Raw genomic sequence first — 143138 nt, 5'->3', positions numbered from 1 at the left:
TAATGTTCTCAGTCTTGTTTCTTTTATCATCATCAAACAGATGAACTAAATTGCACAGCTTAGGCTCACTGAAAAACAGGGAAAGAAAGTACTCTGCTCTGATCAAAAAAACATAAATAGATGATGATCGCCACTCTAATCCTCCATGCTCCCAACAGTTTTGTCAGGGCTCATTATTACCTACCAGAAAAGGCAGCTCAGATGCAGCATCAGAACTAGAATCAATTCACAAGATCTACTTCCATCCTGCTCCACACAAAATACTCAGAATCTCAATATACACTGACTGGTATTTTAACAAATGTGAGCCAAAGAAATTCACTGTACGTAACAAAAGCAGCAGAGCTTCAGGTACAAGAACCCTGCTATTGAGCAAGCACATAGCTGATGGAATGCCTCAAGACTAGTTTCGTGCTGTCTTAGGACTCCAACTGAGCCAGAGAATGTTTCACCTGACACGGGACTATGGTAAAAACAGAACCAGGGTGTCCCACCTTCTACAATCTTTTAAAACTGTATAAGATAGGAGCAACCCTCAGTCTCATTTCTAGGTCTTCTACATGCTGTTCTACAAAGCTTATAATTAAAAGCCATAGTTCCTCTTTAAAATTAAGTCCTGCTTAAGGGTGCATGCTGTGGTGCTGAGCCCTGCCCCTGCCTGAGCCATTTTGAGGGCAACCTTCACTGGAAAGTAAAGGCCTATGGGCACTTCACATACACGTGAAGAAGGTAAAACATCTACAAGGAAATATGCCACTAGCATCTAAAATACTTCAAAGAGAACCTTGAGAAGGCACAACTTTAAGCGTGAGGTATTCTAAAAGCAACAGTAAATGTAGTGCCTGAAGGGAAGTCTGCAAAGGAAAGAAAATGAGAAGCTTCTCAACAATCTGTCTCCTTTGTCCAATGCCAGATGAGTTTCAGAAGATGGCTCATGTCCAGATTGTGTGAAAAGTTTTCATACCACTTCTGTCTTTTGCTGGAGCCTTTTGTATTATCACTTAGGTTTTAATATGCGATTGCCAAAGACAGTAAGCCAATATGAATCCAGCATGGCATTAAGAGCATGTATGCTCACTTATTTAGGCCTTATCTCTTGAGAATGTAAAAATAACAACATTGATATTATAAAAGTAAATTTCTGAACCGCTTTCTTGAGAAACTTCTTAAAAAGAAAGGAAAAATGGTACTATTATACTCACAGCACTACTAAAACTTCTGGTCACCTGTTTTTGGTTTTTGAAAGCACCTAGCAATCGAGAAACCTGCAAGGATATAAAACAAGAAGATGCTATTTTATTACACAAATTGGATTTTTCAAAGTTAACAGTATTGCAGCAAATCTGCATTTTAAAATCAAATTGCTTCAAACCCCCTATCTCAAGTTAGTATAAAGATCCAGATGAAACACGAGTAAGGAACACTTTGCCATGTTACTCTCTAACCTTCTGTGCACTGGCACATCCTGGGATTATTCTTAGCACAAGGTAAACCCAGGATGCACCATGCCTGAGGTGAGGTAAGGTTATGGCACAACAGTGAGTCCTTGCATACTACGCATTTGAAGTAAGGTTGCGGTAACTCTGACTAAACAGAGGATATCCTAAGGATTAAGATTCATGGAAAGCCAAGTGAAAAGTCAAACACTTTCACTAGCAATAGGGTGGACAGTGTATGCATTCTAAGTAATGTTTTAAAAACTGCTTTGCATTAGTGTCACTTCTTCCATTCAGACTGCGGTGGGTTTTGTTCTTCCACCTTCCACATCAGCAGGTTTTGTGCTGTTGTCTTCTGTTTGCCCAACAATATTTAAAGAGCAGAATTACATGCACATTAAAGACAAAATCCATCACAGCAACAAGTCGACACAGCCTAGTCAAACAATCGCTCCTTCTGACACCTGAATATTCCAAACTGGCGTTAAGCTTCACAACTGGCATGGTATCTCAGCTTGAGCTCTTGCCTGGCTGAGCACCACACACAAAATCCCTAGTTGTACCAGTACCAATACTGAAGTGCAGAGAAAACACAGCCTCCCAACCTTACCCTCCTCTCCAGGGTTTTCATGCTTCTGGGACTTAGGAGTCAGAAGACTTCCAGTGCCAGCACTTGGAGGACTTTGCCACATTCCTGTCTGCAGCTATCAGGCTAGACTGGAATGTGTTGGACAATTTGTACTCCTCTCCAATCTCTTATCATTACTGACACATATGCTTAAACATAGCTGTATGGCAAAGGCGGCAAACCATGTTTTCACTCACAGAAACAATTTGAAACAATGCAATTCTCAGGGATGTTGTAATGAATGCTGTGGGAGAAGTAATTTAAGCTAGAATTTATTTTTACTTGTGACCTGACATGACATGTAGAAGGTCATTGCAACAGGCAAGCAAGGTTCATCGCAGCAAGCCATGAATCTGAGGCAGCAGCTGAAGCGATTAAATGAAAGCACTGAACACACAAGTGTAAGTGCCCTCATGGTACAGTTCCTGCATGCACAGTCAGGATTCAAATTCCAGAGTAGCCCTGGAAAGGAACAGTCGAGCTTGCCAGAAATCCTGGGCCTGGTACATCACACTTCAGTTCAACATCTGGAATGCTAGCAGAGATCAAGCCAGAAAGACTTGATGTGTTCTGCCATTAAACCCTCTTGCCAGTTCTTCCGCATTTCAGCAGACATGAAGTGGGGCTTCTGCAATGACTTGGCCCCCACGGGCTATTATTATTTTATACTATTTAAAGGCGCTAAAGCAATGCCATTTACTAAAGGCAAAAAGCAGCGCCGCAATAGGGCTGCATCTCCTAACATCTGGACTCAGCAGATCCCCGAGGGGAGGCCAGAAGCCTGCCGAAGACAGTACCAGGCACTGCCACAGCAGCCTCCGTAGTGACAGGCACGGCACCTCCTTCAGGGACAAGCACCCGTCCTGCGGCCTTCGCTGTGGGAACGCAGGGCAGGACAAGCCCGGCTGCAGGCACACCATGCCCGTCCGTTGCCGCCGGGCCCGGGCCCCTCGCGGCCTGCAGTGCCGTGACCTCTACGGCACGACCTCCCGGGCCCCTCCGCGGCCCTTCCCCTGGGCAGCAGCGGCCGTTGAAGTAACGGCCCTCCCGGCACCCACCCGTGGCGGGGCTCCGTCCTGGGGATGAGGGAAAAGCGGGCCCGCCAACCCCGCCGCCCTCGGCGGCGCTGCCCGGGCCCGGCGCCACCGCGACCTTGCAGGCGATCGCCCCCGCGGCAGCACCGCCTCGGGCGTCACCGAGCCGCGGCCAAGGTCACAGGCGCAGCCCGGTCTGGCGCCCGCCCCCAGGGCACACGGGCAAGGTGCTTGTCCCTGCTCCCCGCCGCTTACCGCCGGCATCCACGCGGCCGCGGCCATGATGCTCCCGGGCACCGCGGGTCGGTGAGGCCCGAAAACACCCGCGCCCGCCGCGAGACCGGAACCGGCGCGCGGAGAGCGGCAGGCCCCGCCCCCGCAGCCGTGAGGCCCCGCCCCCGGCGGTACCTCAGCTCCCTCCGCGGCGCCTTGCGGCCCGGCATGTTCTCCTCTTCCCCTTTTGGGTGAGGGGAGCCTGCATTCCCGCGCCCCGCTGAGGTACCGCGGCCCGGCCCGGCCCTGCCGGAGGAGATGGTGCCGGAGAGCATGGTGCCGGAGAGCCCCCGCTCTCGATGGTGCCTGAGGCGCTGCGGAGAGCCCGGTGCGTGTCTGAGGAGGTACCGTTATGGCATCTGCATAGCGGCGTTCCAAAGCGGTTCAGAAGCGTTTGGTACCGCTGTAAAATCTTAGCTTCTAGACCTGGGACGTCTATGGGAAGGAGCGGTTGTCATTAAAAAGCAACAGTCTCAGGTATTTGTTGCAGCAGATTAAAAAAATGAAGCAACCCATGCGCTTTAAAGTGTCAAACCCAAAGCTGTCGGTGTAGGGGCAGTACAAAACTTGGGGTTTGTCTCGTTATTTGTTAGCACGTTGCTGATACTGTGTGTCAGCTGCAGGCTCCGCCGAGGCTGTGGTGGCGGGAGACCGCGGGCCATGCAGCGCGCCTTCCCGAGCGCCAGGGCACAGCAGTAGTCTGTGGCCTTGAAGTCCTGCTTCAAGCAGCCATGGAATCCTTGTTCTGTGTGCTTGAGGGTGGTAAGGGAGCTTGGAATGTGTTATATCCCTTGGAGAGGGGCTTTGGACAAGGGCCTGCAGGGACAGGCCAAGGGGAATGGCTTTAACCTGCCCGAGGGGAGACTGAGATGAGCTCTTAGGCAGAAGCTCTTCCCTGTGAGGGTGCTGAGGCGCTGGCACAGGGTGCCCAGAGAAGCTGTGGCTGCCCCATCCCTGGCAGTGTTCAAGGCCAGGTTGGACACAGGGGCTTGGAGCAAGCTGCTCTAGTGGAAGGGGTCCCTGCCCATGGCAGGGGTTGGAAATGGATGATTGGGTTGGATGGTTCCTTTCCAACGCAGACCAGTCTGATTCTATATACTTGAGACTAAAGCACCAAGCTAGAACCGAGGCAGTCTGAGCTCAGACTTACGGGAATAATCACTTTATCTGACTTTTAAAAGACTTTTGTACCTGTGAAATTGTGGTAACAGTTCCACCTTCCGTATGATCTGCTCAGACAGTGGTGTGGTAGGCTCGGCTGTCTGAGTAACAGTGTTGCCATTGCTTCCAATCTTGTTCAGTCAATTTATGTCAACTCTTTCATTATCAATTCAAACAGTTACAGCAACAAATTAGGCTCTCAGCTTTGATTACAAAATCAAGACTGGATTTCTAAACTCAGTGGCTGCAAAGGGTGATATAAAATATGAGTCTAATATCTCCTGGAAGTTTAAGCTTAAAAGACATTTTAAAAGAAAATAAAAACTAACTTTGGTTTCTTATGCTTTGGCAACATAAAGCTTCAGGTTCTGTCTTGGTATAATTTAACGCCAGGTTTTGGTGATAGAGTCATCAAATTACTTGCAGCTTTTCCATTTACTTACCTCTTACCTGTATGTCTTACCTCCACTTACCTCTGTCCTGTATGTGCCTGAAAACTAAGGACTGTCTGTTCACATTTTGTCTGAAAAAGTGTGAATAGAAGTTCTCAGAACTGACATTTGACAATATACAGCATTAGTAGCCCCTATTTTCTGGGGGAGGGTCACTTTTATTTTTTATTTTTTTAGTGACAGAGCACCATAGGGACTTGCAATTTTTCCTCTGTTGGTACAGCCCATTACATGTATGTTTTGATTTCCAGAGTTTACACATACTGTTCTCTGCTTTTTTGCCTCACCTTTTGTAAGTTGAGGCTTGCTCCTATCTTAGATTGACCTACGATGTTTCTAGGACACAGTAGTTGAATGTTTGATGTTTTTACTGTACTGCTTCTCACTATCTGTATACATCTGTTCTACTCCTTTCTTAATAATTGTTGTTTCTTTAGCCATGATGCTTACCAAAGGACTCCATGGATGTTAAGTTGATTATGTGCTATACTAAGCTGACCAGTGCATACCTGCTATTTTCTGGCTGTATCTGCATTTACTCTGTATCTGGATTTACTCTTAGATTGTGAATTGAGGGGAGAGAAGAAATTCTATTTTACATACATTAACAGCTGCTGCAGCAGGTTTCTGATCTATGTCTTACAGGTGCTACCATAATAATGGTACAATACTATGCCATTAGCAGTAGCTAGTTTGGATCTGTTAGAGAAGGGGTGAACAACGCAGTAGTTATTTTGCCTGGAAACAGATGCCTATGTAGAAGTAACAGTAGTTTCTTTCCCCTGGTCATCAGTGTACTGAGACTCTATATGAGGAAATAAATTCAATTTAGTCTGCACAGGAAACCATATTTTTTTTATTAATTTGTCCCTGATGCAAAGCATTATCTTTTATAAAGCATCTTTAAAAAGTTACTTCTTTTTAACTTGAAATTAGGCTTAATGAAATGCAGTCAGAAACCTCCATCTTCTAAGATACTGTATTTTGCTTACGTATTTTATTAAGATAGAGGGATAACAATGTAAATACAACAAATTTAGCACAAATTCTGTTTGTTTGCTTTAGCATTGAAAACTTTCTACAGAAAGGTTTGGATCCTAATAACAAATGCAGTTAAGGCAGATAGTCTGCACCTTTCATGTGCTTGAGGGCTATGAGTTTTGCATCTTCTTCCAGCTCTGTGTTGTCATTTGTAAGGCAGTGCTTGGTCCCATGAAGCATTCTCTTACAGCCCAGCACTTCAGACAAGTCTAGTGGGGTCTAAACATTCTCCTGTTGCATGTGTGCTGGAAAAGCAACTTTCTTATGTACTGCAGTAGCATCAAACTTTCTTTTTCACTTATTTTAGGATTTGTACTTTGTAACTGTATATTTACAGTTAATCTTGTATTTATAGTTTGCAATAACTATTAAATAAGAGGCAAATTTTGACAGTGTAGCATATTACAATGGTAATGTTACTAAGCTCTGTAGCATCTTTATTTAAGGATTTAACTCACAAGCATTTTAATGGCTCCACAGCACCTAATGTAGGTGAACATTATCATTCCTCATTTACCTGTGAGCAAACAGAATTGTGAATAGCTTTAAAGTAAATAAAACAGCCCCAAAGTCTCATGAGGAATTTCCACAGTGTCAGTGGAGGACAGAGCTTCTGCTTTGTAATCAGGGCAAACAGTGATCACCGTTAAAGCACAGTCAAATTCTCACTGCATAATTCACAGAGGCAATCTAATAACCTCCAACCTGTCTGTTGGAGGTTATTGCACCAGGTTAAAGTCACCTGGTGCCATGGCTAGCAACAGTTCAGAAAAGGGCACTGCATTGTGGGTGCTTAGAAGTGCTGGCATGATTTGTCCCACTCCCTGAGCTGTGGCTGTGGAAACAAGTTCAGAGTGCAGCCTTAGGTGGGTATTGAGCCATTCATTGCAGCTGATGGACATCTTGCTATAAAATACTAAATCCTGTGTATGTGGTTGGTAGCAGATTTTTGCTCCATGAATCAAACTGTTAAAGCAGATGAACAGTGACTACTTCACCATGTTCTCTGGTATGATGGACAGTATAATGGCAAGACTACTGTGTATATACTGTCCTCCTTAGCAGACTTAGCCACTGACTGCAAGATGCCCTGTGCTATGTGTTGCTAATAGCTTAAAATCACTTGCTTTGGCAAACAGAGAAACTGAAACATAGTCAAGTGTGATGGAAGGCTGACAGCATTAAGGTCAGGTCTTGCTGTGCACATAGAAAAGTATTGATTTATTGCAGTAGCTTACACTGGGAGTAAATATTGCTTAACACCCAACCGGCAAATAAAACTGATCTTTGATAAATACAAGCAGATAGAAGAAGTAAAAAAGAGAAAACTGAAAGATTATCTGATCTTTGATACATACAAACAGAAAGGAGTGAAAAAGAGTTTATACATTATACTGTCTTTAAATTTTACCCAGTTATTATAGTAATTCAATTTTGCAGTGAAATAGTTAACATTATAGCACGTTTGAGAAGAGCTAGCTAATATAGTGAGCCCTCAGCAATCAGTATTTTAATCCTCTTATTAAAAATCTAGACACTTTTATTTACTAATAAAAGATGCTCTCCAGAGCATGGAAAGCAGACTTTAAAAAACACTTTATTTTCTGTCTATCTACCCAGTCGGTGCAGTTCCTTTGGTAAACTGAGTCTTTCTTTTAAAGCAAGAATTTCTAACTCTTTTAAAGCAATTAGCTCTTTTAGCCATACCAGTTTTCCTGATTAAAAGATATGGAACCCAATGCCCCCCTGGTGTCAATTCACTTCTGTATAATGGTGTTAAAGATAATTTGGCCATTTATATTTAATCTGATTTCATAGACAGGCAGCTTGAATTGGGTGGCTGTGAAGAGAGTGCTATTTCATCAGATCACTTGGCTAAGTATTGGTCTGATCTCACTGAGAACAGCTGCTAGCTCTTGCCTTTCAGTGCCACCAGATAGTAGATAGGAAACACGCTTCATTAGATCAGTAACCACCAAAGCCAATGATAAAGCTCATTCAGAGCTGAGGACGTGTATGAACTTTCAGAACTGCAAAAGCTTTTAATCTCAAATTATTCTGAAATTGTCCTGCGGTATATTCTACTGGTAGAATCCATTTCTTTCACTGTTAAAATGCTAATGTCTGCTTATTGCTAATTTGCCTTGGTGAAAACATTCTTATCCCAAGCTCTTTATTCTGCGTCTATGGTAATACCTTGTGGTTTTGATGCTCAGGGCACTGTTGGTTTGCATCGAATCAAATCTGCATTTCTAAATGTTACAATCTAAAGAAGTGTGCTCTTGCAGCAGTCTGTGGTTCAGCACTTCCCAGGAGGTTTTGAGTACATATCCAACACCTCATAGGACAGTTTTTAGTTTGTATACAATAGATTTACTTTCAGTATTATTTTTAAATGTTTGTTCTGTGTTCTTATATGTGAAGGCAAATTGAATTGCTGTTTACCCAATGCTGTTGGTCAGGATCATTAGAAGCTGTAGGAAAAAGGACAAGGTGTTTTTATTAGAGATGCTAACTTGCTGAGGGGATCATGGCCATTGGCAGAGCTGTACATAGGAATACATACGTAGGAAGAGTTTCACTCTCTCCTGGCGTGCACAAACTGCAAGTGAGCAGTCCAAAGAAACTGACTCCAGCACACCTTTCCTCTCTGTTTCCATTCTTTGCCGCTCAGCCTTCTTTCTCCTGTTACTTATAAGAGCTTATCCTTCTGCAGATGTTCGATAACTATTCATTGTCTCTGTCTGCATCTCTTACACGTTCTTTTATTTCTTTTATTTTTAAGTTTTCCCCGGAAACCTGGAATCAGGGTTGTAATAGTTGAAATACACTGTGCCCTCTAGCGGTACCTTTTACCTTTGCTTTAGGCTGCAGTCACAGCCTTTTCTCTTTCCCGCTCTGCTTGCTGGAGCCTCAGGAGTCAGATTAGTGTCTGTCTAAACTACTTTAATCCTCCGGATTTATTTATTTTTCAATATATTTATTTAACGTGAGAAGGAATGTTTGCATTCACTGGTATACCTGGGAGTTCGGCACTTCTGGTAGTGAGCTCACATCACTGATAGTCGGGGCTCTTTGTAACCACAGTGTAGATAAGCATTTAGCGTGGAGCCCCCGCGGCATGTTGTGGGGATGCTCTGGACGCTTTGAGCCGCCTTCCAGCTGTGTTTAACATCAGCAGCTGCGTGCAGGTTAGATCCAAGCAATGACAAGGACGTGCTTTTATCTGTGGGGAGAGCAGCTGCAGAAACCTTGTCTTTGATAATCCATTTTGCTAGTTATTAGGTTTGCGCTGTGTGCATGTAATACGACTGCGCTGCCGAGGGCATTGGGTGACGCAAAGCTGCTCTGAAACGTGAAGGTGCGGAGCAGGAGAGTCCTGAAGTGAACAAGGGAGTGTGAACTGAGGCAATAGAGAGCTGATTTCTTCTAGTACTGGCTCCTCGGGGTTTATGGTTTAAAAGCTCTGTATGCCTCTTAAGAAAGCATCTGAAAAAGGGGGGAGAATGGAGAATGGCATCACTGCTTTTGGGTGACACCTGCATGTGATTTTAACACCTTCATTCCTGGCACACTCAAGTCAAGCCTTTGCAAAGATTTCCTGATCCTGCGTCCTTCCTCATTGGACAGGTACAGCCAAAACCAGTTCAATGCAGGCTTTGGGATTTTTTTCAGCACTCTCAAGGAGTATACGTGCCCTAAATGCCTACAATACAGAGGAATCCAACTACTTCTAATGGGATGTATTTGCATAGAGGAAGAACTCCTCATTTAAGATGGGTAATAAGCAAACGATATTTACTGATGAACAGCTAGATGCCTACCAGGTAAGATATCTCAATTTGCGTTAGGGGCAGGGAAGGAGCAATCTTCATATGTTCATGGCTTTGGGTCTTGTTTGTTTGGCTTTGGGGGTGTTTTTTCCAAAAAATAAATAAAAACTTTATTTGTAGCCTGCGTGCCTGTATTCTACTGTTCCTTCCAGCAACTGGAATAGTAGTCTAAGGCAGAGTTGTTGAATATACTCAGTTTAATTCCCTTCTCTGTATACAGAGAAAGGAGTCAAATCCTCAATGTCTGGACTAGGAAGCAGGATAAAAAAGACTGATCAGCTTGGAAATGGCAGTTTTTAGTAGAATCTTTCTACTGAGCGTTTTGTAGAGAAGAAAATGTAGCAATAACCTCTTTTTCCTCTCCTTGATGCCTTTGCTGACAGTAGGGGGGAGGGGAGGAAGGTGTTGTCTAAATTAACTTCTCCAAAGGATAAGTCCTAGAAACATGCTTAATGTAATTCCAAAATAGGTATCCTTATGCTTGCATCCATTCCTGGGTGACAGTTTCTTACCTTATAAAAAAATGTATTTGTTTTATGTCCAGGCGTGTCATTTTGGTGGTACTTTATTTACATCAAGTCACATCAACTGGATTTCTCATAGGGTAAAAAAAGTAATAATTCCCAGTTTTCAGTCAGATTTCGGCACACCACAGATCTGACTGCAATGGGTTGCAGGAAGCTGCACAGTGGGCGTCTTGAATAAGTTTCTTAAAATACGGTGAGGCAATCTATGGAATGAAGTGTGCTGAAGGAGGAGGCAGCTTGACAGGGCTGGCTGCACTGCTCTGTTCTCTTATGTGAAGCAATAAACATAGAACTAACAGTTCGGGAAATCAAGGTTTAGTTTAACTTCGGATAATGAAGGGACAGATCTAGTGCATACAGAAGGAAATAACTTTCTTTTTACCTTCAGGATCTGTGGCTCAAGACCTTGAAGTAGAAACTGACTTTAAATACCAGTTTTCTTTGGAGTTACTGCTAACATGGACTTCTCACTGGTGTAGATATTTAGTCACAGAGAGTCAGGCTAGGGTTATTTACTAAAATGCTTTAAAATGTCACCCCATGCTGAAAATAAGGCATAAATTAAATGCTTTTATGAAATGCCCATCCTTTTTCTTGCAAATTTTCTTCTAGGAAATGCAAAAATGGAGCTTCTTTAATTTCCACTTGGTCGCACATGTCACCCTCACCAGCAGTCTGACACTGTAATATATTATGTTAACAGTCTTAGACTTGGTAGTCTAAGATCCAAAAAGGCTTTTTGTTTTTTTACATCCCTGCTAGACAGGCAAGAGAGAAGTCAAAGATCTGTAAAATACCAGTGTCTGTCTTCCTACTAACAATGAAACTGAACACAGAACAGAGCACAACTGCAGTGAGACAAAACAAAATCCAAATGTAATTAATGTTATCTTCTTGACATAAACTGGCAAGTGCAAAAGCTGAAATGTCATCCCTAATTCACTACTCTTCATGTAGAAATTGCCTTTCCCTAATGGCTTTTGCAGCCCCTGCCTTTCATATGCTGGGTAATTGATCTCGAAGCCTGGCAGCAGTTAGGTCCAGTGGATTGAGTTAGCCTGTGGGATTTCTCTGTTACAGGCAGACTTGTAGTTCATTACTATAGTGCTAGGTAATTTTTGAATAGTAATATCACTTGTTATATATGGTAAGTACAAAAAGATAAGAAGTTTGAGGACAAAAACCTCTAGAATTTGTTAGGAAGAAGTATTAGCCTTGTGCTGTGAACAGTCAGATCAAGACCTCAGTTGGAGGGTGGTTAGCCTCTAATCCATTAGTTCCTGCATACCTCCTCATACAATCTCTTAATGCAGGGATCCTGGGCTCACTGCTGTAGCCATTGACATGCAGAGCTCTCCCCTCTCCTGGTTTCTGGGGCGCTGTGTGGTTGCTGTAGTACAAATGCAGCTGTTTGACTTGGAGCCTGCTGTCTTAGCTGGCTTTTTCTCATTTGTGGAATTACTTCAGACTAGAAAAAGAGAGAATGAGGTAATGGTTCCATAATGTTTAAAATGCAGGTTTCTAACTTCTTGACCCAGAAGTTGAGTTGCTAGGTCCTCTGAACCAAGCACTATGTACCAGCATCTGAGAACCAGGCATTCGTATGTCTATAAGTTAGTGCTGTTCTCTTCACAATAATATTCAGGGCTACAGAATCCATAGTATCAGGATGGCAGAAGCAAAACAGTCGACTCCATCTGTTTTTGTAATATAGTTGTTTGGGTTTTCTTGACTTCCCCCCAGTTTCTGTTAGAAGCCTCTTCAAAACTTCACTCACCTCATGGTTAGACTTAACATTTCTTTATCGGAATGTATTTCTGGCCGTTGTGTTATCTGGTTGTAACTTCTACCATTTCTGTCTTCAACAAAAATTGCTCTGAGCTTATAGCACCTAAATACTACTTTAGTAATGATGTGTTTATTATTTTATTTTTTTAATGCATGATGTTTTAAGCTCTTGATCCATAGGAGATGCTGCGATGGAGAACTGAGACGTTTGTGCACTTAAAGTATGGTAAAACCATATGAAGGCATTAGTTTTCAGGAGTAAAGATTAAGCTGTAGACAAACCACCTGCTTGAAGAGCTAGCTTGCATAAATCTCAAATCATTAATATGATATTAAATAAATAGATAACCTGATTTGATTTGTCTTAAACTTCTTGAGATGCCTATGCATAAACTGGTTTTGCATGTAAACTATCATATAGAAGAGGCACTCCTTAGCAGAACCTTTACATTTAAATTAAGGAATTGTAAAGCTGGTTACCCACAAAATTACCTCAATTTCTTTAGTAAACAAGTATTTTTAGTACTCTTCATTATGACTTGTGATTGGTGGCCAGTTGAAACTGTAAAAGAGATGTGCAGTAGGAATTGATAATGCTAAACTTCTCAGCTTCTTTTATATGAAATAGAGGCAAATTAAAGACTAGAAAGCTGCAGATCTCTGAACACCTTGGCATGTCACCTGTTATTAAGATCATATCTGTTACTAAGATAGTGTTCTAGTTGGCAGCTTTTTTGTTTTCATAAGTTTAGTGAAGTGTTTGGAAATCAGGCTTTTGTAAGTTTTGGTTTCCTCATTGAGTTTCACCTTATTTTAAAAGTTAGCCTCGAAAGGAAATGAATTCTCCTGGGGACTCGTGACTTTTATGCCTTTAGAGTACGTGACTATTTGTTGGTGTGGTTTGGTTTGGCTTTGTGGGTCAGAGTTTTACTTGTTTGTTTGTTTGGTTTTTTTTTTACACAAAATGCAAAATCTAACCAAGGTCTGGCTGGGGAAGAGGTTAAGTTTTAATCAGAAAAAAACATGTATTTCATTGCAATCAAAGAACATCTTAAAATTAAGCTTTTCAAAGAAATTATCTTTAGACAGTGTTCAGGGTTTTGGAGGTCAAGTCTCATAACAAGTAAAGAAAATGAACAGGCATTTTAGGGTGCTTTGAGTGATGCTCTTTAAAGATACTTAAGGCAATACAGTGGCAGCAGAGCTGTACGCTGGCCTCGGTGCACTGCATTTCTCACTGAGAAGCAATTCCATTGAGTAGGAAATGCACAGAAGCTGTGCTTGGGCTATGGACAAACCCCTCCATTGTTTGATCAAACTCATTGATCAAGTGTAACCTTTTCTGGGGTTACTCAAATAAGCGGTCTGCATTTTACATAAATTTGGTTGTAATTTTTTTCCTAATAGGCAGAACCTAGAGAATGTAGAGCATAAATATTTTATATCAGATATTACTGGGCTTATTGCAAGCTGTTTCTTTTTGTATTTGGTCATTTGTGGGATTAAGCCCTCTATGTTATTTAATGTGCCCTCAAAACAAGCTGATGTTTACCCTGGCTGTCTTCTAGACAGTATTGCAATAAAGGATTTTATATGAAATAATGACTTGCTTTTTTTATACAAGGATTTGTCTATGGCAGAGCTAACTGTTTTCCTTGTACTAAAATTCTAGTCAAAGTGGGATTCAACTGCATTTCATGAGAATTATGCGATACCAGATAAAACAAATTAGGTTATGATCTGCCAAGAAATGCCCCTTATAAAGTGAAACTAGGTCATCAAGTTATCTTTTGATTTTAAAAAGCTGTGCTTGAGTAAATCAGGGTCTTTGGTGAAAATGAACCCTTCACAAGAATAGAGAAAGTGTATTCATCACAGGTTCCCCAGGATCGCCTGTAAAACATACTTTTCAGTTTGATAGAGTATTACTGTTGATGTGCAAATTTAATTGGCATAATAATGGAACAAGGGTTTTTTGCAATTATTCTTTAGTCAGCTTTTGGTTTCATGTTACCATCTGATGTGTATATATAGAGCAAAATCACATTTGTTGACAATTTGCTTCTTTGTCCAACTCTTTCCTTCCATGTGGCAGTATAAATATATAAACTGGTTCCTTACAGCTGCAGATTTTGTCTCTTAAGACTCAGTGGGTGTGTTAGTTGTTCTGGCTGTAGTTGTAAAATGTATATGATTACAACTAAAGATGGGCTGGATGTTACCATTTCCATTGACATTCTTTTTCAAGATAGCATTATTTTTTAAGATAGAAGTCCATACACCAGTACTATTACTGAATACTAACTATTAGGATTTTTTTAGTGTTCAAATCTGGGTTCACTAAAGAACTTGCACAGCTATGAGATTCAAAGGCTGGTGTTAGTCTCACTGATACCCAGTGACTCTTTATATATATTTATATCTTCACAGTGATCACAGAAGCAAAGACTTTTTAGCAGGGCCTGTTGCAATAGGATATGGGGTGATGCTTTTTACTAAAAGAGGGGAGATTCAGGGTGGACATGGGGAGAAAATTCTTTACAATGAGACCAATAAATATTGGCACATGTTGCCCAGACAGGTAGTGGATGCACCATCCCTGGACAACTTCAGGGCCAGCCTGGATGTAGTTCTGGGCAACCTGATGTAGTTGAAAATGTCCCTGCTCATTGCAAGGAGGGGTTAGACTAGAAGACCCTTCCAACCCAAACTATTCCATGATTCTATGTATGTAAGATATTAACATTTAAAATGCTGCAGTCTTCGGTACTTCTTATTTCTTAAAAGCTGCTCAGTCAGGTAGCTATATGGATGTAATCTGTCTTGCCTTGAGGATATTCCCGTTAGTCATTGGTTTACTTCATCTGTGGATTGCTGGCTTTTGTTTGAGACTGTTTTTCTAATTCAGAGTTATTTTTGTGTTGCTAAGAGTGTTTTATATTATTTCCTTATTTATAAAGCTTTCCAATGGAGCCGTTGCAGGACCAGAATAAACCTGCCCTTATGAAACATTATGTATAAAAGGGAGAACAGAGAAGTGTTGTCTTAGAGAAGAAATATGCATCTAATGGGTTTAAGAAATAGTATTTCACAGGAGCTTTGCATACTTAAGCATTGCTAGTCTTTCCTTCTACTGTTACTTTTTCCTGTTTTTCTTGTTTTCTGCAGAGAAGTGTTGTGCTTATCTATGTGAAATTAGTTTTATTGAAAACTGTGCTTTATGCACACCAATACTTGCTTCCAGAAGTGCTAAGTGATAATCTTTGATTCTGCTGCCATTCACAGACTGCATGCTTATGCTGTGATCTGGAACTGGCAATCTATCCAACAGCACAAATGAATGTGTTCTGATTCTGGAGTCATACCTCCTGTTACTCTGTATATGCACACTGTACATGAAGTTAAGTATCAGCGTTCTCAGAGCAGTTATCTCTAATTCTTTGTTGTTGTTTAAATCGCCGTAGAACTAAACATAAAGCAGAACTGAGCTAAGAGTCTGCCATCAAGTCTTGCAGATTAGTGGAAAAGGTAGTGGACCACCATTTCACTCTGTTCCTGTTTTGTCCAAAACCTGTGTTCATCTGACATAGGAAATCAAAGAATAAAACTCTAACAGCATGTACATTCTGTTCTTCTATAAAGTAAATTCGAAGAGCAGAGACCTTTAACCCTACTTTACAAGTAATGTTGAGTGACTTGCAGAAAGTCACATTGCGAGCCAAGAGCAAAGCCACCCATGGCATCTGAATACACCAGCCGTCTGTCTCTTTCTCTGTAAAGTATTTTAAGAGGCAGTTAAGCACCTAAATGCCAAATTTGAGAGCCAAGTCCCATTATATAAGCCAATGAGCTCACTGAAATCAATGGGAATTATTCTGTTTGATTTGTTTTATTCACTTTGCTAAACATAAGGAAGTTACTTACTTCCAAAAAACCAGCAGTGATCCTTTGTCACACTTGTAATTAGCTTGATTATTAAGGGTACAAGGCAGACTGAGTGGGGATGGTTGACCTTAGAAAAGAGCACGTATTTTCTCAGGGGCTGCAGGAGATGACCTTTCAAGGTGAAGCTCTATTCTCGATAACCTAAAACCTACAAGGAGCATCCTGGTAGCATAAGTTTTTCAGGCCATTGTATAGCATTAGAAATAAAAAGCAGTGATTGTCCAGATAAATTCTTGCCAGGAATCTTGAATTGATAATGATTATGGAAACTCTGGTAACATGTTTGTGTTTTTCAGTATTTAGTTTGTGCTTTTCTAGCAGGATTCCCAGTGGCTTTAGTGTCCAGACAGAATAGATAAATTGATTTTTAAGGTTATAACAAATTCAAACACAGTCCACATAATAGCAAATGTCTGCTTTTTTTGTCCATGATATCTCTGGCTTGAAAGAAGATGAATGTCATTGCATGCATAAATGGTAAATACTTTCCAGGATCCACTTCACCTTTGCCCATGAGGTAGTTAATTTTACATGTTAGTTTTCTATTTTCTGTCCACCAGTGTGTATTTTCTGTATGAATGAAGGAGCCAGAAGAAAATTGGATGAATCACCTCCGTGTTTCTTTCCCCAAAAGTCTTTAATTAAATTGGAATTAAACTGCGGAGTTCCAGCAACTAGAAAATGTAATTATGTTATTTAGACCCTTCTTCCATCATGACATTAATCTGACTTAGGGCAGTCCTGCACCTCTCTCTTTCCTGCCACCAGTAGATACTTGTCTTAGCTTCATCTCTTGTTACCAGCACTACCGATGCTATGTTCTAAGCCACTAAAAAGAAATGGCTCGAGCTGGAAATGAGTCCATTTGCTAGGTTACTTTCCAAACACGTTAGTTCTTTCCTTTGGCATTGTCTGATGCAGTTATACTACTCATTTGTGTGAAGTCTGAATAAAGGAAGAGGCAGAAATAATAATCTGGGAGAAGCAAGATGGATGGCTGGACTTCTCTTTCAGAGATCACTTGGCTTTCACATTACCCATTGGAGACCAGGTTTCTTGAGTGGTGTCTATAACTTTGCTGTGGATGGAAAGTATAGACCAGGTCACAATTAATTTGTGGTGCTCTGACCCTGAGTAGCTTTAAGATCTCTGCAAGTGGTCTGTGAAACCACTGTACTATTTTTTGATATCCCCTCATCCCTGACACACAGTTCCATGTAATGGGCAAACATAATTGGAGCACTGCAGTCAGTAACAGTGGTTAGACAAATACTTGCAACTACTTCTGTTATAAAGGTTTCTGGTATCAGTGGGTTTTGGATTATATTAGTAAAAAAAAAATGTTTGATTAAAAAAACCCCTCGGACAATAGTGTTTGTCAAAGAATGATTCAGATTAAAACCAAATTCTGTGGATCTTGAGCATAACAGGTTTATGGTTTGCTCCCTTCCTGTGTCTTCCAATGGCATTTTGTCACTATTTCTGGAAGGCAAAGGATAACTTATCTTTTTCAACTTTATTTCCATTTGCATATCAATTCCCTGTCAGCTTCCTAGTTAAGTAGGAGTGTTTTCTCAAGCCTATATAATTACAGGATGATTGCTGCTGAGGGCATGAAAATTATTTGCGAGATTGCGCCTGCCTTTAGCTAGTAAGTGAAGCATCCTTAAGTGACAGTTTGCCCGTAAGTGTTGTGTGTGCTGGAATTAATGAAAACTTAACCAGCTGGCTCCTATTTCACTTTGTGCAGTTCCAGACAATGTGACATCGGTGTCAGCAGCTCTCAAGGCGCTTCCTATTATGCCTTGTAATGCTATTCTGCTACACAATACACTGAAGGAGGAGCTGCTTCTCCTGCCACATTATATGGAGGAGAGCAAGCAGATTCAATAATTGATACGATGCAGGACTGATAACATAGCTGGGTGCCTGAGATAAGCTGCTTGACTGCTTTAGCTAGCTGTGATCACTTCCTTTTCCCTTTCTTGGAAGAAACAGGCATTTAGCCAGAATGATAATCAGCTTAGGATAGAAATGGTTTTTCACTAGTTGACTGAAGAGCAGGACTAGGGGAGTCATACTACTTGTATGTACAACTTCCCAAGTCTGATGTTGTTGTCTTATATGGTATTTTTAAGTCATCTAGTGATATTTTAAATGTATCTACATTGAGGGAGGAAAAGTACTAAGAGCTGAATCCTTAGGCAAATGCCTTGTCACATCAGATGGGCCTGTGAAAGAAGTGGACAATCAAGAAGAATTTTGTGGTTTAATTGTTGCTCCACACACACATACATATACATATATATACACCTGCACCAGCCACTAGTTCTAAGACAAGAAGATGCATATTCTCTGAATTTATGACCTGAACAATGTTCTAAACTGGCCATCCAATATATCCTTGCTGCCAGTGTTCCTAGCTTCAAATGCAGGGCACAATATGCCCTAAATATATATTGGGTAAAGTAGTGGGGATTAGAGAATATGTCTGTTAATGAGATGGGACTGATTATTATTCCTCACAGCACCTGAATATATAATTGGTTGTGTGACTGATGCAGAAATACATGAATGCAAACTATTTTGCTGCTCATATTATGGTTCTTCTGTGAAGTATGTGAATTGTTCGAGCAAAACCCAGATGCTCATAAAGAGAATATAAAACCGGTGTAAATGCAGTCCCACCACAGAGCCATTTAGAATGCAAGTTAATGCCTGTAAGCTTCTCTTTCAGGTTCAGCCAGTTCTACTTTGCATTCTAGTAAGTTATTTCAATTTCTGTTGATACACAGGGGAGGCTGAACGGTTTGCCCGCTGTTTGGAACAGGGCCTTTCCTTTTATCCATGTTCCTGACTTGGGGAGTTTGCAGCCTTTGCCAGAGTGACTACAGTGCAAAGTCACTGTTAGCAAAAAGAGTTAATAACTAATAAATCAGTGCATTATTTTTATTATTAATCAAGCATCTTTAATGGAGGAATACTCCAAGGTAGAAGATAGTTTCCTTTACCTATTAGTTACTTATAGCTTTCTAGATCTATTTATTGAATGTTTTTGGCATGTGGGTTACTTTTTGGTTTACTTTTGTTTCTGGTCTTGTCATTCCACAGTGGAGAAGTACTTCAGCAGCCTGTTGGTTTTGTTTTATTTTTCTCCTAAAGTTTCACATTAACAATATATTTTTACTGATAGCCTTGTCCTTAGGATATTTCAGTTATTTTACAGTGTATATTGTTTCTGAGTCCAAAGCAGATGGTACACAAATACAATCTTTAATGTTTTTCTACCAGATCTGAGTTTCCTTCCAAAAGGTTGAAAAGTGATTATTTGCAGGATTGTTTTTCACTATTTCTCTAGTACAATAATACTTTCTGGTTTTTAACAGGATTGCACATTCTTCACTCGGAAGGAAATCCTTCGGTAAGTAGACTGCATTACATTTTTTTCTTCATGATGAGTATGGAAGGGACTAAATCTTTTCTGACTTGTGAGGAAACCACATAAAGCCAGGTAGTCTGTGTGAATGAATGAGCATAGGATTGGCTCAAGGTACACTTACAGTATTTGAATGTGTCTAAGGAAACAGACGGTGAGCAGCTTCATGTCAATATCATCAACTTTTCTAGGGCTGAGCCATTGAACAGCTGAGAGCCAGCAACTTTCTATGATAGGCATTTGCTGCCTTTCTGCTCAGTTATACCAATGAGTGCACATCCTTCAGTCAGTTCAGGGTTTGGTATGGGCTGAAGTGTGGGAACAACTGGTGGAACTTCAATTACAGAGCAGTGAGAATGTTTACGTCTGCACAGACTTTCCCAATCATAAATATTGGGATCGCTGTTTGCAATAGAAGGGACTTGGGTTTTTCTCAGTGGTGATGGACTGAGCTGAACTAAAGTAATTTCTGCTTATGTATATGCTGACTTCTTGCCCTGGATCTTGCTGTGGGTTCTTCACCTTCTAACCATTCAGATTAAGGATCTGTAAAAGTATGACGTAGATCTTGTCCTGTCAGTACCGCTGCTGTTTCTCGGAGGATGCCTGCCCCTTTAGGGAATGAGAATAAATCTGAGGTATGTATCTAGACCTTGGACCTCATAATGCTTCAGGATTCTCAAATTTGAATATCTTCTCAGCCATAAAAAAATGGTTTTTCCATAAACACTAGGAACTGCTTTGATATCAAAAATAAACATTGTCTCCGAGAGAAACATTCTTTGCCTCTGCTCTGTTGCTGTAACACTCAGGAAGACTGATTTTCAGGGACTGTTAAGTGCAAAAACTTACAGTCTGGCTTTGAGTGGAGTGCTTTATCTTTTGCTAGAAAAAAAAAAGAGGTGGTATTTAAGCTCATTTCTTGCATACCTTGTTTTCATTACTCACAGAGGTATGGTATACTCCTCAGCAGTGCACAACATCTCTGAAACCACTATGCAGTAAGAGCAATACAAACCACCACCTAAGCTAGGATTTAATTTGGTCCAGGTCCCTCTTATAGAATTGTTATGATTTAAAAATCTAGTCACGCTGTTGGAGTACATTTTCATGATACCTAATGGTGTGACTGAATGAATTACAATGTGTGCAGTGAGTGTGTCATAGCTGGCCCAAAGGTAAGCTCAGCTTAATCTAGGCTGGCTCCAGCGGAGATACTAGTGTCCACAAAAGTGAATTACCATAGTATGGATGGAACTTGTTTGGCAAAGCAGATATCAAGCTGCCAACCTCTAGGAATGATGCATAATTGCCGACTGTGAAGAGCTATCATTCTGAGTTTGTGGCACCCTACAAAAAGTAGTGCAGCCTAAATAAAAATCATAAAATAACAGAATGGGTTGGGTTGGAAAGGACATTAAGAGCATCCAGTGCCAACCCTCTGCCATGGGCAGGGATGCCTTACACCAGACCAGGCTGCTACAAGCCCCATCCAACCTGGCTTTGAACACTGCCAGGGGTGGGGCAGCCACAGCTTCTTTGCGCACTCTGTGCCATTGTCCCAGTACCCTCAGAGCAAAAGAATTTCTTCCGTATATCTAACCTAAATTTGTATATGTACTATAGCCCCAGTTTAAAGAATATGACATAGAATCCATCCAATTTTCTAGAAAGACTGTAACATTGGCCAGGGGAGAATGGCCTCAGAACTGTAAAATAAGGAATCAAAGTTGTAATTGGATAACTGCTGTATCTGAATAGATCTGGAAAACATTCTTGATGTGAAAAATATTTCCAGACTGTAAATCTGAACCATCATGTGCAACAGAGAAGACATAGAAAGAGAACCTTGAAAAATACACTGTAAATTTCAAGGCAAGATATTCTAAAGTAATGAAATTAGAAAATGCCTTTGTATGGTCGGCAAAGCGAATTCATAGTATTGCAAAATCTGGCCGTGAACTGAAGAGTCGGCAAGTTCTGTTCTTTCTGTGGGCTGCAGTGGATCAAAAACTACTTGTAGAGATGTGTGACTTGGACAAAGTAGGTGAAAACTGACTGAAATGAAGGCATGTGGGACAGACAGAACCTGTGCCGAAGTTCAGTATCAGGGCACTGAAGGCAGTGTGTCAGAATAGTCTAAAAATAGCAAAAAAATGATCTGGATTTGCAAATGTGTTTTACCTACCAATAGTCTGTAGTTGCTTGTTGGTGTATGCCATATTCAAAACCTGCTGCTGGACTGCATACTGGACCTTTGGTAATGGTAAAACAGGCCAGTGTACTTCAGTAAGTGAGAACACTCCATTGTCCTGCAGGACTGTTGGCAGCATAAAGGACTATCTGAGTAGAAGTGCATCTTTCTTTCCTCTTTGATTTAGGATTTGCGCAGTACCACAGATGCCACCGTGCTGGACACAACACTGTTTATCTCTTTCAAAAACCATAATTTGAAACTGCATTTGCAGACAGATGATTTCTAATCTTCTTTTTCCCTTGCATGGCAAGTGTGACAGAGAAGAGAAGGTCACCGTATTTCATAGGGCTTAATGATAAGGCAAGCAGCATTGCATTATGGAAAAGATTCTTACGCTATTCAAGAAGAAGTGGATGCTTTTCTAGCTAAGAAAGCTTGACATGGGGACTGTGGGTGGGATACGGACTTGAGAATTGCAAGCTCCTCTTTGCTTTATTACTCTGAGCATCTTTGAAAAATTACCAATGTAATTCGTCTGTGTTAACTACGCTTAATATTTCTATGCCTTGTGAGTATGAGGATAATATTTTCTGTGTCTGCTTAGATTGCAAGTTCTGTCTTGATAAGGATCATGAGAACTATCTTCATACACTGTGTGCTGAAAGTGGTCTTAGCTGTGGCTTTTACATTTTATGGCACCTAAAAAGCTGTTCTAAGTGTTATTTTGGGGCTTATGGTATCTCTGGGAGCTGTATTGTCACCTGGTACATCTGGTCATTGAAACAGAACAGCGAAGTGTTGAATGTGGCAAACGGTGTGCAAGTTAAACCAACCCTGACAGATTCTTACTAAGTGCTCTTTGTCTAAAAGGCATAGAAATATAAATGAAGAATTCTGTCTTGGTTTGCTTTTCTCTCTTCAGTAACATAAAAGGGCATGAGTGATGCTAATGATAACACCCCAAACTGTTATAATTTGTTGTGAAATTGAAGTGTAGCTTCTAATGAGAAATATGGGATAGCCCTCAGCTTGAGTGCAGAGAAAGCCTAGTAATGCATTTTGTATGTTGCAAATGAAGCTGTAAGGAAACAGTTTGTTTGCTGAGAAGAGAGCAAAGCATGCACTTAGACTCAATTACATTATTGATATTAGGCTAAAGAAAACTTTTCTGCTTCTGGGCTGTGCATAGGAAATAAGGGAGCCATTGCCTGCATGACTTTGCACCCTGTCTGTATCAAAAAGAGCAAACCCCAAAATACCTGTGAGAAGCAGTGCAGCCTTAGAATATGTTTGTGTAAAAGGACATGAGATTAAATTAATGGACTGTGAAAAATGAACACAGCTCAATATTAATGTTTGATTGTGAAAAGCTTAGAAGAATAAAATCATGAGAGTAGTTCTGTAAAGGCCTAAAATCATGTGAGAAAGAATAATCACTCAGAATCATTGTACTTCCTCTTTTGCCTTCACCTCAGAACGTGATGTTTCTGCTTATTGGGAGCCTCTATACGTAATCAGTTTATGATATGGCAGATAGTAACACAATCAAAAGTATTTACTGTACACAAACTGCTGAATACAAATTGCTGTCTAGGGAACAGACTAGACTTGAGAGGTCTCTCTGCATGTCTGAGGTGAAGCTCTAGTGAGTGGGAATACGGTGGGTTATGACCCCCTCGGCTGGCTCGCCATCCATTAGCAGGAGTGGGAGTGATGGTACCAGGGAGGGGGCACAGTTGTGGAGGTGAGGGGGAAGAGATGAAGACGGCAGCTCTAATTCAGATCGATTCAAACTGATGTAAGCCAGCATGAGACTGCAATTAGGTGAAATGGGCTAAGTGTTTTTATCTGTCGCTGCAGGAAAAGTAGCCCATCAAAAAGCCCAAACAACAACAAATCTATTTTCTGCTGGTTTAATGAGCTGAATCAGCTCTCCAAGGGATCAGATGAGTGCTAAAGCTGGACAAGAACCAGAGTGAGCAGATGCAACTGAAAATGAGGAGAGTGCCAGTTTCAGTACCAGTAAGGTATTAGATTGGATTAGTCTAACTTGAGTGTATAAGACTTTGGTATCAGCATCAAGTTCAGTAAACATAAACACAGACTGTGGCCGCAGGGGCTGAGGACTCATTATCCGAGTGTGGATAATTTGCAAATTATTAGGAAATAGTAGAATTTGTGAATTTAAGGTGAAGAAGAACTAAACACAGAGTAACGAAAATGGATGTAAGGAAAAATAAGTTAAGACTGCAGTGGTTTTGATGGTATGTGTGTGTTAGGGCTTTGAAAACATGCTTCTTTTCTTAGGGAGAATGTGGAAATTGGATCAGTGTGTAGAACTTCAGGACACAACCTTGGTGCATGGAAAGAAGCCAAAACACACTGGGAGACTTCCTAAGTGCCTAGAACATAATGCCTAGAACTTGCCCAGAGGCAGCCACTGTGCATTTGTGACAAGCAAATCTCTTCCTTTGAGTGGCTGCTCTTATGGATAAGAGAAAAGAAGCAGATGCAGCATATCTTTATTTTCCTAAGGCCTTTGGTATATTCCTGTATGTGTTAGTCCTTTCCTACCTGTGTAAATGTGCTGATCTCTTGGCTAAGGTGCTATTGAACCTACTTAAAAAAGCTGTAAGAATGGTAGAATGGTGAGAAACATTGAGGTGAAGAGGGGTGCAGAAGCTGTGAAGATCGAGATGAGCTTTTTCTGCAGTGCTCATAGTATTAGAGGAATTACTAGATCCAAAATGAGCTACAGGACATTTACACAGTCAAGTACAGAGAACTGAGAAAAAATTTCAAGTACAGAATGCACTGTAACCAAAAACCCAAGGGCCGGTAGTTAGCTGGTCTGAGGAAAGCAAGCACCATTGTAACAGACACAAAACCCCCTGATGCCTTTGCAGAAAAGCGAAATGTGTATTAGGATGCATTAACCTCAGCACTGTCCATAAACCAGAATTCCATTCCAGTCAGCATTGTTGGGACCTCAGTATCAAGAAACTGTCCAGTTTTGGGCATCACTATTCAAAAAAGTTTTGTTGTACTGGAAAACGGGAGAGAAACGGGAATATCAGGGGACAATTACATATGAATAAAGGCTGGGAAAACACTTCATTCATGGCAATGCATGTGTTTATATAATGTGCTTCTCCTATTATTGTAAATGGGAAAAAATGGTTGAGTTGCCTCTTACAAGGCAGTATTACTCAGTATTGTAAATCTGATTTTCTAGCAGACCAGCTTTTTCTCTAGGAATAAGGCTCCTCTGTCTGCCAGCCCATCTGTTTTTCTTTCTCCCTGCAGACTAGTGTGATTTGGCAAGTACCCAAGCACTCAGACACAGGTGTTCTTGAATGTGTGTCCTAGCCAAAGAGCTTGGAATGTAAATTCAAGTTGTGTAGCTTGAAACTAACAATGCAGCAAGACAACTGCTGCGGGAGCATGGCACTAAATCACCAAGTGGAGCACCAGCTTTGAACCATTCTGTAGAAGAAAACCAGTAATTCTGTGCCTTCTCTGCCTGTTTCTTGGCATGTTCTTGAGGGGTGAAAGGTGAGGTGCAGAGGAATCCTTCTAGCCAATTGAGCTACAATCTGGGTTTTAAATCAGAGACCTGCCTGCGAGTGAAGCTGAGGAGATAAGCAGTGGTTCCTTCCAAGTGTCTGGAAAGCCTTCCTTATAAGGGAGCAAATGCAGCAAACTGGGGGCGTGCTTGTCCCTGTGGAACAAGCTGATCTGCAGATGGAGGAAGGGTTAGAACCCAGCTCCTGTTTTTGTAACATCCAATCTTCCAGTCTGGGGCTCTTAAGCAGAAAGAGGAAATTCCAACTTTGTCAGCTTGGGAAAAAAAGAAGTGAGTACCAAGAGAATAAAGTCTGGGGGAGCTCTATACCATTGGGAATCTTCCTGAGTTTACTGCAACACTACATAGAGAAAGAACATATATTCTGAAGCTGCTCCTCATCTTCTTGTTAATTATGCTTCTAATATTGCTATGAACAAAGTTTCTGTATCCTCCTGTACCATCAAGCTTTCATTTTACTGTATTTTAGTCAGTTTGTACCTGTTTTGCTAGACTCAGGGGAGGATAAAATAATGCTCAGTGTTGATGTGTATGGAATCTGGAGTACTGGCAAGTCCAGAGGAGGCCATGAGGATGATAAGGGGCTCAAGCACCTCCCGTGTGAAGATTGGCTGTGAAAGTTGGAGCTGTTCAGCCTGGAGAAGAGAACATGGCAGAGAGACATTTTAGCAACCTTCCAATATCTGAAGGGGACTACAAGGATGCTGGAGAGCATTAGGGATTGTAGTGGTAGGGCAAGGGGTAACAGGTTCAAACTTAAACAGGGGAAGTTAAGGTTAGATATAAGGAAGAAATTCTTTACTGTCAGGGTGGTGAGGCACAGGAACAGGTTGCCCAGAGAAGTTGTGAATGCTCCATCCCTGGAGGTGTTCAAGGCCAGGTTGGACATGTGGGCAACATGGTTTAGCATATGGTGTCCCTGCCCATGGCAGGGGGTTGGAACTAGATCATCTTAAGGTCCTTTCAAACCAAACCACTCTGATAATAATCTTTTTTACTTCCTTTGAGGGTGACATTCAGAAGCCATCTGGACGTGGTCCTGGGCAGCCTGCTTTAGGTGCCCCTGCTTGGCACAGAGTTGGAGCAGATGGCTCTAAAGTCCCCTACAGCCTCATTCACTGTGTGGTTTTTATTTTTAATACTTAATCACCAGCAGTGGAGAGGCCTGGGAGCAGGATTTTCATGGTGCTTCAAGGAAGAAAAACCACTCCAACCTCGTTTTCTCTGGACTTACTATGCATCATGTAGTGAACAGCAGTTACATGCACAGAAAAGCAAAGCCTTCCTAAGTGCAACTAGATCTTTTAGAATAAATTTTTTATTATAAATGATCTGCCCCAAATAATTCTCATGCACAATTTCTCTTTAATTTTACTGCAGATGGTTCAGGAGGATTTTTACCTCGTATTGTCTGGAATGAATTTCTACTGCTGCATTGCAGAGATAAAAGAAGGCTTGTGATGTTAACTAAGAGCTGGCAGAGGGCTCATCTATCCACCTTTTCTCTTCCTTTTATGCTACCTTTTAACAACCTGATTTCTGTGTCCAGTTAATAACTTCAAGTGAAAACATAGAAGGCACAAGGCATGCCAGTAACAGAAACGTTAACAAGTGCCTTCACCTTTTAACACCTCCTGCTTGACTTTCCCACTATTCTTTGTTCTTTATCCTTTCATCAAAGGATGGCAATTTAGTGAGTTGTGATTCCAGTTTCCATCAGACTGGTGCCTTCAGATGTGGCACCAAGTTTCCTGTTATTTTTGTTTTAGGTTCGTATGGTAGACCCCTTTCCCTAATAAACTGTTCTAAACTCCTGCAGTCCTTGGAGGCAGGAATTCACTGAGAGAATGCTGCAGTAGACGTTTATGCCTTAGTTACTGTATGCGACCTTTAACTGTTGCCAAAGCAGTTTGTGAATGTATAGCATAAATGTGAGACTCTGCAAGTACGTTCCTTATGAGTTGCAGGCAGCCCCTAAGGCCTCTCCTTCCTCAGTTTCTCAGTCCCAGATTAAAGAACCTCCTTCTCTTGGAGCTATGGCAACTTCTTCACTGTGTGTGTCAGACTTATGGATATAAGTCTCTCTGGACCTGTTCCCCAGCTCTCCAATCACACATACGTCCATCTGCAATAATAGCACTATAGGACAAGAGAGCATGTGCACCTCAACAGTCTTTGCAGCATCAGTTGTAAATCAATTCCCATCAATGTCTTTGCATCAGCATGAGGTATTCTGTTCATTGGTCTGCGCTATCCCATCTTGAGATCTGTCCTTTTCCAGGGCTATGGATAGGCTTGTCAGTGCTCTTTCTTGATGGTCTCTGGAGTGGTGAATTCTTCTCTGCATATTACAAGAAGTCCTCCAGCTGTTCTGCTGAGCTCTGGCATCAGGACAAGAGCCTATAGCTTTGATAGTAGTGAATAACTGAAAGTGCAACTGAACAGCAACAAGAAAGTTTCTCTGGAGCTGCTGCTTCCCTAGATTATTCCATTCTGTACAGGCAGTCTCTGATCAGGTCATGCACAAGCCCTGTGTGGGACCGTTCATCAGCACTCATGGATTTCTTTCATTGTTCTAAGTAAGCCATTTTGCTGTTTATTTTCTGTGAATAGGCAGAGCAATCTAGAATTTACTCCTGGGGATGGTTTTGATTGTGATGTTGAAGTCTGAGTGGATTCCTGTTATTTAGGAGTAAATTGGGTATATATTGCTGAATAAAAATGTTTTCCCTTTACAACATAAATCAAATGATTGGTACTATGAAGGCAGGAGGGTTGGTGAGATGTTTCTTAGGTTCTAAAGGCCACTTTAAAGCCTCTCCTTATTTCTAATCAGCGAGCCATTACAAACTTTTATCTTTTGTTTTCAGCACTCCTTTAGTGAAGAGTTCTTATTACAAAGGCTGCCAGCTAGCTATAAAGTGTTGTCACTCCATTTAATGGTGGTGATTTATGTATGTCAAGCCAAGGAAGCCTGCTCTGTGTTTTAACCCATCCACTGGTGACCTTGGGTACAATCTGATTTCTCTCAAAGTGAAATAGCAAATTAAAACAAACCCTGCAGGGTGTAAGCTTAGAAATCTCTTTTTTCAGGTCTGCACAGGTGCAGCTGGAGGCTCTGTTATGAGGTTGGAGACATCCCAGACAAGTGTGTCCAGCAAATACCCTCACAGTGTCACCCTTGCTGACTTCAGGATGCTACACCCTTGAGAAGTGGGGACAGACTCTGACCCACCTTTTACCATGTAAAATACTCAAAGTGGGAGAATGCATGTTAGCATAAACAAGCAGTAAGCTGTCTGGAGGCAGTACTCTCTGTGCCTTGGTGGGGGTTTGTTCCAAACACAGCTTTTCTAGTTTTCATTGGCTGATGGGCAGCTGAAGAGATTTTAAACTTTCTGCTGCCTACAGGGGTAAGTCTTGTTCTGCCCTTACTGATTAGGTTAATTGAATACAAACAGTAAATCCCTATTTACTTGCACAGGCAATGCTGCAGTTGCAGCTGTGCAGTTACTTCAAGGAGATGACTGAAAACTTTTGTGTTTTCAAACACATCATTTTCCTGAAGCTCACTGCAGTTTCTGAAGTGTTAGTGCTTATTCAAGGGGGGTGGGAGGATGGGCTTGGAACTTCTGCAAGGGCAGTTTGAGTTCAGACTAGGTTAAAGTGATACAGAATCACAGCCTTAATCCTTGAATATAGTACATCAAGCTTAGTGGAGGGAAGACACTAGTCAACGCTGCCAGCTTTTCCTCTCCTTCTTCCATGCAGATACATAAGGCATCCTGGAAACAAAGAGTCCATCCAGGAAGGTGAAGATGCTTCTGCATGCATCCAGAAGAATTGTTTTGAAGCGATTATCACTCCATGATCTGTAATCACTACTGCAAAGACAGTGACGCTGGTTGCAGGGCCTGGCCTTCTGAGCATATGTAGTGGTCTGTATGTGATAATGGCAATCTTCCCAAATCTATGTGTTCTGATGACACTGCAAAACCCCTGACAAGACACAAATGTTTCTGTGACGAGCTCTGACAGCTAAAGCAGCTTTAGGTTATTTTCAGAGATGCTTCTTGAGTAAAAGGACAAAAAGCCTTTCCCTCTGTAGGTCATAACTGCTCTGATGTATTCAACTCACCCGAAGTGCCTTCTGCTTCTCTAAGAACAGGGGAAATATTACAGCCTTTACCACAGAGGTTGGTTTATTTTCTATTTATAGTTAGTAATTAATGTTATTGAGAGATGTGTCAGAGCAGATAGTAATATGTACAGTGCCAAACAGTGCAGCACTGGGGAGATGGTTACTGGGTCTGACTCACAGCATTGGTCATGGTACTTGGTCCAAGCATGGCAGTGGCATGACAAATTGATGTAGTGGTGTATTGCACAAAGGTAGGAGGATTGTGGGTGTAAATAACCCTCATGTCTGCATTGTGGTATAGAATAATCAGAAACGCATCCGGTTTACTTGTCAAAATGTAGGTCCTCACCTAGTGTAATGTGGGTTACTCCAGTAAACAGAAGCATTGCTGAAACTCATGCAAAAAGACATGTGGCTTTCACAGAATCCTTTAAGAGACTGAAGCAGCTCTGTCATTTCTTTAACCTGTTATCTGCAAAATCTGGCCACGCGAGACTGGCAATCCAGTTTGCCATAAACCAGTACATGGTGTCCCTGAAGAACTTGCCAGCATGAAGAGCTTTGAGTGGGAGAAGGTGTTACTACTTTTTGTTGTTCAGTCGGTTGGGGTTTTGCATTTGTTTTATTGTAAAGGCTAATGGAGCCTGTGCAACATATTGCATATTGGTTTGGAACCTAAGGTAGAGAAATCTTATGGCCTTTTTCACTGTGATGTTAGCTGATCATGCCATGTAATGAAGCTAGCACAAATAGAGTTGCAGGATCCTTGCAGATAAAAATGTGTGAAAGTCTTTTGTGCTGTAATTTAGTTTGCAGAAGTTGGGTCACAGCCACTTGCTACAGGCTCATTTGGATGCTTTAGTGTGAAATCCACTCAGGTGGAAAGCACTTATACCTGCAGATATCAAAGTGATTTGATGAATCAATGGAAGAGTTAGTGGGAGGAGAACAGAGTACCAGAGCTGTCCTCAAATCTGCAGTTAGTTATTTGCAGGTTTTTGTGTTCATGAGAAGCCTTCCAGGTATCCTAGCAGAGTCCTGCTGAGCCGTGTGCTGGAAAGCTGTTTGCTTACAGGAGTGCCTGGCAACTCCTTTCTGCTCCTCTTCAGAGACAAAAGAAAGACTTTACTTCAAAGGGATGGACTGGGAACATATTAACAGATTTCTGTGAAAATAGATCTTATGTGCATTATGGATGTTTCTGAATAAAATAGAGGTGTAGAAACTGGACGTACTAACATGTATAGGTAGGGATGTGTGTTATGGTAAAGATGTTTGGTGGGGGAGTCTTTTTCTTGCTTTGGCTGTTTTTCCCCACCTTGCATCCCTGGGCCATGCATTTTCCTTTCTGACTGCAAAAATTGAGTTCTGTCAGCAGATGTGGTGGTTAACTTGGTGTTTCTGGCTGTGACTCCTTGCAGAAAGGAAAGAGGAATTTGTTCCATTATAATCTGTGGCAGCAAGCTAAAGGAACTTGTTTATTCTGTGTCCTTTTGCAATGTTTTTAGCTAAAATCTAATCCCTTCTGAGGGATACTTTGAATTAATTTTTTGGGAGATGCCTTCTGAAATGAGTGTATTTACATTGTATGGAGGTGTGAATGTGCTAGGCTAGGATCATTTTTCTTGATGGAACTGCAAAAGCTCATTGTCTGAAGTAGTAGGAAAACCCAAGTAATTGTACTTATCCTGGTGCCATCAGATGGACCCACTACTGGTGCTCCACCACAGTAAGAGGAGTGCTTTTGCTGGCCTTATCTGGGAAGACAGAGTAGATGGACCTAGGGAGAACAGCAGTTCTAATGCAAAACCTAGCTGCTCTTCTAAGTGCCCTGCAATTAACATCACAAATCCTTCCAGCTGAAAAACTAGATTCTTCTTTCAGCTGCTGTAGAGTTTGGAATCATTTCAGTATAAATAGGTGATTTTCATTTCTGTGGACAAGATGGTCAATTCCGGGAGCAAGAAATAAATGAAGGGTTTACTTTGCACTGATATTGCATGTTGTAAAGGGACCAAACGTTTGTCCTGAGAAAAGGAATGTCAGTAAGTAGCTGGTAGAGCTGTGGCTGTGTCCTCTCTTTGATCGCTCTCCCTCTAAGCCTTCATCCTTGAAACAAGATTGTTGCTTCACAGCAGATAGTGCCTGGGACACAGCATTGCCACCTGTCACATGCCTTACGAGGGTATTCCTTATGTTAGAATAATGTTACTTGCTCTGTAGATACTTGTTTCAAAACTTCTTACTTAATTTGGTGAGCATCATAAGAAGCTTTAATACTTCTGTCAAAATAGTACTGAGTACTAGGTCTCTGTGGGTCACAGGGGTGACAGTCAAGTGCTGCTTTATGCACCCGTAATAAGTACTTCTTATTTGTCATTTTAGGATTCAGTTTCTATTGTAGCACTGTTATTCCCAGCACTAAAGGAACTTTAAATTCCCACTGTTGTGGGTGGGGTCTTTTTGTCAGTTAATAGGTTCTTGTGATATGCTTGTGTTTCAGTAACAGATACTTTCCCACTACATTCCCAGACTTCTGTCACATGTTCATTCCCAGTAGAAATTGACCAAGCAATATTTTTTGTTGCAGACGAGGTTTCTTGAGAGTTCTTTATTGAAAACTAAGAGAAATTCCATTCCTTGCATTTTAGATTAATAGAACAAGCTTAGTAAACTATGAAACATGGATAACTTTTTATTCCAATCCCATCTGTGTCTTCTGAAACACATTATGAATCATAGAATAGTTAGGGTTGGAAAGGACCTTAAGATCATCCAGTTCTAAGGGCAGGGACACCTCACACTAAACCATCTACCCAAGGCTCTGTCCAACCTGGCCTTGAACACCACCAGGGATGGAGCATTCACAGCTTCCCTGGACAACCCATTCCAGTGCCTCACCACCCTTACAGTAAAGAACTTCTTCCTTATATCCAATCTAAACTTCCCCTGTTTAATTTTGAACCCATTACCCCTTGTCCTATCACTGCAGTCCCTAATGAATAGTCCATCCCCAGCATCCCTATAGCCCCCCTACTCCTTTAAGATGCCAAATTCAGTGTCTGTATTCATAGTCCTGTTGGATGAGACAGACCAAATGCAGAGAAGTCTAATACTGGAAAAAGCAGTGAAGACAATCCTGGCAGTTAAAATAAGCAGACGTTGCTGGCTGGTGTGTTTTGAAATGGTGCCCACAATGGTCAAGCTGTTCCAATGATTAATGTGTTATTTTCATGAAGACCAGAACACCATTTCAGTGTTCTGGCTTTAAAAGGAAAATCTGTAGGTGGATATTTGATTTGAAAGGTTTGCTTTCCTTTAAGTGCTTTTAAGCTGGCTTTTTTCTGTTGTATTAGGGGCATCTTTGTAGCTGCTGTTTACAACAGAGAAATCAGTTGCTGGAGTGGGAAATGGCTATTGCATCTTGAATTACACAGTATTTATGAAATGTCAGGGTGAGCTGTGGTCAGCAGCTGAAATAGGCTTAGATCAGTGGATATTTAATTTCCTGTATGGCACGATATATTGTTGCACAGTATAAAGACATGAGTTTCCTAAGATCCAGACAAAACATGTTTCTGTGTTCCATTTCACGTGATGTGTGGCACATCATAATCATGCCCAAAGAGATGCTGAGAAAAGAGATGCTTGTGGATTATTTCCCCCTAGTTTTAGAAATTTATTGCCCTCGTTAATCTGAGATAGCTCAGTTTCATGTAGGACTGACTGAGGGGTTGCTGAAGGTAAAGCTGTAAAGGTGCAGGGGTTGATGAGATATTGCCTGCTGTATTACCAGTTTATGTTCTGCTGTTTCAAACATATTAGTCTTGATTTGCAGTTGATAATATACCTTGTTTTGTGACTTTTTTCATTATAACACAAAAAAAAGCTTTTAAATATATAGAAATAGCACATGTGACCTAATGAGAGACCAGAATACTCTGTGTTGGTACATAAGGCAGCAAAATGATTGCTTTCTGCCCTAAGCAGTTTGAGAATTACATGCAAGACAAAATTTTCACATATGATAAAAGTTACAGTTTATAGTACATTACATTTATGATTTCTAAGTTTTCTGTGAGCAGCAACTACCTAATCTTTCCTATTCTTCTTACACATATGGTATTTCATAGAGGAATGGCAGGTCATACCTTCATGCTGATTATATCACACTCAGCTGTGATCCTTGGATTATACTCACAGTGTTAGTACATTGGCCCAGGTCTACTTCTGTGCATGTGGCAATATGTACAATGCTTAAATACTATATACAGGGAGTGTGTGATACCACTTAGTTACGTACCTCAAGTTACACATGAACATTAGTAGCAGTTACATTAGATACTGCATCAAAGCCCTCTTTGTGTCAAAAAGATGGGAATTTGGTGGGCTCAGACTTGTCACTAAAAATAATGAGAGCTGCAAGACAGATCTGTGTCTGATTACTGTATGAATGGAATTGGTTACTTAAAATTGGTTATTGGCTGTTTTCTTTCTGCTTGTTTCCAGGTTGCATGGCCGATACCACGAAATGGCACCAAACGTTGTGCCTATGGACTATACAAAGGACCCAGATGTTAAACTACCTATGCAGCTTATAATAAACATGCCTGAGCTAAAGGTATCACTTCTGACTGCTTACAAACTGTATCTTTGTAGTTATGCAGCGTATCTGCCAGAGGTTTTACCGTGTGAGTTAGATATCCTGAAGCAATGTGGCATGCTGAGGTCTACCCTTTCCTGTTACTGTTCAATAGCAAAACCAACCACAGAAACCAGAAAATATTTAGGTGGATGTCTGTCTTGCAGAGGTAGTCAGGGTAGATGTTAAATGAGTAGGAAATATAAATCTAATGGTCTTTCCACTTTGCATATATTGATCCTTAGAAGCCAGTTGGATTTCTGTGTGAAAAGCTGGTTAGCAAGAAGAAGTTCTTATCTCGTTGTGTTGACAGGAAATTTACCAGATGATTTGTTATTATTTTGTCAGTTCCACAATTTAATGTGGTTTTAATGGGACAAATACAGATTTTTCTCATTTATTTTTTAAACAGTGCATTGAACTCTGGTTTTCTTTCATGGATGCCAATTATTTGAGAGCTTTAAAGTTTTATCATGTAGATACAACTGTTTGTTCACTGTTACACTTGCATGAAGTATTATTAAGCTTTTTAAGAGCCATGACATAAAAACCTTGAAACTGATGGCCTTCCACTTCATTTTAATGATTTAGAAATTCTTCCTTAATGTTGTAAGATATTGAATGGGGGGGGGGGGGGAGCACAGCCATAACCATTCAGATGTCTTATAAATGTTGAGCATAAGTTTTGTACAGCACAAAGGTTTGTATTGCTTTTCCTTATTATATAAATAAGGAAATTAGGCAACAGGCAAAACGACTAACACTTGTAAAAAATGCCCTGTGTTTTAGTTACCTCAAATTGAGTTCCATGTGGAGATAGCAACAAAGATTTAAAACTCGATTATCTAAGATTAGATTTAAGATGTAATTAGCTATCAAAACCAGTAGCCTGCAAGAAGCTGCTAGCACAAGCAGACCTAATGAGGCCCTCGGGCTGTATTCTGAAGTCTAGTGTTAAATGACTCAATGGAGCTAAAAGTTAGGAATTGGAATGCCCGATCTAAGTCCTCTTTGTATGACATCATGGGATCACGTTAAGACATCAGCAGGTGAATAGAGAACAGTCATGCACAACTTTTCACAAGGACAAGGAGGTATTCCATGAAATTATGTACAGCCAGCTGCCGTAGTGTGGATATATCGAGGAATTCATTGCCACAAAGCATTTTGGCAAAGACAGCATTAGTCTGCAAAAATTACTTAAGTGCTTTTTGGAGCAGAAAGCTACAGATTGCTTCTGGGGAGATGTACACAGTGATCCTTCTGATAGCAATCTCTAGATCTGCTGGATTTATTCTTAATGGCCAGTGAGATTCACTGAAGATGGTTTAATCAAAGGACTGCTTTTAGCTGTTACTTGGAACAGTCATTTGAAGCTTACCAGCTAGTACAAAAGGAAGAAGATGGTTCATCTTGAAATAGGAATATTTGCTTGGCTTACTGAAGTGCTCTTACGCTGGACGGGCAGCTGTATTCAAGATGCAAATCAGTATTGTATGGAATACAGTACATGGAAAAATTACTAATGGTCTTAACTATGTGAATATAAACTATGCAGCTTTTTCAGTAGCTGGGAGGATGAAATAGTATTGTCTAAATATGTGGGAGCATCTTGAAGTATTCTGATTGTTTTCAGCCATTTGTTATTTTTACTTATGCATAAATATTGAATTCCTCTCTTTGTGGTAAAATGTATCATCCCCAAGTAGTTGTGATTCATTCATCCATTACTGCAAGTGATTTCATCTCTCTGTCATGTCTGCAACTCATTCACCACTGTAGCATCTTAGGTGCTTCTACTGGCACTTCTGGAATAGACAATCAGTGTTCTTTAAGTTTTATGTTGTTATCTCTAGGATATTGATAGTGCAGTATGAAATTCTCTGTCTCTGTTACGTGACTTCAGAGTTGAGCTGCTGGGTTAGTGAGAGTTGCCTTGTGAAAAGTAAAGGCTGAGTTCAGTAAGGAAGGTGAGAAATGATAATCACACGCATTCTTTTTGGCTTCAGTGATACAGGATTCAGCACTTAAGGAACAGCTTATTCTGTGAAGACTTTAGACACAGAAGATAACTATATTTACAAGGAAGCCTGGTACTTCAGATGAGAGAAATGAGAAATTTTATACTGGGCTATGATTAGATTTTTAGATACAGGAGCATATCTTGCTACCTTAGCAATCTTAGGTGGCAATGATAATAGGCTTCCTTATAGATTTCCATATATGAGTGGATCATAAGCTATCTTCTTGCATGACATTAAGTCTTTGAGGCTTTCTGACCCTCCTTTAGCAGATGTCTCCAGTGTAATCTAACTTCATTTTATGAAAATAACAGGACAATACTCAATGTCAGATTTTATACTAAGTCTCTCCCAGGTCTCCTAAAGCTGTGGAAGAACCTTGGAGATATTGCTGTCAAACTACTCATTCTATTTCAGGAATTCTAGCAGTTCATAGAGAAAGTGCTTTCAACAGCTAGTGAGCTTGTTTCCAGTAAAACATCGGTTAGAGGAGGGTGGAGCTTCCTCTGTAACTCTTTCAAAACATTTGACACTAAAAGATATTAAAATGCCACCTAGAGTCTCTGTTATAAACAACAGCCAATCTGGTCATGGAGCATTTCATACCTGCCCAGGTGAGAGAGGACAGGAAGAGTCTTTCCCCTAGAGTTCATTTTCTAAGCTATCTAGGTAGTAACTTTAGCTCATATATATGAAGTAAAAAAATACATCTTTAACCTTTGCAACTTGACCAGAGCACTAAATAAATCGTTAAGGTGGGTTTTTTCTTTGGTATATTTTCATCAAGGTGAAGACAAAGCCAACATTTAAATCTTAAAATAGAACTAAATGAACTAAATGTCTATTGAATTCTAATAAAATTAGTGATAATTTCAATGCACCTGGCTTTTTTCATATACACATTACATTTCTAGATACTGGCAATGCTGAGCACAATACCACTGCACATTCTGACAAATGGATAGAATCAGTAATGCACTTTTCTAAATTAGATTATGCTACTCTAAAGAAAGATCTTTACCTCAGGCATTAATGTTTTGAGCCATGTTTTTTTTTATTTAAAAAGAATAATAAAAACCCCAGCTGATGCTCACTTATTTCAATTGGTGATGAATTATTCACCAGCTCATGATTCTTAAAAGTTGAAAGTCAGGACAAGAAATAAATAAATAAAGAAGGGGCAGATGCTTTAAGCTGATTAGATCTACCATTACACTGAAGTTACCAGAGCTAGTTTACTCCACCTGCTTCAGTGCAGTCTCCGTTCTGTAGTTTTGACAATCTTGGTTACACAGGTTACACAGCCTAATAAAATAAGGGCATATGGGCTCCTGCGAGATTGCAGCAATTAATACTGCAGAATTGTAGCAATGATGTGGGCTGTTCAGGATGAGACTGTGTAGAAAGCAAAAGCATCTTTATTTCAAAACAAAACTGATTTCACTCACATTATCCCATCATTTCCACAGGGCGAGATGCAGGAATGTAACCTGATGACAGAGATCACATATGAGTTGTATAAGTGGGTGGCCATCTTCTTTGTGACACATCCATCCCTAATTGTCTGAATCTTCAAATTGGTGTGTGGCCCATCTCTGGTTATTGTAGTGTAGAGCAATTCTTCTGTCAGGAGTTGGGCATAAGAGAACTTCTTGGAGGGGAAGCATTTTTGTTTCATTCACTTTACAGTCCGTTGCTTTCTTTTTTCGGCTCATGCAGTATCTTCATTGATCCTCACAGGCCTTGTCATTAGCTGCAGCAGTGAGTGAGGTAGTTCATAAATCCACACGCTACGGAAACAGGCTGACCACAGAAATCGGTCAGGAGAAAGAAAGGACACACAGGGAACAGTGAATTGATCACACATTTCAGAAGCAGTGTTAGCACCCTATTTTTGGTAAGTCTAAACATGAATGCATGCGAGTGGCTCTAAAATAAGATGAAAGCACTTCCTGCACTTTAAATAGGATGGAATTTTAGAAGTGAGTTCAATGGCTCCACAGTTTCCAAGCTTTCCATGTAAAGGCAATGACACTTGAGGGAGCAGGTTCATTCTTCCCAAGCCCCTGCCCCTGCTCTGGCTAGTCTTTTCTGGCAGCTCATCCCAACTTCCTCGTGTCTGCATCCAGTTAGTTATTTCTAGTACAGTTCTCATGTCCCCAGCATAAGAAAGACCTGGAACAGCTGGAACAAGTCCAAAAAGGGCCATGAGCATGATCAGGGGGCTGGAGCAACTCCCATACAAAGATAGGCTGAGAAAATTGGGGCTGTTCAGCATCGAGAAGAGAAGCTGCCTGGAGACCTCAGAGTAGCTTCCAGTGTCTGAAGGGGCCTACAGGGATGCTGGAGAGGGACTCTTCATCAGGGACTGTAGCAATAGGACAAGGGACAATGGGTTCAAACTTAAACAGGGGAGATTAGGTTAGGTATCAGGAAATTTTCTATCTAAGACTGCTTTGTGCAGTAACTATCTTTGCTAATGTCAGTGGGGTCTTATGTTTAAATACAAAAGAGAAAATAATCATCATGTTTCTGTAGACATAAAACTGAGACGTGTTTTGTAATGACTGTTCAGCATCTCTACCTCAGTTACCTTGATCTGTCTTACAACTTTATGTGCAACCTTTTATTTTCAAAGCACAGTCAGCTCGTGAAAATGGGATACAGTACTTTAATTTGTCAAGCTGCAAAATAGATGGGGCAAAAGCGCAGCTCAGTTCTTTCCTAGAGCCTGTGAGGGAAACTAGGAAAAAGGGGAAAGTAACAAGTGACTTGGTAATTTTTACCTGTAATTTTAGGAATAAACCCTATAATAATTTCTTAGAAAACTAATGACTATGTGTTGTTGTATGCGTTCTAAATATGTGTGTTGGGATAGGTGCTATGTGACGTTCAAAAATGTATGTCATGTGTTCTCACACAGTTATCTGAGTAGAGAAAGTGATGGCTAACAAGATGGATGGAACATTTAGGAGGATTATCCAAAGCCACTACAGCAGCATCCATCTGCAAAACAGCATAGTTTCAGCTGTAACAAAGTTCTTTATTGTTTCTGTCTCCCCTCTCATTTTTATTGTGAGAGGACAGAAGTAGCTTTTTAAAAAGACAAGGGTAAATTTCTAGTTTTAAAAGGATTCCTTTTTTAAACAATTAGTGCTTGAGGGAAAGCAATCTATGAAGGAACAGTATCGTTTTCTTCTTTACTCCCTTCCCCCATAGCTTTTCCTTTAAATATGATGGAACCCTAATCTGTGCTCTTTAGAGCAGAGGTAATGAAATTACAGAAAGGATGTGAAAAGTATCTGTGAAGGTAAGCTAATACTTTCCGTTGTGTAGGCTGCAGATATACTGCCTGAAGACACATAATATGAGAAAGTTAAAGGAATCAATATGGGAAAAGATTTTATTTTTCATTTAGGTTTTAGACCTAAGCATGCTTCTTAAATAACTCTTTGCCCAATAGATCTCTATTGAATTCCTTATTAGTTCATCCGTATTTTCAAGATCTCTCACATGCCAGATAGATGATTCATCTTATGCCACTGCAATATGCTTATTCAGTCAGGGAGCTCATGCCCAGCATTTCTAATGCAGAAAGTCCTGGGTTTGATACGCACTGCTGATAAGGCCATTTGCATCTGTGTACTCCCTGTTTGTTACCCAATACTGCCTCTAAGATGTCACTTTACAACTGTTACCATGGCACTTAGTTTGATGAGGTTTGTTCCAAAGAAAGCAATATATATTTTAGAAATAAAGATGACTTTTCTAATACATTTTCTCATTTCCTCTGATGGTTAGTAATCTCTAATATTAAATATTTAACAGACACACCATTTTCTTTCTGTCTTTTTAGGAAGAAAATATGCCTTTTTCATGTATTTCAGCCCAAATTAATCTTACATTGGGTTATTAATAAGAGGACAATTTGAAACAATAGAACCCACTGTTTTGCACTGTGTATCTGTATGCATATTCCCACCAAAACAGGCATACTTCTGAGCACTCAAGTCGTATACTTTAGCCTTAGCAATACTCACAGATGCACATCTGCTCTGCCTCCTCTACATATGGCTCACACGATGCGAGTGATCATTACGTATCCTTTTACAGCAACTTTCAGCCATCTTGGCTGATTCTGGAGTGTTGTTTTTCATTCTAAGACTATAGAGAGACATGACCCTGCTGCTTTTTTGAGCCTGTTGTTTTTTCATTTTCAGGAATCCCTCTTTTCTATTCTATTTAATGTCTGAGATTTTTTTTTTTGTCCTGGTTTTGTCTATCTGAACTGTGAGCTCAGCCTTACGTACTCAGCTCGGAGCACAGTGAGCTTACTACTGTCGTACCCTTTGAAATCCATAAACATGCTCCCTGTTGTGGAATTTCTTCTGTAATGGAACCCTGAAGGAGAATTTGAATTTAGTATTGACTGCTTTAATGGGCTGTCATTTGATCTTATGGCTTTGTGGTCCCTACTTCACCTATCTGTTAGAGCAGCCTTATTCCTGGCCATTGTCTCTGCCAGAAAGACTGGAGAGATCTTGGCTTTTAGTAGTGAATTTTGAATCTTAGAATCATTTAGGTTGGAAAAGACCTTTTAAGATTGTAGAATCTAACCATTAACACAGCACTGCCAAGTTTACCACTAAACCTTGTCTGTAAGTGCTGCATCTACGTGTCTTAAATACTTCCAGGGATGGTGACTTGGCCACTGCCCTGAGCAGCCTGTTCAGTGCTTAACAACCCTTCCAGTGAAGAAATTTCTCCCAACATCCAATCTAAACCTCTCCTGGTGCAGCTTGAGGCTATTTCCTCTTGTCCTATCACTTATTACTTGAGAGAAGAGACTTGACACTCACCTTGACCTATTTCTCCTTTCAGGTAGTTGTAGAGAGCAATAACATCCCTCCTGAGCCTTCTTTTCTCCAGGCTGAACAAACTCGGTTCCTTCAGCCCAGTTCACTTTACCAGCTCCATTGCCCTTTTCTGGACCTGCTCCAGCACCTGGATGTCTTTTTTCTGCTAAGGGGCACAGAACTGAACACAGTACTCAAATCCTGACTGTCTTAGGGAATTATGTTCCCAATGTCTGTTTCTCAGATCTCACCCATCCTCAGAAGACGGACACACACACTTAAGCGGCTTGTCATTAGATGCGTATTTGCCTTTTTGGCAGACTCCAGTTGGAGTCTTTTGGCACACCTTCCATTTCTCTTAGAATTAAGCTTTTGTATGTTATGCTTGTCTTTTAACAAGAGTCCTTAAAAATCTTTCATTATTTGAGGCTAAAACAAAATATATCTTAAATGTTATCTCTGTGTAGGTGACAGATTTCATTATGCCTCCAAGTTTCTGCTTGATTCAGTTGAACACCTTTATCTTCAGCTCTTGTTGTAAGCTGCTGCACACCATTTAACAGTTGTTGAATTTCACTTCAGAGGCAGCTGCATATTAGTGCTAAGTAGCCCAATTCTTGTGAGGTACTTTGTGTTCCTTTAAGGTGAAGGATACTAGATAAATATAAAAACATCAGTCTGTTCAAGTACCTTTGCTTTGGACATGCTGCTTGTATTTTTTTTAGTCTCCACAGATATGCAGAAAATGTTTTCTATAGATGCATCTATTCTGCATGTGAATTATCAAGGAAGACTTGAAGTAAAGTGAAAAATAATATTTTCTGGTCATTTACCTCAAATAGAGCTGTTTTATGAAATTTCCTTGAAAGTAATTGGATGATTTCTGAATGCCTGTTAGCTAAACTTATATGAAAACCAGAAATTAAATGGATAAACAATCGAGCTCTGAGCTTTCACAATACTGCTTCTTCCAAAGCCCAATAAAATGGTGCATGCATATTAAAAACAATGAACATGATATGGCACCACCAAAGCTGCTTACATTTATAGGACATCAATATGTTAGTGTCTTTGCTTCAGATACGAGCTGTAGAACAGCTTTGATGAGGTGCTGCTCACAGCCGAAATGATGTTTGTGCAGTTTGTTCATTTTCAGCTAAATTCATAGAATCCTAGAATGGTTTGCATTGGAAAGGACCTTAAGATCATCCAGTTTCAACCCCCTGCCATGGGTAGGGACACCTCACACTAGACCATGTTGCCCAAGGCCCTGTCCAACCTGGCCTTGAACACTGCCAGGGATGGAGCATTTACCACTTCTTTGGGCAACTTGTGCCAGTGCTTCACCACCCTCACAGTAAAGAATTGAATAGATTTCCCCAGTTTTATAGACGTAGCTATAAATTCATTTTGGGTTTTCTCATAATTGTGAGAAGGATGTCTTGTTACTGTAAGAACATTGGGTTGGGACTTCAGCATAATAAAGCAACTTATGCTTGCTTGTGTGTTTATGGTTTTAGAATATTGTCTTATTCAGGATAGGTTCGACACCAACTTGGCTGATAGAGTGCTAGAAAGACATCCTAGTATCAACTCCTGCAGAAATGAAATTTCATTTAAAACTCTGGAGTCTGTGGTCAGTTCAACCAGAGGTAGGATATTGATGTGTATCAGAGTGAAAATGGAAGACTTGAATATTCTACTGTGTTGTGACTCCACATCCTTAACAAACAGGTTTGGTTTGGCTTGGCTTCTGGTTGGTTGATGGTGCCACATCAGTCAGGTGTGGAATGCAGATATTTGGTTTCTAAAGTGGTTTCATAAATAATATTTGTTCCTACAGCCTTAGGTCAGGTGGCATAAAGACCCCATTCTGTTTGACTGGCTTTCCACCTTGTCTCCCCATTTCCTTCCCCTCCTTTCATGCCCTGTTCATATGTGCTATCTTCTTAATGTAGGAGCTGTAACTCTCCTGACCATGGCAGTCTTACACCCTGTCAGGAACCTGCTATATGCAAATGATCTTCACCCTCTTAGTATCTTTACCCTTACAGTTACAGAGCATGCATTCCACACAGGGAAAATGAGGTGAGCATCAGTTTAGAGAGAATGAATAGCAAGAGAGCTGAGAAAGCCTGGGTAAGCAGTGGTACTGTGCAGCAGCATCTTCTGCTGACAATTTCTGCAAGAGCGTAACAGTAGACATTTTTAGATGGATTTTGGAAGGAAAATGAAGTTTTCTTCAAAGAGCCAACCATGGAGTGAAATACTCATTAACAGGGGACCTGTGGGGTTTTGACCTTCCAAATACTAAACCCAAAACATATCTGTCTCTCACAGGAGAATCCCTTCAGGGAAAGGATTGTGGAATCTTTCTCAGAAGATGGAGAGGGGAGCCTCAGCTTCAATGACTTTGTGGATATGTTCTCTGTGCTCAGTGAAATGGCTCCCAGAGAGCTTAAAGCAATCTATGCCTTCAAGATCTATGGTACTGTATTGGGATGCTTTTGTGTGCCTTCTTCTTTTGAAGTCAATTACTATGAGAGTTGCTGGTGATCTTTGATTCTTTTATTGTTTAGACTTTAACACAGACAACTTCATTTGTAAATCAGACTTGGAAAAAACCCTCAATAAGCTGACCCGAGAAGAGCTAACAGCAGAAGAAATCACTCTGGTTTGTGAGAAAGTGATAGAAGAAGCTGACATGGATGGTGATGGGAAACTGGGATTTGCAGACTTTGAAAACATGATTTCCAAAGCACCAGACTTCCTCAGGTATTGTAAGGAAAGGACAGTCTCTTGCATGTTATCAGGTACTTTTTAAAGTTAACACTGTGTAATACAAGAAATATAAGAAATGCCAGACATAAGTAGTTCACTAAAGAGCTGACTAGAGGATGACTTCTTACCCTAAGTTTACTTTTCGAGAGCACATTCCAGATCTCTCCTAACTTGAGGACTAACAGCTTACCATCTTTGGTTTTTGTTTTCTTTTTTTGTTTGTGTTATTTTGAACAAAGCTCAAATTCATATTGTTCTCAAGCCTTTAGCAAGGATCCAGGCTACCTGAATAGGTATGTGTGTAAATACTGTATGCACGTTCCAAATATACATGGTAACACATTGATCTTTTGTGCTGAGAAGATGAGAGCTAGAGGACATTACAGTGGTACAGTTGATGCTGGTAGCAGAAAATCAGTTGAACTGATGCGTTACTGCAGTAATTCCATCTCCACTGTTAACCAGGTTTGGGGTTTTTTTTTGTTTGTTTCTAACTGATATTTTTTTTATTGTTGTTGCTGAGTTTCTCCCTAATAATCTGCAGATAAATCCCTGCTGTCTTAAGAAGGTTTTTCTTGCATGCTTCATATTTAAAGAGACTTTTTGAAAAGGACAGTAACTTGATATTTTTACACCTTAATAAAACATCCTACATAAACTTACAGTTAAGCCTATAGAAATATAGGGATAGACTTTCTTTAAGAAATTATAGTGAACCAGCCAGTAAAATAATGTACTCCCAGACTGGAAGGAGTTCATATTTGAATCTTAAATCCACCCGCAGAGCAGGCTGAAGCTAAAATCTAGGTCTAAATTTCTCCCCAAAATTAAATGATCTGGGTTAACTGTGGCTAATAGTAAATGCTTGATAACCTGAACAAGTTTTTTTCTGTAATCTTTGCTCATAGACACTGTTGTGAAGTTGACAGTGTTGCTGTATGTCTGGTGATGATGATAACACCTAAATTCTAACATCTGGGAAGATGAATAATGCAACAACTGTCTGCAAGTTTTAAGTGTCCTGCAGAACACAGAGCAGTTTATTTCTTTCATTAATGAAATTTCTGAGGACAGACATTATAACAAGATGATTAAAATGATTCTACAATAGAGCATGAGGACATGATTCTTGTGAACCCTCAGAAACATCAGCACCTCAAGAAGATATGCCACAAAGTTAATGTGGATGCATTTTATACATTAGAAACATGTCAGGTATTCCTTGACTAATCAAGTGTAACAACAGAAGCTCTTTTAGAACAAGATACATATTGTCATTATGGTGAGGCTCAGCTGAGTAGATATTCTCATATTTTATTTACATGTATTTCCACCTAAGAAAATCTCTTCTTTATACTGTTATCCGTATTAGAAACTGCTGGGGTCAGGTAGATTCCTTTAATCAATCAGATCTCGTATAGAACAGACATCAAATGTGAAGAATGGAAGGCAGATCTGAAGACTCAGCAAAAGCTGTAGCTTCAGAAGTTTCCTGTGCCATGACTGACTTCACTGCTGTGTTGTAGAGGCTTGCAAACTGCTGACTGAGAATTCCAAGCTGAGGATGCTGTGCAATCCAGTAATTTCCTGAGAAAGTGGAGGGGCATTTGCTGCTGTAGTCACTGGACTGACTGTCATAATTATTTTTGTTTTCCAAGTTTGTGATGTTCTGGGAGGCTGAGGAGATGAGTGGAAAGACCTGAGTGGTGGGTACTCAGCAGTGCAAGAAGATGAGTAAAAAGAGGGATGAAGTGACAAATATGCTTTGCCATTGCTTGAGCAGGTGATCTCTGCTCTGTTATAAGGGACCCGTGCTTCCCTGACTTCTGACAAACATTGAGAACTTTTATCCTATGAACTATCCAACTGTAAAATCTCATCATCATTAATATGAGAGAGGAAATTACTGAGGAGTACCTTGTTTTACTTTGTTTGTGGAAAACCTTCGAAGGCCAGACTCCCATAACAATATGCACTGTATTTTTTGAAGCCCTTTTTCACATAGCTCAGTATGTTGTTTAGGTTTGATTAAGCTGTCATCCTCTCATGCATACTTAATAGATACAGTTGGCATTAATTTTGGCACCATGGTGCAGGCTTTGACCTGATGCAAGCTAAAGTTCATCCACTGTACATCGACTGATTTTCCTTATCATTTATTTCTCAAGCCTTTACTTAATGACCCTGTGTAAGTTTAATCTCCTGCAGACAGCCTTTGCAAGCTCTGTACTGCTGTCAAGCAAACGAAGCTGCAGTACAAGGCTGCTGCTTGATTTGCACTGCTGTGGTTGAGGAATTTTTTTAAGCCCAGAAGAAAACACTGCTGATGGTTGGCCAGGGAAGAAGATATATGCATTTTTGGCTGCTATCCCAGAAGCTTGAGCAAGCTGTAAATGATAATGTCAGTTGTTAGTTCAGAAAATTTGATCCCAGTAGGCTTATTTCACTCAAATTTGCTGTCATTAAGAAGCCAGTTGTAGTTTAATGGCAGTATTAGAAGTCTGAACTGGCACTAGCTGAGTGTTCTGTTCTACAAGACTGGTTACGTTTTCCACAGGAAATTGTTTTATAAATCATCCTGTAAGTTTAAGCTTATTTGAATGCCTGAAGGTGAAACATACTATAACAATTGGAAATGGAGTCTGAGCAGAATATGGCATTAGTAACACCTGGCAGCTGCCAGAACTAGACAGAGAAACAACAAGGCGTTACTGGAAATGCAGCTTTTCTGAAACCTTACTGGGCCTTCACCCATACAACAGTGGATGCCCTGACTCAAGTCCTACCTGAAGCTTAAGTAGCAGAAGTTCTCTTATGAGAAATGTATATGTCATAAGACCTGTCCGAACATGAAGATTATCTAGTTCTCAAGGACTAAAATTAGAGATAGTGACAAATGGGCACGAGATGTTTAGTGAGAAAGCAGAGGAAGGGAATAGTTTTTGTCAGTGTTTTTCACAGAATATTTTAGCTGCTTCTTAGTAAAAAGCTTAATCTCCAAAATGATACAAGACATTTCTAATAGAGATTCCCACTGAAGTGGTTTTGGCTTGATTTTTGTTTTTACGGAGTCGTGACTAAGATGTTTTTACATCCAATGCTGTGAACTTTTTAGCTCCTAGATACTGCCTGTGTGGGACTTAACTTTTCAACCAGCTGGATTAATGTGGGGCTCTGGACATTGCCTGAGTTGTGAACAAGATGTTTGTCTTTCTGTTTTTCTAAAACGCTAGTGCTGGTATCTTTCACAGTACAAAGTGTGCCAGACTGCTGTACATCTTATCTTTCAGTGTCACCCAGACTGAAGACATTCCTACAATACAAAGTTCCTTGGTACCACTGTGAATATAAAATTTTGTATCCTCTGAATACATACAGGGCTTCGTTCAGTGAATTCCTGACTCGCATCAAATAGCTGTGACTAAGTTAGAGCATTTTTTTTTTTTTTGTAAAATGAAATCCAAAACCTGTCTATCCAGAACTTTTCAACCTCCCAAATACTCTAAACCTTGATAGTTTTCTTTCAGTATAGGCATCAAAATGGTAGAATTTACATATAAAAATACATAGTAATCCCTTCTTATTTCAGTGAAGAAAGAAGCCTATGGTTTATACTGTTGTGGCATTGAACAGAGATTACTACGTAAAGAAAGTGAGCTTTCAGTGTGCCCTCTTTAAATTGCCTTTTACTGTCCTGCTAAGATGCTCAGGAGTTCTTGTGAAAACTGATGGCAGTAGTAAGGCATGCTGCTTGCCTATCTGAGAGTGCAAATAGAAGATAAAATCAGGATCTCTTGGTCCTAGCAAGAGAAACAACAAATTTATCTACCTAATTTAACTTGCTTAGGAACCCAAATGCTGTACTATAGCAAAAGTACCACTGGGAAACATTTATTATCCAATAAATAGGTCAACTTACACTTGATTTACTCCAGTGCTGAACTTGCCTCCCTGAGCTCACATTTTCAGAAGGTGGAGTTTTCTCCCAGGATGCTTAAATCTTTCTGAGAGCATGAGAGAAGAGATTCAGATATATTACACAGCACCTTCCTTTTTGTACTTGAAGGAAAATGTTGTGCATAATGATAGGTGTGTTTCTATCTCTTAATCTTTTTCTTTCCTTTGCAGTACTTTCCACATAAGAATCTGATGATGTTTCTGTGACCAGTGTTGTCAGAAATGACTTGCCAGTCCAGCCTTTCTGAATCTCAGGCACTCTGGGGGCTTTTGTCCTCTAATTATGGCTTCTTAGAACTCAGCAGAAGGTACTGAAATCATTCTGGTCCTCGAAGAGACAGAAGCATCATGTGATCCACAGGATAGTTGGAACAGTCACATTTTTATCTTCACTGCTGGCCAAGCGCTGTGGAAAGGATGGTTGGTTGTTGGGTTGTGGGTTGTCTCTTTTTTTTTCCCGTCTTTTTTTAAACAGGCAGATTCAGAATATTGTTAAAGGTGTTTCCACATACTTTTTATATTTATGAATATTTAATACTGCTCTGAAAAGTGCAAAAAATAAAGACAGAAAGATTAGCTTTGATGACTTTTCCAAAAGTATTTGAAAGAAAGCAAGGGCCTTAAGTAATGAGATGCCTCTATCACTGTGTTGTACAGCTGGGGATTTTGCATGGAAATTCCCTTAGGTAAAAGAACTGCAGTCAAGATGAAGCTCCCAGTGTTGAAGACAACCACATCCCAGGTTTGCCTTTCAGTCCCTGAAATGGCAGTAGCTGGGTTTGGTGCTTACCTTCAACTGATATTTTATGGATTGTCATGTCCTTATGAAACTTGAAATATTTGCCTTTTGTATATGGTAACTGTATACACAATTCCTTTCTTCCCAAGGTAAATGTTAAAACTGTGTCCTTATTCTCAAGTGGGGTCCTGTGTTTTACTCATTCTATGGGCTAATAATGTAGAATGGAAAAATCTGATCATCTGTAACTTATGAAGAAGTTGAAGAAGCACAGAACAACTACTAAGGACATGAAAAGACATTTTCTTTCTAAACCAGCTATGCAATCTTTCCCATGAAATGCATGAATGCAGCTCTGTATTTCTCTTCCCTCTCCAGCTGGAAATCAGCTAGATTGTTCTTTCATTGTGTTAGTTCCAGTATTGGTTAGGTACTGGGGCCTGAAGACAATCATATGTATATTACTGTTCTAACAGTCAATAGAAGGGCTCTGTCACTTACACGGCTTCTGTATCAAAGTCATCACAATTAAATCTTTTGATGCATTCTATCATGCTTTGGGAATTCTTGGGCTAAGCACATACTAATTTCCTTTCTGGTCGTTATTCCAATTACTATCAAATTGATTCTTTCTAAGGAGCAGATTAAGTTAGATGCATTGGTTGGTTCAAACAATTTGCAAGACATTGGTATTAAGAGAGATTATGCTAAAAATTACTTCCTATTCCTCAAAATACCAACCTAATGGTTTTTTATTCCTTTCAAGACAGGCGTTTAATCCTGAAGGCCTCATCAGATGTGTTTTTCTGACACAATTATTATGTATTGTGAAATACCAGGTTGCAGGATTATGGATCAGATGATTCAGACAAGAAGGATCCAATGCAGATGGCATAGATCACTTCCTTTTAACATTGGGGTTCTCTTTCTATGTTTTAGAACTTCCATTAGCTAAAATTCTTTCCTTCCTCACACTGTGTTGTTCCACGATTAGATCCTCCTCTTCACTTAAAGGAAGACCTCAGTTGCCTTGGAACTGCTCAGTGTATTTTTTCCCCTATGTCCTCCCTCACCTGAAAGTCACTCACTGAAGAGACACTTGGGCTTGCAGTCAGGTATTTAACCCTTGAGTCATCCTACTGAGCTAAGAAACAAAGAGAGAAAGAAATCGGGGGCACCCTGTGAAGGAATATTCCTGTCCATAGTTAAGGGAGAATTCTTGCAGAATACTGCAGATACAAATTATGCAATTGTCTTAACTTCCTTTTAATTTTTTGACTGATGTTCACCTCCTGTAACAAAAACCCCATCAACATTATATGTTCCTGGACTTTGAGAGAGAGATGTACTCCAAATGCTTCTGGAGCAAAAGAATCCCATCCAGCAGTAGGTAAGTTGTTACATCACTTGGTAGCAAAGGTAAGGGATACATTTCTAAACAAGCTTTGTCTTTGTGGTTTCTTAGTTGTCTGTAGTTGGATGTATTAGGACTGAAGCTTTTGTTATAGCAAGAGTGTTGAGTGAATTAGAAGTGCAGCATGACCGATTCACTAACTAGCAAAGGAACTATCAGGCTGTTGAGAAAGAAACTGAAACAGCAAGAGATTTAAAACAATTTTGGATGTGGCCTAAAAGAGGATACAGATTTTGTACTGCAGAAAAGGTTTTGAATATGAATGGATATTTCTGTATCTGCCTTCAAAAATAGACAAAGTATTACCTAAAACCTCTTTTAAAATAGCTAAGAGTGTGTGTGTGTTATCTCCAACTTACATATATTTGAAGCAATTTAGGGACAAAAATGAGCTGGTGAAAGTGAAAGAAACAAAAAGTCAAAAAGCAAGTAACAACTATGTTATTTATTAATGCAGTTTAGCTTATCATTGTTTTAAAGGAATACCATAAGCTGAGACTTATAACAGCCTGCAGTCTGAAACCTGATCTTCATTACTTCTGTATTAATCTGCAGTAACTCTGCTGAGTTTGGTGGAATTAACTCATATTTCTGTAATTGGATCTGCATTGAGGAAAGCAGTTGGGTTTTTGCTGCAGTTTTTTGTGCTCTCTCATGCCCTTTTAATGTAATCTTAAAATGCTGAATGCTCTTTTGTTAGTCAATAACCACCTGGTCCTCTTTGCCAGCAGTCTCAGGGTGGGAATCTCTTGCAGTTTCTCCAGATCATATAGAAACAGTCTCCTTTCTTTTTCCCCTAGGGCTTATTTTTGTCTCCGTGTACATGTTAGAGACACTTCTGATCCAGCATCACAAGGTGGCACCATAACATCGAATCAGGCCGTGACTTCGTTTCACTGTTTTAACTTCCCTGAGCTATGGGGGTACTGCATAGGATCTGTGATGCCACAAACAAAAAGAGGAAAACTTGGTGAATTACTGATTTTAGAACTGCAAATAATTACATAGAAAGTTTCATATTTGATCAGATTCATGAAGTTAAATCTCACAAGGGGCAAAACTAACTTTAGAAATGAGACATGAAAACTGACGGATTTTATAGAATAATTTGTGTACACAAGAATTTTTTTTTCCTTGATGCACAGCCCAGTTGGATTGGGACCAGTATAATGACAATATGCATTTATAGTGTTTTCAGCTGTGTCAAATGCTGATACTGTCATTTTCCATAGTTTCTCCATCCCTGGTGGTGTTCAAGGCTAGGTTGGACAGAGCCCTGAGTGACATGGTTTAGTGTGAGGTGTCCCTGCCCATGGCAGGGGGGTTGGAACTGGATGATCTTAAGGTCCTTTCCAACCCTAGCTCTTCTAAGATTCTATGATTCTATTCGGTTTTATGTGATGTCGGTCTCAGTAATATCTGGTATTGATCAGAATAATGGTGGTCGGGGGTTTTCCCCTTTTCATGAGTTAATGTTTTTAATTCCATCTATTCAATTTTGCTGTCTTTCAGTATCATTGGATATTTTTTTGCTGTTTTTCCCTTACGTAATAGTAGTGCCTCATAGTGTTTTGTTTGTAAAAGTCACTATTTCACATCGTCTGTCATGTGTTCTCTAGAAATCTGGCGGCTGCAGCTGCTCCAGATAATAGCAAATGTTGGTTTATAGAAAGTTTTATTGTCTGTCTTACCTTTTATAAGTTATGCTGGCTTGTTGCCTATAGAACAGTGACAAACACTAAGTTGAAGTCTTTATAGGTGGTCTGCGGTATTTAAATCTTTTTCTTGGTATGAGAAAACATCAGAATGGATTAATTCAACTTTGATCATTTTAGATGCGCTGAAGTTTCTCTACCATAATGTTTTGTGTTGACAGTTTCTATATTTGACTGCTGTGAAACATCTCCATCTCAGATGAGCCATGTTTCATCTTCAGTGGAGCTTAGGCACAGGCCTAATGTTCAGAACAGTGTTGCCACATGCTGAATAGGTGCGTTTCTTTGATTTAAGGTCAAACTCTGAGGTAAGTCACCATATATGATATTATGTGACTTCTTACAGAAATAGAATCTGTTCCAGTGTTGTTGTTCTTAATGGAAAAAAAGCATATTAAAAGTGGGGTTTTTTAATTAAAATACCAGAAAATTGAAATGTATATCAAAAATGAAACAAATAGGGATGTTGTTGCAGACATTATAAAAACACATATTCTAGAGAATTTAATAGATTCAGATTATATTCTGAAATAACAGAATAATAGATGAAGCTAGAGATTAAGTTTTGGTGTGGAATGAGAAATATGACGCTTGACAGCTAATGATCCACAATAAATCAATGTGGGCTGAAATAACAGCAGGATTAAAAAGAGTTTATAACGTTATTGCCCAGTACACCTCAGCTGGGACAGACAGTGGAATGAAATTAGATGAGGAAGACATTAAAGATAATAAAATTATAGTTGTTCATGTCTTTAGAAAGATACGTATCCGAGACAGAAGTAAAGGGCATAGTGAACAGATGTTTTGCTTTTCTCTCTGTATCATTTTGCAGTTATGGCTGTCTTGTAGAGATGTTAATGATACCAAGTGACTATCAAGTTCTCTTTGGTGGGGAAAAGAAAGAGACTGCTCTTGGTACAATTAAGAGAGCATCAGTATTACAGAGGCAGGTACCTTTAACTGGAAATTCTGCCCTTCTTGTCTGTAAAAAAACCCAAACCTTTTACAATCTGAACTCCAAATGAAATTCCCTCCTGCCCTGTTCTTTTGATTGTCTCATTTGCAAGACCCATGACCAGCCAGGTGCCTCAGCCTTTGTGTGCTCTGCTGTTGTGATGTAACTCACTTGTTCCCCCTGTTCTTTCTCAGTTAAGATTTGTTCAGATCCCAATGTGTTTGTACATAGATCCACGATGCAAGTCATATGTTTTACACAGGCATGATTAATGTGCCATGCATGTTTTTGAGTGCATCCCATCCTCAAAAGCCCTGCAATACAAACCATGATTTGTACACTGTCCTTCTGTTCTGTGCACATGAATGTTGAGGCTGCGTGTGCCTGAAGATGTCGGCCAACATGTTTTAACCCTGCTAAGGAGGGTAATGGGCACCGGCCTAACCACCTCCTTGGTGTTCCTACAGCTTTTCTCAAGTGAAATCAGTGGCTGTGGCAGCCTGCCTGGAGCAAGGCAACTCATTGCTGTGGGCTCAGCCACAGCTTGGGCGGTTCCACACAGCTAAAGCTTAACACACTATAGGAAATGGTAGCTGATCCTTGAAGGGTGTCTGGTCCTTTATGTAAAGCTCTGTGAGAAAGCAGGTATCAGGTGTCTGTTTTCTTGATGTAAATGGTTCTCAGTTCAGTCTGAGGAAGTATTCATCTGCCCAGTTTCTTTCTAGAAGTCAGATTCAGCTTTTTAACAGGCCTTTCATCCCTTGTGGTTCTGAGCTGCTCCTCATGTCACCCCAGAGGCTGATCATTGGTCTTGTCATTTTAGTTATCTAATCTTCAGGGTTACTTCAGTGGTACTTACAAATAAATTGATGTTCACCTGGGCTTCCCCCTTCCATCTTCCCCAATAGGATGGAACAGATCTATTTAGTAATCTGTTCAACTTTGTCATTATGGCCTACTAGACACCGAGAGGAAAAAGTATATTGGGATTTTAACCAAAATGGTCTTTTTGGTTTTCAGAAAATGGTCGTGCGCCTTTTGTTTTCATGCTGATATAAGGTTCTGCATACAAAACCATGTAGGTTCAGAGAGTTCCCTCAGGAAGAACTTGAAACTGAAAGACTGCACTTGCTCTGCTTACGTGACTAGGTTAATTAATGGGTGTATTCTCAGAAATAAAGCAGTTTCCAGGTGCAAATCTTGTGCACCAGAAGCCTTTAGATGTAGAAAGGGGAAAGTGAAGATTTTCTGAGCAGCTTGTGAAACAAAGCTTTGGTCTTGCCATGTTCTGGACAACAGAGAGAGGAACCTTTGCCATCATACAGTGAGCTGATGCCAGGAGTGTGCCTGTCAGCGGTGAGTGAACAGCAGGCACAAGGAGCACTTTGGGATAGCAAACATTGGCATATTTGGTGAACAGTCTGAATGAAGCGGATCCATTTCTCAACAAAGATATAGGCTTTCATATACCCTCACGTTCCTCTTTGAGTGTGCAGTTAGCTAAATCATGCCAGGTTAAATTGCTGTTTTGAGGCAGACACCAGACCTTCTAGCACTTTGAACTGGGGATGCAGTACCATACTACTTGTGTTAAACAGCACCACAATCTCTAGTATATCTCTTTGATTTTGATGACTTTATTAAAACATGAATAGTTAATCTGAGACTACTGAAAAATGGAAAAAAACCCACCTTAATAATTTAATCTGTGCCTCACAAGTTTTGTTCGAATGTTCTTGCTGATCTAAACAAAGAATATTTGAGGTATCACAAAGAAGACAGGCATCTGAGTTGGCACTGTATTGTTATTTCCTGTACAACTGTACAGTGAACTCAGATAACATTCCCTCTCATCTGCTTGCTTGAAATGAGTACATTTTGTACACGAACAGGCTGCAGGCTTACCACTAAATACCCCTGCCCTTGACATGATGCGTAATCAGCTGATGAAAGGAAGTCTGGTAAAGCCAAAGTAAATATTTTGAACAGTATCTACATATTTTGACCAAACTCCTCCTGGGAAGAAACATGAGATTTATTATATCCCTTAAGATGTCAGTTTATCATTTGAAGGTTCACCCACGGAGTCTCTCTTGTGCATTATATGCTAGTCAGAGGACTGATGCAGTGCAGTAAGTTTGGCTCCAGCTCTCTCAGGTTTGCCAAGAAGTTTGGGGCTTATTTTGGTCACACAGCTGTAGAAATACAGTCCATGGTATTCAGTGTACTCAAAGTATAGCTTTGTTAGAAAAGCAAATCAGTTAGAGACCTATTCACGGTACATGCTCATTATTTCTTAATTTTTGCTGATTTTCAGCAAGGAACTGGTAGAACACTTAGTACTAATACAACATTCCTCTGTTGTATTAAGCTTGAGAATACTAGTGCAGGGAAAATGAAGCCTATTATGTTAGAAAAACCTAAATCTGGACTTAGTAAGAAGAAACTGAGGTAATTGTGGACCTGTAATGAAACCCCAGGAAGCAGGGTTAGAATCCTACCTACATTGGATTGCCATATCCGATTTACCTTAAGATGCAAAGCAGGTAGATTTTTTTTTTTAATTGATGGCTAATCTCCTGCTATTGAACCTAATAACTTACAAATAAAAATGATTCTCTGCAGCCTCTGATTCTCATTAATCTCCTTTTCATGTCCCGTTAAAAAAGGGGTAAATGAAGTGCATGCAGAAGGAAAGAGAGTAAAGGACACTTCCCTGGTCATCTACCGATTTATTCTGCCCCCTGGTAGAGCCTTCAATCACTTCTGTGACTGCTGAGGCAGCCAGTTTCTAAACACTTTTTTAGCTTAGAAATCCATTACAGGGACAGTGTGAAAAGACAACTGTGGTGATAATTTATGATCAAGATTGAGAGCTGATTCTTCTTGTGAATGGGATTTGCTTTTCACTTAATCTAATCTTCTGCTTTTCACTTAATATCATCCTTCTTTTAATAGTTCTGCTAATGCTGATGCTGTGGTAGTGTTGCTGGCTTTTTCTTCTTGAATTCATGAAATAAGTTGAATGAGATGCATGACTTGCTGTTTTGAATTGAAATCCTACCAACAAAACGCAAACCACAAGAAATACTAAAGCAGAAAATGTTGAGGATAAATCCTTATTGCTATGGATCTGGTTTGCAAGTTGAGAATAGCTTGTATATTGTGCATTAGGATTTCCATACCATGCAATTGGAAGAGAGGCAGGAACGTGTGACATGATACTTAACAGCTGTCTTTATCTGTATGTTCTCATTTGTTTTCAGTGATACTGACTGACATCTATGTACACCTTTTCTCTACAGGTCATGCCTGGTAGTGGCTACAGGGAGTTGCTCTTTGGAAGGCTGAGTATATTAAAACCAAATAACACTGCTGGAAAAATTCCTGCTGCTTTGATTCAAAGCCAGTTACACCTTCTCAGAAGACACTGATTGTCACACTTTTCCCAGCAACACCATTTGCTTGGAGGTTATGAATTATAACTGATATAATCAATAAAAGCTAAACAACATTTTTATAAAAGTCACTGGTTGACATATATGTGGAACAAGAGACAAGAAACATGGTAAATTTTAATGCCTAAGAGCAAATCCCATAGGAACAGTCCTATCCCCATAGGAACAGTCATATCATATGCTAAATATTACTGTTTGGATCTTTTGCAGAAAACAACCTGTGGATCAATACAAGAAAGGGAATACATTAAAAAACAGGATCAGGACAAGTGTGTGTTACTTCCAGGTAAGCCTAGTGGTTAAATGTAATTGCAAATTTGGCATATATTGTTAGCATGTATTGGTGCGGGAGAGCAGCTGTCTGGATGTGATAAGAACATTTTCTCCTCATGTTTTCTTAGATGGCACTATTATTTGTTATCTCTCTGAGTTAGAAATGACTTGGTGTTAGTTTGGCTCCAGATTTGAATGTTGTGACATATTCTTGAACCTATATTTCCTCAGTTTTCCATGTGCTTCCTATCTTTATTCAATGCCAAGGCCTGAAGTTCCAGAACAGAAAACCACAGGAAAAGCTGCTCTGGTCATGTTTGTCTTGAGCAGAAACAAATAGCAAGAGATATTTCCTGCAAAATCTTTTTTTTTTTTTTGGTGATGAATGTAGCCTGGATTCCTGATCAAAGAGTCTGGCTAAATCTTCCGGGCTTTAGATAAGATTATTTCACTTATAGATTCTGTGTCTTTCAGTTTACTGTCTTCAGGTTTTTTTTGATCCCATTTGACCAATGGGATCTTTTACCCTTTACTAGAGGATTTTATTTCTTGAAAGGGGGTGAATGGAAACTTCCCTTATACACTTTGCAATGCTGTTATGAGGTAGTACTCTGGGCAGAGTATCACCACTTACACAGAACAAGGCAAGGAATCCCAGAAGCTCCAGGATAACTTGTCTTCCTGTTTACTAGCCCAGCTCTCTGTTTGGGCCATCTGATCCCAAAAAAATCCCCTTCTTCCATTTAGATACTGCAGTGGTGGATTTCTGACCACAGGAGCATTTATGTATTACGGACTTCAAAACTAATTGTACTCACCTCTTTTGCTTTCTCTCTTGGCTCTTACTTTGCAGGATGACTCTTCAACATCTTTTTCCCTATTCTAAGAAAATCTGACTGATTATCTTTTCAGATAATCTGAGCATCCCTCCAGTGAATGTTCGGGGTTCATCCTTAAACTCTAGCCCAGCATCACTTAAGCTGCTACACAGGGAATAAAGGTAATCTTAAACAGCCTTCGCTAAATTATTTCTCACTCTATGAAATAGTGGATATAAAACTTTTGTGATCCATTCTATCCCAGTGGATCTTGCCTGATTCCTGTTAGACGTAATGCTTCTATGTAAAGAATTACACAAAAAAAGGATTATGTGAAGATTTTTGTTAAAGTCTGATCTATGATCTCCTCTGATCTTCCTGTTTACTGGATGCTTCTGTAAATCCCCACTATATGTACATATTCTTAGGTTCTCCATTGGGAATCCAGTGTGCATATGGAAATAAGTTACAGTGTAAGCAGCTGAAATAATTGTGGTTTAGTAATATTGTCCCTATCTGTGTTTACATCTCTTGCCCATTAAATTTTTAATCTCTACAACAGTACTCTTAAATCCTTCTGCTTATCCTCTTCAGCATTCCTATCAAGCTCTATAGCCATTCTCTAGCCAGCTTGGATCTACATGAATGCTGACAAGCCAATGATTCTGTGCATACGGATTGCCCAGTTTGCTGCTGCAGTTAAGTAGTTCCTGCTTTTCTATTCATAAGGGGTCTAATTTGACTCTCTCTCTTCTACATGGCTACCAACTTGCTTCGATATCTTTACAAGTCGGATCACAGATGTGTTACCAGAAATCAATGCTGCCATTCACTGAATTGTGTAGCTGTTGCTTTTTCATGGTGAAGAGTTCTTGATAAGAGCCAGCGCAACAGAAAGTAAAACCAATGCAATTAATGTAGTATATTCAGCTGCTTTTATATGAGACAGTTAACCAAAGTTAAATTAGGTCTTCCTGATACTGAATTAGAAACTACAAATAAGCTTCCCTGCTTATTCAACGTCTGTATCTTTTCCATTTTGAGAGAACACAGACGGCAAATGTGAATAAGGAGAGCACCATCTAGTGTTTAAAGAGTAATACTGGAGAATGAAAGCTGTATGAAACATTGCCCCCAGTTAAAACACGCAAACCATGTAATTCCTTGGCTGACTTGTTTGCATATAAGGAAAGAATTTCGTCTGACAATGTAATTATAAGATGTTCCTTGTGGACACAGTGGTGACAGGCAGGGGAATATAGAGTGAGAATGACATGGCAGACTGCATCCGAAACAGTCACTCGGAGAAGGTTTTTGGCTGTCTGTCTCCATTGGTAAAGAAAACAAAAAAGCTTTGGAAAACCTTTGGTTCCTGAACTTCAAAGAATTTAAATAACAGTAGGCCAAAACCAATCACTTTTCAAAATAATGTATTGCCATACTGTGTACAAGCACTATACATAGGCTATAGCAGTATGCCAGTATTTATCTTGGCAGTGACAGGGATAAAATTGTGCAAGCGTATTTGTTAAAATGGAACAAAAGTAACCATTTAACCTCTATCCCAGCATGCAGGTTTGCACTGACACTGTGTGGGGAAAGGGTTTGAGGGGGACAGTTGTCTGTAGTTCCCTTGTTCTGGAAAGCAAGAACCAGGAAATATTTAGTGTGAGCTCTGGAAGATTCTGGGTTTCATCTTCTATCAGAAGATATCAGACAAGAGGCAAAGTAATTTTTACTTTCTGTTTTGTGCAAGGAAGCAGTGTATGCTCTCATCCATTCTAATTTTGGAGCTATGATCTCACTTAGAAATAAGTTGCTGTTATTTCCCTTTCCACATCTGGATCTGTTTGTGAAAGAAAGGGCATGCATGAAATAAGGAATGTATTTTCTAAGAAGGGGAACTTTCTGTTTACATGAATCAACTGTGAAATGAGGGGATTCTCCTGCTTTGAGTATTGTAAGGAAGCTGGGCAGAAAATTAAAGTGAAGTCCTGACAGCAAAAGTTTTGAGGATTTAGGAACTGATTCTGTGATTTGCTGCAAGATGTAATTACTGATAGCGAGGAGGAGTCATGGGTGCTCAGCAGGCAAAGAACAAGGCCATGCTTCACTAAACTGATGAGATAATGTAGCAGATCAGAGATAAGTGCTGGGACACTTAAACTTGTCTGCATGACTCAAGATAAGAAACTGGCAGCTTCTAAAGAGAATCAGTGTTTCCTCTGTATAACTCATGTTCTGGCAAATGCCACTTGCCAACAAAGATGCTACCAGAAGACCAGCACCACTTTGTATTTGGGGAAGGAAATACTGAGCAGTACATATGGAAGAAAACTTACTGACCTGTTGTTTAAACAGGATCAACTGTTCTTACTTTCCACATTTACTAACAGGGTGTTCACTTTGCACGGAGCAGAATCAGTCATTTTAGTCTTAAGAGAAACAAAAAGTCTAGCCTCAGTCTGCAACATCTAACCTGTCCTGTGAGTTAAGTGGGGAGAGAACTTCCTTCCCCCCCCCCAGCTTCTACAACAAGTTACCCAAGTGTCTTTGCTAACTGGACACTGCTGTTTGCTCACTCAAGACATTTCTTATCAGTAGGTGGCATCCGGAGAGGAGGACTCGAAATGTTCTGCAATCCCTTATGTCAACACCGCAGTGAAACCCATGGACAGCCATGCTGAATACTCAGGTGCTTTATATCCTTTACGTCCTTCAGCATAGAATGAAAATTGTTTGGCAGATGAGACAGTTCCTTTTCATTAAGGAATTCATCAAGGCACTTAAAAATGAGGACAAAGTGAGTGAAGAGCTGGGAGTTTAGGATTTCTGGACAAACTGAACTTTCAAATTGTCAGAATTCAGTCGATGAACCTAGTTCATAAATAGCATAATCCTAATAAATATGCCACTGCAAATCTCAGCTCCAACAACTCTTTTGACAGCAAACCTTTCGTGCTCTACTTAAGGGTGAGAATGAAAAGCTGAATGCCATTAAATGTGGAACTGTGTCCCCCCATTTTTGGATGATTATGCCACATCAGACTGTTACGTCTATTTGTACTCAGAGCAATAGGAATGTTTGATGGAAATAGGCAGATAAGAGTTTCCAAACACAAAGAGAAATTATGTGTAGCCCCGTGTGGCCGTTTGATCTCTTCACAGTGAAGTTTGCTATTATAGTTCTCTGTTATTAACACTCTAGATCCTGAAACACAGTTTGCCCTGTAGCCATTCACACGCCTGAACTCTGTAAGATGCACCTTTTTACCTATTGCTGCCTGCATGTTCCATACTTTTCCCCATAAATAATGATTTGGAAATGATTTTTAAGTGCCCACCGCCAAGCAGAGGAGCAAGGGGGTGGTAAGCAACACCGACCACCAGACAGTGAAGGCACCGTGTGCCCTATGCACTCTGTTGGTGCTGGACAAGGTGCTGAGGCAGAGAGGCTCGCACAGGGAGGCTACTGTTGAGTAGTCCGTTGCAGGAAAAGGGTTTTAATCTGACCGGGGGCTAGAACAGGGCGAAATCGTTTCTGATGGGGTTGCACAAGTATCGGAGCCCGGCAGCAGGGGCGAGGGCCGGCTCCCGGGGAGCAGCGCTGCCGGCAGCTGGGTGTGTTGGGGTGGTGGCTTCCACGTCAGCACCGGCCCGCTGTCCCGGAACAGGGCTGCACGGCGGCCGGGACCCCGCGGCGGGCAGCGGGACCGTGCTCGGCAGCCGGGGCGGGGCGGCCCCGGGCCTCCTGCTCTGCCCGCGGGCGGGGCGCGCCGGGCCGGGCCGGGCGGCAGCTGCCGCACTACAAGTCCCGTGAGGCGGCGCGGTCGGGCCCGCTCCGGCGCGGCGGGCGAGGCGGCGGCGGTGCCGAGGGGATGCCGGCGGCGGGCTCGGAGGGGGAAGAGGGCCCGGGGGCTGCCGGCGGGGAGGGCGCGGGGCCCGGCGGCCCGTCGGGAGAGCAGGCCGGCCCCGGAGCCCCGAAGCTCTGCGGGTACCTGCAGAAGCTGTCGGGCAAGGGCCCCCTACGCGGCTTCCGCAGCCGCTGGTTCGTGTTCGACCCTCGCCGCTGTTACCTCTACTACTTCAAGGGGCCGCAGGAGGCGCTGCCCCTCGGGCACCTCGACATCGCCTCCGCCTGCTTCAGCTACCACCAGCCCGAGGCCGGCGCTACCGCCGCGGGGGACGAGGCCGCCGCCTTCGAGGTGCACAGCCCCAGCGGCGCCGTGGCCGTGCTCAAGGTAGGCCCGGGTGGGAACCGGTCTCGGTTCCCGGCCCCCTTTCTCTGTGCCTTCAGCGCCGGGCGGGCCGGGGCAGGCGGTGTCCGGCCGTCCCCTGTCAAGCTCGGGCGGGACCAGCGCCTCAGGAGCGGGACGTGTGTCGTCCGAGAAGTCATTTCTCGAACGCAATACCAGGCTGTCCCCGGCGTTAGTTTTGTTTTGTTTTCCTTTCTGGTTCTGCTTTTAAAGCGCTCTTCTGAAGAGGAAGAAAGCGGTTCTGGCGAGCGGGGTCCTGCGGGAGCAGCATGGGCTAGCTGCCCTGGTGGAGTGGGTTTGCTGGAAACGTCTGGGTAGAAGACGTATTCCCCAGGAAATGTGGGGTCTGTGGGCTCGGAAGTTGAGCGGCAGTGGCAGGTTTTCATGTCGGGGTGTTTGTTTTGAAAAGGTGGTGTATGGCAGAAGTCTTCATCTAGAGCGCCTTGGAGGAAGGAAGAGGAGGAGGAGGGAGAAACGCTTCCCGATGGCAGCAGAGGCTGCTTATCGTGTTGTCTTTGCAAGGACTCAGACTTACAGGGCAAGGGGTAAATCTTAGGATTTCCTTTATCGTCATGGCTAAGGGAAAACAAAAAACCAAAACAATAACAAGGAGACAATTTCTGTGCAGTGAAGAAGAAACAATTTCTGATGGGCATCTGTTATTTTTGATTGCTATTAAGGCATACATTTACCACAAGGGATGTTTTTTGCACTGAGTGTGAATTTACACGTGAAAGGAGTGGTTTGGGGGGTTTTGGGTGGTTTTAACATCCTTAATATTAGAGAATAATCCAATAATCCATGAAACAGCAGAACTTCCTGTTGAATACTGAAAAAATATCTTTTGTGCATACTCACTTCACAGTGGGGATTTGAGTGATGATTATAAATGCTGAGGGTGTAGGACAATGTCAAAATAAAGAGTCATTAAATCATAGATTCAGCCAGGTTGGAAAAGCCCTTTAAGCTCATCAAGTCCAGCTGATCCCCAGCGCTGCCAAGGCCACCACTAACCCATGGCACTGAGGCCTCGTCTCCACGCTGTGTGAACACTTGCAGGGATGGTGACTCCAGCACTGCCCTGGGCAGCCTGTTCCAATGCCTGAGCACCCTTTTGGTGATCTTATTATTGTACTGAAGAATAAGTTGTTTAACTGGAACACTGATATGATAATAATTTGATTTGGTTAAGGAAAAGCAAACTGTGATCAGCAGTTTTGCATGAAATCATGTGTAAAAGCTGCCTTTTTCTTTGCGTAACCATAACTAAAATCATGTGTTGGCCTGTATAGCCTGTTACAGAAGTTAAACTGTAGACTTGGTCTAAGCCTTGATTTTTGATAGTTTGAAGGGGGTGTTTCGTTTGATTTTAATTAGTATCTAATGATTTTTGTGTGTCAGTCTCCAGGAAGCTGCATAATGTGGGTCTTGCTTAAAGGGCTCTTTTTGAATAGGAGGGCCTTTGCTGAGAAAGGTGTAATTTAGGGTTAGGATTGTAGTGGGCAATAGTATATGCTACCTGTGTAGTAAGTACTCAGTCTGACAAACAGCAGTCTAGCAGCAGCTTTGAGTGTCTTCTGGAGTCATGAAGCTACAAGTCAGACTCAACAGCGATGAACAAGTGGAGGAAACAGTTTTCGAACCTGCATAGGCTGAAGCTCTTTTCAAGATTCTCTTACAGGGACTTAGAAAAGGTGCCTGTGAAGGGAGTCAGGGGTCAGGGTCATTCCTGTAATTAGCAGAAAAGTAATTTTGTATCTTCTGGTATTGTTACAATGCTCACCCTAAAGCAGCCAAGTGATTGTCCCTAAAAGTGCTAGGGAACACATCATAGGAGTTCATATAATAAGAAATTTCCCTGCCCATGGCAGGGAGTTTGGAACTAGGTGATCTTAAGGACCTTTCCAAGCCTAACTGTTCTGTGATTCTACATTAATGAAAATCCTGAGGAATGTTGCTGGACCAACTGGCCTTTTGTGGCCATGTGATCAGAATGGACCTTTGAAGGTCCCTTCCAACATAAACTGTTCTATAATTCACCAAAGGGTAAGGCTTTTGCAGCTGGAATTAATTTTCTTCTACCCAACGTGATGTTTTTAAAGGCCTTAAAGAACTGTCTTTCAACTAAATTACGTCGACATAGAATTAAGAATGAATTCAAGATGTTAAACTGGAAAACCAAATAGCAAAAACCCAACAACTCCCAACCTCATTGACAGAGCCAGCCCCTTTTGAAAGCAAATATGATTTAATTTATCAAGAAAACATTACACACACAGCACGAGGAATAAAGTCAAGTCAAATGTCGTCTTCACCCTGTAACTCACATGCCTCGTTTTCCTCAATTTGCTTCATGTTCAGAATTTCCAGATCTTGTGATCTGGTCTTTCCCATTCAGTATTATCAGCTGAGAAGAGCAATAAGAAATAAGCAACTGGAATTCCAGATTGAAATGATGGTGCTGTTGAGGAATGCACGATTTCTTCATAATGCCTTGGTTTTTTTCTTAATGTAATGATTTCATCATTTGGATTGCTCAGTCTTTGTGATTTAGTGGGAGCTGGGGACTCTATGATACACTTGGAGTTTGTTTCTCAAATTGGTAACAATTTCAGGAAAAATATACTGTAGTCTTTACAGCAAATAAGGCAAATTGTTCACAGCTCAGAAATGCAGATAACCAGCCTGGCACGTGCATGATTGTAGCTTTTCTATATAGTTCCAAGAATTGAAGTACATTAGAAGAAGCTAAGTCTGGAAAACCTTTTCTATTTAACATACATAACAGGTACCACCACTTTAGGTAAAGTAGCAGAGAAAATTGTGTACTTCATGAATTAGGAATAGATTATGATTGAGAATATTTTCATGGAGAGGACCTGATCCTGCAAATACTTGCTGTAACACAGAATGCTGATAATACAGTCAAGCGAGTGTTTGCCCGTGTTTGCACAGTGAGGTCTGTCACTAGGGCAGAAAAGAATTAGCATTATGAAAATACATAACTGAACAAAGGGGTCAGTTCTCATTTATTGTTAAAGCAGTGTCTTGTAGTGACACAGTTCACTTGCTTTTAAACCAAAGAAACACTGGCCAATGTGTATGTGGTCACTTCTTTGTGAACAGAGGTGAACTGGGAGGAGAAGGGAACACAGACTGTTTAGACTTCTCAAAGAGAAAAACTTCTGGGTTATTGGCCAAGTTGTAAGCGTTCCAGACATGGCAGATTTTGGAGGCCAAACCTGCTGAAATCAGAACTTTTCAGGAGCTTTTATTTGAATTTTCAATAATATTTAAGGATGTGGCAGTGGTTAATAATACAGTGCTTCAGCTTAAACAGTATTGCCTTAGGACAGAGCACCATTAGGGCCTAACTCAGTTCAGGAGGTAGCTCAACAGTGAAGGTAATTTTTCTGAGCCGGTCTGTGTTTTAAACTCACTGGTTAGTGGTTGCAATGCTTTAGCTAAAAATTGGGCTGCCCTCCAAAAGAAAGCCTTCTGGCTCCAAATGTGCGGTTGGGCATAGCAGGATTAGTAAATGTTCAGAAATGCAAACTTTCTGGTGGCGATCCCTGTTACTGAAAAAGCTGGAGGGAGAGTTTGTGTTCAGAAAAGGATTGTGGCAAGAGTTTCCAGGAGTTCCCTCAAAATGGCAAGTCTGCTCGTTGCGTTTCTTTGGACTTGTTCTGAAAGTGCTTAATATTGGCATTATGTGTTCTACCAGTGGCACCAGGTAGAGGATGCCAGTGCATAGTTGTTTTCCCCAAATAATTCTTCTGTTTGTCATGTGTGCATCACAAGAAGGCAGTTCCTGCAGCATCCTTAGTGGGGGAATACAGGGGAGTGGGTTTAAGTGAATCATACTGATTTTCCATCATTTAAGGAGCATGGAAGTGCTCCTTTCATTGACAGGTAAGGTGAATTAAAAACATGTTTGCAAATTTGTCTCTTGTGTAGGAATAGGGGAAGAGCAAGACTCAAAATAGTCTGTGTGTGGTTGGGAAAAAATTCCATTTCAAACAACCAGCTTCAAAGATTAATTTTGTTTAAACAAAACTCAACAGAGGTTCTCAGGATACTCCTTTACTTGTAAAGTAAATAATTGAGGTGCCTATATAAACTCAGCAAAAGCTATTCAAAGGGAGTGGAAAACTTTGTGAGAGAAGTGTATGGGAAGGAAGGCACAGTGACAGGCAAGGTGCAGCAGCAGGGTACCCAGTTAATTCTTGGGAAAATTATTTAAGAGGGGTGGTGAAAACCTTGCACTGCTTTGCTCTCCTGTTTCATATGGAAGGACCATAACTTCTGCCTGACCCAGTAACAGTGACATCGCTTGTGAACTGAGGACGTGTATGTGCTGCTCAGCAGAGAACAAGTGCAATGGGAATTTAAAAGCAACAGCAAGGAGTAACTGCAATAAAATCTATTCATGGTTTTCTAAAGACTTTTGGGGAGAAGATAATGGGGCAAATTGTGGGAAAGGCTCTTTAAGTTGAACCAGTCATGGGCAGGAGTTAATTGTAGGTATAATGTAGGTTGACCACAGGTGAATTGCCTCACTAGCTATGTTGCAGTAGCAAAGAACCACTTGGGTGCTATATCCTGTGCTAGTGGAAACTCTTCGAATTGTTGGTGGTTTTCTGCTGGAGCGCAGTAAAACATTGCTTTACAAGGCCTGTGTGCAAGTCTGCCTAAGGGGAATGTACCAGAAATGAAGACTTACCACCAGATAAAACTCCAAAGGAAATACTTTTGTGCTAGAAATAGGGGAGTGTCTTTCTCTGGTTTCTGATGAACTTGCTTGCACAAGCACTCCTTGCTTTGAAGCCATTTGCTGTAGGATGTTGTGGATCTTAAAGCTCATACAGGCACAAAAAGCCAAATTGTAATATAAAAATCTCTCTTTAGGATTGCTAAACATGAAGCTGGCAGGTTGCTGAGCCAGGGAGAGCACCCTTGGAAAGCATCAGGTGTTGTTTGCCTCCATGCTTAAGCTCTGCCTTGTAATTAGCAGCTCTCAAGGTCAACACATGATGGTAAATGGATCTTCAATTTGACCAGCTCAAAAGTGTTCTCATCAAAAACAGGTCTGTGCTGTTTGTGAGCTTCATACAGCACATACTGGACTTCCTCTGTCAGGAAATCTGAGTTGTTTGCTGCTCTTCTTTCTTTTGCAGCTGTACCCCTCACCCTCTTCAGCTGTGATAAACAGAACAGAAAGCTATTAGAAATTAAGTGTCTTTAGAGAGTAAACACAGTCATTTGCCCAAGTACTGAGGGTTTTTGCTTGGTAATGCCACCAAGCACTTTGGGAGAAGGTAGGAGAAAGACTGGCTAAAAGGTAGGCACCTTGTGCTTACAAGCCAAAGGACTTGGGTGGGTGTCTCTTCCCAGGTGTTAACTTTTTGTTCCTGAACATACCGTGTTGCTAATGTTATGTGCTTGTTCTAGACTGGTGGTTGAGGACCTAGGTCGGAATAAAAATGAGTTTTCCAAGCTAGCACCTGCAGCTGTCAGTTACCAGCACTTAGTCTCTTGTTGATAGACTGCCATTTGACACACTTTGGAATGAATCTCATAGCTGTGATTCTTACTGAAGCTTAAAGATGCGTTTGAATTCTTGCTCACTCATTATTTATTCATGTGAATGACTGCAAGCTTGCAGATTAAGTATTCATGTTGGGGTTTTTGGTGTTTTAAATGGGACCTTCCTATACAAGTTGGTTAGCTCATGGGCTCATCAAGTAATGCAGGATGTAGCTGTAGTTGTTAAAGTAGGAGGTATTGCAATGCATTATTAATTTGTTGGTTTCTGCTGGTAATAAACCAAATTTAGAAAAGAGAATGGGAATTTTCCTGGGTGTGTATGGGACCTTTTTGTCCCCCATAATACAGATATGTATTTATATTTAAACAACACTTTATGCAAAAAATAAAGGAAGCTGCTGCGTTTTCTAATGTTTGAATGTAAAACTGGAGGAAAAAACCCAACATGTGACTATTTTAAATGGCAAATGGGTTTGGCATGCCAGCCAGGGATGTGAGGTTTCACTTAGTACATTGCTGTGTATTTCTTTTAAATCATACTGGGTTTGGTTGATGACACGTTGATGGTCTGCTCATGATCTGTGTTGGGGTTTTTTGTTGTACTTGGAATTACTGTGTTCGTATACCAAAGATACGCAGTGATCTCATCAGTGCTCTGGTTCTTTGTGTTGTAGGCTGCAACTCGTCAGGATATGACATACTGGCTTCAGGAACTTCAACAGAAGAGGTGGGAATACTGTAACAATCTTGACGCAGCAAAAAGGGACAGCCGGACGTCCCCTACACCAAGTGACCTTTCCAAAGGTCTTGTTGCCAAAGACAACCCTGGTAAGTTGAAAGTGTGAATAAAGACAGGCTGTATGTTTGTGTTCAGTGTCAGTTAATCAGTACAGGGCACAGCACTGGCATAGAGAACAATCTTAAGAAGATCTTTGTTGCTTCTTGTTACCAACTAACTCTATGTAAAGTTTGCGTATGTTGATGATGCTAAAATTATTTAACATAAATGTAATTATATGTGATTTCCTGAAACCTGCTGATTTCTTTAAAAATAGATTTTTAGAAATGAAGTGAAATGGAGTAGTCTTATTAAGTGATAAAGTACAGTTTAGATAAGTTATCTTTTTAGTGGTTGCAGTATCTTGACACCTTTTAGTGTGTTAAGTATTCTGGGGTGTAAACTCCAGTTTTTAATAGGAACAGGTACATTTTGCATTCTGAATGACCACACTTCGTTCCCAAAAAACGATCTATCTGACACTGATAAAAGTTTCCTGCCTTTAAAAACTGGAAGTCTCTGTATTTTCAGTCTCTGTAATACCTTCAGCCAAGCAAAGTGTAACTTTAGGCTAGTATGAGAGTTGTAAAAATGTATCAGTGTATTATGCAAGTTGAATTCTGTGGTTTGTACTCCATTGCGCACGCAATTCTGAGTTGTTTTATTCCTGAATCATTACAGAAATGGATTGCTTGCTGATTTCTGATATTCATAAATAAGAGTGCACAAAGTCCTGTTCTGTGCCAAGTTAGACATTAGTAAAGCTCTCTTGGGTTTGAACAGTCTTGAGGTCAGACATATTTCATCAACAGACTAATTTTGTTGATTTCAATTTGTTCATACGTTAAAATCAGAAATGTTAAGCTGTCTTCTTCCCCACCCTTATCTCCCCTCCCCTAGTTCAATCCTGTGCTGCAGGATTGTCCTCTAACCCAGTTTACTGCTTTCATTTGAGAGCAGTTTGCTTCTGGCTGCTTGCTTAACGACAGCTGGTTTGAGAGCATGTGGTTTTGTAGGGGCTCAGCTTGATGTTTCAGCTACACCAGTCTAACAGCTAGTCACTGCTTAAAGAAACTCCTGGCTCTCCCTTGATCTAGCTCCTTATGCTAGTGCAGGGAGCACAGCTAGCAGGAAATAATCTTTTTCTCCAGCTTAGCCCTTGGCCAGTGCTGCTTCCTCAAGTGGTTTATTGTAGGGACAGATGAGCACCAGGAACAGCCCAAGAGAATTGTTGGGAATGCCAAGTGAGGTGGTTTGAGACCATCTTTCTGGCAGCAGACAGTCTGGTTATCAGCTTGTCAAACCATGTGCTGGAAGAACGTATGTATTTGTGTGCAGAAATGTAACAGCTTGCAGTGTTGGAAAGGGTAACAAGCTTTTGCTTTTTCAAACCATTGCCTTTCTACCTTCAGCCTCTCATTCTCTGCTCTGTAGTCTCCCTTTTTGTGTTTGGTGGTTTGTCTGACCCTGTGCTGAGTTGGTTGAGTTCAAAGTTACCCAAAAAGGAAGGTTTTATTTTTCTTTTCTGTTTTGTGCTAAATTAAAGAGTGGAATATATTTACTGTGCAATCAGGTGACTTCCGGAGCTGATGGAAGGGAGGAAACAAGACATAGTGGTTAAATACAGGAAGGCAGAATAAAGGATTAGGCAGAACTGCCCTCTTTTGGCAGCAGTGTTGTATGAGACCAACTGAAACATGTAACTTGGCCCCCAGATCTCTACTTCTTTCTTGTTTGTGCTACTTCCCCTGGAGCTTAGGCACAATGTGATGTTAACCTACTCACACTGTACTCCAGAAGTTTCCTATAGAGCTGGGGGACCCTTAGGGCTCTGAATCCTTGTTGGTGACTGAAGTATGTCTCTTGTGAATTGCATTTCATATGTGCTCTATACTGGAGCAGAGAAATTGGTTTGTTTTGCTAGTGCTTGAGTATAGATGTTAGCACTAGTGCTTTAAATGGGGAAGTAGTCTGTCTTCAGTACAGAAACCAAATAGCTCGTTGTAGCCTTGCCTGTTTTGCCATGTCACCCATCCCTGCTCTATGGAGAGCCTTGACAAGTTTTAGAGCATTCAAAGCAGTAACAAATACTTTAAAACATTTTTCAAAGTGGGCTTTGGGAAAGCCACTGTTATGAAAAAGATTCAGTAGCGTTTGTCATGGAGCTGCCTCACTGCCATGGAAGTCACATAGATTTATTCTTTATAGAAGATAGGATTTATTCTTTATAGAATATGTAAAGATTTATTCTTTATAGAATATGTTGGGGTTTTTTTCCCCCTTGGCATTGATCAAATGCTGTTGCAGTTTTTATCATCTCAATTCTTAATTATGCTGTTCCTTGCCTCTCAACTTGCATTAATAAAAGTGGTATGTGATGTCTTTATGAAATGGTTGTGTTTTGAAAGGAGTTTAAAAACAAGATCACTTTTTTTTTTTTTTTGTGGTGACTGCATTAGTAACCACGTTCTTCTTGTGCTGTATCTGTTATATAGGCCATACCTCTAATGGGTCAGCTGGCCCATGTAGGCACTGAGCAGCCTCAGGAAGTCAGAGGATTTCAGCCAGAGTGCTTAGCCTGTCTGCTAGAGGAAATGCATTTATAGCAATTTAGCTCTTGAGCAGTTGATTCACCTGGGCCATACTAGAAAGATATTTTGTAGTCTTGTCAAATCATACAGGTAGAGGATGAAACAAGCTGTAAGTAATACAGCAGAATGCTGGTATTCCAGCCTGGTTTTGGGTGCCCAGAGTTTTCTGGTGTGGGTTTTCTTTTGGGGGTGTGTGGGTTGTGATTTTTGCTTGGTTTTTGTTTGTTCTTAGTGCAAACCTAATTTATCAGACAGTGACTGTGATCAGAATTTTTATCTAACTTGGTGAAATTGTGTTGAGCTCAAACAGCCAAGGTCCAAAAGAATTTGGAATTTAGTTTGGCTAATAAGGCACTGCAGAAGTTTCTGTCAGCACTGTTCATAAAATAAGGCAGTGTGATTTGTACCTGTATTTGAAAGGTGACATGATATACTTCTGTTTCAGACACCATTTTCCAAGGGTTTGAGACATTGATCTTTTATGTTTGTTATTCTTTATCACAGAATGTTCTTTCTACTTCTGATCTTCAATATGGCCTAACTAAAAGTGCCTATCTGCTGAGTAACTGGAGGATACAGCTTGCTTAAAGATGGGCTTGCTGCTTGTGCCAGATCATCATCAGAACAAAGACTGAAAGGCTCACCAGTGATAAAACAGGACACTGTGATTTCCCAGGGTTTTTCCCTTCCTGCAGAGAATCACTGAAGTCAGAAGCCTGTCAGTGTGTTACTTCAGGCTTGAGTCAGCAGTTACATTAGAAAGTGTTCTCAAAACGTTTTAATCCATTTTAGCAATTTGTGAATGACATGGAGAAGACTCTGAAAATTAAATCTGAGCTTGCTTTTAACTCAGCTGTTCAGAGGGTTTGTGGAAGGCCAGAAACCACTTGATGCTTCTCTATAAAGCTTTTGCTGTTCATAGTACACCCCATGTTTTTTCTATTCCCTCTGCTTGCTGGAGGAGGGGTGAGGGAGAAAGCAAGCTATCCAGGATAATGGAAGCACTGAAGTAACATATATACTATAGATTGTACAGTATGTGTTGGACAGTGTAGTGTGTTGGACACTTGGCTAGTACTGTTGGATCAGCTTGGATCGCCTGGACTTGACTAGCTCTGGCTCAGGACTAGCTCCAATTTTTGGCTGGTTGCTGGGAAGCCATTCAGAGCCTCCATGAGTTTGCTGGCATGTGTACAGTGCACGGCTGAGCTGCACAGCTCTGTGCCTCATCTGTACACAAGAGACTTGGGCTGGATGAATTTCAGCGTAGCTGTATTCAGCTTAACCAGAGCTAGTAAATCCTTGCTGACCCAGCAGGACTCTGAGATGTCTGCAGTGCCCATGTTAACGTTCTTGGTTCTGGGAATGCTCAGGCTGGATTTGCACAGAGCTGGCTCAAGTCTGTAAAGCTCATTGACTTGCAGGAGCATTGCCACTTTTAGGATGAAGCACACCCCGAAAGCTGTGTCACAGTATTCTTGTGGCACTGTTCCTGACTTAGGAGTTTTGATAGACCTGAGCTTGTTTTTATGGCTAATTTTTATGGCTTTATAGCTGCTTAAGGCTGATGAATCAACACTGGCTGAGATCATAAATCACTCATGAAATAACGCTTCATGAACGTCACACGAGTCCTGCTCTCAGAAGGATGTGGCTGCGGTGAGAGCTGGCTGAGGAAAACACTTTGCTGTTTCTGCAGTTCATTTGAACAGAGCGTTTTATGAAGTTATGTTGCAATTTAAAATAAAACCCGACACCCGAGCTACGTTTCCAACACATTATTAGCAGGCTTAGTAGAATGTGACTTTATATAGGCACTGCTCTTTGACTTACTGAAAGTTTTGCCTGTTTTTCTCTCTCTCTTTTTTCTTTGTTGTTAACATAGATTTGAGTATCCTAAGTCAAAATGCTTCAGCAGAGAGAGCTAGAAATATTCTAGCTGTGGAAACTTCTCCTACAGACCTGGTGGGGGAACAAGCAGCTTCCCAACCTGCACCAGTCCAGCCAAGTGCCATCAATTTCTCGCTTAAACAATGGAGTACCGAAATCAAGTAAGTTGGGGATGTGGGAGAAAGAGTTATCATGAGATTGATAGTTGCTGACAGAGACTGTTTCCTACTGAAGGTTGTGTGTATGTGAGGGCAGGGCTTTTTAGAAGAACTAAAGGTGATTGGGTAGATCAGTATGTTGGACTGTATCTCTTCAAGTAAACCGTTTCTTTATTCTGCTTACTTGTTTGAAGGGCATAGCTGAACGTTGTGTTGCATTACTGATACCTGAAAGGGAGACTCAAGTCCTGTAACACACTCCTAGTGATGGCTTTGCTTTCTGAACCTAAGCAGGGATCTGGGAGTTGTATTCTCAGCTAGTACTCAGTCTTCATTGTGTAATGGAGCTGCTAATTATTTGCTCCGAGTCAAAGGATATTACAGTGCTATTAGAGAGCAGGTCACAAAGCAGAGCTGTAGCTTTAGCTAACTAGACCACATCCCTCTTGAGCTGCAGGTAAAATGTTCTGAGTTAAACAGAGTCCTTTTAAAGCTTTCTGGCTAAGCACAGAGATCTGAGAGGTTACACAGTGTTGTTGGCTTTGGGTACTGTGTAGACTATCATTTAAATTCTAGAAAAGATGACATATGGCTGGATTAAGCAATATGTCAATCCTGTTACTACATGTCCTGTTTAAACTGGCAATCTTGTATGGTTTTATGGGTTTGTGTAGCTACTTTGCTTTGGTAGAACTTAAATTTGGTCATAATAGAAGGACAGTAACACGAAATGATTTATGTTAGGTGAATTCTGTATGCTTGGAATGAGAGTTCCTGGCTTTTTAGAGATTTTTACTTGAATGTATTTTTTTCTTTCTAGATGAGATGCTTTGGGGAAGTTGGGGTAGAAGGGTAGTGTCAGGGGGAGCCGCATAGAGTTGCCTGGTTTGCTGTTTGTTAAGGCAGCAGTGGCATTGAGGTTTGGTTAGTGGGAGGGAAATGCTTCTGGTGGTGGTAGCCCAGTAGGTATTGTAGCACGGTATTCAGGAGCTGGCCTTTCTCTGTATAGCTGTGATCCTGGTGGCTTGGAGTCCTTGCAGATCTCTGGGAATAAACATGTAAGAAAATTTAACACTGAAGCTCTTTCAGGTTCAATCCCATCCTCCTCCATTCCATTCTCTCCAGGGTTGTTCAGCTGCAGTGGTTCATCTGTCCTGTTCAAATGTTCCCGGGAAAAATACCATTTGAAGTATCTACTAACATTATTTTTCTCAATGCTGTGGGTTGTTTTGTTTTTTGAGCTACGTGTATCTTTTATTTATGCAAAATATAGCCATGGAAACATACTGTATTATAGTAACTTCAGTTTATATAAGCACAAAAGAAGATTTAATCCAAAGCATTGAAAAATATGGAATCATTATGTTACACGATCAGGTCTTGTGTAGTTTGTCTGATGGTTCTTGTCATACTGTGCACAGGAAAATAAATGTTGCTGTGTTAAATTCAACTCCCTACTATTAATCTTAACAGGAGGCATAGGTGCACCTATGCAGATCTTTACAAACCTTGGCCCCAGCTAGGATCATTCATGGGCTGAACAGCAGTGTTTGAAGAAGCTTGTCTTGAGGTCATTGGACTTCCTGGTCCTTGTGATGTTCAGACAGGCTTCAAATGCTGAAGCTGACCAAGGGCAGTTGTGGAGCTGCATGCTAAGAGATCAGCCACTATTCAGAGGACAGCTGTAGGGGTGCTAGGTGACACTTAGTAATTTTGAGTGCCTTAGGAGATACAGCAGTCATCACCCAAATTGAGCTGTTTAATTTGAATGGAAGGTCTGAACAGTAAAGTGAGGCTTCTTGCTCCCCGCAGAAATTGTGTTTCTTTCTGCAAGAAGATGTAATGGGTAGTGTAATTCAAACTTTGTCAAGTTTGCAAATTGGTTGTTGAAATAGTTTTTATTAATAACTTCTAGGCTTATTTTTTAACTGTGTTTGCTCATTTATCAGTTCCCCAGGCTATAGCAGTTTTGCACAGCGTAATGGTTAGCCTGGAATTCAGATTAGATGTTAAATCTCTAGTGCAGCTGAAAGACTGCATTGGATCTTGAAGGGGTAATATGGGTTACCTTCTGCTTCAGGTTTAAAGAATAAGAAGAGAGAACATGGCTGATTGAGTGAAAGCACTTTTGTGTGATTGAGTGAAAGAACCCATTTTATGCAGACTAGGTAGAAAATGACAAGATACTAAATATCTTTCCAACTTTATACCTAAAATCTTAAATTGATTCATAGGGGTTGAGAATCTCTTTCTCTAGTTGAGCAATGACTTTACAATACTGAACTACAATTATACTCCTGGGTCTAAGTGTGGACATCAACATTTCAGATTGCATGATGGTCATGGGGAAAGCTGGGTAGGGTCATCTCATCCTGCTCACAAAACTTATTGTTCTCCTATAGAAAGATCTGGCTGGAATTTAGAGGTTCCCTCTGAAATGTTCTTGCAGATAATTGGCAACGTTCCACCTTAGGAATGACAAACTGCTAAGGAGTCTGTCGTCAGGGATTCAGCTACAGCAGGTCTCTTGGATGTTGCAAAGTTTGATGTTAATCCAAACTGTGAAGCTATAACATTATATGGGTTTTGACTGCATGCTGGTCTGTCTAATGCTTTGTAGTTATCCTAAAATTCTAAGCTCCAGTAACTGATCAATACAGAAGATGCTGCTTCTAAATCTTAATTTTGTTTTGTTGTTCTCCCCACTGCCAAAAAAAGGGTAAACCAAAAGATGACACAGAAGACCATAGTGGTTTCCTTAGATATTAATATCCTGCTAAAGCAAAATAATTGTGTTCTTGAAGCATAGCTCTGTTGATAGCAGGTGCTATTTAGTAGGATATGCTTTATTTTCTGTGAGCTTTTATTTGGTACTGCTTACGTCTGTGGTAGCTTATTTTTAGTCTGCACTGTTTATGGACTGCAGAAGTTGTCTTGAAAACCCCTTTATAAAAAGAATACAAAGTGGAGAAATCTTTGTCTCTTTCCCTGCTGTCTTTTAAAGGAATTCAATGTCCTCTTTAAGAAAAGGAAATAACGAAAACCGCAGGAGCATATTTTATACCACTGAGGAGTGGGAAATGCTGGACCCAACCCCTAAAGACTTAGAGGACTCGATGGCCCTGGAAGAAAAGAGGAAACACCTGGCAGAAGGAAGCAAAGGTAGAAGTGAGAGGAAGGAAGGGGACCATATGCCTTCCCTTCTTTAGTATAGTGTACTGTGTTATGTCTATCTCCAGGAAATAAGTGGAAGATTATCTTTTCTTCACAAACCACATGCACAGCTCTGTAAATTCTTCTAAAAAAAAAAATGAATTCCTTAAGTTGTGTTTGGAGTCCCCTGCCATTCAGATACAACAGAACAAGTATGAAGCCTTGTTATCCATTGCTTCAGGTTTCCTGAGTGTGTTACCAGCTCTAGTTTTTACTCTTGAGTCGCTAGGTTGCAGGATGAAGGGAAATGTTGGGGCTTTAGTTGAGTGTAGCCCATTTGTCTTTGGGCTATGGAGTATATAAATACATGATATATTGGGTTGCTTCTGAACTAGGGGAAGAAAGTAGGGATGTACATGCAGTGGTGATTGTCTGTGCATTGTGACTGGTTCTCATGTCAATGTTTGGAATAACCTTGTGAAGACATTTTACAGCTCCTTAAGAGCACTTTAGCTGACATCCAAGTGAGTCAGTCTGTTAGAAAACATCCTTCTCTCTAAGAATACTCCTGTGGTTATATAAATGGAAGTGAAACATTGCACTGAATGCCCCTGGAAAGAGCAGTATGCTGTGATATCACTGATGGTTTTGCTCTGATCACTTCTGAGCTGTTCATTATGTGAAGCAATGTTTCTTTTGCCATAGTTAGGGGTACCTTTTATTTTCTGTAATGAATTGTAAAGTTCTCTTCATGTCTTATTTCACAAGTATTGATTTATGAGCTAAATCTTTTATGTGTGAGGGGCGAAGACTGAGCTATATATTTTTCCCACCAAAGGAAGCGACTTGGAAAATGAGGAATGTTTAACACTATTGTATTGGGCTATTTAAATGCTGCTTAGAGACTAATTTTAATGAGCATATTTTTAAAAGAAAATCTGAATGCTTTGAAATGCCTTTTTATGAAGTGAACCGAACTAGAAGAAATTGTTTTATGCAGGACTGACTAGTTCAGCTTTTCCATTCGATTTTGGCCGCATTCCACACAAAACAAGGCGCCCGTTAAGAGACATGATTGCATCAAGCAAAAACCGGAACAGCAGTGACTCTTCTCCAACCGAGTGGTATGCTGGTAATGGGAACAAACTGGTTTCTGAACTGCAGCTGAAGTATCAAAGCCAGCAAGAAGAGTTGGAAAAGCTAAAGAAAGATCTTCTGAGCCAAAAGGTAATCATGACTTCGGGCAAAGTGAAGGAAAGCAAAGGGCTCTGGCAGGTGATAGTGAGTTTACCCTTTATGGCTGCCTAACTGCATTAAGCACTGGTTGTTTGTTGTAAAATAATAGTGCTAAATGAGCCTTTGTTTACAGAATGTCTTGAAACAAGAAGGACCCAGTTTTACATCTGTTGAAGATCTGAATAGAACTTGGATTTGCATGTTGTTCATTAACTTGGTTTGCCTATCTTCCTTATGTTCTGAAGCTGGCTTTGTCAGTGTCTGCCAGGATCCTGGCAGGTAATCACAGCTTCTTTTGCCAGTAGTACATGTAATACCTGAGGAACAACTTCTTCCAAGTCCTTTTTGGTTTGGTTGCTTGGTTTTTGATTCTTTAAAGTCTGGAGGAGAGAGTCAGGGAATGGGGCTGACACCTGCCCCCCCAGTGGTTTTGTAAATGATAGGCATAACCATAAATCTACGTATGTAGATGTATCTACTGCCCTCATATAGTGTTCATGCTTGTGTGTCCTCATAATTCTGATGTATTAAATACCCTGGTTTTATCTGAAAAAATTCTACTCATTTTAAGGGGTATCTGTGCAATGCCATGAGCAAAGATACTTGTTTGTCTTTTTGTAAGGTGAGGGAAGAGGAGATGAGAACAGTAAAATTGTTAGCTAGGTGTGTTTTGAAAAAAGGGTTCTAGCTCAGAGCCTTCGATGCTGTCCTTTTGCAAAGACCACAGAAACTCCTTTCCTCCCTTGTTGCAAGTCAGTTAATTGCTTGGCTCATTCTATGGCAGGACTTTCTAAAGAGCCCTCTAAAGACTTCTTTTTCAGTAAAGTGCATGGTTTGGTTTCTGCTGCTTTCTCTGCATCTTTTAGGGAAGAGAGCAATTAGTTATCCTTCCCTTTTCTATTCTCTAATGTTCACCTGTTAATTTTTGAGGTTCAAGCCCTCTTCCAATTTAAGCCATCCATATGGTCAGTCATTGTAAAGTGGTAGCCTGCTAGGAATCATGGCATGTGACAGTTTTTGAGGCCTGGTTGGATGGGGTTTGGAGCAACCTAGTCTAGTGGAAGGTGTCCCTTTCTGGGGCGGGGGTTTGGAACTGGATGGGCTTTAAGGTCCCTTCCAACCCAAACCATTCTATGGTAAGTGTTTCCTTTTTTCCTTAGAGTATGACCATGAAGTCCTTATAAGTTGATGATTCAGAAGCAAAACCCATTCCAGAGCTTTCCTGTGCCTGATGTTAGATTTCTAAGTTATAAAACATAGAAACTCGAGATTTCCTTGGAATCTTTTCTTTTTAATTCTCAGGAACTTGTGCGACTTCTGCAGCAAACGGTCCGATCTTCTCAGTACGATAAGTACTTTGCAAGCCGTCTTTGTGAGGGGGTTCCCAAAGACAAATTAGAGCTGTTGCACCAAAAAGATGACCAGATTTTGGGTCTCAACAACCAGCTTGAGAAGTTAAATCTGGAAAAAGATAGTCTCCAGCAGGAAGTAAAGAATCTGAAATGTAAAGTTGGAGAGCTCAATGAGCAGCTGGGTATGCTGATGGAAACAATCCAAGCCAAAGACGAGGTGATCATGAAGCTGTCTCGTCAGCTCAGCGAATGTGAGGATAACACATCCTCTCAAAGCGGAGCAGTAAATTCTTCCGTGGCCACCTGTACTAATAAGGAACTACAGGAACTGGACAGACTAAAAGTAAGAGCAATATTTGTGTCTTGATGGATAGAGGAATCTCTACTCCCTGTAAAAACTTTGTAGTCTGCTTTACTGTTTAAGGAGATCACTACAGCAATTCTCCAAGGTACATGTCAGCTGAGGCTTTCTCTGTTATGTGAACTGTTATGTGGCAATCTGAACAGGACTTTATACTTTGAGCTGGTCTGTACATCTATAGTACAGTGTCCCATACTTTGAGTAACTTAATCATTGGTGTAGAGGAGGAGTGATGGGAGAAGTAATCAAAGGAACAGGAAAAAGTAAGAGGAAAACACTGGAGTTACTGAAGTTAGCCACTGTGCTCTAAACATGCTTTCTTGCCTTTGGGTGAATTTATTCCAGATTAATTAGCATTCCAAGGGATTTGGGATACAAGAAACTCGTATGAAATACATATAAACATACATCATTTTCTTTCCTGTATGTGTGCCTGAGAAGTTCTAGTTTCAATTGTATTTTCTAGAACTCCATGGTCTTGGCACCAAGCAGACCAAAGCTTGTAGATGCTCTGGAGTGCTGGAGTATTGCAGTGCTGGTAGGGTACCATCATTCCCTCATCCCACAGCCTCAGGTTTCAGAGGTAGTATTTGTAGCCAGGAGCTGAGTGGGTTGGGCAAGGAGGCTGCCTTCTACTGGGAGCTAGCGCTGGAAGGGAAGCAGATGAAGTAGAGCTCCACCCTATACAGCACTGCGCTGTGGTTGGCATGTGTCTGACTTACGTGAGAGCTAAAACTACTGTTTGATTTGATATGTTTAATGGTAAGTCCTTGTTCTGTATTCTGAGGTAAAGTTTCTCAGGCAGTCACATGCTGTTTGTAAGATGTTCTAATGAAAAATACAGTTTGCATTTCTTTTTTTACCCACAGGACAATCTTCAGGGTTACAAGACCCAGAATAAATTTTTAAATAAGGAGATTTTGGAACTTTCTGCTCTACGAAGAAATGCAGAAGCAAGAGAGAGAGAATGGCAGGCGAAGGTCAGACTAACACATCCTGTTCTCATTTTGGCAGTGTCTAAAGCAATTTTCCAAAGTGCACTTGTAAATCTACACAGGGAGCATAACTGTGGAAGGGGAATGGAATGACTCGAATGTGTGATAGTCTAAAAAATCACATTCCCCCCAAACGCAGTCCGTACAGACTAGTTTTGCTGAATGGATTCTTAAAAGAAGTAATTGACTTTAAAATTGTGTTGAGTAGAACTTTTCCATCACTTACGAACACAGGCGTGTGTATTTGTGGAAACAGTTTCCTTGGAATTAAGGCTGTTATGTTCTTGAATTACGCAAAAGACAGGATGTGTGTGGATTTGATATGTCATTGGAGTAGAGCATGAAGGATGGTTATGGTATGTAACTATGGAAGCATGTTTCTGTGCGGATGAATTTGAGCGTAGAGAAGTTGCAGGTAAATAGTGAATATTTCCATTGCCAGGGGCTAGGAAAAATACACACATCCATATCTGTGGCAAGATACCGGTAGCTATGTTTTGCTGGGGTTTGCTTTTGGTTTTTTTGCAATGATGCACACAGTAGCCAGGTCTAAGTGCTGTCTTTCTTGCACAGAGGTGGGTGTTGACAATTCCTACATGTTATTGCCTAACTTGTGCCTTTAAAATGCCATTTAAATTCATGTTGTTCAGACGTGTAGATTAAAGCTGCTATTTCATAGCAAAAGTACAGGTGGTAGAAAACCTCTTGTCTACTATTCTCCATGTAGTTTAATGCCAGCCAGCAACTAAGTACTACAGAGCCACTTACTTACCTCCCCTGGTTGGATGGGGAGGGCAATCAGGGAAAAAGCCAGTAAAACCTGTGGGTTGAGGTAAGAAGTTTATAGAATAGATTTATATAATTGTAATGAAAAGGGAGACAACAAAAAGAGAAATAAAACCCAAGGGAGACAAATGATGCATAATACTACTGCACCACCCACTGGTTGATACCCAGCCTGACTCGAGTAGCAGTCTGCCCTTCTGGGTAACTCCCCCCCGGTTTATATGCTGGATATGATGTGCTGTCATATGGAATACCCCTTTGGCTAGTTTGGGTCTTTCCAGGCTTCTGGTGCCCCTCCTCACTGGCAGAGCATGAGAGACTGAAAAGTCCTTGATCAGGGTAAGCGCTACTGAGCAACGACTCAGTAAACCATTGGTGTCTTATCAGCATTATTCTCAGGTTAAAGCCAAAACACAGCACTGTACCAGCTACTAGGAAGAAAATTAACTCTATCCCAGTGAAACCAGGAAATGTCTTAAAAGACTCAATGTAAAAAGCCACAAGTATCTGAGGTGTTATTTCCAAGTACTTTATGTACAGAATTTTACAGTAGTGTAATAAAATGCATATGCCACAAAAATGGGAAAGTAAATCTGACTGCTCTTGAGTTACAGGTTTCTAAGCAGCATAAGCTAATAGAATAATATTAAACCAGATTTTAGAAGAAGTGTGGTACAAAGCACATTTCTGAAGACTTCTAACAGTACGTGTTGTTTTCTGCAGTACACAAGCTTGGAAGCCAAACTCTGTCAGATAGAAAGTAAATACTTGATCTTGCTTCAAGAAATGAAAAATCCCGTTTGTTCTGAGGAGCAGAGTCCTGCTCGTGAGGTCATCACACAGCTACTGGAAGATGCTTTGAAAGCAGAAACTAGTGAACAACCAGAACAAGCATTTTTCAAACCACACCTGGTCAGGTAATGTGGTCCTATTGTAATAAATGTCTGTGTATCTTGGTCAGTGGGCCCGGTTCTAACACTGGAAATCAGACAGTTGGGATATATTTGCAGGATTTGGGGGTTTCAGTGTATTTACCTTCATGCATATCAGTATCACCATGAGATGCTTTTGGCAGTATACGTACATGTATTTTATTTAATATACAGTAGAAAACTCAAATATTGCCATATAGCTGCTGAAGGTGAGCTACGGAAGAGATGGGTTCATTGGAACTTGATCATGTTCTTAAATATGCTTCATCTGTGTAGTAATAAATATTGGAATATGGGCATGAAATCTTTTGTATGTGGAAGTATAAAAATAATTCTTAAATAAAGCATGTACTTTTGAAATATTTAAATAATAATGGTTAAAACTTGAAAGTGGGAAGTGCCTTGAGGAGGGATATTTGCAGTGACTTTAGGATGGGAATTGGAGAGTTTCAGGGCTACTGAACACATTTTTTTAAAGCCTTTTTTCTTCCCCCCCCCCCTCCATTTCAGTGAATATGATATATATGGTTTTCAGACAGTCCCAGAGGATGATGATGAGGAGAAACTAGTAGCAAAATCACGAGCTTTGGACCTAAGATCACTTTCTCTCAGTGAAAACCGAGAGATCTCCACAGGAGTAAAATGGGAAAACTATCTTGCCAGCACAATGAATAGAGAGATGATGCGCTGTGTAGAACTGAAGAACCTTATTCGATCTGGAATTCCTCATGAGCATCGTTCCAAGATGTGGAAGTGGTGTGTCAATCTCCATGTTAAGAAATTCAAGGACAGCACCGTTCCTGGCTACTTCCAAACCTTGCTTCAGAATGCTCTGGAAAAACAGAACCCTGCATCTAAACAGATTGAGTTGGATCTCTTGAGAACTCTGCCAAACAACAAACATTATTCCTCCCCAACATCTGAAGGGATCCAGAAGCTGCGGAATGTGCTGCTGGCATTTTCATGGAGAAATCCTGATATAGGATATTGCCAAGGACTCAACAGGTAAGATTTTGCAACTACGCAGTGAAACACTTACTGAGCCTTTCAAATCACGTGTATAGCAATGTGCTTTTGGGCAGGCATTTGCCTTATGGTTTGTATGTTCAGGGTTTATGTTTTAATAAACATCTATCATATTTCTTTAAGACAATAAAAAAAGAATTACCAGGGTCATTAAACTTGTAAAATCAGCTTGACAAAAGAACTGGTGCTGGAATTGACACACATTGACAAACAAGCTACTTGAATGTAGTTTTATGTTCTGGGGGATCTTTTTGCATGCAGGAGTTTGTTAGGATTTATTTAGTTAGTTATTTTTTAAAGCAAGCAGAAACAAATGCTTGAAAGTTTCTGGGTTGGTTTTTTTTCCGTCCTGTAAGGTCACAAATGCCAGCGTTTCCCTCAATGCCTTCAGTCAGAATTGCAGTCATCAGCGTAAGGATGATTCTAATGCTACAGGGAAAAGACAGATTTGAAGTCGTTACAGTTGGCATTTGCTGAAATAGTTTGCTATTCTGAGATCTGTAGTAAAGGAAGGTGTTGTTTGAAGCACCCTCCCCTATAACACTGTGGGTGTCAATTGGTGCACTAATTTATGTACTAGTAGAGGCAGTGAATAATGTAGTAATGGAAAGTATTCTTTTTCGAAGTATTCACCACTAGTGGTTATGCTCTGTGGGTAAGTCATATTTTAAGTATTGCTGCTGTGTCACAAGACGTGTGAAGAACAGAGCTGCTGCAGTCTCAGAGCAAAACACCTCTGGTGTCTAGAAGGTGTTAGAAATGCTTTTGCTAAATTTAAGCTTTCTGTGCAGCATCATTTTATCCTGCAGCATTTTGGGGTTTCCTGTAAATAATTCTGCACTTGGGTATACTTGTAAACCAGCAAATCAGGTATTTATTCCATGCTTTAGTTCTCTGAAGCTTTCAAAGTGTTATCACCATATTAAGCTGTGTAGCATCAGAAGCAATTCATGTTGTTACAGTTCCTCTTGCATATAGGCAGGCATAAAATAAGTTTACTTGGAGAAAGATCTTGGAGGTAATCTTTCATATTCTAACAACTATCAGCAATATGAAGTTACTCTCTGTTGGTTTTTTTTTTTCCCTTTCATAATCCTCACTGGAAACAGGAAAACCAGGAATGCTGCTGCTGTTTAATCTTTTTCTTTCTTCCCTACTTTAAGAAGTTGCTGGAACAAGTTTAGTCTCTGATAAGTTTTAGAGGCTTTTTATTCTCCTTAAAAGACAATGGTAGATAAGACAAAAGTGTTCTTTGCATTTATCTCAATGGGTATAAAGTACACTTGCTGAAAAGGATTTTTCTAAACTTACAACAACTTTGTGTGAGGTGCAAGAACCATCTGTGCTTCTCCCCTTCAGGAAAGACACACGAAACTCTGGGACTTGGAAGCTTCTCATTATTTTGCCATAGATCCTGGAAAAATGGCATCAAGCAAATCACTGTGCATTTGTCATACCCTGTTTTCTCATTTAACTGAGTAAGAATGCTTGTTGTGGCTGAGAAGGCATCTCATTGCCTCAGCTTAAATGTCACGAAGTTTTGCTCTTCAGTGCTCCTGTTACTACATTTATTTCTGCTGAACAGAAATAAAGGCTTTATTTTTATTGTTTTTAATATATTCTGTGATACTGTAATAATATTTTTCTCACATAAACCCTATTTTCAGGTTGGTAGCAATTGCACTTCTGTACTTGGAACAGGAAGATGCTTTTTGGTGTCTAGTAACAATAGTGGAAGTTTTCATGCCTCGTGATTATTATACGAAGACACTGCTAGGATCTCAGGTATGTGCTCTGCCACAATAAAGCCTGGTCCTGTAAACTGCAGCCAGTTGAAACCTTTCCTCTCAAACTATCTGATAGGCCTCTTGGTGAATGTGCTGAGGTGACAGAGGTGACTTTCAGGCACCAGGGCCTTTGCCTGGATAAGGGCTCTGAGGACAACACTGAAACAACCGTTCAGTGATCTGCCCTTAACCCCTCTTTGGATTATTAGCTTTGCAATAGTGAGCTGTTTTATCATTTCTTTCCTCAGTTGGGAGGGCAGGGGGAGGTTGGTTTTGGGCTCTGTCAAAGGGGGAGTGAGAATGCATTTCTCCAGGATGTGAGCAGTATATGCTGTAGCTCTCCTCTGCTTCCAGATGATGTTCTGGCACCTGCTGCCTCCTCTAAGTATTTCTGCAGCTTGTTCTCTGCTCCAGTGCTCCTGCACCAGTGCAGCAGTAGTGACCAGTTATAGGAAAACATCTGCATGTGAGGAGCCCTGTGAGACTGGTGCTTGATTGTCAAGTAAGAAGCTGTGTCAGCAAGGGTGGTGTGCATTAGGGTGGCCACGTATGTTTTGGGTGAATCTAGCCTAGAAGTGTAACTAGACAGCCCTGGGTTTCCTGGTTAGCTCTTGAAAAACTTGCACTTACAGTTTGGCAACAGCCCTGCTTAGAATAACATATGTTGGAAAATTGAGAGCAATAATACCGTGTTTGTCATCTCTTTAGGTTGACCAGCGAGTATTCAAGGATTTAATGAGCGAGAAGCTTCCACGACTCCATGCTCATTTTGAGCAGTACAAAGTCGACTATACTCTTATCACTTTCAATTGGTTCCTTGTTGTATTTGTGGACAGCGTCGTCAGCGACATCCTGTTTAAAATCTGGGACTCCTTCCTCTATGAGGGACCAAAGGTGAACTGAATGAGCTAAGTTATTTCAGTTGTTACTTGTTAACAAAATGCTGTGGGGTTACTGAGGGCAGGGTGGAGGAAGGTTTTATCACTCAAATCCTGTCAGTTATAATCACTGGTAAAAGAAAAAGGAGGTTATGTGCATAAATAAGTTTTCCATTTTACCTTTGTTCTGCGAGTTAACATCTTGAGCTACATGGAAGAATTTGTAAGTGCTGAGTATCATCCTTTCACCACCCACCTTTTTTTTAATCTGAAAAATAAAGCTATAGGCAGTGTCCTGCATGAAGCTATCCATCAGTTTTAAGTAATCATATCAAACTGAGAGCTACTTTATGAAGAAGGAAGCACAAGCTGGAAGTGTTGAAAGGATGTAAAAATCAGTTGTAACCAAGTGTTAGTGTTTAGCTTGTCTCTGCAGCAACTGTTTGTGTTCTTTCTACAGACAGTGAAAGTACAACTGACACAGACTGACTGTCTGGGCTCCTTATCTCATAAATTAAGGGGTGGGGCTGAAAGAACTTTCATGTGTTTCGTACTTGTTGAATTGCAGTGAAATAAAATCAGTGCAGGATCCAAACACAGTAATAACATGAATTGTAGGCAATTGGAGAGAACAGGAGAGTTATAAGTAGACAACAACTGTGTGTTAAGGAGATTTCCTGTTGGCCTCATCTGAGCATTCTAACATGCAACAGTATTTTGGTTGTGTGTTCATTCAAGTAGTTTTTAAGCATCCTGGTATTTTGTGAAGGGAGCCAGGTACAGACTGAGGAAGTTTCAGAATGAAGGGAAGTAGTGCTACTTCCAGCTTGTGCCAGAGGTGATTGACAAACTGGTGTCAGGAGGTCCATCAGCATCAGACCCCAGTGCGATGGGAAAATTCAAGGCATTGGAAAACAACCTGTTGAGAAAGCAGAGCTTAATTTTATCTCTGAAGAAACTTAATGAATGTGTTCCGCAGGCCCAGCAGTCTTCGCTCTGCAGCTGAATTAGGAACTCAGAACTTTGTAAGAATGTGTGTGTTATAACCCCAGTATTGCGTTCTGGATAGACCTGCAGAACGCAGTCTTGGTTACAGCCACAACCCGAAGGTTTTGGCAGCTTATGGAAATGGGGGACAGGGCAGGAAGGGAGCTTGAGGGAGGTGTGATTATAGCTCAGATTCACTCTGTAGAAAGAGTAACACTTAGGAAGAGTAACGCTTTTCCTTCGAGTTTATAATAGATGATAATGAGAGTGCATTCTGTTCTTGTGAAGAATCAGACATTGTGTGTGTTTTTATCAGGTAATATTCCGATTTGCCCTGGCACTTTTCAAATACAAAGAAGAGGAAATCTTAAAACTGCAAGATTCAATGTCCATCTTCAAGTACCTCCGATATTTCACACGCACTATACTTGATGCTAGGTGGGTAACTCAGACTTGTGCATGACTGAAAGACTTGTAGTGGGGTGTGGAAGAAATCTGTTGTGGGGTTTTCTTTTATTTTGGTTTTATCTCCATCTTAATTTATACATAAAGCAACAAGAGATGAAACTAACTACGGAGATTTCTCCCCAGTAGCTGCATCTAGTGGAGACAAAAGCACATGTAATGAATGCACGATGGTAAATTTTTACCTGTGATAGAGATTACTGTGCCAGATTGGTCTGGTTTAGCAGTTGTATCGTGGTAGCAATAGGTCAGAATGTCAGCTCTAGGTGAAGTCTCCCCCCACTGCAGATACAGCTTGCATAGTAAAATGTTTTATGATATGTAAATCCACATCCTGGTTCATTTATTAAAAACATGAGCTATGACCCACTAGGCTTAGATCTCTTATGCATCGTTAATTCATAGGCTAATGCCACATAACTCCATCTGATTTTAAGATTTACTTTGAAGCAGAGAATGCAAATTAGTTCCTCTTCTTTAGTCCTTGCATAGGAATTGCAGTTTGTAAATTAGAGTCTGATGTTTTTAGGTTCCTAGTTCTACTGTTCTACTGTAGAGCAGTAGATAAATCTTAAAAAGAGGTGGAGGTGTCATACTGGGCTTGGTTTCATGTTTGAAAATGTTTTGCGCAGATACTAAAACTCGCTGATGTTGAATTCAATACAAAATCATATATTCTACACTGAGGTGTTTGCTATTGTAATAAATTCCACATGAATTGAGGCTTATACTTTGGCTCTTACTGTAAGAGCTTTTTATCATTTTTACTTCCTGTGTTTCAGTTTTGACTGGGGTGAAGTTAAAACTGAATAATCTCTCTGTGTGCTAAAAAGGCTGGCTGGAACCAATGCAACCGATTTAAATAGTAGAAGTGTTGATAACAGTTATGTTTACTCTGCTGAAATCTCTCCAAACACTCCTGAGGGGGAGTTGCATGGTGCTTTGTATTTTAGCATTCCCCCCTTTATCTGAGAAATGCTGGGCAGTTGTTGTACTCAGCTGTCTGTGACCAAAACAAATGCTGACTCATTCCAAATCTGGAAGTGACCGGGAAGTACGAACTTCATTCTGGTAAGAGGGAGTGCATATTTTTAACAGAAAACAGTAAATAAAACAAAGTTGTAGATGTTTTATAATTGATAAATAGGTTATTTTAGAGCTTCTGATCCCATGTGTAATATGAAGTACCAGTAGTACCACCGCAGAATCGCCAGTAACTAAAGGATGCAAAAGAAAAGGGGAGAAGGAAACTAAATCTTTCTGTTCTTGCCTAATTTGAACAAAATTTTGCTACTTAATCAGAGCTGCAAATTTGGCTTTCCCTTCCTTTCCCAATTAGGAAAGAGAAATGATGCTTTGGCTCTCTTCTCAACCCTCTGTGCTGAAATGACCTATTTTAAAGACTTCTAAATTGCTGGAAGAGATCTCATTTTTGGTGTTAAAAATGAACTAATTTGGTATCTTTGGCCGAACTCAGTGCATCAAAGATACCTGCAATGCCAGAGGGACTTTTCACAAGGGCAGGTAGTGACAGGACAAGGGGGAATGGCTTTAAGCTGACGGAGGGGAGATTTAGATTAGACATTGGGAAAAAACTATAATGAGGGTGGTGTGTTTCATTTTTGTACAGGTTTTACAATAGCAAAGTTTACAATAGCAACAAGAACTTGGCCAATGAAGCCATGGTGGCTTGCAGGTGGTTTGCCAACTGTCAAGCATTTGTTAACACTTTGATACCTGAAATAACTTTAAAACTGAGTGCTTTATAGAGCTTCCTTGCAATACTGGTAACATCTGAGACCTATTCAGGTATGTGAAGGAGACCAGTGATACCAGCCGCATGCTAAATACTTAGATGGATGAAGTTCAAAACTGACTTTAAAAACCCCAAGTATGATTGTTTGTCTTCTCATGTGTAACTCACAGGAAACTGACTGGTATTGCTTTTGGAGACCTGAATCCTTTTCCATTGCGTCAGATCAGGAACCGGAGGACCTATCACCTGGAGAAAGTGCGTCTTGAACTAACTGAACTAGAAGCCATTCGTGAGGATTTCCTGCGTGAGCGAGAGACATGTGTTGAAAAAAGAGACCTTATTAGTGATGATGAGGAGGATAGTTGAAACCACTCAACATAAACTTTTTTCTTTGGGATCATGACCAAAGTGAGTTAACCTCCGAAACACTTTATTAATCCTGTCAAACAGAATGTAAAACTAATTCCTTGGAAATATGCAGGACAGATTTCCAAACCCCAGCACTTTGAGAAATACTGCTTTGTATGGAGGCCAAACACTTCTGTTTACATTTATGTTCATGGAATTGTATGTAGAGCACTTAATATCTGTCTCAGTCAGTCAGATGAATTGCTACTTGTTTTCTCACAGCGCACTGTTAGTGCCCGTATGTGAAACGTCCACACTCTGTTTACTACATTCATTGCCATTCTGTGGGGTTTTGTGTAGCACAGGTTCAGTGTGGGAAGACATCATACTTTTTGGTTTCGTGTTGGTTCAATAAATGGCTTTTCATCATGTTGTCCTTGAATAAACTAGCCATTCCTGAGGTCACAAAGGATAAAGGTGTGGAATGAAGTGCAAAAAGAGCTTTTACATTCCTTTGTCTTTTTTTTGAGGAGACATGAAATGGATCATCAAACAGAATATATGTACTTAAAGTAAAGGTAATTACCTTTTCATCGCTGGATGTTCAGTCATACTGAAACAGTGATACCAAACATCAATTATGTTTTACTGTGCAGCTGTGTTGATAAAGATTCTCCTTAATGCAAAGGGGCTTATAGATCAAATTCTGTTTAGTCCATTTTATTTCTAATTTCTTCGTCTCAAAAAAGCCACAACCAAAACTCAGCTATTATGGAAGAATGGAACCTGTCACAGGAGCACCATGTTTTAGTAGAGGTTTGTGTTTGTGGTGTAATTTGGTTTATTTGGGGGTTGTTTCTTTTTGTTAATGTGTTTTAATGCTTCTTCCTATTTAGGGCTTAAAATAAGATGAACTCTCACTCTTCAAGAACAAACATAGTATTCTTTTTGCATGAATGTATAACTGTTGTACAATAGTGGTAGCAATAGGATTCCTAAAACAAATGTTTATCAGTCAGAGGATCCTAAAGGTCACAGCACACACACAGGAGTTCACGTTCCTTTTCCAGCAGAAAAATGCAATATTCTCTATGTGCTCAGCTTTGCTGTGAGTGTTGCATCCACATCCTCCAAGACAGCTGAAAGGAAACACTTGGGGTGTTTAGCTGTAGTGTTTCTGGCTGTGGAACTGTGATTGGAGGCCATTCTTTATCATTCAATGATGAGCAATACTGTTGAATGGTTCTGATGAGGAAGGTTTCTTTCTTGCTGGCTCTTCTTTGGACTTCTGCAATGTTCTGTCTTGAGCCTTTGGAACTTCAGAATGCTGGATTGACTTAAATGTTGTATCTGAATATGTTGGGATAAAAGTAGCATTCAAATACTGGGCAGCAAATCACAACTCTGGGGAAGTGGGGAAGAAGTGGCAAAAACCAAAAATGGTGGTTGGGAATGGTCAAGAGCCTCAAGCTTCTGCTTTGAGTGTTTTCTTTTGGTTTTCTGAGAACAATTAGGACCTCTTTATCCAGAATCCCCATGTAATTGTTTTAGAAAACCTGAGTGTGTGTGGGAAGAAATCCCACTTCTGTTTCACAGCACTTTTTTTCTTGAGAATGTATTTGTAGCCTTCTCTAAATCAGCATATTCTCAGTCAGTTTATCTGGAAGGGAAAGACTTCATCAGTGGTGAACATTGTAACTTACAGGACTACTTCGGATCTAAAATGTACACTTGTATGGCATAACTAAATTAGCAAACAAATCCTTGCCAATGAGGGACACATTGGATGATCCTCTCGATTTGCATGTTATTTCTCTTCTAAAGTGTCCCCTACCTTGTGTGTTGTAAGCAGTAGTTTGGGGGGTTTTTATTTCCCAGTTACTCTTGTTTGTGTACCGGAGTTTATTAGGCAGGTTTTTCATATTATTGCATGTACTGTATTTTTTACTTACAATCAGTGTTTGAATATAGAAATGGGACCAGGTTTTCTACTTTTCTAGTTAAGCTGTTTTGGTTATGAAAGAGCTAGTCTCTAAATCAATTTGTAATGTCTGGCTTTTTGGTTCGGTTTTGATTTAATCTTGTTTTCAAGTGTTAGATGAAATCTTACTAAACTGAGGATCTTCCTGGCAGTGGCAACAGTTGAAAGGTTAAGATGAAGAAATTAGAAGTCTGTATTGACCCTCTTCTTACAAATTGATTATTCCTGGGTTTTGAGTCTTCACTATGAACTAGCCCTGTGACATTAGGAGACGTTTTCAGACTGATCTCATTGAAGTCCTTAGGTTGTGAAGATTAAACTAACTTTAGGGCAACTGTTTAGTAAGTTGTCTGGCTGACAAAACATGACCTGCAATGTTACAGGACCATTTCTGATTGTTAAATCTGTGTGTATGTGGTGCTGTGTTTCGTTCTATAAGTTGTTACCCAATTGTCCTGTAAAACTAAGTACTTCTGATTCTTATGCCACTGTGTGAATTCAGTACATGAATGTTTGAAAGCTTATGGAAATTGTGTTTCCTCTGGGTATTTCATTAGCTTGCAAATATGAAATGAGTTGATGCTGTTACATTCAAATTCCCAGCGAGCTGTTGATTTCATTTTGTTAAGCATTGTTACGTTACTGATGCCTTAGTTGAAAGGTCAAAGAATTGCAGAGGTAACTAAGCTCTGACAACTAGAAGTATACATAGAACAAAAATGAGATGCATATAGCAGGAAGCCATGTCAGGGGAAGCTTGCCTAGCTGTTGCAATGTCTTTGGGTGACTATTAGTTTTCTAGCAGTGCTTTCTCTGGTAACTTTGAGGAGTAGTAACCAGCTAGGGACATGCAAGATACACAGGCAGCATTTAAACCTGATGCAAAACTATAGTGTGACTCAGTGGCCTGCAAAAGCTGAACTGCATAGATACCAAGTGTTTGTATTTAGAGGTAAACTTCTGAAAGAGTGCATGAGAGTTAACATTTATATCAGCCACTTAGGAGGGAATTGAGTTGTTAATGCAAATAAAGACTGCTAAGACTCTTCTTTAACTTCAAGGTCATGTACATATGTGCAGAGGTCCTTTCGCATCTTCATACACGTATGCATGGCTTTCCAGTGAAACTTCTTGTTATTTGTTTAAAATGCTCTGTTATCTTCTGTTAAATAGGCAAAAAATCGGTGCACTACACCTCTAGCTATTGAAACTGCACAGTATTTCAGCTTTACCTGTCCATGCATACAGGTAGTATTATCATACAGTGTTATCACATTGTTTGGTGGTTGCTTATTTTTTTTACCAGCCGTGTAATCAGTATGTCAAAGATTTTTTTGTTGCCCTTAGGTGTCTTCTGTGAGAGATTCTCCCTTTGCCCTCAGTCTTTGTAAGCATGGTAAGATAGTTAAATAGAAAGGGAAAGATTGGTTTTGTTTTAGTTCCTTAAGACATCAGGAATGAATGAATGGTCTTAAATTTGACAGAGTTTGTATGTTAGTCATGCTTAACTGAGAAATGGAAAATCAGTCAATGTCGTGGAATTCTGTAGCTGTTCAAGTGAATGTTCCCTTAAGTGCCATGTTAGAAATCAGCAATATGCGGTACAAGAACTCTGAATCACAGAACATAAGTGACGCTATTTTCGTAAAGATTGATGTAAATTAAAAATAAATTGTTTATTACTTTACAGCTTGCTCTGGTTCTTGTTTCTTTTTGTTTTTCCTGTAACAGAGGGAAATGACTGCAGGTGCCATCAGGACAAACCAGTAGCAAAGCTGGTGTTATTGTCTCATAATGTGATTTGAGAGAGTCTCTATAAAGGAATGTAGATAGAAATCTGGCTGTGAAGCCTGAAGATGTGAACTAGTGACATGTTGCATGCAGGGGATGCTGACTGGGTAAAGTGATGATTAGTGTCCTTAGTTTCTCAGGAGACAAGGGAAGGGGAGATTTAAACTTGTGTGAGCATTCACAGACTTCCTAGGAAGTCTATGATTCTATGTGCATTTGTATGGTATCTCCTGTACCAAAGGTCTTTTTAGTAGTCTTGGGCACTGATGTTCTACTAAAGCCTGTGGTAGCCAAGTGCATAATTATAGCTGCTTTGAAAATGTGAAGTACTGAACTAATTGTAAATCTAGTCTCTGTCTGTCTTTGAGATCTGATTTTTGCATTTTGGAGTTACCTTGCCTCCCTTAAAGAGGCTATAGAGTACCTCAGCTACTTCAGATATGAAACTTAACAGCAAAATGTTTGTGAGGGAGGAAAAATAAAAGTTGGAAGAGTTGGGAGATCACTTTAATTGCATGTCCAAGCAGATCTTTCACAGTAGAGGTACGTAGTTCACTATTCTTGTCCTCTGGCTCTGCTACAGACTGGCAAGCTGTTAAGAGTAGATACTGGCAGGGTTGGAAATGTGTTCAAAGGGGTTGCAAAACAGGATAGAGAGCAGCAATTGAGGCACGACATAACTATGGCCTAAAGACCTCCTATCCTGTATACTGAAAGTCTAAGTCAAAGGAATAAACAGAAAATGCTGGGAAGAGAGTGCACAGGGAGTGATGTCTTCACTTGGATGCTTGGCATATTTACGTTGTGTTCCCCTAGCAGCTGCTGTGGCCTCTTAAAGAACAGCTGAGGCTCCTGTTTCCTGCTTGATGCATCTGTTCCCAGTGGAATTGCAACAGGGATGTGGCTGATGTGTATAGCTGATGTATGTTGTTAAATACTTTATCTGTAAGAGCCACGTTAGAAAGGATAAACACAGCTTGCCTACTCTGAACTGAGACCAAATACCTGCAGAGTCTCACTCTCTGTTCTGGGTGCCCCAGAGGTGCAGAGAACGCACTGAAATCTGCTGGCATTGCAATGTGTCAGGTGTTCATTCTGTGGGATTTTCAGAAGTGCTAAACATAGCTTCCTTATCTGCAGCTCCTTGACCTCACTGGAAGCAGAATCCATGTAGTGCTGAAGCTGTAGGAATTCCCACACATGAAGTGCATTCACTCAGATAATGCAAAGGAAGGGTGTGCTCTGCCTTGGAAGTTTCCCCCCTGGAAAAGAAGGTAAAAGGTTCAATCACAAGCAAGTTAGTAGAATGGTGTTTTCATCATGATACTATGCTGTAGAAGGCATGCCTCCCTACAGTTATACCCACTTACAATGCTAGTTTTACAGAGGATTAGACTAGAAAGCAAAGTTCAGGACTGTATATTGAATGTGATACTAAAAACCCTAAACAGCTACTAAATAAGAAACCCAATCTCTTCTCTACCCTCAAATAGTCTGGGGTGTTGTAAAGAGAGGTGATGAAAACACTCAACAGTAGAATACGCCTGGTGCAAATTAAGATGATTTTGGCCTTAAGGTTCTCCTAGCTTCGAGTAACTGCCTCCTACCTGGTGTTTCAAATGAGGTGTACCTTCTGTGTGTACAAAACCGTTAAGTTTTTGCAGTGAGCTGACTCTGAGACTTCAGGTTTGAGCTGAAGAGCTGACTGTGGTGTCTCCAGGCACTGTGACTGGTGATTAAACTGTGAAATAAGCTGTTTACCTGGGACTCCCCCTTTGGAACATAAGGTACGAGCTTCCTTCTTTATCATTTCCTAAAGGAGATAGAGACACATGGTTAGTAGATGCTGCAGTGTTTGCTTGTGCTGCCTGCTTCAAATGGTACTCAGCTTTGAGTTTTTCTTCCTGTTCTTGTCCTGTATGCGCATAAAGGCTTTTGTCCTGATTGCCAGAGATGTTACAAAGAAGTTTATTAGTGTTCTAAGGGTAAACAACTAAACCACCTAAGAGCAGCATCTTACTTAAGCAGAACCTGTATTTTGGCTTGCAAACCCTATGGACGTGGTGTCAGGGATGAGATTCAACCTACCTTTGCTCTTCTTTGAGACCTTGCAGGGCTTGCCAGGAGACATTAAATTCAAATTGGGGTTATTCAAGGACTGGGGAGAGCTTGTCCTGATTTGTGTTCTCTCAGGTCAAACCATGCTGTTTTGTCCTTGCAGCTAAGAGGAAACAGAAGAGGAGGCCTTCCCTTTGTGCCCTTTCCCTTGAGAATTTGGAGGAGGATTGCTGTGACTTTCATGTGATCACGTCACATTGTAGAACTAAAGGTGAGAAATGAAATATCTCTATTTCTCTTTCAAAGCGTTCTGAACTCTTCCACTGCCCTCTGAAAACTTGATTATTGCTCCCATTTCCCGTCCTCCACCCTGTGTAATAGCAGATGCAGCCACTTTGCTTTCGGAACTGGGGGAGCTGGGTGGAACTCCTGGGCTGTGAACACCACTCCCAGGGCAGGCGAGCAAGGGCACAGTTCAGTCCTCTTCACTTGAAACAAGTCTGGAGCCAAGTTCCTTTTGAACTGCGATAATAACAAGAACTGCCCAGTATAAGATGCTTTTAAAGTTCATCTATCATTGCAACTGATTTCAATGGAAACAGCCTGCCCATTTATGTGTGATAATTTTCCATAGCTTTGCTTCATCTTAACCATGTGGAGGATTGGAAGTGAAGGCAGCCTGGCATTCACGTGTGATTTCAAGGTGTGAACGATACCACATCCTTCCTCATTAACAAGTGGTGGGTATTAACTTGCCCAGAATAAATTTAAGGTTAACGAACAGTATTTATTGCAGATGCTGTCTTGACAAGTGAAGAGGGAGACAGCCTAGTTTTAAAGGTTTTGGGAATGTCTTTAAGACAGGAGAGTGACCACATGTCATTGTTGGTAGCCAACATCTGGTCTAGGGCAGTATAAACAGTACTTGAAACCAGTATTGCAAATGTTTGCTATAGTAGTGTATGTTCTGCATTTTGAGACGCACGATGAGGGCTGGAAACCTGTGCTGCTCTTCGTTCCACAAGCCTGATGCTCACTGGGTAACGCTGAGTTTCAGACCACACAGTAAACTATATAGTCTTAGACAGAACAAGGCTTCTGCAAATGAAGTGCCTCTCTAGTGCATTCACCTCCTCAGCCGTATTTTCTTTGTATTGTTTTCACACATCCTGCATCTACTAAAGCAGAAGAAATGGGGTCCTCTCAGAGATGCTCCCTCAGCAGCCCGGGTGCGCGGTGCTGCTCCGGAAGGCTTTGTAAGAGCCAAGCCCCGACCGACACCTCAGCTGCGGGGACGCTGCGCTGTGCCTGCCCTGCTGCTGGGGCTGTTGCCCGGGGGCTGCGGGCAGGCCGCGCCCCCACAGCCCAGCAGTGCTGCCGGAGCCACGGACGGGCCTGCCCGGGTGCTCCCCGCCTCACGGGGCCGCCAGGGGGCGCGGGCTGTGTCCCCCCGCGGCGGGGCGCCCCTCCCACCGGCTGCTCCGGTGAGCGGCGTTGGCGCCGCCCCTCGGCCTCCTCCCGCCACGCGCGGCCGGCGGGACCCTGCGAGCTGAGGTAGCGGCGGAGGGAGCGCGGCGGAGGCGGACGGGCCGCGCCCTGCCCCGCGGTAAGTGGGCGCTGGGCCCCGCAGCCGGCGGCGCCGTGGGCTCCGCTCCGCTCCCCTCCCCTGCTCGGCGCCGGACCCCCTCCCCGTTCCTCTCTCCCCCTTGTGCCTCCCGCTCTGCGTCCTGCCTGTGTTGGGGGTTGGAGGCTGCGGCGGGCTCTGGGGACCCGGAGGGCCTCCCCCCATCGCCTGAGCGGTTCCCCTCAGCGTCGTGGAGGGGTCCCTCCGCAGGCCAGTCCGGTGGCTGTGGTGCCGCTCTGTCGGAGGTGCTCGGGTGGTGCCTTGCACTCGGGCATCCACGGCGTGTTCAGCGGTGTTTCCACCTCAGGCTTAAAGTGCTTGCTGTCAGCCGGGGGAAAAGACAGCTACCCCGGCCACCTCCTCAGTGAGCAGATCCCTCATTGCTGAGCAGGTCCCACAGGGGCTGGAGAGTGTGGTAGTTGCAGAAGTACACCGTTGGGTGTTACACACTGGCTTCTGTCTGTCCAAAACCATCAGGAGCTGTTGGTCTTGGGTTCACACCTCATCTTACTGGTGTCATTCAGCAAATGCTGTGCGACTTCAATACGTTTAGCCACAAGTTCCTCCCTGCCTTTTCCCTCCAACAGGTTCACTTGGGATCTGGTGGGTTCCTTGACAGCTCCTTCTCTGGGCAGTGAGCTGGGGTTTGGGGTGATGCGGCACAGCAGGGGCTGGTTTGGCCTGGCCTGCATCCCATTAGAGGACAGTCAGGAATGCAGGTGTAGATGAGAGTGTGGAAATAAGTGGCAATTGCTCCTGCTTTGGTGATCAGACCCCAGCTGTAGAAGGACCATAATCAGCAGGCTCCCTGGCCAACTGGCCCCTCTGGAGTATCTGTTCTGAAGCATTTGTAGTTTCAGACTTTCCTGCATCCTTTATTTGCTTGTGTTAAGAAATGTGGATCGCACAGGCTTGATCTCCCTTGACTTTGGGGCAGCGATGTGTGTGATCTGCAGAAGTAATCCTTGAAGGCGCCTCGGGGACGGGGAGCAGGGCTCTGCGATGCCGTGCCAGCATGCCTGGCATTGCGGGCTTCCCCCTGCGCCCTGCCCGTCCAGCGTTCACACCGCGCTCATCGCTCAGGCACGCCAGGGGCTTTGGTATCAGTTACAGCGGCAGCCCTGGCAGTTAGCTGTCTGCTGGGGGCTGGAATTAGCTGCAGAGCTAACACATTTGCTGTGTATGCTTGAAGCGGAGACTTGGAAATGCAGTCTTTGGTCGTTCACCACATGTGTAAGTGTTCCAGAGTAAACCTGGGAGGTCAGAAAGTGATTCCTTGGGAGTTAATGGCAGGATTCTGTCATGGGACTGAAGTGCTCTGGTGTTGGCTGTCTTTTGTGTCCTCCACAGGCACACGGGTAGTAACAGCTGTCTCAGTTTTCTGGCAGAAAAAAATCAGGCTGTTGTTGTCTTCTGACAAGAAAATATTTAGGTAAAAATCGGGGTTTGTTGAAATTAATCTAGCTTTTAACTGTGCTTTGATTACCTTTATTTGACAGCAGAGGGTAAAAGTTACTTGGTTTTTGCTATTAGAATTAGTCTTTTCTCAGACAAAAAAGAAGAGAGAAAAGCTTTGAGAAGGGTGAAAGAGGAGCATGCTAATGCTTACAAGAATCTGTTTAGTTTTAGCATAAGGCACCAAAATGAGGAGATAATAGCACTTGAATTTGTTTTGTGGATTTGGATTTTGTCTCTTTTTTTCTCCCCCTTCCCCCTTTTTTCCAAATTGCTAATTTTACACAGTCCAGCTTTGATTCTAAATGGTTTTGGTCACTTCTCAGTTTTGAAGAACAACTTAAAAGGGAAGTTATTCCTTTGGTCTATGCTAATGTATTTTGGATCTTGTTTTAAGTGTAACTATTATTTTGTAATATAAAAACATGCCTCAAGGGATGCTTCTGAGTTTCGCAAATGATTTAGTGATTCAGCTGATGTCAGGTGTACTTAAGAAAGTAAGATTATTCAGCTGTTATCTGAGACACTTGAAACTGGTTTCCTTAGGGCAGAAGATAGCCTAAGGAGGAAAAAAAAGCAAGGCGAATTCCAGCCAAAGGATCCAACAGTTTTGTTCTTGCCTCTCTTTTGTGTAATCCTGCTGTCATTCAGTGGTGGGTGGACATTTATCATGGATTTACCACGTGAGGGCCAGCTACTGATTGTCAAATAATTCGGTAATGACAGGATAATAACTTACGTATGCAGGGAAACCCTTTTAAAAGAGAGAAATAGAACTTTCTTCTGCTCCTCTTAAGGCATATTCTGTCAGCCTCTTCAGAAGAGTGAATTTCTTCAGATTGCTTTCCTTTACACACAGCTGCACTGAAAGGCACTTACCTACTGGAACAGGAATATCTTCGTTGGGGCTCTACTGATGTAAGGTACATGCATGCAAAATGATGCCTCAGGTCACAATGGGAATCCGATTTTAGGGATGGCATGACAAAGTTTAGGAATGTGAAGAGATTAGGCAGGACATGTTTCTAGTGCCTGAAACTGGAATCTCAGGGGTCTGTATTCTGTGTCTTCTGGTTCTGCTACAACTTTGTTACATGTCTGCAGGAAAATCATTTGCGCAGGATTATGCTTTGCCAGCTTGTGATGTCTGGGATGCGTAAAGAGGTGTTGGATACAGGTGAAGTACCATATCCTATGCATATGCTATACTGTGGAGCATCATTATAAAAACGCAGTACATAATGTGAATGTTGAGTAGAAGCTGGCCTCTACTGCTAGGAAACCTAGAGCAAAGAGACTGATACAGAAGAGATGGTCCCAGTATGGGATTGTTGAGGAGCAGACATGGCATCTTCTGTGGAAGGACACAGAAGGTTATTCATCTCCTCTGTAAAGCTTGCCTTGGAGCTCTTAAAGTTCTGCCCTGACCCAAAACTTACTGCAGCAGATTCCCCCATTGTCCCGGTTTTAATGAGACCTGGTGCAGACCCCAAGTGGTTGGAATGGGCCTGGCTCTTTGTATTGATATTGTTTGGGCACATGCTCTACAAGTGGTAGCATAAAGAGTGTACAAAGAGAAGACAAAGTTGATTGTTGCTGTTTCCTGAGATTGTGAATATACAACTTCTTTGTCCGAGTTAAAGGTGAATGACCATCTCTAATTCAGTCTGCTTTCACTGGCCAGCATAAGGAAATGCATTCACATTACATAATGAAAAAAATTTCAGGCTCTATTTCCTCCTTTGATATACTTGTTCTTTGTGCTTGCAAATGAAGTCCAACAAAAACATTGTAGTTTAAATCTTTGAATGTGGAATCAACTTAGTTTCCCAAGTATATAATATATATACTGGGGAGGGCTATGTTTATGCTTGTGAAGGTGGTTTTTTTTCAACTAAGTTTTAAGTGTGTGAAGGTTATCTGCTATTCTGTTCTCATCCTTACTCTGTGTATTTGCTAACAACAATTGTCTTGGATCACCCAGTGTATGATCTGTTTTGGGCTTGTGCTAACTGTTGTTGGGCAAAAGCCAGGGGGAGATTTCTGTAAAAAAGAGAAGTAATGAGAGTGGAAGGCAGCATAAGATAATGTGAAGTGTTAGACATTAGAAACACCAGCACTACTGAAGGGACTGAACACTTAAGAACAGTTTTGTATTCAGCCTTCAAATGCAAGGCTCTAGGCTGACTTGGATGCATGAATGATATTTTTGAGATAAAATTGTGTGGATTCTATGCATCTGGAGAACTAGGTACGTTCTTTGGAGGATGCTGGGAAATGAGTAAACTTGTCAATCAAATGAGAAGTGACTGTGTTCCCACAGGCAACTTGGGTGAGTTCCCCATTCTCAAAGCACTGTTTTTAACTTGCTTCTCTGAATGACAAACTCTCTCTTTCTTAGAACAATGGTTTCCTTTCAGGTGTGTTTGCATTAATGTTGTTTATTGCCACGTACCTTGGATTCTGATGAAGGGAGTAGTCAGCTTGAGGGATTTACAGTCTGGGCAAGTCTCAGCAGTATCTCTTCATATGTGGGCATTTCCCATACTTGACTTCTGCAACTGCTCAGAACTTAATCTTGCAATTCAGGCTGAGCAAAAGGTTTGGGGTTTTCAGCAAGGCTTGTCTTTGTCCTTTGTTTTTTCTGAAGTCCGTCTGTGTTGACCTCAGTTTTACACCAGCACTTCAGAAACACGTGAGAAAAAGGAAGCTCTGCCTTGTGGTCCCTTGGTTCATGGTCTGCCTGCTGACACTTTAATGAAGAAGCCTGTGATGCTGATTCTCAAGATAGATCTCTTTAGCAAAGTCCAGGTGCTTTGTTGTCAATAAGTTTGTCAAAATATTAATTAGCTGCTTTACTTCTGTCACCTCTATGTTTCAAGGTGTGTTTTGTGCTTCTGGTTCAGTATATGCCCAGGTACTTCTGGGAGAGGCAAGAACCCTCTTCACTTAGAGGTGCTCACCTCTTTCCAGATTTGGACCTTTGCGATTTGGCTGAGACTGAATAATTCTGATTGCTCAGTGGTAACTTTGGCCATGAATGAGCTACAATGGATCCAAAGTGACTTTTCCAGAAATGTGTTTTACTGATTCTTTGCCTATTCGAAGATTATAATGAATGTCATTATTTCTTCATGTTCTAGTTGCATCATCTTTGTGCATCAATGAAAAGTCCAGGTATGGCTTTGTTCAAGCAACAGAAGGTGGAAGACATTTATGAAATCGGGGAAGAGCTGGGAAGGTAAGGTTGTGCTGATGACACCACAGTGTTCTACGGGCTGACACTTGGGGGTGTTTACCACATCTTAAAACAGTGGCTCTGCATGATGGCCTAAAACAATTGCAATATGCAACGCTGCAAACACATCCCTGTACAAAAACTGCACTTGGGATATTTCTTTTTCTTTCAGGTTAAATGTGCTAACTGGTTTTCCTGTTTGTTTTCTTGTAACTAGGACAACAAGAAGTAAGTTTACATTGTTTTTTGTAGATAGATGTCATCTCTGTCTGTTCTCTAGACTGAGTTCACCTGCCCGTGCTCTGAACTAAGTAGGAAACAGGAACTCACGGTGCATTGTCATAGATGCAGCACTTAAATTTGGCTTGCTATTTGTAGCAGTGCTGCACAGCTGGCTCCCAGCACTGACAGAATATGTTCAGATCTGCCTGCAGAGCACTGTGTATGTATTCCTGAAAAGATTTACCTGTCAAAATTTCAGCTGGACTGGTTAACACCTGTATATAACCTTTAATCTAGAAAGGCTTATCTGCAGGTATTAATTATAGTTGGTGTTTGTGGGCTATTACCATGCTATAACCATAAGCACCTGCTTAAATGCTCTGCTGGACGAACCCAGGGCTCCCCCAGGATCACACAGCACTCTGGGTGAGGATAGCTGGTTTCCATTCAGTGTCCAAACCTCCAGTGATTTTCTTTTTAATATGCAAATAGTTAAATTAGGGCAATACACATGTTGGCTTCGTTCCAGCATCTGGCAGTTGGTTTTGATAAATGACCGTGTATGTGCAATTACGCTTTTTCAAGGGCCACTGATTTAGTTACATTAAAACACTTCAGTTGAAGCTGTTTTCCTGCCAAAGCTTTTTCTTTTTTTTTTCCACTCCCCGCTATTTCAGCTTGAGAGGTGTTGAGAAGATTTCTCTGAAGGGGAGATGTTGGTTTGGGCTTGAGGTTTTTGTTTTGTTGGGTTTTTTTCATTCCCTTTCCTCTCAGGAAGGCATCAACTATTGCATTTTCTGTAACTGCTTACTTTTGAGTAGTGACTGGTCCTGAGAACATCAGCCTGAGAGTGAAAATCTGACAAGAGTGAGCAGTAAAGAGATTCAGTGTGTATGTGCAGGGTGTAAAAGGTGTGCTTTTTTTTAACCTAGGAGATATGTGCTGTAACAGTCCAACTGCTGAAATGAGAAACTGGAAGCTGCATAGCATAGTTTTACTTTGGTTCCAGAATTGGATTGGGAAATCCAGTGTCTTTTGAGATGATGAACCTCACTCTCCTTTTCAAGCTGATGACTATTAGGCCTTTTGAATGGCAAAGTGTAGTTGAAACAACCTGGGAAAGGCTGGCCCTTGCTATTTGATTCTGCCTGAGAGGCCTCAGACTGGTTAGGGCTTGCGTGGGCACATCAGCCCTTCTCTTTCTCTGGCTGCGTGTCGCAGAAATATGGCTGGTCCCAGTGTTATGCTGTGGAGCTGGTACTCACAGCATGTTGGATGATGGGCTGGGTATAGGGGAGACTACTTTCAGACATAGAATTTGAAATTGTTGCCTTTTTAAGCAGATGTAGTCATATTCTCTGCAAGAAAGACCTTATCTAGATAAGCCAGAAGGGGAGTAAGTGTATACATGAGGAGATGCCATCCTCATGTAACAGAGGGATATTAAGCTCCACTACAAAACCATGTTCTAGTTCCCATCTTGTAGATGAGAAATCCAAGTCTACTTGATGGCAAAAGTGTTCCCTTAAAAACCTCAAGGAAGAAGGCGAATCGTAACAAGCAGACCTCTGCTGCTGCTTGTGAGCTTTCAAGGAAAGCTCTGTGATGGTAACTTGTGAGAAGAGGGCAGCAAGATTGGAATTGGCTCCCTTACTTGGTGTTCAAATGACATACTTTATGCATGCCCATGAAAAATATGCCATGCTGTCTTCATCAGTGTATTTTCATTTTCAGATTTTGTGGGGAGCTCTGCTAGACCTATTCTTTCAACTGCATGCTGTATGTGGGGTGTCACTGGGTTATCATGCCTCTATAACTCTGAGTAGTAACTGGCCAGTGGCAGATGATACCTTGCTTTGTTTGAATGAAAATAACACAGTAGACAGGTTGTGGTGACTGAAACACAAGAATCCAGTGCTGAGTGATGTCCTTAGAACCTGTAGATGCCCTTTATTAGTTCAGTATGTTTGCAACAAGCTGTTAGTTGCTGTCAGGTACAGGCAGGTAAACGGATTAATCTGTTATCATTCTGGCAGCAGAAGTCTCTTAGAAAACAAAGGTTTTCAAACAATGTCTGTGAAGAGTCTGTCCTGTTCGTGTCCTCCTAACTTAGTTTGTGGTTTCTGGAGAACAAAAGTAGTCATTAATACAGGCCTAATGTTTGTTCTAGCTTGGATTCAGTCTTAAGATAAAATACAGGATCTTACTGGCAGAGCCAGCACCTGTTTATCTGAAAGTCTTTGCACAGCACTTGGGAAAGGAGGCTCCTATTATATACTGCAGATGCTCCTTTGCAAGGTTTATATGTATCTGGTCTGCTGATGAAATTAGACTTCTCCTGTCATTGTGCAGCATTGAAGGTAGCTACAGCACAGGCTCTTTAGATCCACCTGTGTAAAACCCTGCCAGTGGTGCATTTGTGGACTCCTCAACCAGATCATTCTCAGAATCACTGCTGAGCTAGAAGCACCTCAGAGGATGCTGGAAATGCAGTTGTCTTCTGTGCCAAGGCAATGTGTCAAAGAGAGCTCTTTGCAGAAAGGGGGAGCAGGTTTTCCATAGCTGCAGCTGTGTGCTGTAACTCGCTGCCTAGCTCCAACATTCCCTCAGTCTTTCAAGTATTAATCTCAGGTTTACACCTCAGTTGCTCAACTTCTCCAAAGGGTTCATACAGGGAACAAGAAGTTACGTGTGTGGCATTAGAGAAAACAAGTTGCTGATGGGCTTGTTCATGGTAGTGGCTACACTTGGGAAGCTTAGCATGGCCTATGCTGAAAAAGTGCAGTACTTTGTTATCATGGATGTGTATTCACAGTTACTTCCTGCAGGATAGATTCGGTTTGTAAGAGAGGAGTCTGTGGGGACTGAGCAGGAGCTGAAAGGGAGCCTAAAAAGAGGAGGAGCCTGTAGAGTGAATTTAGTGAATTTCAGTATCTTCAAATAAAGAAGAACCCTCTTGAGCTCTATAATACAGCTCAGTGCTACATGAATGAAATAGAATTTTCTTTATTTTTCAAAATTTATGCAAAGAGAAGGGAAGAATTCAGAAAATTCAAGTGAAGATGAAGGTGATACTAGTTAGTCTGGAAGAGCTAGAAAGCAATATGGCATAATGTAATTGGTGCCTGAAGAGGTATTAGAAGATTCTCTTTCCCCTTCTAAGGGCAGTGGATTGTGTGATTTGGGAGTAGTTTATACAATCCTCCCAGGCATTTAATGCTATCACTCTTTGAAGGCATCAGGCTTCCTGGCAGATTCAGTTTCTTTCTATGTTTGAGCTGTTGATCAAAACCAGATACTTAAAGAAATTATTTTCTGCGGAATGTTTTCAAAGTGTATCCCTCCTCAAATATGAGTTGTTGCTAAGTGTCACTTTTATTCAAGTAATGGCAGACTGCATCCTTTACCATTAATTTTAATAAACTTTGTAAGAAGCCTGTTAGCAGTTTTCCCTGTTCTCAGAAGGATCCTGGCGTAAGCCATTCGCAGGAATGTTTGTAGCAGATCCCTCTGGTAGCACACCAAAGCAATGGAGATGCTACTTGAAAGATGTGAGAAGGTGAAGGCTAACTTTACTTCTTGGGAATATGCATCAGGTCATATAACTGCTTGTTCTTGTGGTTAGGGAGATGCAGTAAGAGACAACCAAGAATGGAGACTCTTAATATGGAGGCCAAAGCAGGCCAAGAGAAGGAAGAACTGGAGTACTGTGCTAGTGATGTACTTTCCAGGAAAGCAGCAGCAGTAAAGCTTACTGGAGAGGCTTTCAACAGAATGTTTCGGGACTTGTGATTTGGATGGGTAGCTCTGTCTAGCTGGACAGAAGGAGTTCCTGTACAAACCTCAGAAGCCTTTTCCAGTTGTACTGACAGACACTGCTGGTGGTGGTAGGTGCCCTGTGTGTGCTGGAATTTCAGAGATGTACAGTGTAATTTATCAAAGGTTGTACCATAAAGTCATTAATCTCTTACGTTAATGTGTTGCCAGCCAGGCTGTAGATGGCTGTTGACATTTGTGCCTTCTGGACAGCATCACTGTTACATGTCAGGTTGGGGCTGAGAGTAGGAAACTTCATGGAGCTTGTTGGGAAGTGTTTCAGGACAGTGTCTGTTGAGAAGGCGTGTTCCCAGTGGGCAGTGCGAGATCGGCACAGCAACGTCCTGAGACAGAGTTCTGCTCACTGCAACTCAATTCTCTGCAGCATACTCCTTTCTCCAGCTTCTGTCTCCCTTTGCTGTGTTTTCTGCAGAGGGGGAGATATGGTATGGATGCAAGATTCATAGTCTGATGAACTGATCTTCATAGGAAATCAAAACTAAGTCTTCCAGTGTGTATGAAAACCAGAAAAAGCATTTTCTTCAAATGCTGCTTTGAAAACCTCTCTGCTGGGAAATGCAGACAATTTATTGCTGGTACAGGATGGTGGCCTCTGAAGAAGGCAGCTGGGCATGTCTGTAACACTGCAAGAGCAATGGTCCTTTGTGTCACTGATACAATAATTGAAAGGCCATTTTGGTGAGCAAGTAGAGTTATTCCCCTCCTTGCCCTCAGTGATCTAGTTTCATTTTAAAAGCTTTTAGGATTTGCTGAGCTCCAAGTCTTAATTGTTAAGTGTTTTGGTGGACTGGGTAGCTCATGTATCACATGATCACATGTAGCAAACTTGTGTTTGTCACATGGATGAAAAAATAATGTGTTTGGTGCAATGTATGCTTCCGTTTATTCTTTTGTTTTCATGGTGGTAACGTTCTTCAAGGCTGCTTCTCCATGGTTATATTTGCTTCCTGTTTCTACATAACAATGTTTCATGTTCTGATGAGATTTTTCAATATATGAAACTTTGATTCACTCTCTGGACTTCAAAGGGATTGCTGGACTTTATTCCACTTTAAATAAGGTGCTTCAGTTCTTTGTGTAATTGCAGTTCAGCAAACTCTTGTACATCCTGAGTCTGCTAAAGAACAAAACGGGTTCATGCATTAGGTGTTTGCTTTGGTTGAGGTTGGTCCCTTTTGCGTTCTGTATAACCAAGCAGGAAGAAATTCCACATGATTCAGTCAATGTCTTAATGCAAAAGGTAATCACTGTGATTTCTGTTGACCAGTTTGGGCAGCCTTCAGTTTCTCAGCCCCTGCTGACGTGGGATATGGTTTCATGATTAAAGCCAAGCTAGATCTTTTGTCAGGGATCTATTATGCCTCCTGTAGCCCCCCCCCGCTAAAAAGTTCCTGCCTCCTCCCTGCCTTGTGTATGGAGGATCAGCTCCGTTCACTGAGCAGCTCAAACTTTGTTCTTTTGTCTTCTGGGTGAAGCTTAAAAGGACAGCAGATGTGACATTTGACCAGTGGCAGTGGCACCTTGGGGCCTGGCACGTAAGCACTGTTCTGACAGTGTAACTAGTAAATATTTGTTTATGTAATGAAAACAAAAAGCAGAGATAACTGATGTATTTTTTGTAGGGGAGGAACTTGGAAATCTGTGATCAAAAGTCATGTCATGGAGCTAAGCGGGCTCTCCCTGGTAAACAGAGGGGTGTGACTGCAGCCAGGAAATTTACCCTGAACACACAACACACAGTAGCTTCATACCAGGAATGGATTTTCTGTTTATAGAAATTGGTCAGTATTGTGCTTTCTCAGACATGGATCTTAGCTCTGTTCTTGGACTAATTTGTACTTTGAATTAGTTCTTCACATTTTGAAGAATAGCCTTGGATTATATTTTCCTACAATGCACACAAAGCCAGTCGATGATGCAAATGTGAGTTTAAGTTTTGAGCATTAGCCAGCACCTCTGTTAATATTTCTTGTTACAAAAGTCTTCTATGTCATGCATTTGATGTATATTGCTTGAATCTTCTGTTGAAACAGTTGTGGCATTTGGTACATGGTCACCATCACCATGGTTACAGTCTGATAATAGAGGTGAGTCTACCTCCTCAGTCCATACCTGGCTTTGAAAGTATAATTAGAGCTGAACGACCCCAGTAGTAGTATTCAGTGATGTCTTTAACTACTATTATTAAGTTATTACCAATATTAAGCCTAATCCCAGTCTTTGCTTTGCCATTCCTGAAAAAGTAAAACTATTTTTTCCACTTCGCATTGCAGTAGAAAGCAGATGGGAATTGGAACAGCTGAGAAAATAGACTCTGTATGGTATTCATTCCATGCTTTCGGAATGAAAACATGTTATTTATGAGTAAAAATACGCATAAAATAAACAGTGCAATGATAAAACATTGGACAAGTTATTAGCATCGTGCAGAATAGGACTTGCAGATACATACCTGATGATCAAGCTTAACTTACCACAGGTGACATCTGTTAATCATTGTTAAAACTCTGTGTCAGTGGTTTTGAACCAGAGTGAAAACCTGTTGTAACAGCTGAGCATGACACACAGTGACGCTTTGGTAAGGGGAGGCATACAAAATCACTCCAATAGCTAGACTTTGTTCTGTCTAGTGCCAGCATGTTTGAATTGGAGTCACTGGCCTGTTTTGGTCAGCCCATAGTGCAGATTCAGCCACACCAGAAGTGAGTGACTGTGTACCCTAAAGCCAGGACTTGTAATCTTTACTTACTACAGAATTGACAGCTTTTGCAAGAGAGTAGTTAATCTAAATATTTGAGTTTTGTGGATCTATAACCCTTGTAAAAAGAGAATGTCCACTGATCTCTCTGTTTCCAATGTAGGAAGAGTGTAGGGAACAAATAATGTAGTTTCAGTCCTGTCCTGCTGCTGGAGGAGATTGTTTGCTTCAATATAGTAAAGATTAAATAAGATGAGGAGATAACTTCCACCTCTTATTTTGGAACAATAAGAATCCACAAAGAGCAGTGAAATGACTTTGAGCAACCCCTTGTGGTTTTGGCTTTACAGATATTTTCCTTAAAATCTTTATTAAAATGCCATCTTGATTTCCATCTGTTTCACACATGAGGAGGGGGAAAATCTTTTAACCTTTTGATCATAATGCTGCTACCCTCTTACAATTGATCTGCTTCCGGGTATATTACATTGAGTCCATATTGAGCTGGATTCGGACCTATAAAGACACAAGTACATTGTGCTAACCTTCTGCATGCATGTTGTGTATATGCCCTGGAGTTGCTCCACACAGCAGAAGGAACAGCTTATCAAATTGGCTGTTCCTGCTGAGCGTGAGTCAGCTCTGACCTTCCCCAGGTCTGTGGGCTCAGTTGTTACAACTCAGAGAGCTGATACTCAATAAAAAGCTAAGTGTGATACGTGCAGGGATATTTTTTATCATGTGCATTTTCTTTTTGAGCTTCAGATTACATTAAAAGCTTGCCAGGCTATCAGGAACTTGCCAGAATTACTGGGCTCAGGCTATATGGCTGCAGACTCTGCTCCTCCAACCTCTGGAGCTGATAAGGGCCATGTTGCTGGTCACTGCGTTATTGGAAGTTTCCAAAACCATGCAAGAGCTTCAGGAGGTGGTGGTGATGATTTAGTATGTGGCATGGTTTCTCCTGACTCATGGCTAATGACCCCAAATTGTGTTTAAGGCATTAATTGACTGTGATGCAGATAACATGTCACTTTACTGGTAGACTAACAATTCACAGGGCTGCTCAGAAACAATTTGCTTTGAATTTCAAATGGTTTATTTGTTCTCTGCTTATTCCTGTAAACCAGATCCTTCTGCTGGAGTCCATATTCTTCTCCTGTTCTGACTCTTCTCTGGCAGCGGACACAGAGGTGGTTTTGGGCCAGGATGCATCAGTTACCTTTGTATAAGCTGTAAAGAGATGCAGGTGAAAGGTGCCAGACAGCAGCGTTGTCAGAGGCAGGCTATGTGCAGAGGTCCTCACCACTTCCCTGTTGTGAATATTGAAACTTACGTTGTAAAGTCACTGTATTCCACAGTACTGTACATTCAGTCAGTTGAACATGAGTTGGGAGTGAAAACGTCAGTGTGTTTAAAAGTGGCAGCTGATTTTTTGTGAGTTGTTTTTGTCTTTCTGTATGAAACAGTGCATCTTGTTCGGTTTAAAAATTAGCATATTGTTCAAGTGCTGCTATTGTGATACTTTCTAATATTAACTGGTTTGATTAGAAGTCATCCTGACACTGCCTGGGTACTTAGCCTGAAATGAAGTCATGTTAGTTGTTCCTCATGCTGTAAAACCTTTTTTCCTCTCTATATCCCAGGGCTGTGGTAAGTTAGTGACAGTACTATGATAATCTTATGTGAAAGCTTCAGAAGAGCACTGTGTGAATTAAATTTACTTCTGTATCTTTCACACACATTAAGAATTTATCTACTTTTAGTAGCCAAGCAAAATTCCTGATAAATGCTCTATTAATAAGACTTGTAGATTATTTTGTCATAGTCTGGCATCTGCCCCAGTTTAGGTTCTCAGTAGTTGCTTCAGGAGAGAGCACCACTGTGTTTGCAATTTGTTTGGGGAGAACAAACAATCAAACAAACCAAACCTCACTGATTTGCAGCTTCAACAGGAAGGACAGTGAAGACTGTGGCTGGTTTTAAAGCCCTTTATAAAGTTACAAGAGGCATCAGCAGAGCATTTAACAGATTAAGGTTTTGGGTTTTTTTAGTTTCATTCCATAAAGTCTTATGGAAACAGCAAGATACTTTGCCTTCAGTTCCCTTATCCTTGCCATGCTGGGCTTTCTGTTTTGTTCTTTCAGCTATTGTACTCTAGTTTCTGTGTAAATACTGCTCTGTTGGACATATTCGTTCACTGCTTAGATTAAATTTCTGCTGTAGAAATTTAGTCTACAGAAAAAAAGGTGTATAAAAATAAAACATGCTATCAATTATTGCTATAGTCCCTGTACAAAAAGCTTCCAGTTCTTTCTGGTTGCAACCACAGACTTCCTACAGAACACTTATGGGAAGGTGCTTTAATGCAAATGTTTTGTGAACTTTGCATGGCCTTTGGTTTAGCTGTGTTTCATAAATGAGCTGAGAGCATACAACTGGGTTGCAGAAGTTACCAGCAGACTCCTGTGTTCTCTGCTGGGAAGAGCATGCCAACGCCATTACAATAGCAGAAGTTCTCTCTGAAGTGTAAGGGAAGTATTTAGCTTGATAAAATGAGGTGCAGTAGAGCAATTGTGATCGCTTGAATTTGAGAAGAAAACAGCTTTTCAGGCTTAATTTTTTTTTCTTTTCAGAATGGCGTTCAGCAAGAATTCCCAAGGGCTTTGCTTTGAAAACTGGCAAAAATGCAGCCATGAAATCATTAATGTAGCTTTTCCAAGAAAAAGGAGTGAAAAAGATGGCAAAGTAATAAGATCCAGACTTTGTAAGCTTGAGGTCACCAGTTAAAACCAATCTGAATTTAGGAGTGGGAAATGGGCACAATGAACAAAACTTGACATGAAAGCTTTTGCTATAACTAAGGATAAATGATCCTTCCTTGCTGCATCTAAATAAACTATCCTCTTCAATGCAGAGAAGTCCTGCATTCCTGTTAGCTGGACACTATTATCTGTGATTATGTTTCTGTATATTAACTTCAGGATGTACACATGATGATATATTTTCAGGATTTTTACTAACCTCTAACCATACATTATGCAAGATCAAAGCAAAGGATGCTGTGAGCAGTGGAGAGTGGATGCTGACAAGGTGAAGCTCTCTTGGCTTCTGACATAGGCTGTCAAGTAACTGTTTACTGCCAGTAAACATAAATAAACTTGTTCTCAGGGTTAAAGATAGTGCATTGACTCAGAGCTCAGTGAATGTGTGACACAGGATGGGGTGTCATTCTTTTTTTTTCTTGCTGTCAAGGGACCAAATGTAATGTATCATCCAATTACAGAAAGAGCCAAACTTTGCAAAGCCTGGGAAACCTAAAATTAGATCTCTAAGCTGCATTTTGGCTTCCTATGCATAGGCAACCACGTCTGTAAATTATGCCATAGAATCATAGAATGGTTTGGGTTGGAAGGGACCTTAAGATGATATAGTTCCATCCCCCTGCCATGGGCAGGGACACCTCCAAATCTTGCTTTTAGATGCATAGAGCATGTTTTGGGTAGTGGGGAAGGATGCTGTGAGACTGAAACTTTTACCCTACTCTTCTATAGAAAATCATCTTACATTGGAATTGTGGTTTTGTTGTTTGATGTATACGTAAGTCAGAACCATGTGGTTCCATCCCATGGATATGACTGTTGTTTTACAGGGTACCACAATAAGGTACATGGATGAAGTGACGTGCCTGAGGCAGCCCCACTTTCTGCCCAGGCTGAGCTCAGCACCTAGGTGTTTCTGATCTCCTCAGTATGCAGAGAGGAAGCAGTTTAAACAGAATAGTCCAAAAATGTGAAAGCTCTCCAGCATGTCTTTCACCTTCCCAGTAACTAATCCACTTCTGAAGTGCAATCAGGCTTGAGTTTTGTTGTCTTCCTACATAGTATGGCTCTGAGACTTCTGGTGTGAGAAGTTACCTTCAAAGCCCTTATATTGTCTGGAATGAAGTGACACTGTTAAAACCAGCTGGCTGGCATAGCAACCACAGTTTCTTTAACAGCCTTGAGAGAAATGCACATCTGAGCAAGAGCTGAAATAGGCTACGAAGAGCTCGGTGTCACCTTAACACAGTAAGCATCAGCAAAACATGTGAGGGAGCAGATCAAGGAAGGTCATCTCCGCTTCCCTTGAAAACATTTGATAGTGGCCACAGCAGTTTAGTGAACTTTTCTGTCCGGTGCAGCAATACTGGATGTACCAAGAAATCTGACGGGGGACTTTTTACAAGGGCCTGTAGGGACAGGACAAGGAGGAATGGCTTTAAATTAACAAAAGGGAGATTTAGATTGGATATTAGGAAGCTGTGGCTGCTGCATCCCTGGCAGTGTTCAAGGCCAGGTTGGATGGGGCTTGGAGCAGCCTGGGCTAGGAGAAGGTGTCCCTGTCTGTGGCAGGGGGTTGGGACTGAATGGGCTTTAAGGTCTTTTCCAACCCAAGCCAGTGTGTGCTTCTGTGATTCTATGTGTTGACATCAGTATTACTGTGTTCATACGGCTGTAGCTTGGTGTACTTTAGCTCACTGTTTTCTGTTCTTCTCAAATGAAAAGAGGAAACCTTTTTACCTCCCTGCACCTACTGTAGGTCAAAACCAAGATCAGAAAAGAGTAATAGATGTTTATGGCACCTTTCCAGTAAAAAACCTGAGGAAAAAGTGTTGCTGTGTCTCCTCTGCAGTAGGCTGCGATTGCACCCTTCCAACAGCCTGCCCATATGGTGCTGGCATTGCTGAGCCGAGCCCTCCTCCTTGCAGACTGCAGCCTCAAGCCAGCACCTCCCACTTGGAAACAAAAGGAAGCCCAACTAAATGCTCAGATTCCCAAGTGAGTTTGCAAGTGCTCCATGAAAAGAAGGGTTAAACTGTTTTGCATTTGCAGTAGTCTGTTTGTGAATATAGGCAGATAAAAGACTGGTGGAGCTGCTGTTAGGTTTTATTTTAGTTTTCTTTCTGGTCATATATTCGTGTGAATAAAAATATGAATTATAATAATAGCAATTCTGATCATGTCCAGAGACATTAAAGTCATTTGTAGGTCCAGCTGTATGCTTACCCCTTAAGATTTTATTTCATTTTTTCCCAGTAGCATTATCTGCATTTTACAGGCTTTGGGAAATAAAGTACAGAAAGACTAAGGTGTTATTTTCTATTAAGTCTGTAGGAACCTAATTACTGTTACAGTCAGTGGGAGGTTGCTGCTTAAAATCCCTTGCAAATCTGTTCCAAAGTAAATTGTCCTGGCTCATCTAGGGAGTTGAGTGTTGCCTCTTGACTGACAGAATGTCCCAGCACTCTCCTTTGCTGGATTCAGTTTTCAGAGAAGCGTAACTGTCAGCATGTCCGAGTGCATCATCTGTTTTATGGGAATTTCAAGTTTTAACAACTATCAAAAGTCATAGTAAAAAAAATCCTCTTTTTTTAGAGTTCTTTAATAAAGGAAATGAATTATGAATTCTTTAATAAATGAAAATAAGATTAACATGGACAGATCATAAAGAAATGGACTGAATATGCAGAAAGGGAGCAGATGTTTGGTATTTGGGGAAGAAATGGTTTGCTCTCCTCAAATGATGGAAGCAGCTTCCTGACCTCCCCACTCCGGCCACGGAGAGCCTGGCTGGAGCCCGGTAACCTGGCCTGTCAGCTCAGGATTCTGTTTTCATATTTTCAGTGTTTCATGAGAGCTACTCATGGATGTGGTGTTTCTGGAATATCGGAGGAAGAGTCGTATAAACCCCTACCTATACAAACAGCTGCTGAAGGCTGTCTTTATTCTAATGCTCCGTAGCAGCACCGCTGTTACGCATTAAGGCGTTCAACGCTCTCAGGCTGCACTTCTGTCATGCTGCCACATCAATTTCTGTCCCACAGCATTGCCCTCCAGAACCAGTATTAAAAATAAACTTTGAAAATAGAGCAAGAAGAATCCTGTTATTCTGGATTGCCCAGATTCTCTTCCCCGCGTCATTTCCACATCATCTCCTGAACTGCACAACAATTAAATAAGTTGAACTTGCACTCTTCTAAAGCGTGCTTCTGAAGATGGGCTCCAAAACCAGCCAGTAATACTGTCTCTGTGTTCTTATTCAGTGACAGATCTCCTGGATGATAGTGGCAATGTGAATAATAGGTTGTCTTCATTGCTAGGATCAATTCCCATACAGATTTGGACAGATTTGATGTTGCACCTAATTATATTCTAACTGACAGGTTGCAGCTGCTGCTGTTTATACTCTTGAGCTGTTACCGCAGTTGAGGACAGCCTGTGTTGGATCTGTGACAGGACTGTTGTACAGCTGTCCAAAATAGCTCTGAAAGGGAACAAACTCCATTTCTCAAAAAAAAAAACCCAAGAAAGAATTAGGAAGTGTCAGCCTCTGAGCTTATCGTGTGTATTGTAAATACATGTGTATGAGCCAAGTTATTTTCAGTTCAGCAAAATACTAAACCCCATGAAGACATTTGGCTGAAATTTGGACATGTGAGCTGTGAAATTTAGTTTCAAGTCTAAGATCAGCCCCAGACTCCCCGTGTGAAATGAAGTAAATGGCTTAATTTCTCAGTGCTGCCAGCTCAGGTGTCAGAGAGGCATACTTCCCTTTCTTCAACTTTTTCCTAGCCTAGATTGGAAGTTTTGGTAAGCTGATGCTGTTTGGTTCTTGTGTGCTGATTGGAAATGCATTAAGAGGTGCAGAAATGGTCTTGTCTTGGTCCTTGGCTTTACAAGCTCTCTAGTTAACAAGAAATTCAAGGTGTGTCTGGCTGTGATTATAAAATACCTGTGAGGCATCTTCTTTTTTCACAGCTGTATGAGCCTCCACATGAACTCTCCACTGTATTTGGTAGAAAAGCAGAGAAATATGCTACCCCTTCAACACTTGTTCAAAGACTTTTCTCCCTGCCTGTTCCTTCTCCAGCTTTTAGCTCTTAGTGTGCTTTGAGGTTTTGGTACCAGGCAAAGCATTGGGCTACTTGTGGGGAGAGATACAGCGTTTGCTGCATTAGGACAGCAGTCTTTAAGGTGGTCAGAAAATACTTGAGCATTACCCTGGGATGCTTTAATAAAGACCCTGGCAATTCAGGAACAAACATGGGCAAAGCATTTGCAGCAAGGAGGGAAATGGGTAAGAGGGGGAATGGACAGTATTGTGGGTAATTACACTGTCACTTTCTTAAATGTCCTAGGATAAGAAATGGTGCATTTGTATTTTTCCCTGTGGTTTGCGGCCTCTTCTACTCAGTCACAAACTGTCTCAGAAAATACTGTTTGCAAAAGCGTGTTTTTAAGGGATAAAGAGAATGGCACAAAGACTGGGACAGGAGCAGGTATATTTGTGGCTATACATGCAGGGGGGAAATGGGAGATTACAAGGGAATGGGTATTGTGATAAACAGTTGTCCCAGACTATGTAAAAGGAGAAGTCAGGAATTCCTATGCTGTGATGTAATCATTTTTGTAAGCTTTTCAAGGAAACAAAAATGTACAAAGTTCACAGTATCACTGAACTTATTAAATGCAAAAGTAACTGTGTTCATTCCCATAATCAGCATTCATAAACCAGTATTTTCTCTCTAAACTTTGCTGGCAAGACTGATGTCTCCAGAGAGAATACGAGGAAGCAAACACAGCAACATTAGTATCATGTCTCTTTAGAAAGCCTGGACCAATCAAGATGCAGGTCTTGCAAACAAAAACCCCATAAACCCCACCATGTTTTACACGAGCAGCTCTTGGGACTACAGAATGACCTCTTTAGCAGAATGTTTAAGGCAAGCTTAGGGATTTTGTACCAGGATTTTCATTCTCTTGAGTTCTCCAGGGTTTGCTAAAATCAGGAGACAGAAATATGAATGAATGAATGGATTTGACAAACGGCTGCTGTCTCAATTCCAGTTGTGATTGACTGTTCCTAAAGGCATAAGTGCAGTTGTCCCATCCGTTCCTGTCTCTCTCCTGTGAAGTGTTTAAGGTACATATGAAAATGAAAACCGAAAGTACTTGAGGCTGCCGGGCTTGGTTTGAACCCTTTGGATGAGAGGCTGCCTCTGCTGTGGAGTGTCAGCTTTTGAGAGCAGTCAAGCACCAAGCAGCAGCCTCAGTTTTTAATTTCTTTGCCTTTGTAGGTTTCAGACAGACTCCAACCAGATGTCTGTGTTAATGAAGCACTAAGTACATTATGTAATTATGAGGTTCTGAATATAATTGCTGTGTATGCTGCATAATTTAAGTTCCAACTGTACTTGCATCTCTCATTTACCAAGCCAGTGAAGGATATAATAATATTGAACACAATAACAGCTCACAGTGTAGTCATAGAGGTTGCATTTAATGAGCTTGTTTGTGATTCTTATAAAGAGATCCTCTCATGGCAGATAAAATCATAGTAGCCAAAGGTTAAGGTTATCTGTAAGATGAATCTTTTCCTTGCAAGTCTGGATATAATGCCCTGAGTGAGGAAATATCTGATACGAAACTTGTAGTCTGAGACTGGAGATCTGCCAGCTCTTGCAGAGTGAGTTCTCCAACATACAGTGCATTATGGCAGGAGAGAACAGGGGTGCTCTTGGGTGTAAAAAGGAGCTTGCCGTCTTGTTTTGTCCGTTTGTGAGGTGGTTGGGCATGAGCAGAGACCCGTGAATCTGAGGAGACAAGGGCTTGGATAAAATAGTTTTTTTGATGGTGGGATCTTGCATACATGGTAGGCTTTACACACGCTAGGCAAGGGCAGATGTACTGTTCTCAGAGGTTTCTTGTTTTTTGAGTTGGCTGGCTTCCTGGCCATGCAGTTTGGTAGAACTGTAAAGTTTTTTTCTGCTCTATGGTGGAGATGCAGTGAAATACTTTTCCTTGGTAAAACCTGAGCCTTCTGACTGCGGAATGCTTGGTAGGCTATGGGGTACATGGGTGGTAGACGTAAAATTCCCATGTTTCTCATTCCAATTATTATGAGAAGGATGGAGCATGGTTTTGAGCTGAGGCTCCTTGCCTCTCAGTCACTGAGGTTCTGTAGATACTGCTTAATTCCCCCATGCTCCCATTTTGATAAAACAAAATGCAGCTTTCATGAGGCAATCATTTTAGCCAAAAGTTGTTAAACTGAAGTCCTGTTCCGTCTTTACAGGTTGCTAGTTTTGCATCTCACTGTTAGCACAAGATGCAGGCTGAAGCACATGGCCTTTTCCACAGGCTCAACTCTGCAGCTATCTAGTGGGCTATGATTAAAAAAGTCAACTTTTCTTTCCATTCATACTCTTGTAGCTTTTACTGCAGAGATCTTACTTCAAGACTTGGCAGCAGCAGCCTGCTATCAGACTTATTAAACACAATCTCTGAATGCTGCTATTAGTGTCATTTTCCTTGGCAGTTGTTCTTGCCACTGTCACCCTTCCTTGCTAGCTCCTTGTCTTTCTCCAGCTCAGATTCGGCATCCCATTTCATTATTTACTTTATACATCATTATGTCTAGGTCTGCACTAGTAGTTAGTTGTGGGAAGGTAAATTAATAACAAATATTGAAGTACCATGATGTATAAGAAGGTTCATCAGAGCATACATGTTTGTTAACAATGTTTAATACTTTGAATGAGTTACTGATTTCATTGAATCAGTGAAAACACTGGGGTTCCTATTGAGAAGTGAAAGAGAGCAGTATGAATGAAACTCATCCTGAACGGAATGGACTGACCTGATTTATGTTTGAACTGACTTAAGCTTATGTGAAGGCCAAGTGCTCTGACTCCTCATTGGTGCTTGAGCTGGAGGAGAGCAGTGAGTCTACTTCAGTTTTGTTTGAAAGGGTTAACATCAGTGCTTTAACCTAGGTTCTCTTTTTTAGAACCTGTCAGGTTTTGAGTTTCAGTTTTCAAGATCTAAGGAGAACTTGAAAATTGGAGAGCGTTTATGTCCAGAGAAGGCAATTCTGCATAGGTTTTGTGAGAAATCTTGATCCTAACTTGATTTTAGTAAAGACGGGGTTGGAATTTAGAGTTTCTGATGAAATCTCAAGCCATACAGGTTTCATATAATTTAAGTATAAAAAAAATTCAAGTATAAAAGTATTTTCATTCATCAATCTAAGGAGTTAATATATATTTAAATACATATGCCCACTGCTCTTTGCTTGATTTGAGTATTACAGATTTTAAAGAAACCTAAAAAACCCACAGGTGTTTAAATCTGCCAAGTGATCCTTCATGAAAAGAAATATCTTTCTCTTTAAGTGTGATTTTTATCTGTTGTTTGGAGTCACTTTGGAGAAAAGCCTATTACATTGCAGGGCACAGCACTGGTTGTCCTTAGCATTTGTCAGAGTAGCAGCAAACTGAGATAGACAGCTTTGTGCTGAGCAGTGTACCAATATCCATAAGCATACTGTGTGGAAGGAAGGAAGTCTTTTCCCTGTTTTGTTGTTGGGGCAAAAGTGAATTGCTAAAGGGTATCCAGTACATTTCTGGCAGAATTCAGATTGCTTAAATCCCTCCAGTCCTTTAGCTACAGAACATCCTTTTCCCCTATTTTTTGTACAGTAGAAGTAGCTCTCTCAACATGTGCTTTGTAGACTAAATGCAAACAGATGTTAATAGCTTATGATTGAATTTCCTTCTATGTATGTCTGTGCTGATTTTAGTGTGATTAAACATTTCTAAGATAACACAGTTGTCTTTGTCCCTTCCAAATGTGATGAGCAAAACATTTCTCTGAATAATCAGTTTCATTCCCCATTCTTGCCTTGTGTAGAATTTATATTCTTCAAATCCTTCTTTAGCTGCAGACGTCTGAATTTCTTAGCTGCAGATTCTTTCTTGATTTTCATAAGACATTTCCAGCTTGATTATGGTTATTTTTTCAGAAGAGAAATTGAGAAGGAGGGAACATCAGTTCTGTGGAGATGGTGCCTTCTGGCACTTCAAACACTGCCTCTCCAGGGCATGATGAAGAAAGCAAAGCTCACACAAAGGAAAACAAAGCAGTGTCCCCTGCTTTCCCATTGAAGAGTCAGTAACAGCTGTCTCAGCTTGAAAGGTTCCCACCACTGACAATGCTGCAGCTTGCAGGGTTACTGTTATTTGAGTTAGCCCTCTGACTTCCAAGTGTTTCCCTCTTAGGAGATTGGACTGGAATATCTTACTTTAGGAGCCACAGTGAGGAAACTTGTCTTGGCAACTGGCAGCCACATGTCTTTTAAACTTTAATAACTTCACTATTTGGTACAGTGGGAAATTCTTTGTCCTTGGAGTGCCATGAGAAAACTGCACTTACTCAGGTTACCTTTCTGTTACATTACTGAATTATCAAGAGAAGTGCAGAAATGTGAATAAACAATTCTCTTATTTGAAAATCGGTTCCTGGAGGCCAGTTCTGCATTTCCAAAGGGTTATCAACCCTTTCAGTTCTTTTCTGAGAGATTATTCTTAAGGGAAGTACTTAAATGCATGCATGTCCTTTCTGGCCATCCAGTGGTATCTTGCAGACTTGAATGCCTTAAGCATTACCCAGCGAAGGAGTGGTAATTTGAACCTTTTGGGGCAGATCTTACTCATTTAAACGCAAACTGCTTTTTGGAGATAGTAACATCTGTCCTCCCTTCTTGTCAGACATTGCTTGGCTTTGCTAAATTTCAGACACAGCAGGAGGCCACCTTGTTGTGCTATAGTGACTGCAGGATTCTGACAGTCCTCACTGCTGGAGCAAAACCAAGCTGGTATGGTTAGCAGTGTTGCTCAAGGGTTGTATATGAATGGCTTATTTGGGACCCTGTGATTATATGAAAGCTTTAAGAGACTTTTTGTTATCTTCTTTTCCCTGCAGTGGCCAGTTTGCCATAGTGAAGAAATGTCGAGACAAGAGCACGGGGCTGGAGTATGCTGCTAAGTTCATTAAGAAACGCCAGAGCCGGGCCAGCCGCCGTGGAGTGAGGCGTGAGGAAATTGAGCGGGAGGTCTCCATCCTGCAGCAGATCCTGCATGCCAACATCATCAAGTTGCATGACATCTATGAGAACAAGACGGATGTGGTCCTCATCCTTGAGCTGTGAGTAAGGGGACTTCCTGTCCTCTGGGGTAGTATGAGGTAAATAGGAAGCGGAAAGGGCTGCAGAGGTAGAACAGAGGCGCTGTTAAAATGGAGCTGTTGTGTTCTCAGGCCTCGCAGATCCTGGCAGGAGAATTGCATGAGGTTCCTGGTAAACAGGCCCCCCAGTTCATCCATGTGCCTTGGCGATACAGGTGCACCTTCACATCAGCTGAGGCTGTTGTTACTGAGCCAGGGAGTGCTGTCAGCCTGAAACAGTTTACTCACAGAGGGATTACCTCATGTCTGCCTAGTGCTGCCCTGATGTGAACCTTGGAGGAAGCACGAATGGACTCTGAATGTTGATTTCAGTTTTCTGTCTGCTTTCATCTCTTCCAATACATGTGAAGGCGTCAAGTTCTTTGCCCTGTTTGCAGCCGTTCTCTGTACTCCCATATTTTCCTCATTTAGAGGAGACTAGGGGAAAAAAGGGAAGGAGGGCAAGGGAAGAGGTTTATTTAAATCCCTAGACTTTGACTATTGAGGATGAATAGTGGCAGGGTGGGAGCAAAGGAAAGCTGCTTACTCTTCTTTTGTGCCACCATGTGATGGAGGAAAACCCCTGCCATTTGGGACTGGGTCTCTTTATAACCAGACTTACACTGGGGTAATGAATTGGCACTTGACTTGTTGCCATTCCAGGTGTTTCATGGCTGAGGATTAGGAATGCAACGGAAGTGAGAGGCTGTGTGCATGGATGGTCATACAAACCTGTGTTCAAAACCTGTCTTTCTGTACAGTTCACAGTGTGTTTTGTTGGTCTGCCATAAGGAATGTAAATTCTTAGTGCACATGCAAATTTACATCTGTGTGTATTTGTGTGGCTCAGCCTTCCTAATCTCCACGGAGAACCAGGGAAAGCCTGAACACTGTCACACAAAGCAGAGCAGGGTACAATTGTGCTTGTACTCCTCAGAGCCAGGAATGGAAGTAGCTGTTACAGTAAATGGAGCTTTGCTGGTGAGAATGTGTGGTCTTGGCCTAAGGGGATGAAGTTTGTCATGTAATGAAGGAAGACACATCAATTTAAAGTTTTTTGGGCTCTGTCCTGCTCTTTGGTGGAACCAGTATCACCTGGTTCACAAAGCTCTGAGTCTTAGAGGACCTGTGCAGATGATGACATATCCTCTATCTGTCAGTTCATGGTACTAATGGAAAGCTGTAAGCAAGGAGGCAGCCTGAGGTCTTGTACTTGCTGCAATTTTTGGGTAATGAGTAAATGATGCAAGTTATCTATATGTATGAAGCACGAAATACAGAGACACTGTGGCTGAAGGTACATAGATCCTCTGTTCCTTTGGGCCCCTGCGTGCCCTTGAAAATGGAATCTAGGCTATGAGGCTTTGATCCCTGAGTGAGATGAAACAACCACTTGCTTTCCAGGGGAGCAGGAATTTAGGCCAGGGAGCATTCCTGGAGATTACTGTGACTACTGGCAGATGGCATATGAGTGATGATAAGCATCTGTTAATTTTTAAGTATAGTCTGGGGCCAAATGGTGGTCTCTGTAGCCATGCACTGGAAGACAGAGGGGTTTTTCTGACTGGCAGCTACTTCGTGCTAAAACAACCTCCCGGTTCATTACCTTCTGCTTTTTCCTGTCCTCACATGGCCTGACACATTTTGCGTGTCCTGTTGTTAGGCTGTAGCTTATTGCTCTTTTTAAAAGGCAGGGTGCAATTTGACCTGATTAAGACCCCTGCATTCAGCTGCTGTGTACAAATTGAGGATTATGATAATTGCTAATAAAGATAATTAAATTCTCTCTGTAAATAGATAATCTCTCCTCCTGATGCTCTGCTATCAGAGTCTCATACTCCCTGCGGTTCATTGAAATAAGCATTACAGCCCCTGGCCAACTGGCCTTATGTTAAGCTGCAGTGGACTTCAGCTTCAAAAGAATGTCTCCAGTATTCTTGATTAATTGAAGAAGCTACCCTGGTGTTTGAAAGAGGCTTTGGCTAAAATGACCCTTTCCCAAGCTCACTGTCTCCTCTTTACACAGGGTTTGATTCTACAGGTGCTGTTACTTCTGTTCAAGAGCAGGAAGAGCATTGCCAAGCCCACTGCTGTTAAGTGCAGTTTGGCAGGTACACGGTTTGCCCTTCCTTGTGCACATTGTTCAGGGATATGCTCCCCACAGCTTTTTGTGACTTTGCTGTTCTCTGTCTCTTGGGCTCTGCCTTGAGGCTGCTTTGCCCAGACAAAAGCAGCCTGAAGGTGTGTTTGAGTGATGCACCAGTCTCCTCTACTGGTGACTGTCAAGGTTGTGTACACAAAATAAGCAGCTGTTTCCAAGAAGTAAGGCAGCATTGTCACTTGTCTTTTATTGGGGTTTGAAGGAAGAGCAAAGGTATAATGTGCTTGCTGCTTTGTTTGCCATGGGAATAAGGTGACATAATAAAAGGGAAAGAGATTGAATTAGAGGAAGGAATTTATTTTGTAACCTAAGGTCCTTTGAGAAAGGAGCATTTACTCCTTTACAGATGGTGCTGATTTGGAAAACACGCATCCCTGCATGTTCAAATGTAACTTTTAGTGCAGTTATGAGGGTTTTACTGCAAGGGAGTTGGCATTCAACTGCCTTTTGAGGTGATTCTGTAATGGTTGGCTTTAGGAATTGCCAAGTCTCTTCTGCCTGCAGTTTCTCTGAGTTCAGGTGAATAACTTGGATGAGAATGATCCTGCACTAAACTGCTCACCACTCCCTGTGCACAATTTACTCAAAACCTATTCTAAATGCTGAGTCTTTGTTAATGAGAAATCATCACATCTCTTTGAATTTTCCTTTAAATTACTCTTTTAAGGTCTCTGCAGCTTAGACTAATGTCTTAGGCTGTGTCATAAGAGACTAGAGATTGATGTACCATTTGTAATGCATGCCAGTCTCTGACCTTCAGAAAATGAAATGCTCCTGTGGTGGTTGTAAGAAGGAGTCTTTTGCTGGTAAAGGCAGGGGGACTTCAGGCGCTTGAAACTTCTTTTGTTTCCTTTTTTATTTTGATGTTGTATTCTGTACCTTGGAAATTTCTCCCTGTCTAGCCTGATTCAGGGTTAGTGTAAACTAGAGAGAAGAGGGAAAGTACAGCCAGGAGCTAGCAAGTGAATCTCCTGTGATCCTTGTTCTTACAGGCTGTACGGTGTCTTCAGTGGCGTAGCTGGTTGCCCAGGATGTTGCTGGGGAGCTGGAGGCTGGGCTACATGGGCTGTTGGTCTGGTCGAGAGAGAGCTGTTCTATTTTTAGTCCTGATTGAAGAGTCCGCCTTGAAGAACAGCCTCTGAGGAGGTTTGACAGGGTAAAAGAGGAAGAGAGAGTTATGTGCTTACATGGTTGAATTCCAGAAAAGTACCAGAAAGTGTCCTAGTGCAGCTGGCTTCCTGGTGACAGGGCCCTAGTGCCTGCCAGAGGTGAGTGCTTAAGTGAGGTTTGAATAGAAGTCAATAAGGAAAGTACTTGCCTCCTCTCTGTACACAGATTCCATGAAGCACTTTACTTGAAGATTTCTTTATTGGCTTGCTACAGCTGTAATAATTTGTAAACTAATGAACCAAGGCCCCTAAACCTGTTACGATGTGGAAAGGAGGCAGTGTTCCCTGGCTCCTGAAATGCACAGGGTAAAACACAACCTGTCCAGCAAGGCTGATGGTAGCACTGAGACCCTTGGTTTGTGTTACCTGAAAACAAGAGACCAAAGGAGAGTCTCACAGGCTGAGTAAGGAGGGAGAAGGCAGCAGCCAGAGGCAGCAGTTGCAACATATTTCTGTGTCATATAAGCTTGTTTTTGTTTGCCAGACTTTCAGTTGTAACAATTAAAGGATCAAGTGACTTCTGCCCAGGTGAAGTGTCCTGCTTCCTCTTGCTGAGAAAGTTTCTGAATATGTGGAAGCTGCAAAAAAATACCCACTAATCAATGCCCAAGTCAGTGGGCTCTGTGTAAGTCTCTGACTTTGGAACAGCAAAGTATGCTGTCACAGCAACAGCAGAAGTTAACAAATAAGGCACATGGCTTTGTGGCTTTTGACACGATGTTCTGGCTTGCAGTTGGCTTCTCCTTGCAATTTTTATAGCTGTTCACAAGAGTTTGCTCTGAAAGAAGCAGAGTAATCACCATCTTGTCACCACCAGTGGTGTGTAGGAGCCTGGGATCAGAGTAATCATTGCAAAGCCCTCTGCATTGCAGTGTTGTCTAACTTGTCTGTGAGTCACAGCACTTAGTTAAGTCAAAACGTTTGAACCTGCCAGTTCTTTTGCAGCTGTTTCATCAAACTGGGCCAGAAGCTCGTTTTCCAAATGACTGTTGGGTTTCTGGGGCCTTGTGCTTACATTCTGGATCCTGAGCAATGGTGTGGTGGTACACCTGAACTCAAGAGCAACAACCACTTTGTGGGTGCCCCTAAGAGTAAATCTGAATGAGAATAGATCAGTAATACCAATGATAGTGTAAATTGGAAACAATAAATGTAAACGTAATTATGAATAACAACTGTAAACAATGCCACATTCAATATTTAGATCCTCTTGTTTCATACTATACAGAAAAATAGCACTGGACCTCTCATTACAAAGCACAAAAATGAAAATAGAAATCTTATGTATTAAATTCATATGGAATGCATTTCAATTTAGATGCAAAACCTGTCAGTTACTGTCGTGGTTTAAGCCCAGGCCGTAAGTCAGCCACGCAGCCCTCTTGCTCACTCCCCCCCTTTCTTCCCACTCCCCTCCAGAGGGATGGGGAGGAGAATCAAAACAATGTAACTCCCAAGGGTTGAGATAAGAGCAGTCCAGTAACTAAAGTATAACACAAACCACTGCTGCTACCACCAATAGTAATAATGATAAGGGATATAACAAGGGAAGAGAATACAATACCACCCGTCAATACCCAGCCCGACCAAGCAGTGAACCACCCCTTCCAAGTAACTCTCAGTTACATCTTGGGCATGACGTGCTGTGGTATAGAATACCTCTTTGGTCAGTTTGGGTCAGGTGTCCTGTCTCTGCTTCCTCCCAGTTTCCCCTCCTCCCTGGCAGAGCATGAGACTGAGAAGGTCCTTGGTCAGAGTAAACATTTGCGCAGTAACTAAAAACATCGGTGTTATCAGTGCTGTTCCCAGGCTGAAAGTCGGAAACACAGCACTGCATCAGCTACTAAGAAGGAGAAAAATGACTGCTACTGCTGAACCCAGGACAATTACTAATAGCACTTCCTTGCTTTGGTACCTTCTAACCTGCTACAATCTGCTTAATTCTTAAAAATTCAGCACGAAATAAATGCTTTCCTGGCAGTTCTGTCAGGCAAGGATCTGTATTTAGGACAGTGCAATGGCTGTTCTGGAAAGAAAAGAGACCTTACTGGCAGATCTTACTGCCTCATGTTTCTGGCAGCAACCCATAAGCAAAGTCACTCTAACAGTTCTTGACTATTACAGCTTGTTCTATTTCCTCTGTCTCACCCAAAAGAAAACTTTGAAAAATAGCAGTTGAGGCAGGTAACCCAGAGTCTGTCTGTTGAAATATGCACATGCCCGTGGATTCAGCAATAAAAAAATGTACCTCTTTGGGTCCTTAACAATCCTTAATGAATCAAACCTTGCAGCATTAATGCCTTAAGGAAAGGCAGTCCTTAATTCACAGGGGAGAGAGATGAAGCCTGAAAGAAGTTTTGGCACACCTGGGACCAGAACACAAAACTCCAGGCTGTTTGCAAGAGTGGCCTTTGTCTAACTTTGTGGAGCTTTTTTGCTACTTGAGTTTTCTGTGCTGACCTTTATTTTATGTGTTACAGTGCAGTAGATAACAGGATGTTTCCTGGTGTGTTTTGCAGGGTTTCTGGAGGAGAACTTTTTGACTTCCTGGCACAGAAGGAATCTTTGAGTGAAGAGGAAGCAACGAGATTCATCAAACAGATTTTAGATGGTGTGAATTACCTTCACTCTAAGAAAATTGCTCACTTCGATTTAAAGGTAAAGATGTTGATTTAGATTTTTTTTATTGTTGATGTTTTTTAATGGTGAACTGTACTGTTTTGGATACCTGTATTTGATACCATGCCTAAAATAATGGGTAAGATCATTGTAAATGCACTGCATTTGGATGGGCTTATATATTTACTGACTGGGGAAAAAGAAATTGTGAGTCTTCATCCTTCAACTCTGTGCATTTGTGGGGTCAGCCAAAGCATAGTGTTTAAAAAATAAAAATATTAGCATGATGTACAGAAGAAATGCATTTTTAGGAAGAGGAGCCAGGTCCAGTTGCGAAGAACTGTTGCTGCATCCAGTCCCCGCTGTGTTTAGAATTACATGAGGAGTATGTGTTCTCCTGTGCAGTCTGGTTAATAGAAAGACTTCTTGATTTCTTAGCTGCATAGAGTCTTGAAAGCACATCACACAGAGCTCTTTTTCCACCATATCAGGTGTCATCTATAGTTTTGATCCTTGACTTTGGTGTCAGTACAGCTGGCCTAAACAGTACAGAAGACTTCTGCTTTTCATTGTGGCCTGCCTAGGTGAACATGCTTCTCTGAAACTAGGAGGCTGTTGTCCTTGGGAATAAAACTCTTGAGACTAGAATAAAATGCTTTTTCAGTAGCAGGCTCACAGCTGCAGAACTGGCTGCCTCAGACATCACTCCTTTCCAGAAATACATTCAAAATGCACTTATCCATAGGGGAAAGTAGAATAAAACAGTTTTATAATGAAGGGAAAAGGAAAAACTCTACTGCTAGATACATGTTCCTTGTCCTGACTTTAAATTCAGGTTAGTTTATTATTAATTATGTGTGTGCTATAGATAAACTCCTCCCAGATTTTCATGATATATGTGCTCATTCCTTGTGTTAAATGGGTGCCTAATGCTGTCTTTGTTTTAAATTGCTTTGTCTTGAGTCAGTGTTAATGGCAGGTATGTAGTCATTGCAAATATTGCATATCACATCTAACCTAAAAACTGGTTAGCAAACTTCCATCCAAATCTTCATGGGGTGCATGTGAAAAGCATAGGAGATGTGTGAACATATGAAGGATGTGCACTTGATTTTGTAATTACTACATGAATCCAGAAGCCAAGGACTGAAAATGTTTGCTTTGTATTAGAAAACAATGTGGTATCTACAATGAAATTATTGTGAGAATACAGGTGCAACTTTTTCTCTATACTGATCTCTAGCTGCTCGTTTTGGTATTTAATACCAGTAATGTTAGGTGGTCAGTGAAGATGTAACAAGAAATGCAAGACAGAAATTGGGAAGGATAAGTAAGCAATCATTGCATTGATAGTGAGCATCACAGAATAACTCTCCTGGGTTTTCAAGGACTCTCGGTTTGGAGTTTTGCTTGTGTTAAATTAGACATGTATTTTTAAGCAGGAATCTGATTAGATAGAGAATGATTTATAATTCTCTTGTCACTTGACAGGGCTCCATTGCCTGCAGTGGAGCTCCAGTGACTTACACCACCTAAGGAATAAAACAGTCCAAGAGGTAGTGACTGTGCCTTTTTGCCATTTCAGTCTGTTCTGTCTGCTCTCAATAAGCTTACATCATGTGTCTGGGCAAACACATATGCCCTAGATCCATGGAAGAAAAACTGAATTGTTAGCCTGAGGCTAAAATATTCTTGGTCCAGTGACTATGACAATAAATTATTCATCTGCTCTCTTTCCCAGTGCATCTCTGACTGTGAGCGTGTGTTTGCAGGAGCTGCTTCCACATTAGCATCTGCTGTGAAAAGGCCAGGCAGCTGCCAGCAGGGAATTGAACTGTCTCAGTGTTGCTCTTGAGCTTATGGTTAAGTTATGATAAATGAATGCATTAAAGCTCTTCCTGGGAGATAAATTGAACCCATAGGTTACTCTGAAACCTGTGAAATAGGGCCATATAGGGAATAACTAAGGCTGAGATATTAGCTGAAGGAATAAGATTATGAAATATCAATTACATCTGGTAAAGAAAGCAAAAGTCTGTGGTTGAAAAAGTTGGCTTTAATTTCACCATTCAAGCTTCACCTTTTCCCTTCAATGTTGTGAGAAATGCTACATGTTCTATTAACAGTTTGCTGTCATATATGAGCTAGGACCTCTGATGCCAACTCTTTGTATTTTCAGGACTGTTCAGATAACAAATCCTAGATCTTTCCTGGTTTTGTTCTTGCAGCTTTGAATTTAATCTCGTAGAGAGGAGCATTTTCCTTAAGTAGGTCTAGGTATGAGTAGAATACCTTAAGAAGCATTTAATCAGACCTCTTCCAGTGAGTTACAAAACAGTACAGGGACAACTGGGCAGAATCAGTAACATTGCTGTCAGTCAAAGTACTGAGTGGTGCAGCTCTCCCTCAGGATCCAGCAGTGGCATTCTGGTTCTGCACCACCTGCTTCAGATACCTGCTACCTGCTGTTATGTGTGTGCCAGTTGTTGTAACTGAGGCAGATCAGATCCATGGGGTCAGAGTGTGACATCTTCTCTGCAGGCCAGGGGGATACTTTTCTGTTTTAAAAAGTGACAAGATAAGCTGAGTTTGCGCTTCATGTTGTATCACAGTGCTGCTGGTCTGATAATCTAGTGGCATATCCTGTTAGATTGGGGAACTACATACAACTGAGTGAAAAACTCCTGTCTCATTGTGGGAACAAGGGTATCTGGTTTTCATCCTGGCAATAGCCATCATTGAGAAAATAAGCTTAGGAGTGCTAACAGGAAGATAAAGGCAGATTTTGCACAAGATAGAGTTAAAGGAATGAAAGTATCACTCTTAGTAGATCTGCTTTGCTTTTATGTAGTTCTGCTCCATTCATTTATGTCCAATTTCAGTTGTCATCCCTTTATCAAATGAATGAATTGTAAATGGTTAGGCACAGGTATGTTTCCTGTTCTACAGTCTTGTGTAAAAAAAAGGCATCTGAGAACTCTGCTATTTTCTCAAGATATTAATATTATAATAACAAAGATCTATCTTTGGTTATTTTTAGCCTGAAAACATTATGCTTCTAGACAAGAATATCCCTATTCCGCACATCAAACTCATTGACTTTGGCCTGGCTCACAAAATAGAAGATGGTGTTGAATTTAAGAACATTTTTGGAACTCCAGAATTTGTGGGTGAGTGACCTGTTCATTTGACACGTATTGCAAGTTCCATGAGGAAGCTGAGACTTCTTTCCAAAGTGAAGAAGTGAGGGTGAGAGGAAGTTTCAATCACATTTCTATCAAGGTAGCCTAAAACTAGAGGTTTACTTTATTTTTCTGGACTAGGCAAGAAGTGCTTTCTATAAAGCAGACGTGCTACTTCTGTGAGAGTAGGTTGCTGCCAAATAAATAGAGATGTGAATTCAGGGTTGTGATTGTGAAACCCTGCAAGTAAAAGTTGTAATTCTTTTACTACTGCCTATTTACTAAAGCTCTCTGCATTGCGGTACATGGGGACACAATGACTGGGTATCCCTAGCTTTGCTTCCTGATAAAACTGCCTCACACTGGGTACAAGTACTGGGTACTATTAAGTACAAGCCTCTCACCTCCCCTTACATCTTGCCACCCGATTCTCTTTTTGTCACTCATTGATCATAATTGTCATATATCTTACTTGGATTTTTAGCTTAATCCTACTCCTTTCTACTAGTTTCACTTAGAGATTTTGGAGTTGGCTTGCAGAGGGCAAGGACACATCTGTTATAGATGCCTTTTTTCATCTCATTACCTCACCTTGGTCTTTTCTTTTTCATTCAATCTTATATGTGGATGTTTTTAAATGAGGAAATGGTTTTTGTAATGATAATGGGTTTTGGCACAGATAGCAGTGTAGTCTAGCATGTAGTTTCAATCTCTTGTCTAAGGGCTGTTTCAGGCTGGCCATTAGAAACTAGCTTTAATGGCACCAGTTAAAAACAAGACAAAAGCTCAGATTCTTGAGGGTAACAGTATCCTTGGGAAGCATAATTTGTTTTAATTAGCACTGTAATTAGTATACATCATCTGCTTTACCCTTATACTTGAGTTGCACAATGCTCCAAGTTACTCCACATAATCTCTTGCACACCTGTGAACTTGAATTCCTGTCAGGCCTGTAAAACTCTAGACAGTGCATCCTAGAGCTGCCTTTCTTTTTCCCACCCCCCCCTTTTCCTTCTTGGCAATTTGGTGATTTTGAGCTGCTGTTCAGTTCAGCCTGGTAAAAACCTGTTACCTCAGCTGCTGATGTTGAATTGAATTCTTCTTACAGCTCCAGAAATAGTGAACTATGAACCACTGGGACTGGCTGCAGATATGTGGTATGTTTTGAACTTCCCCCACCTTGCTCTACTGTTGTCTGTTCCCAGTTTGCTCTGAACAGAGTCCATTCTACTGCAGCAAATCAAAACCAGAAAAAAAAACCAAACCCTTACGTGCAGTTAATAACTCTTTGTTCTGTCTTTCCATTTGTATGCATTCTCTTAAATGAAGAGATAAGCATTTAATTTCTGCAGTATTACAATGAAAAACTTAACTGATGGCAGTTACAGAGTTTACATTTTACCACTGTCCACTGCAGAGGATGACTCTTGAAAGAAAACATGTTCCTGTCTCACTTGTGACAGCTTTATTTATAAGTCCTGCATGCAGAGGAGACCTGCATATTAATCTGATCTGCTGAGCAGGCAGGCAAAAGAGGTCACCCCAAATAAAACTTCCTTGTTTCTGTTTCTTTGCATTTCTGGTGTGTTCTGTGGTAAATACCTGCTAGAGTAGAAACACATAAAGACTTCAGATACCCACATTACTTGAAGTTGTGTGTTAAATTCATGCTCAACACCCTGAAACACCATTCTTTGGAAGAGATGTGTTTTCTAAAGCTGCTTGTATAGCAGCTACTATTGATTTTTTCATATTGTGTATATTAAGAATACAGGTCATGTAGAACCCTTGCAATTAATCTCCTTTGTTTTTCAGGAGCATAGGAGTCATCACCTACATACTGTGAGTACAGTGGGTTTGTTGTGTAGAAGTGTTCCTAGAGCTCTGTCGCACTAGTATGAAACTGCTCTTCCCTTTAGTCATGTAAGAATGGGGTGGGCAGTAGTTTGTCTGATGGGCAAATGTTATCCTGCAGCCTTTTCAAGTTTAAAATAAAGGGTAAAAGAAGAGGGGCATTCTGAAATGTCTCTAGCATCACTGGGCATTTCTACTTCTTACGGGACCTCATCAGCTCCAAACGGTAGAGGATGGAAAAGCTCAAGTGTATTGGTTGCTCACAGAATGACCACGAGCTATCAGTGTGTGGAGGGAATAGAAAGTGTAATAGTACCATTTACAAGGTGAGATTTCAGGTAAATACAGGGAAGATTTAATTTGCTTGTAAAGACAAATCAGTCCAGGTTACTATGCATAAACGTGGTCACCCATGTTCAAAAGGTGATTTTAAGCTGGGTTGGGAGCGGAGAAGTTGACCATGGGAACTGAGAATTCTTTGTACAGCAGACAAAAGGGCTTGTTAAAACGAGTAAAGCAAAGGCTGGTTGGGAATACTGCTGTAGTCAGCATGAGGGGAAAAAAAGTGTGTCAGCTGGTGATGACTAAATAAAAGTAGGAGATTATGACAAGCTCAGGCTCAAAGAAATGAGGTTCTGTGGGCATCCCAGGGACAAGCCGTCGAGAGAGTTTTAAGGTGGAGCTTGACAACTTGAGAAAGTGCTTGTGTGACAATGGATGCGTGCACTGGAGGGACAGCATTCACTGCTTCAGGTATTCTTTCCTCTGGTTTGATAAGGGAATTACAGAAGTGATCAGCAATTCTTGGACCTAACTGCTTCCATTGAAATCAAGCTGCTGTGACTGCTGGGGAGCAGCGCATGGCAGAAACTGCATGCTTGGAAATGTCTCACCCTGTCATTCCTACCCTGGGCATCTGCTCTTCCTTATAACATTCAGAGGACTAACTTGCCACGTTTAAAGAGGGAGCACTCCAGTGCTTTTGTGATGGGAGGGGTCAGTCTGCATGGTATGCTAAGTACTAGGAATGTGTATGCCTTTAGTATTGCCTGTTGAATTTAAAGCCTTTTGTTCTGAAGAAGTCTGAGTAAATGGGGTGGGTCTAATGATACCACCTACTTTAGCAAACATGGCAGCAAGCAAATGGATGCCATCATCAAGTGCAGAGCTCAAAATGCCTACAAGTCCTTAATTCAGCAACCAGTGGAGTGGTTCCCGGGGTTGTAAGGGCAAAGCCTTGAATACTGAGGTCTGCTGTTAGATATTTACAGGCACTGAGTCAGGGTATGACAAGTCATTTCCATTAGGTGCTCGAATTTGAGAATCTCCTCATTTCGCAGACCTAAAGACTGAGTCCCAAAGAGGCAAATAGAGCACTGTTGGCTTTGGCTTTCAGCAAAGAGCCAGAAGGTGGAATTACAGCTGCTTCATTCCATAGTTTTGGGAAAGGGAATAGAAACTAAGGCTCTAGGGCAGGCTTCCAAGCTTTAGTTTTGGAACAGTGCCCATGGTCTGTGGTGAGGTGCCTGCTTGTAGCCTTCTTTGTGGCTAACTCAAATGGAACAAAAGCTTAAGAGGTAGAATGTAAAACCCTTTAGGAAGTGAGATTCACTGTTGCTTATGGGGTGACATTTACTCCGTCAAAGAGAACTGGAGGACCTAACTAATGCTGCCTTGCTGTGTAAGCTGCTTTGGCATTGTTGTATGGTTATAGAGGGACAGGAAACAGTCTATGCACTCAAATGTTTATTCTGTGGATAAAACCACATGTGGTAGCTGGGAATGGGGCTGAATGGCCCAGGTGGTCCCGTTAAATTTCTACTTATCCCCAGATTCCCAGTCAGCATGGTGTTTGGCTGGGCAACAAGGTAAAAGGACTGTTGGGCAGGATCATGTAAGCAGGTGGTTTAGTATTCACAACCTCAGTTCAAATCCCAGGAGTTTATTGAAGCCCTGTTCTGAGCCTGCTGCATCCTGGAACTGTGCTGTCAAAGCCAGACATAATAGATAAGCATAATAATAGCCCAGAAGATTTTCAGAGAGGGATGAGGTCAATTTCCTTGGCATAAATAACATTTCCTATCAAGCAGGCTTTTGCCAGTCAGCGTCCCTGTGGGTTGGGGCAGGGAGGAAGGGGAGGACAGGCAGAGTCTACAGTGTATCTGTTCTAACACTTGAGTTTAGTGGAGCAGAGGTATCAAAGGCATCAAAGTTGAAGGTTGTCACTTGCTGTTGAGAGATGGGCAAAGCAGGAGGAAAGCTTTTTCTCGTAAGATGCTGAATAACTTTTTATTATGGTGTTGTCTCCATTATATCCTTGCAGTTAGAGCAGAGTGCCAACAGAGTGAAACGTTGCATTGCTCAGAAGTAGGCAAAGTCCTTCTGTTTGTGGGTTCCTTTTAATGAGCAGCATGACATTACCTGTCCATCGGACATGGCTCCTAGGCAAGGCCACACACATCCGACTGCCCGTCCCGCATTGTGTTTTGGTTCCAGCTGAGAAAGGTCTCTTGGCTGAACCCACTGTGCAGGGAACTTTGTCAGTAGCCTTGCAGACAGAAAAGCAGTAGGGGCAGGACTTTTCCTACCCAAAGAAAATGTATAGAAACAGTACTTTCTCTGTTTGAAGCTGATGGAAGCTTCTGCCTAGTAGTGTTTGTGGGTTCACAGGAATAGAGACTCTCCCCTGCTGAAACTTCTGCTTTGATTGGCAATGACTTCAGTGAGACTCTTGACAGAGGGGAATCTGTGCAGTTTTATCTGTGTGCACACATTAGTGCCATGCTAGAGACTTTCAAGATGAGTCTGATTCATAACCCATAGATGTAGTGAGCCAAAGCTGGACCTGTTATTTCCCATGTAGCATGGCTGCTGCAGAATGAGATCCACAAATGTCCTGAGACTGTATTATACACTCACTGTAATTTCAATAGGGGACCTCTGCTGTTTATTTTTCCAGCTGATTTTTCTTTCTGGGTTATCTAGCCTCAGTGGTGCTTCGCCTTTCCTTGGAGAAACTAAACAAGAAACACTTGCCAACATCACAGCTGTGAATTATGAATTTGATGAAGAATTTTTCAGCAACACCAGCGACTTGGCAAAAGATTTTATTCAGAAACTCCTGGTGAAAGATACACGGTAAGTGTCAATTCAGGAAGATCCATTTGTCTCCAGGATAAACTTGGTAAAAATAGGTTCTCCTGGCTTTTAATAAAAGCTGTGGAATGGGGAAGTAGTATCTCCTTCCCTATAACCTTCTGTGTCCTGGAGGGAAGTCAGGCTATTGCAGTTCTTTTTAATGGCTTCATTAGGGGAGAAGATAGGTATTCCCCATTGGAATGGGGAAGTAGCATCTCCTTCCCTATAACCTTCTGTGTCCTGGAGGGAAGTCAGGCCGTTGCAGTTCCTTTTAATGGCTTCATTAAGGGAGAAGACAGGTATTGGAGTGAAGGAGACAAGTTAGTCAAGATTCCTGCAAATCCTCAAGCCTTAGAATGGGCTGCAGTAGGTGGGGTTGGTGTCAGGTTTGCACAAGTCTAGCAACCTCCCTTTAAGAAAGAACAGGTCCCTGATACTGATTTGTCCCATGTGCCAGAGGCAGTGCTGTGTTTTCTACCTTTGATTCTCAGCGCTCTTAATGTGCTGTTCACCAAACTGCTACAATGCAGAAGAAAGTTAGGATTGCCTAGACTTGAAGTATTGCTCTCAGAAACGTTCCTCTCTGGAAATGGCAGCTCCTGCAGTGATGTAATACTGTGTTCTGAAGGCCAGTTTTGATGTAATTCATGTTGGAAACCTTGATTCAAACATGGTTATATTCAAGACGTATAGATAGAATTTATTTTCCAAGCATGCAGGATGAACAAAACAAAATCAATGGACTTGTGTACCGGGTGTTTCTCATTCACGTCTGGGGGGGGGGGGGGTTGTGGTGTTTTTTAGGAAACGACTTACAATTCAGGAAGCTCTGTCTCATCCGTGGATAACGGTAAGTCTGATAGACACACTGCGAGCAAAGCAGGGGTGATGTTCTCACTCTTATTGGTGTGTTAAATGGAAAACTGCCCTCCAGGTGCATAATGAAACTGTGTGTCTCAAAGAAATGCACTGGGAAGAAATTGGTTGCATCTCACTAAGTCCTTGGATTTCTGCAAATGACCTCTTCTTACCAAAACTTTGATGTTTGTTGCACATTCTAGTATATCCTACCTTAAACTGGGGCTTGCATTTTTCCATTCTTCTCAGTTTGCATGGACATATGCGATGTGTTTGGTTTAGTGCTTTCTGGAGTTGAGATTTCACTACACCCAATGTGGAAAATACCATTTCTCTCAAGATCTAACTGCTATACCAAGTGTGCTGGTTTGCTTACCTTTGTGTGTCTGTATGTACTTTTTCATCATAAACATGGCTTGCTTTCGTGGATAAGTCTCTTACTGAAAACACAGCTAATCTCAGCATGACTGGTGAGGATGTTTGAAATGCGCAGACCATTAACTGGAATGTTTTCAGGATTGTTGTTCTTCCTCTTACAAATATTGATGGCTTTGAGACTGTTAACTGCTAAAAATCAACATGAAAGTCAATTGGGGCCCTGTTATTTACACTTATCACATTGGAGTGAATGCGCATCGCTTGTCACATTCAGGTCTGGGTTTGTGTGTTGGTTTGTTTGGTTGTTTTTATCCTTTTACTCAAATGCATGAAGGAAAGCCTGTGGGAGCAGAGGCTCTCCCAGCATTGTGGAAGCTCAGGCTGCATCCGTTGTGTATAGTTTTGAATTGCTGCACTGTCTTGTAAAAGGTCAGTAATACTGGTTCCTCTGTCTGATGGCTCACCAGCTGAAAGAAGAAACAAAAGTCCAAGAAAATAAGAAGGTTGAGAACACGCAGCTGAAGACAAAACGCCTGAGGGAGTACACCATAAAGTGCCATTCGAGTATGCCTCCCAATAACACCTACATCAACTTCGAGCGCTTTGCCCGGGTAGTAGAAGACATTTCACTTACAGAACGGGGGTTCAGCACTTTGGCTGCATCCCATGATTCCTTACAGGAGGACATTGATGCTCTGGTTTCCATTTATAATGAGAAAGAAGCTTGGTATAAAGAGGAGAATGAAAGCGTGAGGCACAAGCTGTCTCAGCTGAAGTATGAATACCGTAAAATTGAATCCCTGAAAAGGCACCTACAAGATGATATCAAGACTGTAGGCACTAGTCTTACAGGCATAACCGGGAAGTACACTGATCTGCAGAGTCAGTATGAATCTCTCAGTCAAGAACTTTCTGAGGAGCTCAAGTGGATACAGGATTTAATGAGTAATTTTCAACTGGAAAATGAAGCCTGTGTGAATGGAAACTTTGACTCTGTTTTCAACAAAGATATCAATGAATCTCTAAGGGAGCTGTTAAATAGATCTCGCTGTGAGGAATTTCTTGCAGGCTTGAATCTTGAGGTAGCAGCATCACATCAGTGATACTGTAGATCAGTCTAGGTGCAGAGTTTGCTGCCTCTTTCAAAGTACAGCAGCTTAAAAAGTTTTCAGTGCATAGATTTTACACAAAAAACCATGACCTAGATCTGAAACAGAAAATCTCATGTATTGCACGAGGTGCTGACCAAAAGCTTGCAGTGTTCTGTAGTACTGAAGTATTTTTCCTATGTTCAGTGTCTGAACTTATGGGAACTATATCATCACAGTGTTATGGACACATCTAACCCTACAGCCTCTTGCATTGCCTGCATTATACTTCATCATGTATGACAGTTCTTGAAGATTATTGAGTAATTAACATGGAATAAAGAGTAGGTCGGTCGATACTTACTAGAAGCTGGATGCATGGAAACTGATAAAAATCTCCTGTAGCTTCCTTGTTTGTACGAAGGAATGGTCCTGCAGACCTGCTGCGGGCAATTCTACAAATCATATGAGAGAAATATTTGCAAAGGTTAAATCTGTCCCGTACACCAGAGTCAGCAGTGTAGTAACTGAACATTTAGCTAGCGCTGTGGAAATGCTCTGTGAAATGGCTGCTGATGAAGAAAAGTTGTTTTTTTTAGGCCAGTTATGCAGGGTGAAATCTTTTTATCATCAAAGATGTTGTTGATTAATCCTTTAGTTTAAAATCCAGCTGACTTTCCTGTTCTGTACCAAAGAAATCCTATTCATGTGACGCAACCGGGGACTTGTGATGAACTGATCAAATAACTGTGTGTGTAATTTCACAGTGCAAATCTTAAGTTGAGAGTGATAAGTGATAACACAAGTACTGGTTTGCTTTCTACAGTAAAGGTGATGACAAAGGTACAACTGATGTCATCTGTGGTGTGGGATTTAAGGCCAGTGTTCTTGCTATGAAAATACCTTTTTTTTTCCTTAAGGTTTAGAAAGTAAAAAACCCAAATTGTCCCAAACTTGAGTCATGCCCGATTGCCTTGTGTTTCAAAGAAGTCCTTTGATTATACTGTATTGATACGCACAGATGTATCCATCTCAGTTTTGGACACAATAAATAGTCACTTATGCAGGATGTACTTGTTCCCTGATGGTGTAGCTAGTGACTGAAGAAGAGGTGTCAAGTTTCTGTGTACTGAAAAGAGTTACCAGCTTTGTTTCTGTGGCTAGTTTACAGCCAGCCCCTGTGCTTAGCTGTATGAGTTCACTGCAAGGTAACAAGGTTTATGCAGCTAGAACTGGTGAGATCATAGCCAGGCATCACTGCTCAAGTCCATCTAGAGTGGATCTTTATATGCATATTAGAATATCTTTCACTGCCCATCCTCATTCCTCCTTTTCTAGAGAACCTAATAAATTAAATGGAACTGTTGTTGTTCAGAATATTACTAAGAATAATGTTTATTACTTTGATAAAAGTATACTCTCATCCAGTTGGTTTAGAGCATAGTGGTCCACTCACTGCCATGTCCTCATAAAGATGTGCAGAGGCTGGTGAAAATGCAGAGCTCTGAAAACACTTAATTATAGGGGTATTGTAACTCCTGTCATTGTACTCAGTGGAGGATGGAAACTGGATGTGCTCTCTGTGGCATCTTTCTTTGCACAAAATGAAAATTTTCCCAAAGCTTTCAAGTGGTGCAGATAGCCAGGAAATGTCCCTAGCAAGGTGGTGGTGGTGATGGTTGGTGGGAAGTGGGGTCCACTGTGACAAATAGTACTGGGAATTTTACGTATGCCCATTTTTTATTCTTTCAGAACACTTCAGTCATCACTACTGTAGTGTTCCTTTGAGCTGGAAGGCCCACAGGATACTGTGCAGGGGAACTGGAACACAGGACTCCTTATCCCTGTTTTATAAGGGAGAGAGTTCTAATTCTTAAAAGTAACTTAAAACTTAGTGAGAGTTCATATCTGCAGCAGAGATCCTCAGGAAAGAGAGTCTGCCTTCCCTCAACTATGATCTCATATTCTCTGTTCGTCTTGATATTCTTTATGAACAAATGTGTTGGCACAATGAGAAGGAACATTAAATGAGGCCACTCTGTTCCTGAGCATGTTTAGGTGAGGTTATTGTTGTGACTCAGTCCTTGAGGCTAATGCTCTGTGAGCTGAAGGAGGTCACTGACATCCTGCTTTTGAGAAGATATTCTGATGATGGGGAAAACAACAGGGTCACTGGTTTGCAGGCCACTTAGAAATTGAGAGGCTGTTATTAAGAGTCTGCGGTAGCTCACTGTAAAGTGGGCTACTTTTTATGCAGCGATTTTGCTGCTGAAAGGGCACTCAGAAATTGTTCATTGTGATTGTACAGCTGACATTTAGCAAATGACATTTTTTCCACTTCAAATTGATTTCTGCTCGGTGTTTTGTTGCACCATGCTAGCCATTTGCAGCATGAGGAAATTGCATTTAATGCTTGAATGTCCCAGTTCTGTTGTGTGCAAGCGGTGTATACCTCTACATCAGAAGGAGGCATAATGGATAGCGTGGCTCCTGGAATTTCTGCAGGGATGTCTGCACAAATGCTGTACCTGGAAAGTGAATGTGTTGTCTCATGAACATTATCAATTATTTTGCTGAAAAAAATGTTTAAATCCTTACTGCTGTGATTTCCCTTCTCCTTTGGTGCTCTTGCTTCTGCAGGTGTCTGGCTTGATTGTATTCCAGTCCAGTTCAGTATAAATATTTCTGGTTTATCCACCGCCTACATATGCAGATCAGAACTGCGGGAATGGTTGCCACTCCATAAGCTCCATGGTCTTTGAAGGGTTGATTTCTGGCCTTTCTCTGTTGCCTTTTACCAGGTCTGGTTTTGAACTTTTTTCCCCTCAATCTGTCACATACAGTTTTCTGGTCTATGCAAATTTTGATGTGGTTTTGGAGGTGAAAGGTGCTCTGTTTTCAGAAGGGCTGTGTCAGGGTTTGCAGAACACCTGTTCCTTTACACCAGATGGGCATCCAAACATTTTAGGCACATGTCTGAATTCTGATGTGTTTTTTTCTTGCCTGTTTTCCATGCTCAGGTGTTGCAGTTCTTTCCTCATGTGTTTATTGCCAGGGTACCAATGTCTTGTGCTGTCATACTCTAGGTATGGTTAAAAGACAAAGCCTACATCTTTTCAGTGGTGTGGATCCTCATCACTAGTATGAAATGACAGCTTTTTCCCTTTTCATTACGGCGATGTCAGCAAAACATTGGAGTCAGTTAGATGAAATGCTGTGAAAATGATTAAGGGATGGGACTGTTTGTCAAAAGGGAGAGACTGAGAGAGCTGGGATTGTTCAGTGTCAAAAGGAGAAGGCTTGGGCAGATCTTCTCAATCTGTATAAATATGTGGTGGAATGGAGTAAAGAAAACAGAGCCAAGCTCTTCTCATGGCGTCCCGTGACAGAACAAGAGGCAATGGGCACCAGCAGGAAGAAATAACATTTAAATATTACAAAGAGCAAACAAACTTGTTACTAAAGGAGCAGTCAAACACTGGAACATGTTCTTAGAGGTGTTATGGAGTCTCTGTCCTTCAACATCCGAGTGAGCTGTGGTGCTGGGCACGCTGCAGTAGCTGACCCTGCCTGAGCAAGGGAGCTGGGCTTGAAGATCTCCAGAGGCCCCTTCCAAACTCAACTGTCCTGTGATTCCTGGCAAGTCCAGTGTTGACAAAAGCTGGTCATGGGTTGCTGTTCTTGGGTCACCTTCTAATTTTGCTTGGGATCTCTAAGTGCAGATTCCTTGCAGTGGCAGGTTACCTGGGCTTCTGATAAGCAGACAAGGTTTCATCGACCAGCTTTGAGAGAGACAAGAAAAAGGCTACTCTGTGGTACCATGTTAATACTTGGGTTATAAAGTACAGCTAGCACCCTCTGGAGTTATTCCCTATTTCACATTCACATGTTCTTTAGAGCTGAAGTGACTGCCTCAAACTTACCTATGTACTTTTGAAATGTCTATAGCACAGCTTTTTTATTCTTTCCTTCTATGATGTTTACCCCAGCCTGGTAAAAGAAAACCTGTCAAAGCACAACTCAGAAAAGATGTGCTAGAAGAGCCAAATCCTGGAAGCGAGGAAAGGGCCCTCATTGATCTTTGGTTTAAAAATATCCTTGTAAAGGGCAAAATGTGAAAACTTTTATCTGAAAATGTAGAAAGTAGCACAGGACCTAACAGTGTGGTGATGCTGGTTTACTTCTATTGTGTCGTGATTTCTAGCAAGCCCCTGCAAACCCCCTGAGCAGCAGTGTGCTGCAGTGCCACTGATATGCTGGCATCTCCTCCTCCTTTCTGTCGAGCCTCTGTGGAACCTGTTCTTTGCTTTCCCAGTGCCTTTCAGAAAGAGAGAGGTGAATAAATGCCAGATGATGTGAGCTCTATCCAGAGAAGGTGGTGCAGGTGTGCACTAAGAGGCACCTCAGCAACTTTACAAAGTGGAAGCACTGCCTTAGCATCCTCTAGCATCCCCTTAGTTATCTCTCTCTCTTGTTTGGCTGTCCTTCCTTCTGTCCTTCAGCTAGAAAAGGTGTTCCCAGACCTTTTGTTTGTTTTTATGTGATCGTTATGAAACAGAATATGTAAGTGTAGGTTGAAACAAAGTCCAGGCCATGTGGTACACCTTTTGTGCCAGGTTACATGGCTAGAAAGGGGCAGCAGTGGAACTTCTGAGCACAGTTTTGTGCACATGGCCAAGTGTGACCATGGACTGCACTGGCTTTAGGATGTTGTTTGAGATCAGAGGGTACTCTCCAGGCACAAGGTGGACTAGATTTAACTATTTTTCTTCTGCTTTTACCTATATGAACCCACAGCTTCGCCAGCCAGCATTCTTTCACCCAGCTCCAGAGCACATGGAGAATCTTATGTATTTCGTGCACCAGCAGGAGCCAGGCAATAAAATTGCTCTCTTATCTTCCAGCCAGTGGACAAGCGACAGGCTTTGGTTCGGCAATCGTCTGTTGTTAACATGGAAAACTTCAAAAGGCAATATGCTAGAAGGCGATGGAAGGTATGACAGTGAGCCTTTAGTCCTTCTCATGTCAGGCTTCCCCAGCCTCATGGAACAGAAGGCAAGATAAGATAAAACTTGAATGTAAAATTGTAATGCACAGTAGGTAAATGAAATGTGTTCAGGAATGTCTGTGCTGCATATGTGTGGTCAAGTTCTCATTCTTCCCTCTCTCCATAGCTTTCCTACCGTATTGTCTCATTGTGCAACCAGTTGTCTCGTTCGCTGGTGAAAAAGGTCCTAATAGAAGATGAAAGTATGGTAGGTACATTTCTTGAATGGGGAGAAGGACAAATTTTGCTGAGCAGTGATTTTTACTGTCCTTAAATGGAGGCACAGCCCAACAGGATTGCAGTGTTTTTAAGGGGGAAACCGGATAGGACCGTGGTGTCCATTGTGTGCCTTTAATGCTGCCATAAGTTGTGTTACAGAAATGTTGGGCAGGAAGAGCTGGTAACTATAAACCCTTGAGGTGCTAGCCACATTCATGCTACAGAGGAGCAGCAGGGAGGCTGCAGGTTCTGTTTGGATACCGTAGCAGTGACTGTGCTGTCTGCCTGGGAAGTGAGCAGTGTTGGAGAGAGTCTGCACTGCTGCTCTGATGCCCAGCAGTGTGGTGGAGGGTTGGGGACCCCTGCGGTGCATGTGGCCTTCTGAAATTCCTATTAGCTCTACTCTTCTCAAGAGACGATAAGCTAATAATAATATTAGAACATCATGTTTAGCAGCATGGTGTCTCACTGATGTGACTGTGCCTTTCTATTTCAGAGGAACTGTGAAAGTGACAGTGAGGATCTTTCTCAAAGAAAAGCCACTCATCAGAGGAGAAGCAGCATATCATAATGGAAGGAGAGTTTCACGGGCAGGAGACAGAGGAAACTTCCATCCTTGTTGAAAAGAGCAGCTCTGACAGCAGACATTGACTTCCTGTCTGAACCCTTGGTATGATGCTTCTCACTTCTCAAACTGCACCAACGGCTGGATGGTATTATTAAATACCTGCTGAGCAGTTTAGAAAGTTGGTGATCCAGATTCCTGAGGAAATGCTGCAGCACAAGCACTGATTGAAGTGCCTTTATATGTTGAATGTTTCAGTGATACTTCAATCCATTTGGGATATCAACTGCACTCGGGACGTAGGGTTTCTAGTGATATTCTTCAACTGCAGAATCATTCACATTCTGCACAATGATAAAGACTGTGCATTATTATTTCAGTCAGGGAAATTGTTATTGAGTCTTCAGGAAAAAAAATTAATATGGTTTTCATTTGTTAATAGCATAAGGATTTGATGACAGATACCTGTCAGGTTTATTAGCTGTGTGCAGTACTCTGTTACTGCTGCCACTGAAGAAAAAATCATAGTGCCATTACATATCATAACCTTGATTTCATGAACCTAGCAGTAAACAGTTCTGTACTGCAGTAAGAGCTGTACTCTGGCCATCATCTCTGGCTGAAAACTAGCACAACCTGCCATTGTCAATGGGAGTACAGCTGATTCTGGCCGCTGAGCTAGGCCAGGGCAATTTTGGGATGAAAAAGGGAAAAATTTTGTAGTGACTTGCATGCACCCAAATACAGTGTTTTTACAGAACGATGGCAGGATGCTTCACCAAACAGAGCACTTAAAACCCCAAGGTATATGAAGAAATAGTTCTTTTTAGACTTTGTTTTTATTTTATTATTGGCAAATTAGAGATTCACTAACACCTATTTGTATAGGTGCTGTTTACATGTAACTCAAACTGCAAACAACTGTGTGTTATTCAGGGGGTTGTAGCCACAATTGGGGGAATAAGCACTTTGATATTGATGTAACATCTCTGTGCTAGGAAGTTGCATCGTTTTAACTACATTAGTTTCTAAGCCAGTATTGTTCAATTGGTACCAAAAATGGGTATAGACTAGGGTATATTTTTTTTAATTGAAAATATTAGTTGTTGGAAGTTCATATTTATTTTGCCATTTAATAAATTAAAACTCAGAAAGCAAGCCTACTAGGAACAACTATAGATTGACAAGGAAACTGGACTTTTTGGCTTTAGGGTTGTCACTTCTAGGTCGAGTTTAGAGTGTAAACTGATGTTTAAAACTAGTATCAGGTTAATTCTGCCTGGCTTCCTCTTTCTAAGGAATAAAAGTACACTGCTTTTATTTGTAGCTTTGTATCCTTGCTTAGGCAGAGACTAAAATGAGAAATGAGGTTGATGAGAAGGTATTTCTGTGAAAGGAAGGAAATGAACAAGAAGCATTGGGGGAGGGAGGCTGAAAGTAGGATTTGAGGGAAGAAATAAAATGAAGGAGGTGATGGTGGAGAAAAAGTGGAGAGGAATGAGTAGGAGAGGGACAGGCAG

General features: G+C 41.3%; 4 protein-coding genes across 15 annotated transcripts in view; 3 read left to right on the top strand and 1 right to left on the bottom strand.

The window, feature by feature from the left end:
* The window catches only part of IDH3A (isocitrate dehydrogenase (NAD(+)) 3 catalytic subunit alpha), a 12823-nt gene extending 9315 nt beyond the window's left edge, over positions 1–3508 (bottom strand). The window contains exons 1-2 of the mRNA XM_057399846.1: positions 3354–3508; positions 1203–1265 (exon numbers count right to left, since the gene is read on the bottom strand). Of these exons, the coding sequence (XP_057255829.1) occupies positions 1203–1265; positions 3354–3380 (90 nt within the window). The 5' untranslated portion in view covers positions 3381–3508. The remainder of the gene's footprint in view (positions 1–1202; positions 1266–3353) is intronic.
* Positions 3509–3629: 121 nt separating this feature from the next.
* CIB2 (calcium and integrin binding family member 2) lies at positions 3630–49019 on the top strand. Of its 8 annotated transcripts, none has more exons than XM_057399862.1 (6): positions 3663–3715; positions 19505–19539; positions 33988–34099; positions 43338–43485; positions 43577–43772; positions 47907–48298. In XM_057399862.1, the coding sequence occupies exons 1-6, from the start codon at positions 3671–3673 to the stop codon at positions 47926–47928; spliced, it is 558 nt and encodes a 185-aa protein (XP_057255845.1). In that variant the 5' UTR covers positions 3663–3670; the 3' UTR covers positions 47929–48298. The 8 variants fall into 8 exon arrangements, with proteins under 8 accessions (XP_057255844.1, XP_057255845.1, XP_057255877.1 ...); XM_057399879.1 differs by lacking the exon at positions 3663–3715 and adding an exon at positions 3745–3848; XM_057399870.1 differs by lacking the exon at positions 3663–3715 and adding an exon at positions 8918–9852 and having other exon boundaries at positions 43610–43772; positions 47907–49019.
* Positions 49020–60953: 11934 nt separating this feature from the next.
* On the top strand, positions 60954–88956 carry TBC1D2B (TBC1 domain family member 2B). Its single transcript, XM_057399832.1, has 13 exons — positions 60954–61351; positions 67588–67741; positions 72168–72333; positions 75335–75492; positions 76484–76710; positions 78022–78414; positions 79302–79412; positions 80937–81130; positions 81656–82150; positions 83839–83956; positions 84667–84852; positions 86140–86261; positions 88215–88956. Exons 1-13 carry the CDS (start codon positions 60989–60991, stop codon positions 88408–88410), a joined length of 2883 nt encoding a protein of 960 aa, XP_057255815.1. The 5' UTR covers positions 60954–60988; the 3' UTR covers positions 88411–88956.
* Positions 88957–94385: 5429 nt separating this feature from the next.
* DAPK2 (death associated protein kinase 2) lies at positions 94386–142794 on the top strand. Of its 5 annotated transcripts, XM_057399810.1 has the most exons (12): positions 95696–95828; positions 100445–100542; positions 119101–119322; positions 125190–125328; positions 128330–128459; positions 129580–129628; positions 130287–130313; positions 133311–133463; positions 134268–134313; positions 140692–140781; positions 140962–141042; positions 141550–142794. In XM_057399810.1, the coding sequence occupies exons 2-12, from the start codon at positions 100466–100468 to the stop codon at positions 141622–141624; spliced, it is 1089 nt and encodes a 362-aa protein (XP_057255793.1). In that variant the 5' UTR covers positions 95696–95828; positions 100445–100465; the 3' UTR covers positions 141625–142794. The 5 variants fall into 5 exon arrangements, with proteins under 5 accessions (XP_057255776.1, XP_057255793.1, XP_057255802.1 ...); XM_057399819.1 differs by lacking the exon at positions 140692–140781; XM_057399793.1 differs by lacking the exons at positions 95696–95828; positions 140692–140781; positions 140962–141042; positions 141550–142794 and adding exons at positions 94386–94493; positions 135167–136613.
* The last annotated feature ends 344 nt before the right edge of the window (positions 142795–143138 follow it).

Source organism: Pezoporus wallicus, unplaced genomic scaffold (assembly GCF_028554395.1).
Source record: "Pezoporus wallicus isolate ANWC-B61680 ecotype Strahan unplaced genomic scaffold, APGP_CSIRO_Pwel_v1 contig_3952, whole genome shotgun sequence".
NCBI classification, from domain to species: Eukaryota; Metazoa; Chordata; class Aves; order Psittaciformes; family Psittacidae; genus Pezoporus; species Pezoporus wallicus.
The sequence above is the reverse complement of the archived record's forward strand: the minus strand, read 5'-3'. Positions and strand labels throughout refer to the sequence as shown.

What these genes read in the sequence shown, in the direction of transcription:
- CIB2 (XM_057399861.1), top strand. Translation starts at nt 3,630, where the DNA reads ATGGTGCCGGAGAGCATGGTGCCGGAGAGCCCCCGCTCTCGATGGTGC. An exon ending in CCCGGTGCGTGTCTGAGGAG is followed by an intron (nt 3,716 to 33,987) that starts GTACCGTTATGG and finishes GCTTGTTTCCAG; the next exon opens with GTTGCATGGCCGATACCACG. An exon ending in TAAACATGCCTGAGCTAAAG is followed by an intron (nt 34,100 to 43,337) that starts GTATCACTTCTG and finishes TGTCTCTCACAG; the next exon opens with GAGAATCCCTTCAGGGAAAG.
- TBC1D2B (XM_057399832.1), top strand. Translation starts at nt 60,989, where the DNA reads ATGCCGGCGGCGGGCTCGGAGGGGGAAGAGGGCCCGGGGGCTGCCGGC. An exon ending in TGTTGCCAAAGACAACCCTG is followed by an intron (nt 67,742 to 72,167) that starts GTAAGTTGAAAG and finishes TTGTTAACATAG; the next exon opens with ATTTGAGTATCCTAAGTCAA. An exon ending in CGCACTATACTTGATGCTAG is followed by an intron (nt 86,262 to 88,214) that starts GTGGGTAACTCA and finishes TGTAACTCACAG; the next exon opens with GAAACTGACTGGTATTGCTT.
- DAPK2 (XM_057399793.1), top strand. Translation starts at nt 100,466, where the DNA reads ATGAAAAGTCCAGGTATGGCTTTGTTCAAGCAACAGAAGGTGGAAGAC. An exon ending in TTGCTCACTTCGATTTAAAG is followed by an intron (nt 125,329 to 128,329) that starts GTAAAGATGTTG and finishes GGTTATTTTTAG; the next exon opens with CCTGAAAACATTATGCTTCT. An exon ending in GGACTGGCTGCAGATATGTG is followed by an intron (nt 129,629 to 130,286) that starts GTATGTTTTGAA and finishes TTTGTTTTTCAG; the next exon opens with GAGCATAGGAGTCATCACCT.